This window comes from Anabrus simplex, chromosome 5, assembly GCF_040414725.1.
Source record: "Anabrus simplex isolate iqAnaSimp1 chromosome 5, ASM4041472v1, whole genome shotgun sequence".
Classification (NCBI taxonomy): domain Eukaryota; kingdom Metazoa; phylum Arthropoda; class Insecta; order Orthoptera; family Tettigoniidae; genus Anabrus; species Anabrus simplex.
The window spans coordinates 64,925,743-65,069,921 of record NC_090269.1 but is presented as its reverse complement, the minus strand read 5'-3'; the positions used below and the strand labels follow the sequence as shown (position 1 = coordinate 65,069,921).

Sequence of the window (144,179 nt, the reverse complement as noted above, 5' to 3'; positions counted from 1 at the left end):
ATCCGGTGTTTCAACACGGCTACGGCCGTTGGCTTCTGTTGTGTACGTAACACAAAAAACACTTAATAAAACTCTCACAAAATGAATAAAAATGGCTTTCATTTTCACAGACTTCTTGGTGTTATGGGAAATTAACGGCCTTCTCGAATCACTCAACATAACGCGGTTGCCTCTAGGTAGCGTTGATTCGCCGCCCGCTGGACAACTTGCAGCTCGAGATCACCTTAAGACCCTTGTCAAACAGCACCCTAAGGTTATTAGCTTCATTAACTTCCTGCATGATGTTGAACCCCAGTTATTACGAAAAGGTAATTCTTCTTCTTATTCTTATTCCACTTTTCCCACTTCTGTGGGATATCGGGTGTGAACTGTATCGCACATGTGGATTTTGCCCTGTTTTACGACCAGATCCCCTTCCTGACGCCAAACCTATATGGAGGGATGCAATTACTATTGCGTGTTTCTGTGGTGATTGGTAGTGTAGTGTGTTGTCTGAATATGAAGAGAAAAGTGTTGGGAGAAAAGCAAACACCCAGTCTCCAAGCCAGAAGAATTACTCAGACGTGATTAAAATTCCCGACACGGCCGGGAGTCGAACTCGGGACCCTGTGAACCAAAGGCTTCGGCGCTAACTATTCAGCCAATGAGTCGGACTGAAAGGTAATTCTAGTCTTCTTTCTAGTTAATAACAGCGATACGCATTAATTTTTTGTTTATTACTCCGGCTTCAAAATAAAATACAATCTGGATTCTTTTGGAGTAGGTAGCGGCCATCTTTTGAAGAAATGGTTCGGAATATTTTAACGTCTTCGCCGTATAGAAGACATCTGGTGCTTTTAAGACATTCAGGGAAGTCACTGGTGAAGACAAAACATAATTGGTCCCAGGTTCAAACCTTGTGGAATTCAGAATTGGCATTATATTTCTCTGAAGAACTTCCAAGGTAGTGTACGTACTTTTTCCAATTGGAGATGTAGGAACTGAAAAATATCGGCAAAATTTTGTGAGAAATCAAGTTTGTTCAACTTATCGTACTTAATAGGACGAAATGATCCATATTATCAATTTTTTTTTAATGTATAGAAATACCATCCACTTGTCCCCATAATATCCAGTTTTGTGGAATCATTTTGACTAAAATTCGTAAGATTCGTTGCGGTAAATCTCTGGTGGTGGCGATGGTGGTGATTATTATTGTTTTAAGAGGAAATACAGTGAGCTTCTCTCATCGGTTGGCCGGCAGGCCCGCCCAGCTTTTCTGCCAGCCTTTGACTCATCACTTCCCGTTACACAACGCAGCGACAGCATGGGAATGCCCGCCCTTCGTAGTTCAGGTCCGTGCTCAGAACGTGTATTAAGTGTATTCTCCAACCGCTCTCGAGTTATGAAGTGTTACTTCGGGGTATAATTCTCATAATGCCTCCACATGTGTACACGGTAAAAGAAAGGGTATTTATGTACGATAATTATGTGAAAACAGAGTCTTGCAGGGAAGTCGTTAGGCGATTTGTTACACAATTCCAAGGTGTATGCCCTCCTCATAGAGATACTTTGCGGAAACTCGTAAACAAATTAGGAGGAACTGGTTTTTATTCAGTAAGAAGAGAAGTGTTAAAAAACGGGTACTTAACGAGGAAAACGTGAATGAAATCGCAGAAAGATTAGAATACACGTCTACAAAATCCTTAAGAGAACTTGGACAAGAAGCCGGGGGTTTAGAAGAGCTCAGCATGGCGGACTACGAAGATGTTAAAATAGCCTCAATTACGGAAGATGAACTTATGCGTAGGAACTTATGCGCCGAAAACAAATATAGTTGAAGTTCATAAGCAGATCAAGTATGCACTTATGTAAAGTCGTTTCTAGGTAGGTCTTGTAGGCATTTGTTTCTCCGGCCGAAGAGTAAAAGGTGACGTGAATGAAGTCTTAAGGGCCCCATACACGCGCAGACTTAGTCGGAGGTAAGTCTGCGCAAACCAGTCTCTTCAGACATGTCTCTGTGTGTATGGCCGATAAGTCTGCCGACAAAAAGTCTGCAGGCAAGTCTCTGACATTCTGGCGCTGCTTGAATTCAGCCGGAGACTTTGCGACGAAAGCGCTATCTCAGAGTTGCGGCAATAAATGTAAACGTGGTAACTTACAAATATGAAAACTGAAATATTTTTGCGCGTATTTTTCGTGCAGGAGCGCTACATCATGTCCAAATAACAAGTCATATTCTATACCGACTATCTAATTAATTTCAATCCGCATTTATATATTTCAACCATCCGAAGCGCGAAATCTTAAACAGAAAACAGCTGAGCGCGTCGTATTCAACTTCCTCGGTAAATAATAATTTAGTCTGAGCGTGTGTGTGCAACTGCATATTTCCGACTTACCTCCCGGAGGCAAGTCTGTGCAGGTAAGTATTCCAGAAGTCTGGAAAATTAAATCCTACACTGTTTTCCTAAGACTTCATTCACGTCACCTTTTACTCTTCGGCCGGAGAAACAAATGCCTACAAGACCTGCCTAGCAACGACTTTACATAAGTGCATACTTGATCTGCTTATGAACTTCAACTATATTTGTTTTCGGCGCAAGATAGTGATGTTCTGTTTACTCTCTTGACTGTGATTATTGTGTTTTGAACATTAACTGAATTGCTACGATATGATACAATGTTAATTTTTTGCCTGTGTTCAATATATTAGTTTTTTTAAGATCTTCGCTAATTGGCTGATGATTACACTTGAAATGTGTTGAAACCGCTCCCAATAAACAGGTTGTAACTACTTTTTAGTTCAACTTACTACGGAGTATTGAAAGGTGGATCCTTCCCTATAATATTGTACATCTTCTTATTTCTCTGTTCAATACGGAACAATCATGAAGTTTTTAACTTTAAATAAGTCAGAGTATTTACGATATAATTGACGAGTGTACATTAGTAGGTGTTGTCGCTCAATGTGCTCTAGAACATGGCGTTTCGCGGCAAACAAATGCTTGATAGAAGTTATATTTTTGATACTTTATGTAATCGTAATCCCTCACATCTAAAAAAACAGAAAAATTTACTAATATGTAGATAATCTTACGTATTCGCGCAGTTATGAAACGCGCGAGAACATACGATAAACTGTAAAATGAATTCCAATCATAATGAAATGCAAGATGTTGTTTCGAATTCCTATTTGGATGTCAATATTTCCATTTGTAAATAAAATTACAATTACATGCCTGCAATATCATCTTCGCTAACATCACCTTCCGAGCTAGTATCATCACATAAAAATATATAAATAAAATGTCATAAGAGCTCCCATTTTCGTTGTTCTTATTACTGTTATTATTATTATTATTATTATTATTATTATTATTATTATTATTATTATTATTATTATTATTATTATTATTATTATTATTATTGAACAATTATTATTTTATGTAATTTTCATTATTATTGTTGTTTTGTAATTGCAAGGAACATTTTACATGATCAATCTAGGAAAAATATAACAGTATTTCAGAAAACTGTACTTACTTAATAATCCGTCAGACTTTTTCTTCATTCGAAAAATATGGTATAATATATAAACAATTTTACAATCTCAAGTGATAGCTGACGTGAAACAAACAATATTTTGTTTAAACTAGATGCTCAAACAAGCACAAAGAAAAAATAATCATGCAAATATCTCCTACAGGTACAGAGATATAATATTTTTAAAAATCCTTAGAAATGCCCAGTCCAGAACGTTTGTTAGGGATATTCAGGCCCAGAGCGGAATGGGTCAAATGTTCCACCTCCTGCGCTACAAGAGCATGTGACTCATCAGAGGAAAAGACAGAAATAAAATCATTGCCACCGTGCAGCTCTGAAACAAAACAACAAAGGACTATATACACACCTCATCAACAGGATCTTTCGTTGAAGTGTAATAGCAAAATTATTTTGGTTTAAAAGGCAGACGATAACGAAATGATTTAGGTCTTTAAGGTAGCATCTTACACATGAAAATGCAGCTCACCTGACATACCCTCAGGATGTAAATTGGCGTCGTCGTCATATGGATTGGTTAGGGGAACATATTGGGCCTGCAGGGCAGCAATCAATTTCTGTACCGACTCGCCCACGATCGATTTATTAAAATTATCACCTCCTATCTTGTTCAGTTGAATCCTTTAACAAAATGCATTATGTTAATATTTGCGTTGTTTGTGATAGCAAAGTAACATTTCCATGATATATTTTATAACTTACCTTATCATGGACAAATGCTTTCAGCGTTCTCTTTTTTTTTTTCGTAGCACATCTTTAATGTTTGCCAAGACCGATTAGGCCGTTTTATGTTACGAGAATTGCAATCGGAGGCAACATTTTTACACGCATTCTGCTTTTGCACGGATGTTATCGCATCCATCATTTTTGACTCTATAATATGTTTATATCTCCCCAAAGTACGGCTCCATGTCTAAATGGTTAGCGTGCTGGCCTTTGGTCCAGAGGGTCCCGGGTTCGATTCCCGGCCTGGTCGGGGTTTTAACCTTCATTGGTTAATTCCAATGACTCGGAGGCAGGGTGTTTGTGCTGTCCCCAACATCCCTGCAACTCACACACCACACATAACACTATCCTCCACCACAATAACACGCAGTTACCTACACATGGCAGATGCCGCCCACCCTCATCGGATGGTCTGCCTTAGAAGGGCTGTGCACGGTTAGAAATAGCCACATGAAGTTATTATTATTATTATTATTATTATTATTATTATTATTATTATTATTATTATTATTATTATTATCTCCCCAAAGCTATTTCAACAAGGAAATCCTTGCCCTCCTTGGCAAAATGTGGAAAACGGTCCTTTTTCTGCTTAATTTTCCCGAGCTCGATAGCTGCAGTCATTTAAGTGCGGCCAGTATCCAGTATTCGGGAGATAGTGGGTTCGAACCCAACTGTCAGCGGCCCTGAAGATGGTTTTCCGTGGTTTCCCATGTTCACACCAGGCAACTTGCTTGCTTAATTTCAGTCGTTATCTTTCCTTCCTTTCACACAGCACATGGGAATCCGGAAGAAGACAGTCTCAAGACTGCGCGCCGCGAACAGCGAAACTCAGTTGTCTCTGCAATATTGCCAAACGCTCACATATGAACTGAGATCAAAACGAAACTTCGATTAGTTGATCCTTGTTTAGTATTATACAACAAAACACCGGTCTCATCTCAGATCATTTTCTGAAAGATCAAAACTGATCTCTAGTCAATGATGTTTATGCAAATGGCCCTTGATGATTCACACTGTTGCAATGGTATTTAAAAGCTTTTGAGGATTTAGATTTTCAAGAATCTTCCACACACTTTCCCCATTCTTAAATAAGCCTACTTTTCCATTTTTTAGAGTTCACTGTAGTGTACTCCGATTACAATAATGATTATAACCAGAAGATTCCTGTGTGCAAAGGAAGCCAAGCGTAGCATTAACCATTCCATTCCGATAGATGTCGAGGAAAAGAAGTGTGAAAGTTTTTGCTTTCCCTTCCTTGTCAATAAACATCTCAACTTCCCGACTCAAACCAACGTCCTTCTGGGAGCACCAAATGTTAAGCATTCTTCTTACTTTAAATATTACGACATAATTTTATTTGTTCTTTGAAAGTAATTATCATATTCTAACACGTGCATATACAATGCTGAAGTTACCGGCGTTAAGTTATTTAATTGTACGTAAAGATAACGACAGGCATCAAGCATTACAAGAAATTTAATAATGCGGAACTTAAATAATGTTATTGACTTTACGTCCCACTAACTACTTGTACGGTTTTCGGAAGCGTAACTCAAACAAGTAAAACGCGACCAAGCAAGTCATTAAAATTATTTTGGTTGTAATAATCTGATACAGACCACTATCTGATCTGTAGTGAACTAAGTATCTCTAGGCCTAAGGTAGAGAAAGTGAAATCTGTCTGCAAACGAATAAGGGTAGAAAATCTCCAGGACGAGGAAATTAGACGGAAGTATATGGATATGATTAGTGAGAAGTTTCGAACAGTAGACATTAAGCAGTTTCAGGACATAGGAAGTGAATGGGCGGCATACAGGGATGCTGTAGTAGAAACAGCCAGGGAATGCCTTGGAACAACTGTGTGTAAAGATGGGAAAAGGCGAACATCTTGGTGGAATGATGAAGTGAGAGCAGCTTGTAAACGTAAAAAGAAGGCTTATCAGAAATGGCTCCAAACAAGGGCCGAGGCAGATAGGGAGTTGTATGTAGATGAAAGAAACAGAGCGAAACAAATAATTGTTGAATCCAAAAAGAAGTCATGGGAAGATTTTGGTAACAACCTGGAAAGGCTGGGTCAAGCAGCAGGGAAACCTTTCTGGACAGTAATAAAGAATCTTAGGAAGGGAGGGAAAAAGGAAATGAACAGTGTTTTGAGTAATACAGGTGAACTCATAATAGATCCCAGGGAATCACTGAAGAGGTGGAGGGAATATTTTGAACATCTTCTCAATGTAAAAGGAAATCATCCTGGTGGTGTTGTGAACAGCGAAGCTCAAGGGGAGGAGGAAAATGATGTTGGTGAAATTATGCTTGAGGAAGTGGAAAGGATGGTAAATAAACTCCATTGTCATAAGGCAGCAGGAATAGATGAAATTAGACCTGAAATGGTGAAGTATAGTGGGAAGGCAGGGATGAAATGGCTTCATAGAGTAGTAAAATTAGCGTGGAGTGTTGGTAAGGTACCTTCAGATTGGGCAAAAGCAGTAATTGCCCCTATCTATATGCAAGGGAACAGGAAGGATTGCAACAACTATCGAGGTATCTCACTGATTAGTATACCAGGCAAAGTATTCACTGGCATCTTGGAAGGGAGGGTGCGATCAGTCGTTGAAAGGAAGTTGGATGAAAACCAGTGTGGTTTCAGACCACAAAGAGGCTGTCAGGATCAGATTTTCAGTATGCGCCAGGTAATTGAAAAATGCTACGAGAGGAATAGGCAGTTGTGTTTATGTTTCGTAGATCTAGAGAAAGCATATGACAGGGTACCGAGGGAAAAGATGTTCGCCATACTGGGGGACTATGGAATTAAAGGCAGATTATTAAAAGCAATCAAAGGCATTTATGTTGACAATTGGGCTTCAGTGAGAATTGATGGCAGAATGAGTTCTTGGTTCAGGGTACTTACATGGGTTAGACAAGGCTGTAATCTTTCACCTTTGCTGTTTGTAGTTTACGTGGATCATCTACTGAAAGGTATAAAATGGCAGGGAGGGATTCAATTAGGTGGAAATGTAGTAAGCAGTCTGGCCTATGCTGACGACTTGGTCTTAATGGCAGATTGTGCCGAAAGCCTACAGTCTAATATCGTGGAACTTGAAAATAGGTGCAATGAGTATGGTATGAAAATTAGCCTCTCGAAGACTAAATTGATGTCAGTAGGTAAGAAATTCAACAGAATTGAATGTCAGATTGCTGATACAAAGCTAGAACAGGTCGATAATTTCAAGTATTTAGGTTGTGTGTTCTCCCAGGATGGTAATATAGTAAGTGAGGTTGAATCAAGGTGCCGTAAAGCTAATGCAGTGAGCTCGCAGCTGCGATCGACTGTATTCTGTAAGAAGGAAGTCAGCTCCCAGACGAAACTATCTTTACATCGGTCTGTTTTCAGACCAACTTTGCTTTACGGGAGCGAAAGCTGGGTGGACTCAGGATATCTTATTCATAAGTTAGAAGTAACAGACATGAAAGTAGCAAGAATGATTGCTGGTACAAACAGGTGGGAACAATGGCAGGAGGGTACTCGGAATGAGGAAATAAAGGCTAATTTAGGAATGAACTCGATGGACGAAGCTGTACGCATAAACCGGCTTCGGTGGTGAGGTCATGTGAGGCGAAAGGAGGAGGTTAGGTTACCTAGGAGAATAATGGACTCTGCTATGGAGGGTAAGAGAAGTAGAGGTAGACCAAGACGACGATGGTTAGACTCGGTTTCTAACGATTTAAAGATAAGAGGTATAGAACTAAATGAGGCCACAACACTAGTTGCAAATCGAGGATTGTGGCGACGTTTAATAAATTTACAGAGGCTTGCAGACTGAACGCTGAAAGGCATAACAGTCTATAATGATAATGTATGTATGTATGATAATGTAATAATCTGTGTCACCTCTCACCACGTCATTGAAACAAACTCTAATGCGCAAGTGAACTAGAGGTAGCTGCTGTTTTATTAAAATGGTGCTATGGTCGATCCGGTAAATGTACGTTGTAGGATGCAACAGCGATAACATCAGACCTTGCATTGGTAATGTGAGTAACACTTGATCCCAAGATGGGCAGAACAAGTGATCTCTGTGCATTTGATTTGCGACCAGATTACCGGTGCCAGACGTATGGGCAATTCCATCTCCGTAGTCGTCCAGTCACCGGGCTTTTCGCAGATCACCTCGTCCACAATGTACCATAATTACGTAGCGTACTGCGTGTTGATGACAAAGCGTCACCGTTGGCTAGCTCAGATGGTAAGAGGTGATAGACGGGCCAATAGTCCAGCAGATCCCTAGCGAATTCAATGTTGGACAACAACGAAGTGTGAGCAGCCATACCATAAAGAACCATCTCCTTGAGGTGGGGTACAGGAACCAACGTCATTTTTACTTTTTTACTTTCTTACCTATTTCTTTCACTGTCCATGTAGACTGTGAAATCTATCGATAAGATGTGGTTTGTCAAATCTTCGCTTTTCCGTTTCTTTCATAGCCATTGATGTACCGGTAAGAGACGGATTCAGTATTCGGGATACAGAAGGTTCGAACCCCACTGTCGGCAGCCCTGAAGATGGTTTTCCGTGGTTTCCCATTTTCACACCAGGCAAATGCTGGGGCTGTACCTTAATTAAGGCCACGGTCGCTTCCTTCCCAGTCCTAGCCCTTTCCTGTCCCATCGTCGCCATAAGACCTATCTGTGTCGGTGCGACGTAAAGCCAATAGCAAAAAAAGAAAAATAGCAAACTTATTCGTCTACTAATGTCATTCCACGCCATCTCTCCGCTTACAGCTCGGAACATACCTCTTAGTCGAACAACTCGTCTTCTTTCTCCCAATTCTTCCCAGCCCAAACTTTTCAACATTTTTGTAACGCTACTCTTTTGTCGGAAATCACCCAGAACAAATCGAGCTGCTTTCCTTTGGTTTTTTCCAGTTCTTGAATCAGGTAATCCTAGTGAGGGTCCCATACACTGGAACCATACTCTAGTTGGGGTCTTATATGCCCTCTGTGTACTGCGGATGGCTTGTGCTGGCGAGCTAAGGGCTCGCGGTTGGCTGGATCTTCGTCTGGGCGCTCTATGGTGCGATGTGGCTAGCGTTCTGGGAGCTATAAAAAAATAGTCTCTTGGCTGTCGATCTTGGTTCTCAGTGATGTGCTCTGGACGAGCGCTGGGTTGAGAATGTAATGTAACGCTAATGCTAATGCAATGCGCGTGCTTGCCCACCGCCGTCTCGATCCTCTTATAGTGCCTGCTTTATGCCACTAGCAGGACGAGCCACGAGTTCCACACAGGAAGGCGCGAATACCAATATTTCTTCAAGTTGCCGTAAGAGTGCAGTTATAGATGCACAATCTTCGCGGTCAGTGTGGATATTGCATTGTGTTATTGATGCATGTATGTGTACGAAAAGCTGAGTTGTTTCGTACAATGAGTAAACGTGCCTGTTCGCTCCCGTTGTACAGTTGATATTTTGTATAGAAATGAATTAATCATGTTATGCCTATAAATATTTTTAAATTTCTTCTAAAGTTTACTTTTCTCTTCCGTTTGCGCAAGTTTTTTTTTTTTTCTGTATAACTGAGACTTTAGATTTTCCGAAATATTCGATTGTTGTGTACATTTTTCAAATTTCGGCAAGGTGGTTCGAAGCCAGAAGAAATACGATTCCATGACATGCCGTCTAGAAATGATTAAGAGAAAAGTGGATGCCGGCTATATCAAGGCAAGGTCCTAACAAAGGAAGCAGATGGATACCCTCAGATTACTCTGCGTCTGTAGCCAGTGGTGGCTATAAGGACCCCGCAGATACCGCGGGGGGTGGGGGGCATGGCTTGTGAGGAGCCCATGACTGTTTCTTAATTCCGTAGCTGAAGAGTGATTTTACATATTAAGACAGGTAGCCTACAGCACACAACACACTATCATTTGTATTACAGAGAGTTATTCCAAACTGAGGCCGTCGTAGTGCAGAGCTTCTTTTCGTAAATAGGAGTACCGTAGTTAGGGCCCAGGAGATAACCTGGGGGAGTCGCTGTGAATACCTTGAGACTCTGGCAACAAAAAATGGGGGTGATACGCGGTTATAAGAACTCAGAAAGAGAGTTCTCTCAGCGTCTGTCACCTCAATTATTCAACTTCCTACCTACACGTGGTGCCCCTGTAAGCCGAGCAACTCAGTGGAAGGTTGGGTAACCAACCCCAACGGGAAACTGAATCGGTGAACAACAGGTTTTGGAGGTCAGTGCAGGGCAACGGGAAACCACCACTGTTATTTTCTCATAACAACCCCATGGCTTTGCTTAATCTTAAATTAGCTTCCGGAGTAAGTTCCCCATTCGGATCTCCGGGGGGAACAGGATTGAGAGAAGCCTTACAAAGAGATCATCAATGCAAATTGTCCTTGCGCACAATTACGAACCTTGCAACATGGAATGTTCGTGACTTTATACAGGCAGGAAAGCTTTCAATTATTGAAAGAGAAATGCACTTACATGATTTGGGCATACTAGGACTCAGTGAGACACATTTGAAAGGATGTAGACATTTCATTACTAACGGAGTACTTTTCAGGGTGTGAGAATGAATGCTGAAGTAATGTCGCTGTAGATGTTTCAAAGAGACTATCCAGTGTCGTCTTGGGATATGAACCCATTTCTATAGATCATCTTCTTTAAGTTTAACGCTTCTCCTTGTAAAATCAATTTGGTTCAGGTTTATGCTCCTACGTCAGCAGTATCTGAGAACGGGATAACGAATTTTATGAACTACTAGCTGATGTACTCGTGCTTCGCTACGGGATTCTCAGAAAGACTGACTTGGTGGTTTTCCTAACTGAATTCAACATAGGTCATTACAAAAACGTTAGTAGGAATGTAGCGATTGAAAGCACTGTTATCATATAAAATACTCGATCAAATGAAAAACCGCACACTTTCTCGCCTTCAACGAACAGTACTACGGTGCCGATCTAAGAGTCCAAAGTTCCAGAGCTGGAATAACCAGGTCGCAGACTGCCGTGATCACTCCTCTGTCATTATTCCGTTAAATATGCACACTACTCATTCCAATCAGTGGCTTTGTATAGCTCGAATACTATGATGAACCAGTGTGTTACGTACCAGATATATCAGAAAATGTATGAACCAGAGGAATGGGATGCTAAAGAAGAAAGTTATCTTACTCACCAGCTACTTCCCGCCAATATACAGGCAGTCTGTTACAGTCGGTACGACCAGGCGAGTTGCCCGTGTGGTTAGGGGCGCGCAGCTGTGAGCTTGCATCCGGGAGATAGTGGATTTGAACCCCACTGCCGGCAACCCTGAAGATGGTATTCGGGAGATAGTGGGTTCGAGCCCCACTGTCGGCAGCCCTGGCGATGGTTTTCCGTGGTTTCCCATTTTCACACCAGACAAATGCCGGGATTGTACCTTAATTAAAGCCACGGCCGCTTCCTTCCACTTCCTAGACCTTTCCTATCCCATCGTCGCCATAAGACATATCTGTGTCGGTGCGACGATTAAGCAAAAAAAATGGTATTCCGTGGTTTCCCATTTTCACACCATTCACACCAGGCTGTACGTTAAAGCCAAGGCCGCTTCCTTCACACCACTATTCATTTCCTATCCCATCGTCGCCATAAGACCTACCTGTGTCGGTGCGACGTCAAGGAAATTAAAAAACCTCGGTACGCTGCAGTAATCCTCTCTATCGGGGATGAGAGGAAACAGAAGACAAAAAGCACATCACAACAAACAATGGTCAATGTAATGTTATTGTTGATGAAGTTTATGAGCTTTCTATATTGCAGGCCTTCACATTAGTTTTCTTTCGACTCTGTGATGTTAAGGTGTCTTACAAAATTATTTATATCGTAGACTGTAGTTCCTTATTCTCAGACTTTACATACCGATTTTCACTAAATTCTGTTTATCAATTTTCTCATGACTCGGCGCTGATATGGACTTAGTAACAAAAATCCAAATTCATGAATATCTCCGATTATATGCGGTACGGTAACAATGTTTAAGACATAAGTGATTGGAAATTTAATAACTTCTTACATAAGTTAACTACTACTAACTTACGACATAACTGAAGTCATGTTAGTTATGTAGTATTTATCGATACGACCACTAATAACATAAATATCTTATTTGAGAATTACATTTCAGACCTTTCCCTAAACTACCATTTCACTCAGCGTGAATAAAATAATTTATAGCCGAGCTTGTAGTGGTTCATCACCCGACATTACATACCAATTTTCATTAAATTCTCTTCAGCCGTTTTCTATTGATGCGTGTACAATCATACATACGTACATATAGACAGACAGACACACAGACAGACAGACAGACAGAAATTACAGAAAAGTAAAAAATGCATTTCCTTGTTACTGTGGACGTGACAGATACAGAAATACCATTCATTTCAAATTCTGAGCAATGTACAGGCAAAACACTTATTTTATATATAGATTACATTTCAGGCCTTCCCCTAAACTACCATTTCACTCGGCGTGATTAAAATAATTTATAGCCTAGATTATAGCGGTTCATCACCCGACTTTACATTCTGATTTTCATTAAATTATCTTCAGCCGTTTTCTCGTGATGCGTGTACATACATACAGACAGACAGACAGACAGAAATTACGGAAAAGTAAAAAATGCATTTTCTTGTTACTGTGGACATGACCGATACAGAAATGCCATTCTTTTCAAATTCTGAGCAATGTACAGACAAAACTCTTATTTTATATATAGATATTGCGATGGTCAACGTGTTTTGGTTACTATAATTGGAATATACATTACTTTTGTGTGTGTGTGTGTGTGTGTGTGTGTGTGTGTGTGTGTGTGTGTGTGTGTGTGTGTGTGTGTGTGTGTGTGTGTGTTTTCAGCGTTGCCTACGTTATAATACAAGGCCTTGAAATAGAGCCCGTAAGATGCTATCAAAGTGGTCACAATGAAGTTCAATGCTGGGCCGCTAGGATCGCTTTCTTGCCCCCTGTCTACCAGGTTCGCACCTTTAAACGCGTTTATTAAGTGAGTTGGTTGTGAATGTGTGTATTCTTCTGATGTTAAGCACTCGCAGTTCCAGTCATGGTTTATTGCTGAGCTCCTTATTGTCATTCACGAGAATTTAAAGGTAGCGAAATTTCATTTCATAAGTTTCCAGTGAATGTTCGATGTTCGAAACATTATACAGAGGAATCATTACGTGCGCATGAGATACGACGTCCAGCTGATGAAACTAGGCCTCTGTTCCTAAGTTTTGATTCCCGTCACGTCGTATCAATCGTGCGACCCCGACATTTGTCACGGGACATTTTTTGTATAGTACGCGAACCTTTTCTTGAGCCCTAGTTCCCATTCAGCACTATGGAGCTCAGGGCTCAAAAATTGGTTCGCGTACTATAAACAATCCTACCGTGACAGGCGATCATTTCAGAGGCATTTTCAAACTTCAGAAATCTTCAGTTATGAAGCCGGTATGGAAACTAACCAGAAAAATAATTTTCCAGACAAATTTGGAGAAAATGAATGTAGCAAGAGCTAAAATTGTTATTTCCTCTGAAACAATCGCTGGTCTGAAAAGTATAGAGGTGGAGACAGTTTAAAAGAAACCATATATTTTATGGAGCATCATATGAAATGTTTCGATGCGCATGCCGTTTGCAACACCTCACAAGAGACATATTCCAGGAATGAGATCAAACTGGCATTTTTTTAGCATTGAAGCCGAACGCCTAATTTGGTTAATTAATGATTTGCTGTCATTTATTAATAAAATTCAAATGTATCCAGAGAAAGCGAAAAGATTCAGGAGGGAAACGTATCAAGCATTGGTCTTGACTACCCAATCCACTGTGGCCTGCGTAAAATACCTTTGCATTTGCATTATGTCTTGACGAGGAACCTAACAAGTGATGACATCGAGCTCTTCTTCAGCCACCTACGACGCAAAGCTGAGGGGTAAAGAGAATACCCACACTGTACGAACCAGTTTACTACAATCAAGAGGGTCCCAGATGGATAAAAAAAAAAAGACAGAAAGCATGAAAGTCGCGAGGATGTGCAAATTCCGCAGCTTCCTGGGCACATGATTTCTATTATTAAAACACCCCTGCGAGGTAAATTATATAAGATCTGTTTGAACAATACTTTATTGTAAAGTGTTGGTTAGTGTATAAATATGTTTAATTTGCTTCAGGAACAGCTGCAATGCCTGGTATTTCTGACGCTATGGTAGCTGGGTATTTAGAGCGTATGGCAGAAGAATAGACTGTTAAGGCTGTTTAGAACATATCTCTTCTCCAGCTACTCAAAGTCCAACATTGTGGCTTATTCGTTTTCAAAATCGAGGATCCCTCAAATATCCAAAATCATCGTTTGTGGCACTTCTGCCGTGCACGATGGAATATGTCACCTCTGCTGTGCAGAACTTGGCCCAAAGACTGTTACTCAAAATGCGTACATTTTTTCTTAAAGACATGTTCATCAGTGAAATTACGTGTAGGTAGTGTAAAGACAACAAACTATCTCTTTTTCTACTCCGAAAATTTCTGAGACCTATATTAGACAACATTGCTTCGAGCCACTCAAGTAGAAAAGAGAGAGAGAGAGAGAGAGATAAGAGCCCCTCAATAGGAAAGTTTTAAACTTAAGTGATCTATCCAAGCCAATGAAAGCACCGCTCTATTAATAAGGTACTGTAATACCGACAAAAACATTCAGCTCTTTTTATTTAGGATATAATTTACTTATTAACATACACGACCATGCGAATACAAGGAGGCAAAAGCGCAATCCTAGTGGCTGAATGGTGAACTAAGATGCCACCCATTTTCATGAGAGAATTTCAAAGCCTTGTATTATAGCGTAGGCAACGGTTTTCAGAAGAAGGAATATCAATGTCGCATTCAAAACTGGTAATAATACTAATAAGGTAATTTTCAATTCAGATAAAATGGAGAAAAATATATAAGTCAGGAATTTACAAATTGACATGCCAAACATGTAGCAAAGATAAGTATGACAGTCTGGAAGAAGTTTGGCTATAAGGTACAAAGAACATGTTAATGCAGTCAAACATAAAAGATGTTCGGCAATGGGAGAGCATATGGTTGAAAATTATAAATTTACAGACATTTCTAATGACATGGAGTTAATACATTCGGCCAAACAGGGAAAATTAATTAACGTTTTAGAAAGTTTAGAAATTTATATTGCTAAAAAAGAAGACTTTGAATCAAGTTTAAATGAAAGAAGTACAGAAGAGAACCCATTTTATAAACTATCGTTTGATCATTTAAGGAAGAAAACTTGAAAAACTTAAATTTATTTAGGTATTCGCACTCAATTCATTAAAAAAATTCATGTAAAAAATGTTTTTCATAACGTTTCACTAGCTTGTTTATTCATTGATATGGTGACTTAGGATACACGACTTCTTTAAATTGTAAGGAAAACAAAAGATAGCGTTATATTGTTTTTTTATTCCTTGATTTGACATCATTGATGAAGGGAATGGATATTGTTCCTGAAACATGTACTATACGCGAACTTTTTCTTAAGCCCGATTTTTAGGGGGTGTGGGGTAAGGAGGGAGCGCTGACGGTTCCGGTTATACTGCCAACTGGATGGAAATGAAATCTGAATTGAATCGATAATATGATCGATCGATATGAATTTTCTAAACATTTATTATCTTACGCCAACAACTCCGCCACGCATACATTATTTAACATTAAATGGCATTTCTCGATGCGAATCTTGTTCCTAGCATGAATTATATAGTTTGGCTTTGCTGTGTAAACAACATCAGTACTAGTTCGTAAAGTGTACGCCAGATGTCGCACAGCGATGCATAGTTTGTGTTTTAAAGGTTTCCAATATGGATGTCGAAGATAACCGAGGTCTACCGATTCACCACTAGAGAGCTCAGGGCTCACGAAAAGGTTCGCGTAGAGTATGATGAAATAAATAATTTGCAATCATTAAAATTGTATTGACAAGGTGGACCCAACATAAAATATTTTAAATAGTTTCTCTAATAGATTTAGACAAGTCAGTATAGGATCAAATAAAATACCTGTTATGGTTAAGTTTATGAACGGCCGCTTATTTGACCGATGAGGTAAATAATTTTGGGGAGAGTAAACTAACATGGTCAGAGCTGAGTATTCGGTATTGCGCGGCGTAGTGACCAGTGTCTCCTAAAAAAATACGAGCCCCTTCGCACAGCACATTTGATAGGTAAGTTATATAGGAAATGTGGAATATGACATCTCCACACAGCGTTTAAAAAAGACTAGGCTTAAAACCAAAACTACGCTACTGCCAGGAATACCGATATGTTTTCACATATGGGAACTTCATGGAATCATTGATGCTGCCCTGAGAGATGAAATTTGACTTTGAAACAAGTTAAAATCCTTTCTGAAAAATATTTGGTACAAAAAGGACAAAACTAACATTATATGCATTTTTTTTTTTTTTTTTTGCTAGTTGCTTTACGTCGCACCGACACAGATAGGTCTTATGGCGACGATGGGACAGGGAAGGGCTGGGAGTGGGAAGGAAGCAGCCGTGGCTTTAATTAAGGTACAGCCCCAGTATTTGCCTGGTGTGAAAATGGGAGACCACGGAAAACCATCTTCAGGGCTGCCAACAGTGGGGTTCGAACCTACTATCTCCCGAATACTGGATACTGGCCGCACTTAAGCGACTGCAGCTATCGAGCTCGGTATATGCAATAAAAGACCGATAATATTAGGGTAGCAAAAGGCAAAATAGGGTGACTAGATGACTAGAGGCAAAAGGGAGGACACATGAAAATGGATTAATTTGTGATGGCAACAAAGTTTGGTAACACTAAAAAAACGTATGTCTACATATTTAATTTAAATTGAAATTATATTACATTAGAAATGTATATCTGGCGTAAATACCAGGTGTATGCATAATTTTTGGCGGTTTTTGTGGTAAAAAAGAACACGTAATTTTCAAGGGAAATTCACTTTTGTTTATTCAAAATATTGGCCATCGGCTTCTACACACTTCGCCCATCTTTCAGGTAAGTTATTAATACCATGACAGATAAATTGCTTGTCTTTAGCGGCAAACCATACTTTCTAGAAATTGCTTAAATGCTGCTCTGCGAGCGCGTGCCCCATTGATGCGAGGAGGTGATAGATGGCACTAGGTCCGGGCAGTACGGCGGGTGCAGAAGGATGTCCCATACAAGCGATTTCAAGGTGTCTTTCACTGGTTTTCCTATGTGAGACGGCGCATTGTCGTGTAACAAAATCACTTTGCCATGTCCTTTGGCCCATTCCGGCCATCTTTCGAACAATGCGTCATTTCAATAAATCATTCATTGGCAATAGCGTTGTTCAATCTCGGTTTCGCCGGATTTCAAGAGTTCATAATACACAATACCAGTATCAGAGTGCGCACTGTTTTTCACATTGAAATCACCTCGTTTAAATTGTCGAAACCATGCCTCTCACGTTCTAATCGATGGAGCGTTTTCACTATATTTATGTTTCTACCAACAAACGATGACTTTCCACTGCTTTTTCTTCTTTTGATTAAATAAGAAAAGCAATGCGTGCCTCAAATGTTCTTTTTCAGGCACAAACGTCGACTTGATCACTGAACGATACAACACAGACGCTAGTGTTTGGCGGACTCAACTTGTGTGTGTTGGTAGGTTAATGTCAGACGAACAAACTGCCGTATGTGTAAAATTCATACACTGCGTACCGTTCGCTGGCGCCATCTCTTAGTGAAACCAGAAAAGATATACTTGGTATATACCATTTTCTCCTACAATATTTTTGTAAGTTTTCATTTTTTTTTTTTCTAACTTTTGTGTCCTGTTTAATAGATATTTGTAAAAGTCAGTGGAAGATAATTGCTTAAAATTGTATTGCAACATGGGGATACCCTTCATAGATTCTATTTTGATTTGTTTTTATCACTAGTCCAGTGTGATGTACAAGTGAAAGAATTCTCTATACATTTTTATTGTGACCTGGCAAGAAAAGAAATATTTAGGTATTTTGAAAAACTCAGAATGGCAGGTAACGGATTACTTGCTTTGAAATACCTACACCACTTCTCATTGCAAGTTAAGTCATCAAGTCGAGATTTTTTTTTCAGAAACTGTTTTTATTACAGAACTGGTAGAAATATTTCGAAACATCAGTAACAATTGAATAAGGCAGATGCAAAACCGCACAAGTCCACGTTTGACCGTAAATGAGTTGAGACCGGAATAGAGTTCTTTAGACAGGTACGAATATTTACCGTGCAAAACAACATAATTTTGGAAGTCTTTAGAATTGTAGGAAGGAAATTAAGGCAGTTGCAAAACAGCACCTCTTCTGGACCTGTGATAATTTGCTACTGACAAAGCACGCCGTATCTAAACGACAACCATCTAGAGATAGTCTAGTCCTTGCACCGGACTGAAAGGGCGCATGCACGAACATTTTCCTCTTCTCCCCACGGTGACACATCCCCATGTGTACGCGCTAGAAATTTAAGGAGGAAATAGTTTTTTGATGCTTATATTGCTAATTCGCATTGCATTTCTACAAAATATTTGCTAATTAATAAACTTTCTTATAAGATCGATAGGACTTCTAATTGTGTTATGTATGAAGTGCTGTAGTTTTACTGTGTGTGCACGTGCATTTAATTATAGTCGTTGCTTTTTAACGAAAAGTGACAATCGTGATTACAGAATGTTTGAGTGTTCGGAGTGTGATCGGATGTGTGAACATACCCCGAGTTTACACAGACATATTAAAAAGTGTCATCCTGCAGATGTGAGAAAATTAGTCCATAATAAGTTAAATGTGGGGGAGACGGACAACATCTGTGCAACTTTTGTGAGAAAGGGTTTGCTGACTTGTCAGGTCTTCGAAAACATCAACGAAGGATCCTTCAGTTTCTACTAACCTGGTTGAAGATTAAATGGTTGTATTTGCGATGATTCATGGTTCAACATCTCAGAGATATCCATGATATTCACCTAGCCTCCGAAGGGAAACACTTTCCTTCCTACACAGATTTCGGGTCCTAGAAAGAATCCGTTGAAAATCAAACGAATTCTTCCTTCATAAGGCGCACTGCTGTGAAAACACGTGCAGATGGAAGAAAATTGTACAATTACCACTGCCATCGTTCCGGTGCACACGCTTCAAAATCTACGGACAAAAGACATGTTAAAACCCAAGAAAGTTGCAAAGTAAAAGGATTTTGCCCAGAAAGCATGAAAATGACACTTTCGCAAGACGGAATATGTCAGGTTTATTTTATAACTACTCATGTAGGTCTTAAAGGTGATCTGGGAGATCAACGACTTAAACAGCAAGAACGTGAAGTGATAGCTTCTAAAATCACAGCTCATATTCCTATGGACGAAGTTCGAAATTCAATTGTAGATGAGTTAGACAGGAGACATCTTATCGCTAAGAAAGACCTGCATAATATCGAACAACTTGAATAGTGATGTGTATACTGTGGTATTAGTGTTAGCAATTGGGTAAATGAAACGGAAGAAAGCGGCAACATGTGTGTATTATTGTATAAACAACCAGAGAGGAGTACCCTGGGCTCAAGAAAGAAGATTTCACTTTGGTGATATTAAACGATGAACAACCTAGTATGCTTGAGAAATATGAAAGCGACTGTATGTGCATGGATGGCACACATGAACTTAACAGTCATGGTTATGAACTAGTACTGGAAAGCTTAAGGCAAGGATTTCCCTGCGTCTTTTAAATTTCGAACAGGTCTGAACAAGGTGTGTTGTCTATATTCCTACGACATATTCGAAATGAAATGAACAAAATATCTCCCAGTGTGTTTATGCCCGACATGGTAGATGCTTTTTATAAAGCTTGGTGTGCTGTTTTGGACCTAAGAAGAGATTATTTTGTACCTGGCATGTTGAAAGAGTCTGGAGGAAGAACCTTCCAAAAGTGAGAAAGAAGCAGTGGCGAATCTCCCATACATGCGATTGATGTGTTGCATCCCTTATATTTTCAATGAAAAAAAATTGTTTGCTTATAATTAACGGAAGTTATTTATATAAAATTCAAACGCACAGTTATCGATACTAAGAGAGGGATGAAACGATCTTGGCTGGGTAGTAAATGCTACTAATTGTCAAACTATTCCAGAGATGGCACCACCAGCATTGGACCCTTGTTGCTCGTTGATCTCTTTCGTGGGGTTTGTATGCGGAACGAACAGCTACATCCGTCAAGAGGGCGGCGCAGACTGGAATCCTGTACGTTGTCGCGTGTTGCCGGGATTTATTTGTTATTTCGTGAAATACTGGAGTTCTTGCTTGTGAATGGTTCTTTTCTTGTGCTATAAATGATGATATATGACAAATGTATGTTGTTATAATATAAATGATTTAGTTTTGGGTGCTTGTAGTGTAAATATAGAACAAGGTATATGCGGGAATGATGCAATTTTGGAATGACATCACACCGATCGGAGGGTAGTGCAGCAGGCATGGTTGTAGAAACGCCAGGGTCTCGCATTTATGCCGCGCAATCCAAATTGAATTTTGACCATTATGTAATTGAACGATTATTAAGAGAACCATGTAGTATTCTTTCTTTTACGGAGGAAACCACAATTATAAGTGAAGAACAACCGCGTCCAAATCTGAATGTAACTACACAACTTAAGTCGTAATTTGTGTAGCCTATTCGTCGTTTCAACAGAAATGTTTATGAAACAGACCACTGGACTAGTGTATGTGAGATCTTAAATATATAAACTTCTCTGTTGGCCTTGTTTGTTGTTTTCTCTTGAAAAATGTGTTTGCGTTGATGTTTACAATTTTTTCGGTTACATCCCCTAAACCAAAGTCAGAAGTCGCCACTGCAAAGAAGGAAAAACAAGTTGAAGTATACAAGTTGTTAAGAACACAATGAAAGAAAGGAATCGGCTTCATTTGATCTTATGTTAGATACTGGTTTGAAAATGTTGTCAGAATTTGTCAACTAATTTCGAGATTTCTATGCTCCAAGCAGAGAGATGTAGTGTGGCTACTCTGACCACTACTCTTATACCTTCATATCTTCCACATAATATAAATAACATTTGTTTGAGCGCCAGTTGCTTTTTTAAGAAAAACAACAAAATTCGGTAGAGCATACCTCTTATATCAATTATCTCAAGGCGTGAGGTGATAAACTCACATATCTGGCAATATACAGGAATATGGATCAGGACAATATTAAATTACTGTTGCATTTCCACAATTGAGGATCGTACATGGAACTGGAATCACTTATTATAATTAAAAATAAAACTGAGTTTATGACTAAATTTACGTCACAATGAACAATCATTTACGTCTTTTAATTTAACAAAAGAAATATATCGTGAGATTTGCGGTACAAAGAAAAGGAAAATTTAATCTAAACAAAAAAGCTATTGGCATGAACTTGAAGTGAGATGTGATATCGCCGCTGATTACACTCTTCTTCATGTTATGAATGCATAACATGTCTGATGCTTTAATTACCTGTTGTCTGCATACACCGCTGTTGAACTTGAAAATTCTTGGGAAAACCTGTGGGCTGAAGTCGGGAGCCGTCTGTTGTAATCTTCTTATATAACAAGGAGTTGGCCTACATACCATGTACGCGTGTAGGGAGCTCCAATGTAATTACGTCCACTCAATATATTTTAAATAATTGGAAAATATTATTGAGACATCTTGTGAAGTCCATCCTCACAAGAAGATGATGTTTCTTTATCAGCATAGTACCCGTCTCTGCTCGGATACAAGCACCACTTGTAGACCTCCTCGATTATTACCTCTTCAAACACAACTCTTAGCTCTGACCATCACACTAAGACCACTTCTTCCATTTGATACATCTGACTGTTACATATGATCTGCACGATATCAACTGCTTATGAACTGAGTCCATATGAACTGAGTACCTCTCCCTACCGTAGCATCACCTTATATTACCTCGCGATGACGACTCATCTCCCCACTCACTGTTCATCCCTTCCACTTCCACATACAGTAGCTGGCGAATACTGACACTTGGTCGCAATCACGTGTCCACGCACTGATGTCATCAGTCACGCGCTGTCTAAGCGTACCCAAGCGGACCAAGAATGACTATGCCGAATGCGTCACCGGGAAAACTCCTTGTACACAACATTCCCAGTTAAACATAGCCTCGATTGCAAAATACTATGCCAGCTCATCTAGCCAAAGTTACAAGCCACAGCATGACAATATGAAACCAACAAATCTCACTTACTACAATACAGAATAATTACAAACATATTCACTTAACCTATGATTAAATACAATAATATACGCGATACCTAATTATTACAGTCTAAATGATGAGAAACAGAATATATAAATCTAATGAATCGGGTTAATAATGATAATAATAATAATAATAATAATAATAATAATAATAATAATAATAAATACAGAATGGAGTCTGTAACCCTGTTGTACGGTTACAGAACGCCTCCCTCATGAAATAATCGATTAAATGAATCGATTGATTCATGAAATATCTACACAATCACCTGAAATAGTGTACACCATAGATACATGTATAAAAATGCCCTTTACAAATTTGGTACATAGTATCATCCATCTGGATGTTCGTTGTTACACATATAAAACATTTCTCAATTATCATTTTCACTTTGATTATACCGTATTATTTACATACAGATTACATTTCTTTCTCACTTCTGTCGTTTCAAACGTTCATTGAGTGTTCAAAAGTAATTCTCGAAGACATTTCATTATATACACTGTCTCCAAGCACTGGAGTTTATTGCACTGCCGTGCTTCACTTATTATCACAACACACGCTAATTTCACTTAAGTCCTGTTCGCAATGCCAGCTTCATAAATATGGTGAATTAATATAATAATGAAAATTAATCAACAAACTCACATGATATATTTCTTAAGATTTCTTATATTGTATGTTCCTACGATATTTCCTTCCTTGTCTTCTAATGAATAAGCACATTTCCCAATCCGTTTCACTACGGTGAAGTATCCCTGATATAACAAGAAAAACTTAGAAAATTGACCAGCTTCTGCTGATGACGGGAGTGGCACTCTGAGTAAAACCTTGTCACCAAGCTCAAATTCATCCAATATAATCCTACAAAAGTTATCATGCCCAATCTTACCGTGTTATCCTTCTTAGGTATAATAACAAGTGGATTTAAATTAGGACTACATGATGGTTCAATTATATTATAATCTAGCATAATGTCAATCTGCTCTTCAACAGCGCTAGCGTATTTTAACGGAATAGGATATTTCGGTCCTACAAAAGTTGAGTTATCAAGAACATTAAATTTGTGTTCGTAAAGATGTGTTCTACCAGGCCAGTCACTAAAAACATCACTCTGTGATATCAATAATTCACACAATTCGTCCTTCTGACTTTCCGCTAAATTACATTTCTCCACTGTCTCATACAATTCATCTCTAGAATCTCTCTGTATAGACACATGGCAGACATCAATATTTTTCCTCATATTAGGAATTTCACAAGATCCTTCCGTACTAGAACACACTTTATTCGCACTAATTTCTGACAAAACATCATATGGTAAACTGACTTCCCTGCTACTCTTTCCCCAAATAAGATTGACATTACACAGATCAAAATTTAATTTAGCCTTGTGACACGTTAACCAGTCGGTACCTAAAATAACGGCATAAACTAAATTAGGCACAACTAAGCATGGTTGGAAAATACATTCTCCACTTATGTTAATGGGGACAGCTATTTGTTTATTCACTCTTTGAGACTTGTTTCCAACAGCTGTTACAATGAACGTATTCCTCACTGGAATTTCCGCTACCTCATACTTCTCTCTCAAAACTTCCTCATACAGCTTGGAATTTACACATGACTTCTCACTACCAGAGTCCAACAAATTCTTAACTTTTTTGCCCCATATCAGCAGTTCAATCGTCGGGGTAACAGTAACACTACTTAAATTATCCTCATTACATAATATAAGATCACTTAACAAATCTTGCCTTATATCTAAATTTAAATTACACTTATAAAATTTATGGTCTACGATTAAGTCGTCACTTAAAACATTTGAATTATTGCTACTTAGGTCACAATCATGTTCACTTACAACTATAGGCTGGTCGACATAAACATGCTTATCTACCTTATACGTGAACTCACCATTTACGGACTGTCTCAGTGACCTGTTTATACAGTCCGTTGCGCGTTTAAAGTACTAGGTTCGGTTACGACTTGTTGGTTACACACTCCAGTCGGCCTCCCCTGTTGCCTATTTCCTCTAGCGTCATTATTATTATTATTATGGCCTGTATTCTCCCGCCTCCCAGCTTCTGGTTGATTACCATAATCACGCCTCCCAGCCCTGAAATTTTCCGAATTATTCTGATAATTTCTCTCCCTGTGGAAATTATTATTAGGTCTCTCCTGATATTCTCTTCTGTAGTTACGATTATTCATAGTCCTGTCCTGATTATTAGATTGGTTACCCCTTCCTTCTACATTCCTATTTAGTGTCCTACTATTATTCAAGCTACTACCTAAAGCATCAAAACTTTCCAACAAAATCTCCATTTCCTTAATAGTCTCCACTCTTTGCATACAAACAGCTTCTCTTATTCTATCGGGATAGTGCTTAGCCATAAGTCTAACTATATCAGCCTCAGGTCCAATACATTCTAAATTTCTCCACACCAAAACATGAGCCAAAAAGTATTCAGTCATTCTAACACCCTCGTTAGAATTATACCTGCCAAATATTACTCTCTCTCTCTCTCTACTCTGAACACCTTCACTCCAAAATTTAGCCATGAATTTCTCCTTAAATTCAGTTAGACTAGACATCGAGCTTTTATATACTTGAAACCAAGACTTAGTCTCTCCTACGAAAGCATTAGATAAGATCTCCAATACAGTTTCCCAGCTAATAATATTGTCTCTTAATTGAACAGCAAATTTCTTCTCTACTACTCTCATAAATTCCATCGGGTTAAATTCTTTCCCAGAAAACTTAGGTAAGTCATGATCTCTAGTGATTAAACCATTATTTACAATTATTTCACGTACATTTCTACTATCACGCACTTCTTTCTGGAGTACTCTCTGGCAACTCAGAAATTTTTCTTCCAATGTTTCCTCAGCCTTTTCTTCAATTTTTCTTAACTTCTCCTGTAATTTTTCTTCCGATTCTCTCACCTTCTGTGATAATGATTTTTGTTCACTCTCTAGATCACCTACTTCTCCAAGTTTTCTTTCCACCTGTTCTACCCTACTAATACATTTCCTAGTTTCTTGCCCCACTGTATTAGTTATCTTTTCAAACCTTTCTTCTACTAACTCATTGATTTCTCCTTTATTGGACTCGATCTTGGCGCCTAATTCATCAATCTGTTTGATGCATGTCTCACTAATTTGCTCTATTTCCGTATGGAGATTGCTCCGACCCAATTCCATCTCAGCTCTGATGTCACTACACTCCCTATTTACCTTACTTTCTAAATTATTAATTTGCTTACTTATTTCTAACACCTTATGATCTATCTTATTACTAACATCATCAATCTTCTTATTAATACTATTTATGACCTTACTCTGAGCTTCAATTTTCCCACTCATAATATTATTCTGAGATTCAATTTTCTCACTAATGACCGCCTCAATTTTCTCACTCATAATATTATTCTGAGATTCAATTTTCTCACTAATGACCGTTTCAATTTTCTCACTCATAATATTATTCTGAGATTCAATTTTCTCACTAATAACCGTTTCAATTTTCTCACTCATAGCATTATTCTGCTCAGTCATTTTGGACATCAGCAAATTAAATAAACCCAGGTCAATCACCCCTTTACTTTGATCTTGCGTGACAGCGTTTTCCTCAGTTTCTACTATTTTCTGACTTTCAGCAGGTCCCACCTTAGTCACCAACTTCCTATTTATGTTACCACCTTGGATTTCCTTGGACACAATAACCTCAGCCTCATCACCTGACTGCATATTGCTATCCTTGTCCATCTTCGGTTTCCTACTTATTTTTCGCGATCTCAAAGCTATTTCCCCTTGCAATTCCTCTGACATTACCCCTTAAATACAAACTTCAACAAAATGACCTTCCTAACATTACTCGGTGAATTTAACATGTGCGTACTCATTAAAAGAACTGATCCATGTATATTGCCATTCAGAAACACTTTTTCTGAACCTTTCGAGTCCCACGTTGCTGGCGACACGTTGTGGCTACTCTTACCACTACTCTTATACCTTCATATCTTCCACATAATATAAATAACATTTGTTTGAGCGCCAGTTGCTTTTTTAAGAAAAACAACAAAATTCGGTAGAGCATACCTCTTATATCAATTATCTCAAGGCGTGAGGTGATAAACTCACATATCTGGCAATATACAGGAATATGGATCAGGACAATATTAAATTACTGTTGCATTTCCACAATTGAGGATCGTACATGGAACTGGAATCACTTATTATAATTAAAAATAAAACTGAGTTTATGACTAAATTTACGTCACAATGAACAATCATTTACGTCTTTTAATTTAACAAAAGAAATATATCGTGAGATTTGCGGTACAAAGAAAAGGAAAATTTAATCTAAACAAAAAAGCTATTGGCATGAACTTGAAGTGAGATGTGATATCGCCGCTGATTACACTCTTCTTCATGTTATGAATGCATAACATGTCTGATGCTTTAATTACCTGTTGTCTGCATACACCGCTGTTGAACTTGAAAATTCTTGGGAAAACCTGTGGGCTGAAGTCGGGAGCCGTCTGTTGTAATCTTCTTATATAACAAGGAGTTGGCCTACATACCATGTACGCGTGTAGGGAGCTCCAATGTAATTACGTCCACTCAATATATTTTAAATAATTGGAAAATATTATTGAGACATCTTGTGAAGTCCATCCTCACAAGAAGATGATGTTTCTTTATCAGCATAGTACCCGTCTCTGCTCGGATACAAGCACCACTTGTAGACCTCCTCGATTATTACCTCTTCAAACACAACTCTTAGCTCTGACCATCACACTAAGACCACTTCTTCCATTTGATACATCTGACTGTTACATATGATCTGCACGATATCAACTGCTTATGAACTGAGTCCATATGAACTGAGTACCTCTCCCTACCGTAGCATCACCTTATATTACCTCGCGATGACGACTCATCTCCCCACTCACTGTTCATCCCTTCCACTTCCACATACAGTAGCTGGCGAATACTGACACTTGGTCGCAATCACGTGTCCACGCACTGATGTCATCAGTCACGCGCTGTCTAAGCGTACCCAAGCGGACCAAGAATGACTATGCCGAATGCGTCACCGGGAAAACTCCTTGTACACAACATTCCCAGTTAAACATAGCCTCGATTGCAAAATACTATGCCAGCTCATCTAGCCAAAGTTACAAGCCACAGCATGACAATATGAAACCAACAAATCTCACTTACTACAATACAGAATAATTACAAACATATTCACTTAACCTATGATTAAATACAATAATATACGCGATACCTAATTATTACAGTCTAAATGATGAGAAACAGAATATATAAATCTAATGAATCGGGTTAATAATGATAATAATAATAATAATAATAATAATAATAATAATAATAATAATAATAATAAATACAGAATGGAGTCTGTAACCCTGTTGTACGGTTACAGTAGGCCTACTGCTATAGAGTGAACTGTGGTTTAAATATTAATATGCATGTAGAAGCAATGCACAAGACAATTACGTATATACATCTGCACGGCAAGAGCGTAAAACGCCTTGATAAATCGATACACGCCTTAATGACTTTCGTCAGGGATAAGGTTATTGATCGACTAGTCATCATTCATAAAGGCAAAATAGCTTCTAAGATCACAGACCTTCGGCAAAGACACAAAGCAAGTACCGCAATGCCTGAGGAACTTGTCACTGAAATCGATATTAACTCATGGGATGTGATCTCTTCTTCTTCGTCTACAAAGGAAATGTACAGAGTGCGGAAGACAGTGGACACATGTGATTGCAAGATTGTGTGCAACAAATGCAATGCATGCATACACAAATACATATGCAGCTGTCCAGATTCCCTCATCAAATGGAATATGTGAGACTTGGAAGATAGAAGACGAGCTGCTCGACTAAGTGGTATGTTCCGAGCTGTCAGCGAAGAGATGGCGTGGAATGACATTAGTAGACAAATAAATTTGAGTGGTGTCTTCAGAAGTAGGAAAGGTTACAATGGTCTGTACATTGCTCAGAATTCGAAAAGAATGGTATTTCTGTATCGGTCATGTCAACAGTAACGAGAAAATGCACTTTTTACTTTTCCGTAATGTCTGTCTGTCTGTCTGTCTGTCTGTCTGTCTGTCTGTCTGTCTGTCTGTCTGTCTGTCTGTCTGTCTGTCTGTCTGTCTGTCTGTCTGTCTGTCTGTCTGTCTGTCTGTCTGTCTGTCTGTCTGTCTGTCTGTACACGTATCACTCGAAAACGGCTAAAGATAATTTAATAAAAATTATGTGAAATCAGAGAATATGTCGCTACAGTCTAGGCTTTAAATAATTTTATTCACTCTGAGCGAAGCGGTAGCCTAGGGCAAGGCCAAAAATTTAATTCTTAAATATTTACCGTACGTTATTAGTGGTCCTATATCAATGAAAATTGGTATGCACAGTCGGAGAAAGAACCACTATAATCTAGGCTATAAATAAATTTATTCACGCTGAGTAAAATGGTAGTTTAAGGGAAGGCCTAAAAATTAATTTTCATAATTTTTATTATTAGTGGTCGTATCGGTAAATACTACAAAACCAAAGTTATATAGAATTAAATTTCCGATCATTTTTTTTATTATTTTTACCGTACCGGCTATGATAACACAGATATTCATAAATTTGTAATTTTGTTGCTAAGTCCATATCGACGGCGAGCCACGAGAAAATGGGTTAACGGAATTTAATGAAAATCTATATATAGAGTCGGGGAATAAGAAACAACAGTCTAAGCTATAAACACATTTATTCACCTCGATGAAATTATAGTTTAAGGGAATGCGCTTAAAGCGTAATTTTTAAATACCTATGTTATTGTTCCTATTGAAAAGTATTACATAACAAAATTTATAGAGAATACAATTTCCGATCATTTATGTTTTATTCAGTTTTACCGTAGCGACAATGGTAAGAGAGGTATTTCTGAGTCAGAAGAAAACTAAATGTGAACGCCTACAATATCGAAAGCGCATAAAATTGATCAACAATAACATTACATTGACCATTGTTTGTTGTGATGTTCTTTATCTCTTATGCTGCCTCTCAACTCCGATAGATGGGAATACTGCTGCGTATCGAGTATAACAGCCTGAATGGATATTGGCGGGAAATAGCTAGAAAACTTTCTTCTTTAGCATGCCATTCCTCTGGTTCATACATTTTCTGATACGGCTGGTACGTAACACACTGGTTCATCATAGTATTCCAGCTATTCAATCCCTACTCTGACGCGCTGTTTTGAATTGTTTTGAATGAGCAGATTGCATAGGCTACTTAAGGCAGAGGCTCACTTAGGAGTAGTAGTAGTAGTAGTAGTAGTATGGCCTGGCGTAGAATAACAATTTAGGCCTATTCCAAATTATAGCACCACAATTCACTAAATAACTCGAAATTCAACCCTGAAAAGAGCGTTTCTTAAGAAAAGCTTCTTCCTCTTCACTTTTATTAAATTCCACATTCATTTTATTCCAAATTAGCAGTGAAGAGGGGATTTCTCCTCTGGTTTGGAGGAAAAATTTGCCTCCAAGTCAGAAAGATTTTTCTGTCTCATCGGATAATCCTAGGAAATAGACTAGTCTCTATTTATATAAAATAACTTGTCCTGACTGACTGACTGACTGAATGACTGACTGACTGACTCATCATCGCCGAGCCAAAACTACTGGACATAAGGAAATGACATTTTGGGGATATATTTACATTATAGTGTAGGTGCTCACTAAGGGAGGATATTTGGATATTCCGTCGCTAAGGGGATGGAAATGAGGGGGGGGATTTTTAAAATGAGTGTATCTATATTTCGAAAACTGAACAGTTTAAAGACATGAAAATTGGTATTTGGAATCTGCTTTCAAAATAAAGAAACACGTATTTTTGTGTTTTAGGAAAATACTGTTAAGGGGGTTGCAAAAAGGTTAAAAAGTGGCTGAATACCTTTTATGCGCATACTTACATCTCAAAAACTGAAGATGTTACATTGTGAAAATTGGTATTTGGAATCTCCTTTAAAAATAAATATGTATTGTTTTGCTTCTGGAAAATCTACTTAAGGGGTGGTGAACAGGAGTAACAAAGGGTGTGAATTCTTAAAATGAGTATATCTCAAAAAATGACATGCTACAGACGTGAAAATTAGTATTTGGAATCTCCTGTAAAAGCAAAGGAACACGCATAATTCGTTGTCTGAAAATCCACTTAAGGGAAAGTGTTAAAGTGGTTAAGTTTTTAAAATGAGCACATATACAGTATATATCAAAAACTTAACGCGTATTTATTTGTTTTCGAAAAAAACACTTCAGTGTGTGGGAGGAGGGTGTAAAAAGGACTGAAAATGGGTTGAATTCTTTCTATGTGGGTACTTACATCTCAAAAACTGAAGATGTTACAGACATGAAAATTGGTATTTGGAATCTCCTTTAAAAATAGGAAACATAATTTATGGTTTTTGGAAAAATCCTCTTAAGGGAATGAAAAAAGTAAGAAAGGGGTTGAAAACCTTTTTGAGAATACTCATATCTCAAAAACTGAATACGTTACAGCCATGAAAAATTGTATTTGGAATCTCCTTTAAAAATAAAGAAACTTGCATTGGATTTTTGGAAAACCTACTTAAGGGAAGGAGTGGTGAACAGGACTGACAAAGGGCGTGAATTTTTACAATGAGTATATCACAAAAACGTAACATGTTACAGACGTGGAAATTGGTATTTTTAATCTCTTTTAAATATAAAGTAATAAATACGTTTTTGTTTTCGTAAAAATCACTTTTAGTGGGGGTAGGGGTAAAAAGGACTGAAAGAGGAGTTGAATTATTTTGATTAGGGTACTGGTATCTCAAAATCTGAAGATAGTACACCCGTGAAAATTGGTATTTGGAATCTCTTTTAAAAATAAAGAAACACTTATTTTTGTTATCGTAAAATCCACTTAAAGGGGGTGTAAAAAGGACTAAAAATGGTTGAATTATTTATATGAGGATAGCCTACTTATATCTCAAAAACTGAAAGTGTTACAGACATGAAAATTTGTATTTGGAATCTTCTTTCAAAATAAAGAAACACACATTCTTTCGGTTCGGAACATCCAATTAATGGTAGGTAAATGAATTGAAAAATGAGTTTAATTCTTTGTAGGAGGATACTTATATCGCAAAAACGAAGGATGTTACCGACGTGAAAATCGGTATTTGTAATATCCCTAATATACAAAGAAACACGTATTTTTTGTTGGGGGAGAATCAACTTAAGGGTGGGGGGTTTAAAAGTAGTTGAATTCTTTTTATGAGGATACAAATATGAAGTGGACTTAAAGCAATACACCGCTAAGGGGTTTTGACTGGGGGATGAGGAATGACGACAAAAATATACGTTTGTATGAAAATGTTTGAATTACGAAGTTAAAATACCAAATGATATCCTAGGTGTTAAATAACAGAAGGTTTGAAACAAATTTAACCCCTCAGACTGTTAAATGGAGGTTAAGATCCGAAAACAAATATATTAATTCCTTCCTTTGAAACGGTTTAACGTACGAAGACAAAATTCCAAATCGCGGTATATATTCTAAATCCTAGGTGTGAAATACGAAATGGTTTTGAACGTTGCACCGCTAAAGTGCCAAATGAGGTTAGCTCCGTAAACTAAATTATTCATCCCTCCAAAACCGTTTGGTGTGCGAAGTTGTAATTTTACGAGAAGGGTCCTCTTTTATGTCCTAGGTGTAAAATACTTAAAAACATTTTTCCACTAAGCGGTTTAGATTGTAGTTGACTCTCAAAAACTCAATACCCATTCTTCCGAAACCGTTTCAGGCACGAATATAACTTTTTTTTGAAGGGTGGTTTTCTATATCCTAGATGTTCAAAACGTTCACCTCTTAAAAAAGTATTCATTACCCCATCACAGTTCGACGTACAAAATCAAACTTTTGCAGGTAGGTCGCTTTTACGTCCTAGATGTTAAATCATTTATGGCTTAAAACATTCGAATTCTTCCGTACGAGGTTCAAGTGAGTGATTGATTATAAAAGAAAAAAATATTCCCCCAAAACCGTTTGACGTACGAACTGAGGACCTATTTTACCAGCTCAGCCGACAGCGGACTCTCCAAAATGTAAAATTTTGATTAATAACATTCCTTTTAAAGCCGTAGCGACCGGGCGAGTTGGCCGTGCGCGTAGAGGCGCGCAGATGTGAGCTTGCATCCGGGACATAGCAGGCTAGAATCCCACTATCGGCAGCCCTGAAGATGGTTTCCCGTGGTTTCCCATTTTCACACCAGGCAAATGCTGGGGCTGTACCTTAATTAAGGCCACGGCCGCTTCCTTCCAACTCCTAGGCCTTTCCTATCCCATCGTCGCCATAAGACCTATCTGTGTCGGTGCGACGTAAAGCCCCTAGCAAAAACAGCCGTAGCGAAGCACGGGTATCTTGCTAGGATGAAGATAAAGTTGGATTTCAAGAGGACAAATTGGGGCAAATATTCGTTTATGGGAAGTGGAGTTAGGGAATGGAATAACTTACCAAGGGAGATGTTCAATAAATTGCCAATTTATTTCAAATCACTTAAGAAAAATCTAGGAAAACAACAGAAAGGGAATCTGTCACCTGAGCGACTGCCCTAAATGCACATCAAGATTGATTGATTGATTGATTGATTGATTGATTGATTGATTGATTGGTTGGTTGTCACTGGCTAATTTCATTTTAATATTTTAGTAAGGTACTTATGCAATAAAGATTAGCGCCGATGTGTAAGCGTATTTTCATGAATTTCAAAATATACAGTACTTTCGCAGGCATTTAAAAGTTTCAGTGTTTGACATTAGCGCTGAGACCAAATACGTAATATTTCATTATTCTATTACCGGTATTTTGAAAAAGCTTGATGTCTTTATTGTAGAAATTATAGGGTGTAATATGTTACATAATTACAGCTGATAATGAAATTAGATTACGTTTAATTTATATTTTCGCTCAATTTCTCGTTTCATTTTTCCATAATTGCGTGCAGGAGTAAACAAAACGAAACAAATGCAAGCCCATATAAATAACTATTCGGGAGGTTGTGGGTTCGGATCCCACTGGTGTCTGGTTGGTCATTTTGGTTCTGTACTTAACGTCTCTTCAACACGTACTAAATGTACGTAACACGACCTAATAGGTTGAAAGTCGGTTTCGATAACTATTCATCTTGTTACCTGTAGCACTAAAGTTGGCTACAACCACTTTTCAACCCGTATGTTATGGTACGAATTGTGACGCTAACTCCATTCAGCAGTTTGGCGGAAAGTATCGCTTATTACTCACCTCTTATCCACGGGTACAGTGTCACGACACAACATGACCATCAATATGACAGCAATGCGTCATCGCATACAGGGAACGATGACGTGACTTGTCACAACCAATCACAACGCGAGTTCCAGGCACCTGCATCCTGAAATATCAAACCAATTTGATTCCTGGTGAACGGCGAGATGCTTGGCGAGGTGTGCAGCTCCAACATGTTTCGATTCATTTGCTTCTGTTGGTTTGTTCTGTCAAGGCCATACGGTGAGATGTGCGACGAGGTGCGCGGCGAGGTGCGCGGCGTGATGAACAACTCCAACATGTTTTTGGCCTAACACACTAAAGAGTTTGCCAGACGGATGAATGCGCGCGGCAAGTGGGTGAATTATACCTCAGTGTCAATATACCCCTGCTACCCTTCCTCACAGCACATGCAAAGTCTCCCCTACTTGCTGTGGTGCTATATAAATCGGTTAGATGGGACGAACGATATTCTGTGCGTATTTCCGCCAATAACTTTGTTAATAATTAATTAAAGAAAATCATATAGAAAATCTGGAAAAAACGAAAAAACTCCCCGAAGATTGGAAATGTTCCTTGATTCACCCACTTCACAAAAAAGGAGACAATACTGATGTCAGCAACTACAGGGTAATATCCCTCCTTGGAGTTGGCTACAAAATTGTCTCTGCATGCCTGTTGAAAAGAATATAAGAACAACTCGAGCATAAGATTGGTGAATATCAAACTGAGTTCCACCCTCACAGATCGGGCACTGAACAGATCTTCAACCTCAAAACCGCTCTAAAATCCAGGATCTTCAGAAACCTCCCAACCATCTGTACCTTGGTAGATTTCAAGAAGGTTTATGATTCAGTTGATCGTCAATCTCCGTTCAGCATCCTGAAAGAACAGGGACTAGACTCTAAAACACTAAATTTGACCAAACAGACCCTCACTGACACGAAGTTAAGAGTGAAATTCATGGGAGAAATCTCAGACGAATTCCTAATAAAAACTGGTGTTCGGCAAGGGGATGGATTGTCACCCCTCCTCTTCAACCTCGTCCTAGATAAAGTGATGAGGGAATGGGAAAAAGAACTGAAAGCGCAAAATAGCTGGAACCCAGTAAACATTGGGACACAAGAAAACAAGCTTGAAATTCCATGCTTAGCCTTCGCGGATGACCTGGCCCTTTTGTCCAGCGACGAAGTCACAGCGATAAAGCAAGTTGAAATTCTCCAAGAATATGCCAAAGAGGACGGACTTCATATCTCCTTCCAGAAAACTGAATTTTTCTGTTCAAAACTAGACATCCATAGTCTCAATACAAAATATGGACAAATCAACCGAGTCCCTCACTTCAAATACCTGGGCGAAATCCTCGAACGTACCGGAATAGGAAAATAGCCCAAAACAACCGTGTCCAGAAACCCAGAAGAGCAAATTGGAGAACAAGAGAAATCTACAACCAAAAATGTATGTCTTTCCACGTTAAGATTAAAATTTACAATACTGTAAACAAACCTGAGGCTTTACATGCATGGGAAACTCTAACGCTTCATAAAAAGGGGCGACCTCGAAAATATCCTAAAAGAAGTGCGAAAAATCATGAGGAAAATTTTAGGACCAAGACACACGGAAGAAGGGTACCGCCTTAATCTTGGAAATCCACAGAAAAAGTTATCTAATATTGCGGCAGACTTCAGGAAAAGAAGGCTAAAATTTTATGGACATGTTAAGAGGCTTCCAGAAACCAGACTAACCCACCAAATTCTTGAAAGAGTTGATAAACTAAAGAATTTCCCTTGGATACAACAAACAAAAGCGGACATGAAGAACGCACGAATTCAACCTGAAGAGATTTTGAATCGAAATATTTATAGAAATAAAATTGGCATGTGGGAAGTTACTCCAGAGAATGAAGTACCAAAAAGGGCAGGTACCAAGTGGACGGAAGAAAGGAAGAGGATCTTTAGTGAACAGATGAAAGCATCCTAGATCCTCCGCAAACGAAATCATAAATAAAGCTTCGTGTGTTCGGAAAGGGAACATTCACGCATAATAATATTAAAGAAAATTAAGGAAAGAGCTGATAAGATAACACAGCTTATACAAATGGCTTTTTTGCAAATAATTCCTAGTTTCAACCAGCTAAAATACACTCATGTTCATAAAAACCAGAACACCTTGAAAGACTAGACATAGGAAGTTCATATTCACAGAACATGTACATTAGTAAGTTTTGAAAAAATGATTAGCATTTGAACCATGTCGCCCCTCAGGTTCAAGGTCCACATCGATATCTCGGCGCACCATCATCGACTGGTAAAATGTGACTGCGGCTCTCGTTGTCTCTATAAACCGAAGGTAATGGATCAGTGTGATTTGAGCAGACGTGCAGGATGCCTCGCAGACGTATGTGAGAACCGTGCCGTCAAATGAGTGAGTTTGAAAGATGGCACATTATTGGCATGTGAGAACGTGATGCATCCATCCAGGTAATTGCTGCTCGTGTGGGATGAAGTGTGTCGGCAGTTCAACGGGTGTGTATAGATTGGTTCATAGAAGGCCGCAGAACACGACGAGATGGGTCTGGTCGCAGCACCTAGACCATCCCCCGAGAAGATCGACACCTCATCCGAATGGCATTGCAGGACAGATCTACGTCCTCCTCGGCTCTGACGCAACAGTGGAACAGTGTAACACATCGTAAACTATCAGGAGTGACAGTCCGTCGCCGATTATTACGGTCTGGGTTATCGCCACGTCGTCCACTTCTCCGCCCACCTTTGACTAATGTGCATAAACATGCTAGACTGCAGTGGTGTATGGAACGACGTCACTGGGGACAGGAATTGCAGCAGATAGTGTTTTCGGACTAATCCAGGTTCTGTTTGTTTGAAAATGATGGCCGCATGATGGTTCGCCGCAGACAGGGGGAGAGTCATCGCATTGACTGCATTCGCACAAGTCATACAGCGCCAACTCAAGGCCTTATTGCGTGGGGCGCTATTGGATACAACCACAAATTACAGTTGGTGTGTGTCCAGGGCACTGTGACCAGTTGACATCCTGCGACCCGTAGCCATATCCTTTCTGCACGACACCCCGGACGCCATATTTCAACAGGACAACCCACGACCGCATGTTGCTGCACGAACACGTGCCTTCTTGTTTCCACAGGATGTCAGACTGTTACCCTAGCTCACCCGATCACCGGACTTGTCACCAATCGAAAATATGTGGGATATGATGAAACGTTCTGTGCGGCGCTGTGACCCAATGCCAACCACCAAAGATGAATTGTGAAACCAAGTGAATGCAGCATGGATGGCTATACCCAGGACTACCGGGCGAGTTGGCCGTGAGGTTAGGGGCGCGCAGCTGTGAGCTAGCATCCGGGAGATAGTGGGTTCGAACCCCAATGTCGGCAGCCATGAAGATGGTTTTCCATAGTTTCCTATTTTCATACCAGGCAAGTGCTGGATCTGTATCTTAATTAATGCCAAGGCCGCTTCCTTCCCATTCCTAGGCCTTTCCTATCCCATCGTCGCCATAAGACATATCTGTGTCGGCGCGACGTAAAACAAATAGCAAATATATGTATATATATACCCAGGACGCCATTCGCGCCTTATAGGCGTCGTTGCCATCACGCGTGAAACAAGTTATCAGTGCCCACGGAGTACCCAGTGCCTACTAGGCAACAGGACACACGCTGAACATAGGTGACTGAAATGCTAATCGTTTCTGCAGAACATACAAATGAACATGTCCTGTGAATATGAACTTCCTATCTCTAGTCTTTCAAGGTATTCTGTCTTTTATGAACATGAGTGTGGAATGAAAATGAAACATTTTCTCCACAAAGTGGAGGGGTGACCGCACCCCATCACTCCTCCTCCCCCTCCCCCCACATCGTCGCTACTGCGCTTATAAAGATCGGAATGCGACAGAAAATGCCTGGCGTGAAGTTTACTTAGAATTGAAATCCGATTTTGATGTAGTTGAAGACAAAGAAAAACATGCGTACGGTAAGTGTATTTTCAGTTATACAATACAGATTCACAAAAACTATACTTATAATACAATTTCACAGTTTAATTTGTAGCCACAAACTGCTAATATTAGGACTCTAGATATAAACCTATCAGCCCAGCTCAACCCATTTCGCAGCAAATCTGTGGGTGGGAGGTTGTAGAATAACACCCACGGTATCCACTGCCTGTCGTAAGAGGTAAGATGGTGGTGGTGATTTTTGTTTCAAGAGGTACAACTAGGCGACCATACCCAACACCAATCAGACAGAAAAAATGGAAGGGATCCGACACTTCGAAAAATTAAGGTATCGGCCAAAGAAAGACAAGGGCCACGAAGTGCATGAAAATGAAAGACTCCCTAGGCCTTGAGTGCTCTAATGCCGTCGTGGTCGGAAAAGAACAAGAGTTGACCAAGGGAGGTAGGATAGGATAGATGAAAGAGAGGAGCCTGGCACAAGTAAGTGGAAGCAATGCCAGGACTCACCTGAGGGCCTGGGGTCGCCAAATCACGCTCTCGAGTTAAGAGCCCCTGTGCCCCTTTTACTACAGACAGAGCATACCATGGGTGTTATTCTACCGCCCCCACCTACAGGGGGTTTTCTTTCTCTCTGATTAGTATTACACAGAGGATGGCTGCCTGGTTGTACTTCCCCCAATCATTAATCATCACCACCACCATCACCGTTTTGAGGGGACTTAACATCTAGGAGGACAATTTGGGAGGGGGGCAAAACGGCACTCTGCCCCACTAAATTCATTTTTGGGTGGGCAGAAAACGCCTTGCCCCCTCCCCCCCCCCAACAAGTCGGCGCCACTGCATGTACAACAATTGTTATAGCCCAGTCCTCTCTGTGGTGTAGTGGTTATTGTGATTAGCTGCCACCCCCGGAGGCCCGGGTTCGATTCCCGGCTCTGCCACGAAATTTGAAAAGTTGCACGAGGGCTGGAACGGTATCCACTCAGCCTTAGCAGGTCAACAGAGTAGAGGTGGGTTCGATTCCCACCTCAGCCATCCTGGAAGTGGTTTTCCGTGGTTTCCAACTTCTCCTCCAGGCAAATGCCAGGACGATACCTAACTTAAGGCCACGGCCGCTTCTTTCCCTCTTCCTTGTTTATCCCTTCCAGTCTTCCCATCCCCACCAAGGCCCCTGTTCAGCATAGTAGGTGAGACTGCCTGGGCGAGGTACTGGTCATCCTCCCCAGTCGTATCCCGGACCCAGAGTCTGAAGCTCCAGGACACTGCCCTTGAGGCGGTAGAGGTGGGATCCCTCGCTGAGTCCGAGGGAAAAACCGACCCTGGAGGGTAAACAGATAAAGAAGTAGTTATAGGCCAGCTATAGAAAACAGCGTAGTTCTATTTTTAAAAAACAATGTTAGTAACATTACCTCAGGCCTGTAAAAGAACAATGATGAATCCCTTTATACCACTTCTGAAAGTGAAAACAGAATGTCGATATTTTTAACGGTTCACGAGTTATATGAGATGGACATCTTAGCTGAATAACTCTGTGTAACTAGGACATTTATTTTGTTGCGTGGGTAAAAGGTCATTTAATTATTTTGCTACCTGTACGCCTACCTACCTACAATTCAGAGGATATTTCGAAACACTGTTTTAATTCTTTCTTTTAATTTTGAAAAAGGTCGGTTATCAATTAATTACTCGGTGAGGTATGTTTGTAAGAAGTGGGTTTTCGACTTATTCACGCAAGTCCTACATTGCCCATACTTCCATCGTAAGCGGTTCTAAAATCATACGTGTAATTCGCTGGTTGGCTGGCTTCGTTCTCAACTACTATTCGTCCTTACGTCATGATATGCCGTGGGGATGATCAGCTGCTCACGTGATTTGGTTCTTTATGTTTTGGTCAGGCCTGGAGGTCAGAAGTAGGTACCCTTCATCGGAGCCAGAACTTCTTCCACTAACGCATCTGCTCGAGGTAAGGTGGTTGAATGGAGCATGTAACTTTGTTGAGTTAAACCACTATTTCATTTAATTAAGTTATTGAACGTAAATTAGGCTACATACCGGTAACTAAAATAACATCGCGTGTCTATAGAAATTTCATGTAAAGTAATACAAATCTATAACTTGTCAAGAGGCTTGGGCCTTCTACGTTTTAGTATTCCTCGTAATTGCTTGAGCATTCATTGTCTTATATTCACTCAGGCCTACTTTCAGTCCAGCGTATTCATTTCATGATACACTAAACCAATTTTGTGAAAATCTGATTGCTGCATTCATCTGTTTATGAAATTTTGTTAATTTAAAATAGTCCTCGCTTTGGAATTCACTCTTTCTACTCTTCTTGACCTCTTAAACTTGGAGTTTGCCTAGGCCCTAATTTAGTCAAAACGACTTTGCATTTCTCATAACTTCGTACTGTAGATTCCTGTAGAAGCCCTAATCTATAAGAATGTTATTCCACCAGTGGCCACTTCCTACCCTATTGCGATTTTCATCTCTACTCAATCGTGTTCGCATGGCTGATATGTTAGACTAACTCAAGTCTATAATCCGTATTTTACCTTAAAAACACCCGCTGTAGAACAATGTTGGCCTGTTTGTAGCATCTAGTGAAAATGGTTCGACCTCCAAGCAATGGTCAAAATTCAGTTTCATGATTAAGTTTTTCATAACTCTGCTTCGTGCTTCGGTAGAAGTGCGTTTTTCTCTGGCGTGTGCCAAGAGATTCAAAACTCACATCCATTAAGAAAGAGCAACAGGTGATAAGTTACCGTAATGGAAATAACTTTTAACATTTAATGTTCTAAGTAAACGAGTGCAATAATACCAAACAGAAATAAACGGCGGCCGGTTTTAGTGGGGCACGGATGGCTCGTGGCAGGTGATTACAGTTCCACAGCAGTGTTTAGTTTCATCACTACTGTTACCCAGACTTGGACTCCCAGTATGATACAACCGCTACTGGTTGCTTGGCATGCAAATCGAACTTTTTCTTTTTTCGGGTGCAATGATCTAACCGAATTATGAATTCGGTTGTGAGTACCAACAAAATTGCTTCTAAGCAATCCTCAAACGTCTGTGAACTAATGACTTCCTTTAAATACCTGCGAAGAATGGTGTCGGGCCTTGCTTACATTTGCTTCCAGAGAGGTAACTTAATCGTTTAGTGCCGATTAGGGTACTGGGTGACAACTTGGCGGGTTCGATCACAGCTCGGTCCGTTGGTATTTAAGGTTCTCAAATAAAATATCCTAGTGTCTGTGGATTTACTGTGCGGAGGGGGTGGGAGGGAGGTGCGTGTACGCCTCCGAGGCTGCCTATTGAAATAAATACTTCGATATTATAGCTGTTATACGACGGTCAGCTGGAAGTATGCTACAGTACTAATTGCTAATACTTGGGAGTACTGAATGTCTAATAAGCTAGGTACTCTAATTTGTTTCGAATCTTTGCCCAAGGTACGTATTGCATCATTCTGGAAGTTAAATCGCCATTGGTTAAGTAGGGATCAGTGGTGGTTCCTGCAAGAAGAGCTTTTGGGCGCCGCCTCGCTGCCTTTTCAAAATCATTTAACGTTATTTCAGTCTGTAACTGATTACAAGAAGATACGATATTATCTTTTGGCTGTGAACATTTCGCTTTTGTTTTCTATTTTCAAAGATATGTCAAAGGCTTTCAGATCGTGGCTGCTGTTCAGCAAACACGATGTTTTTTCTCTTTAGTCTTGAGGCGCCCGGGCTGTGGCAGGAGTCTTCAGCAGGTTCCTAGAGTTAGCCAGTGCGCGAGGTGCAGGAGGGACTGGAAGGACGATATGTGCTTGTCAGGTAAAGGAAGAGTGTAGGCGGGTGTATAGACTGTCCGGCGGAGCCGTCAGCAATATCAACCACTTTGCAATGTAGGCTACTTAGACTTTTTCTCTCACGTCTTATATTAATTCCAAAACCTTTTACAGAACAATGCATTCCATTACTCACTATATCGACAATTTAAAATGTAACCATAACGTGACAGCACTATTTGTAGGCTGGTCAAATTAAGTACATCTTTATGCTTCAAAATGTCAGCAGGGAGAGAGAAATTCGGGCGTGCACTGTTTGTTTTCGTGGATGCCTTTATCACTTGATTGTGATCGGTGAAACAATGCAGTGCCTTAATAGGGATTGCATTAGGTGTTAATGTGCCTAAATGCCATTGTAGTGTAGTTAATCAATTACTGTTGTAGTACAAGCAGATTTGTTCAGCCAGTGTCATCGGATTCTTATTCTTTATATTTCATCTAAAAGTATCGTGGTGCTGGTCAGTAAAAACACAGCCCTGCCAGAGTAAAATGTCACTAACTCCCACTGGTAGGGATTAAAGCGGTACCGGGGAATGCGCGATGAGATATGGAAGCAGATTTCCTAATCTATATCCTTTATAGTCATTATTAAATTATAGTATGTTCTCTGCTACCGTGGACAGGATTTCTGAAGTGGCGTCCTCTAGGCATCCTGCCTACCAATTTCGACATTCAGGTTGTGCTGCTAACTAGTATCGCAAGCAAAATTTTACTCAGAGTTCTCATTTTGTCGAGTGACAGATCAACATGCTAACAATGGCATGGATTGCGAAGATTTTTGACAGTACTCCTAAAAGTAGGGGCTGCCTGGCCGAGGTGGTTAAGGCGTACTCGGTTCGCCCGGAAGGACGTAGATTCGAATCCCCGTCAGGAAGTCGTAAAAAATTTAAGAAACGAGATTTCCAATTCCGGAGGTGCATATGGCTCTGAGGTTCATTCAGCCTACACTAAAAATGAGTACCAGGTTAATTCCTGGGGGCAAAGGCGGCCGGGCGTAGAGCTAACCACTCTACCCAATCACGTGCCGCGGTTAACAATGGTTGAAGCCTTTACCTTCCACTCCTCCAAGGGCCTTCATGGCCTGTACGGAGGTGACTTTGTATTTGTCTTGACTCCTAAAAGTAAACCATCGTGCCTCTGCCGGGATCGAATCCTCAAACTAGGGCTATTCCATTAGTCACGCTGCCACTGATCCACGGTCTGTTGAAATAGAAGACTCCCTCGAATGCAACAAATCAGCATCTTCGTAGACTGAAGTAGATAATATCTACGTATTATGTTCTTGAATCCTGGTAAAGAGTATAACTACACCGTTCTACACGAAGCTTAAGATTTCCTCGCTAGTGGAACAGCTCGGTTAGCTTTCACCCCAAACCCAGAGAAACGTTAAAATCTTGAAGTTAGATATTTTTTAAACCGGGCCGAGTCTCTTGACGGTAGAGCGCTGGCCTTCTGCGCTCGGGTTCAAGGTTCGATTGCGGTTCAGTCCAGTGGCGTGTTCAAAAATTTTAAATTGTAAGTGTTAATTTCTCAGAAAGTTCTGTTGCTATTTTCCTGAAAATTGGTAAATGGCCTTATTTCACCATTAGGAGACCACAAACCAAATTTCATTCAATTCTATCAATAATTACTATTTTTTATAAATTCAGTCCTAACTTCCCTTAAGGCTTGATGTTCCCTAAACCAACTATCGAAAAGGGGTAGCCTAAATCTAGTGGTAGCCCACGTCTCGATACCAGCATACGCCACTGAGTTTAGGGGAAGGCCTACAATTTAATTCTCAAATATTTGTGACTAATGGTCGTATCGATAAATATTACATACCGGTAACTCAAGTTATATAGTATTAAATTTCTGAACAGTGTATGTCCCAACATTGTCCAATAAAAATTGTGGAATTTGATCCATGAACTGACTTTTACTACCAATTGGCCTGTTGATTGTCCCCAGCACTGAAACTGAGCTACTTTGCTGGTCAAATTGTTCTTGACCAACAAAATCTGTCGAAATCCCTCCCCCTCTTTGCAAACATTCTCTCTGAATGAAGGGGTCTGTTATATTGCAATGAAAATAATTTTGTAAAAGGTTATGATTAAAATTCCATTTATTACAAGATATTTACCGGAGCTCAGATAATAGATAACAATTATTACATTTATACATTTGTACCAAAATGAATGCAAGTACTTATTGCATTCAAACATGGTATTACATGTTTACCGTAGGCTCCTCAGTGGATAGTAGTACTTACAAGGATTTTATTTTTATGGGGGCAGGTGTGGGACAACTTGAAGGGACAAATATTGTAATTGATATCTCTTAAAATTTCTATCACCATAACTATTTTATTGCTTACCTGTAATATAAATATTTCAGCATACCTTAGAAGCAACTAGTTCCACGCCATGGCGTTTTAAGGAACTGGTCATTATACCATCCAGAACCCCAGGAATGTTAAGATGCATGAACCAGGGCAAACCAGAGACATTCGCACAGTGACCATGGCTGACACAGCAACAGAATCAGCAGCATCTGCACCCGCCTCAGCTCCGGCCCAGGCGTCGCCCAAGAAGAACAAGACTTTCACATCCAAGAAACCTCGCACCAAGCCTGCCCATCTGTAAACCTCAGAGATGGTGGGCAGTGCCATCAAGAGCCTCGGAGTGAGTTAGATCTTCTCTCCAGGCTATCAAGAAGTACATCTCTGCCAACTACAAGGTGCACTATGAGAAGTACCTAAAATCTGCAGTGGCTTCTGAAGAGCTCATCCAGACCAAGGGGAAGGGAGCCAAAGACAACCAGTTGGTATGTTCTGACTCATGGTGTTACTTATATTGGGTTGAGGGACTGGACTACAAAGAAGTAATACATCCAATGCATTTTGAGGCCTTTAACTAGTATCCTTTCATCCACTTTTCTTTCCACATGCTGAACTCCGTAGACACTACCTGACCTGGGTGTTTTTACTTTTTTTTTTCCCCCCTGAATTGTCTATGGACTGAGTGTTAAAAACCAATCTCATTTTCAGTGCCTGTCTTGTTTATCTGCCAGCTTTGACATCCTGCCAGTATCTCTTGAACCCATCGATCAGCCCTTTCTTCCGCTCCTCTGGTAAAGCGCCTGTCTTCTGGGTTCTGTCTCTACCATAAAATCCTGATAGCTTTCCACCATCCTTCTGAAAGTAACCCTGTTACTGATTTTATCCTCCGTAATGCCCAACTGAGATCTTTCTCACACTCTTGGAACAATTTCAACTTAGATGCCTTTGGATTTTATAAAATAATAGATTTTCTTTGTGAGCCGGTCATTATTCATACAGAAGATGTGCCCATAAAACAGTCTTTTTCTAATTATCTGTTCCATCTTTCTGTATAATTTACTGGATTTTACTGGTTTTTCTAGACAATGAGATTCTCACAAGAATAAAACCTTTAAGAGAAATTTTGATATGATTAACAGCAAGAAAATATTTCTGCAGTAGGTATTGTTTGTTCGTTTGTTCATTCTTCAGAGAAAATAGTGAGGAAGATAACAGAGGAAATATATACCAGAGATCAGGTAAGAAGTTTGTTACTGTGCAATTCAGAAAGATGAGAAAGGGATACCAAGAGCATTGAAAATTATTCATTTCTTGGTTTTCATTTAGTGGAGGACCAGGCTACATCGTATTTAGGCAGATCATGAAAGAGAGAAACAAAGGGAATTCTCTGAAAAAATGTCTTGGACAGGGATACAATGTAGTTAGTAACAGTGGTGTTCAAAAGATATGAAATACTGAGCCAAGCACTATATACAGTATGTACATTGCTTTGATCGATTATGTATGAAAAAATGAGATTGAAAAAAAATATAACCAAACAGCTGTATGTACTTAACATAGTATAAAGCAGTAGAATGTTGTTAGCAGTTTTGTCAAACTTGGATAAAAAATTAACTCTGAAGAAAGTTAATCTAGCTAGATGGGCAAGAAGATACTGTTTTGGTTTTCTTGCCTTAAAAGTAAAATTTTGTGATATTCAAAAGACTCTTTGTAAGTTAATATTATTAAACTTTGAATCAGATGAAAAAATAAAGCATAAGTACTGAAAAAACATTGAAAGTTCACATGCTAGTTTTTCACTGAAAAATATTGTGGAGAATCAATGTCAAACTCGCTTCAATCCAAGAGCATTAACTTATCTAAAGCAACAGGGCTTTTGAAAAAGTGCATTGAAGAATTGAAATTATCTACCACTAGACACACAAGTGATGCCATCACGGTGAGCTCTGTCAATACTAGCGATTAGATCTATACAAATAAGTGTTATTTTGTCGGATGCCATACTATATCATGTTGTCTCAGTAGCTCAGTGAAGCGATATCAAATGTCAGTGTGATGGAACAAAGACCTTAAACATTTGGTGATCTGCACAAAATTATTGTGGTTAGGAAGGTCTATTTTGAAGTACTGGTAGTAATTAACTTTGAGGAGGTGAAAGTAAGAAAGTATTTTTAAAGTTTCATCATTTTTGAGGTCTATATCAAAGAAGTGTCAGTGTATAAAATGTTTCTTCCTTTCTTAACAGTCAATAGTGTGATAAATGTTTAGTCTTCATTTGAAAATGTGGGTGCAATGGTACAAATTAAAACTAAAAAACATACTTAGGAAAACATTTGCCTAATTTTTAATCATTTCTCTCGTGAAGGTGTAATTTGAACCACATTCTTTTCCAAGTCTTTTTTTTAAGCAATTTAAAAATACTAGGTTGAAAATAAATTCAAAATAATTAGGGTATAACTTGTAATTATATATTTCAAATATGCAGGGTATAACAAACATTTTTACACAATGTAAAATAATGGATGTCCATTAGAAGAATTAGGAGAGGAGGGCACCTAAAATTTGCCAGGATCTTGAAAGTGTGTGCAGTTATGCCACTGATTGCAAATAGTGCTAGTCTTGTCACAGGATTTTTGTTTTTTGTGGGGGGGATATGGTTTTAGGCATTCTGTAATGATCTGTACCATCTCATTAGTATACACTTACTTTGCATAAGCAGAATTACTCCAAACAGGTGCTGCATATTCTGCTACTGAAAAACTAAGGGCCATAGCTGATGTATGGAAAATAGGTGGGGCAACCCATGAGGAGTTACTGATTGTGCAAACCTTCTGCTTCATGTCATTACAGTGTTGTCTGGAAAGTAAACATAAGTCTAGTTTCACACAGATGTTTTGGTGTGTTACTGTGTTCAAGCTCTTGTCTCCACCTGAAGTTGTTTCCTCTTCGCTTTGGTTTAAAGTGATTCATCTCATAGTAAACAGAAAGTTCCTGAAGGAAAATGACTAGTTTTTCTTCTATCCCTTCAAAGGGGGTGGGTGTGTGTGTGTGTGTGTGTGACTGGTAGTAATGATTGCAAGAGAAATTGATTAAACTTAACTGTAAATAGTTCAATAAATTTAGTAGATACATACCTAAATGTGTTATAATTTTAATTCTTTTTTTTTATTACAAAAGATTATAGCACTCAACGAGCCATACAAAGTTTGATACTGATCTTCCATCAGAGGGCTGCTCAGGTTTCTTTACAAAATGTACTCAACCACACAAAAATTGGCCAGCAAAGCAATATTAGATTTTATACATTCTCGAAACTGTAATATTCATGAACTGCTGATAGCCAGTGGCCGAAAAGATGCTTGGAATCCTACCACCTGCACAATTTGTTACTTTCATAAACCAGGACTTTGAAAGAAAGTAATCTTCTGTGACAGTCAATTTTTTTGTGTTTGTGTACATATTTCCTGTTCAGGGGTTTAGTTATGATGCAAAATACTGGGCTTAAAATGAACATCCTGGTATTTAAATTTGTTCCATAAAGATAGTATTATTGGTTCCCTGTTGGATACATTAACTTTATATATAGCTTATGCAAGATGATTTTTATTTCTATATTTTCTGTTCCTTACAGATTTTCTCTTTAATCCCTCCAATGGATCTGGTCAATATGGAGTCCAGTTGGAAAGTCTCCTCACCTGCACTGTCTTCCACAGGATGTTTAAGTTGTCATCAGTAAACCCATGAAGTCTACCCACAAGATTCTCTCAACTATGAGAATATAGTAAGCAACTATTAAATTTATTTTCAGTAAATTTTTCAATTGAAATGCTCTATTTCTGACTAATAAAATATACATTTATTCTTTGCCTTTGTATTTGTTACTCTCGTTAAAATGATTTATTAATGGCATATTATAAAGCTTAATGAAGATGCAAGTGGGATTATCAAAATGGATCTTCTCACTTAAAAAACTTTGTTTCCAAAAAGGCTTTCCTTATGATAGTGATAGTGACTAATACATTATGGATGGCACTTAAGAAAGAAATGCATTATTTTCTTGCAGCAGGTACACTATTTGCAAATTGTGCATTTGAAAGTATATTTCCTTAAAATAATCCCTCGAATGAGTGTAAAGAAATGTTAATTTTGGTCACAGAACTTTTGTTGGGAGATTTATCATTACTGCTCAAAATTCCAAAATAACTGAACTTTTAGTATTGGTAGCTCACTTAATGTTTCAGTCTTATCATTGGAAAGTATAGAAACATTAGAAATGCTAATAAAATGTTTAATATAGCTGTACGTACTGGTAATGAAAATAGTGTGTATCAAAATTCAATATACTCCACCTTCCAGTGGAGAGAGAGACACAGACTGACTTGTTTTGTAAGTAACTATGGGTTTGAAATGAATTGACTTAAAAAATAAGAAAATGAGCTGTAAGGGTATAAATCTCATTCTTCAGAACCATGAATATTGCATATTCTGTTACACATGCCATGGTCTCAGAATGCAGTGTCCGTGTTGCGACAACATGGAGTAAGATTGTTTGAGAGCAGAGCGATGGAACAGTATAGGCCTACGGCAGTGGCAACAAGCAGAGGAAGAGGCCATAGCCGGAGACTCCATAGTCTCTACAACACATGTCTGGAGTCTTTGAACTTGTAAGGCAAACAGTGGAAGACAGATCATGTACTGAAGCATGACACTCTTGAACAGTTTTTGTAAAATATTACAATTAAACTTAATTGTAGGCCTGGTAGTCTTACTCTCAATGTCAAAATTTAATTCTTTTTACTCCCTCCTATGGTTATTTAATTTTAAGAAAATTCTTTCCTCTTTTGTAGAATTAGGGTACAGAATTTTTATGCATTCTCTACATACATTCTGATTGTAAATACTACAGAAAAGTCTCCACATTGGCTGATCAGATGCTACTTAGCACTTCTTCATAAGACTTCAGAAAGTCTTGCATTGTTCCTGTCCTCCCTGGTTGTGGTGTTTTATCATCCAATTCAGAATGTCACTTTGGAAGGCATACAGGCAATGTGGCCAGCCATACCGAATACATGTAGGAAAAAAATTCTAGACTTCAGGAAAAGTTATGCTGTGGAATCTTGAACGTGCTCATGGAGTTAAATGTTAAACTAAGTTTTCAGCAAACTTGTTAGCTGAATTAAAAGTATACTTTAGTGATAATTCATGAGGTTGAGAAAAATACTAGTGATTGTCATATGTAAGGACTAGTGGCACTCTTGCAATTTTTCTGCATGTAAAAATTGCAATAACTTCCAAAAAACTTAATAAACACATATAACCAGTGGAATTGCACTGTTATATAACAATAAATGGGTAAATTCTAGGTCCTTCACATTCTTTAAATTTAGGGATCAACAAAAAACCAAAACCCCATGGCACTTACAACCCTTGAAGGGCCTTGGCTTACCAAGCAACCGCTGTTCAGCCCGAAGGCCTGCAGATTACGAGGTGTCATGTGGTCAGCACGACAAATCCTTTCGGCCGTTATTCTTGGCTTTCTAGACTGGGGCCGCTATTTCACCATCAGATAGCTCCTTAATTCTAATCACGTAGGCTGAGTGCACCTCGAACCAGGTCCAGGTAAAAATCCCTGACCTAGCCGGGAATCTAACCCGGGACCTCCAGGTAAGAAGCAAGCACGCTACCCCTACACCACGGGGCTGGCTTAGGGATCAATACACACATTTCTTCCCTATTAACATTTTCTTCCTAAGCACATTTTTCTCATATCTTCGGGTAAAAGTTTCCCATTAATTGAAATATTCTTATGCTTGCGTAGTTATGCTTTTTTGCTTCAAAGTACCTATTTGAAACTCCCTTGGTTCAGAGTGAGAATTATAAAGTTCTCTAATGTTCTTCCAGAGTATTGGGTTCTGTGGCTGTTTTAAGCACTGACAGGCATTTTGTCCATTGTACCAAGCAAACTGTCCCTGGCAGAATTATTCATGCACCTTGTAGTAATGTACTCCTTAATGGTAGTTTCATAAAGTAGCATCAGTTATTTGTTACTGACTTCGCAAAAAATTTGCTGAGGTTTGGAAAAATGACGAATTAATACGATCGTCCTTCGACCTTTCACTGCTACACAGAACAGCATTGAAATATTAAGTCCAGACTATAGATGAACTATGCATGATGTATATAGTCTGATCCCATGGTTAGCTGGTTCAAGTCCTGTTGGACATTTTTTTATGATCTCCTTTGATGCCATATACTTTCCATATACACTGATTCCTGATTTTTTTCAGCATAACATGTACATTATCTGGTGTCAGATCTTCCTGCTCAGGTTCCAAAACATCTTTGTTGTGAGAACAAATGGTCATCTACAAAAAGTATGGAATATATCAATGTCACCAGAGTAAATACACATTGGGCTACTCTCGCCCTATTCTATGAAGGGAACTTGGAAAGTACCTATGTCCTGTCAAGAATTGTGTAAAGTAATTTACTTCACCATGATTTGTCTTCCCATCTCTTGCCACCGCTCCATTCTGTGACTGAAAGCTAGCTTCTTTACCAATTACCTTCCCAGCTCTCCTTGAGTATGCCAAATCTCCTGTCATAATCCTAATATCAATAGGAGCTACTGCTTCTACTATGAGAACTGCAGGTTCAGACACCATACGATATGCACATGCAATTCATAAAGCCGCTCTCCACTGCACTACCGCCATTCTTTTCTGATACTTTTCAAACTTCAAAGATTCAGCCCAAATTTTAGAGCCACATAAAAATAGATTGGACAGTCAACACAAGCAGCCGCCGTTTAGTAGTTCGGACCTTTAATATTACTCGTCAATGTACTCAGCACAGTCATTGATTTTGCTGCCTTACCTGTTATCCGTTGAATATGGTCCAAGACAGAGCTTGGTATCAAGCATTACACCTAAGTACTTTGTACTCGTAGATGTTTCACTGCTTCTGACCGCATCAATTGTTGAGTGACCCTTGCGAAAACCATGTTGACAATTGGATAGATCCCCAGATAAGTGAACTGTTCATGGTATTCTGGGTTGTAACGGCTTCTCTTTTCCCAGCAGTATCCAACATACACAGAGGTCTCTATAACCCCCATTTTTACCTTTACTGATAAAAACCAATTAATTGGGCTATTTTCCAGAGATTACAGAAAGCAGGTGCTTTAAAGCAGACTGTACATGCTCAGCAGCAGATCAGGGCAGAATTTATCTGTCATCAATTCTTCAGATGTAGTGGCACATTTTCTGGATCCTTCCATCAATCCTCTCTGGATTATCAGGAAATAATTAATCCACTATTTCTTTGTTTTGCGATTCTGTGATTGGATTTGAGTGCTCCTTATTTCTTAATGACTATCTTATAACCTATTTCCCATGGGTAGTCTTCCACTTCCTTAGATAATTCTCACCAAATAATAATAATAATAATACCTAACATCCCACTATAGGTCATTTTTGCTCTGATGGTGGGCGGGCCACCTGCTGTCAGAGGAAGCGGGGAGCATGGGCCACCCTATCCAGCATGACGCAAGAGGCCATTAAGGGAAAGAGACAGAGGCCACTACTACAACGTTGCCAGGAGTGCCTGCATGCATGTTGAAATCCACATAACTATGAAATGCAGAGCTTCATATGTTATAGTTAAGAGTATGGCCTGTGGATGAGTTTTATTTATTTTCCCTTTATTTATTAGGGGCTGCCTGGCCGAGGTGCTAAAGGCATGCTTGGTTCGCCCTGAAGGACGTGGGTTTGAATCCCCGTCAGGAAGTCGTGAAATTTAAGAAACAAGATTTCCACTTCCAGAGGTGCAGATGGCTCTGAGGTTCACTCAGTCTAAACCAAAAATGAGTACCAGGTTAATTCCTGGGGGCAAAGGCGGCCGGGTGTAGAACTAACCTCTCAACCCATCAAGTGCTGAGGTTAGATAGTGGAAGCCTTTACCTTCCACCCTCAAAGGGCCTTCATGGCCTGTACAGAAATGACTTTGCTTTGATTTTTATTTATTATTTCATTATATTTGATGTATGGTCAGAGTTAATAATGCATTTAACAAGTACATTGATGACAGACCAAAAAAAACAATTCGTTCAAAAGTACAGAGTTACACAATACATTTTCTTACTTTACCTCACCTTATTCCAGCTGGTATGATTGCTGTCATGAGGAATAATCCTAGCAGGTAACCACAATATATCAGCTTTTCATGTGTTCATTTTAGGGATTCGTTCTAGCTGTACCAAATGGTAGTTGGTATTGTCCATTACAATCACTGCATCTTTGATGTTCCTTTCGTCAAGAGCGTGTAAAAACTTCAAAAACCACTCTTTAGAAACCATAGCATTCATATCAGTGTGGTAGTCATCACTGGTAGATTTCACCTTTAGCCTGAATGCCAATTTACATTCCAGTAGAAAACCAGTGTATCTGGAACCTACGTCCACCTTTCCCTCTGGAACTTTTAAACCTCCTGTACCCTCTTTATCTTGCCAGATTTTTGAAGTGTGATTTTGATCAATGCAAGTCTCATTTGAATAAAATATATGGGAAGAAGGGTCCTTATTCCTCAGAAGCTGCATTTTTCTCAAATATTACTCTGGCTGTTACTATATCAGCTCTCTCCATTAAAAATCTTCTCCCATCATTGCTTTTTTATACTAGAACCCCATAGACTTGTCCTCCACAATGAAGTAAATCCCCATTTAAATTTTCTCTTTCTAAATTAGCACGTAATTTGTTCAGTGTCGGGTGTTCACCCTTAATGTAATAACCGGAGTTCTTATTACATCTTCATGGAATCGGTAGATTGCCTTTGTTATATAGTTCCTTTTGATTCGTTCGTGCAGTGATTGAAGTGAGATGGAACCAGATGACTGGGTACTGTTTACCTTCCTTTAGTACAAGTTACGCTGAATGGTTCGTGTACCAACTTCACAAGCTTCAGACACTCTCTGCTGTACTTTACACACTCGCTGAAAGGCCATTATTTTCTTTCTTTTTTTTTTTTTTTTTTTGAAAATATTAAACATTGCTGATCAATTTTGTACCCTGGCTCCTTATCTCCTTCCTCTTCACCATTGTAAGATATGTAGTGCAGTTATTACAACAACATAAAGCAACACAAATAGAAACAATAGACTAGAAACAAACTAACATCTCATCTCATGCCACGAACACGCTAATCGAAGAATACAATAAAGGATGCGGCAAGAATTACTCATAAAACAATAATACTAAAACAAACTCTTCAAACAAGCTCTTCGTAATACCCACATGCACACTGTAAGACTACTCGGCAACACAGCAGTTCGTAGAGCTAAGTGAGCGTGGCAAACTCCCCGGGCCACTGCTAGCCGAACTTTTGTCTCATTGGGCAGGGACATACTGCCTGCACCCTACTTTCCCTGACAGCATGTAAGCTGCCTGCCATCAGAGAAGAAAAGACCTAGAACTACTTTTATGGTTTTCAAAGATGCCAGAATTTAGTCCCGCAGTAAATCTACAGACATGAGACTGACGTATTTGAGCACATCCCAATACCACCGGACTGAGCCAGGATTGAACCTGCCAAGTTGGGATCAGAAGGCCAGCGCCTCAACAGTTGGAGCCACTCAGCCCGGCACTTCTTTTTTCCATCTCATTTGTCTACGGTACGATTCCTCAAATTCAAACATCACTCACTTCTCAATTGTCAGTGCAACGACCAATATTAATATACCTGTACTGAAGACATGTACATAAATAAACACCAAAGTCTGCAATGAGAATCTGTTTGTGGCACCTTGTCTTTTATCCAAGGCCTATTCATTTAGTGGTCCAAAATGAACATTATCTGAATGTCCATGGGCTGTAGATAATCATATGGTGGATTACAAGATGCTGATCTTTTTATTTTCAACATATTTTCTACTATAGAACTCTTTTAAATTAATGTGACATATGAAGTATAAAGAAAAACAAAAATACTTTTTACAATCGCAAAGTTTGCTGGTCTGGTAGGAGAGGTGGTGGCATATAGTTTCTAATCACTACAAGAGTGCATGGCAAGATCCTGGGTTAACCCCTTAACCGGGGAATTTCCACTGAGAAATGTTTGTAGCGGAGAATATATCTTGATTGAAAAAGAGTTAATTCATCGTATCCATTATCATGATGTGGGTGACAATTACCTTGTCATGCCCATTACTCTCCTGCGAATGACGAAAGAACTCGTCCCGCTCATTAGGCGTGCATGCCTTTGCGGAATGATAAAGATGTTGATTCCCATAGGCAACCTTAAATATTTGTTCTGAATGAGTAAATTTATAATACCAATATATAATTGGTCCATTATTGGACATTATAAATTGGACATAGCCTGCATGGTTGCTAGGTAACACTACCTGACCATAGATCCATGCCTTACATGACAGCCTGCACAGTTGCTAGGGTTACACTAGTTGCACATTTTGTGATGAACATTATAAATTTTCCAGCTAACTCATTCCTGGTTGCCAGCATTTTGCTCCAGTGTGCCAAGTTGGGCTCATCAGTTGGTAGTTGGTAAAAATAAAAATAACACTCCATTACAATATTGGCATTGTTTTCAGTTATTTAGTGTCATGACGTATCGTAGTGCAGTTGCAAAAAGTCAAATGCAATGTTTAATTTTGGTTTGAATTAACAAATGCAAATCAATAGAAACAATTTTTTTCCTTTAAGAAAATCAAATGGTCATAAATGTGTCGGTCATGGCCATCCATCCATGGGTGCTAATTTTAGAATGTGTGTGTCTCCATTCCATGCTCTGTTACTTCGATTCAGGCATGATAAGTGAAACCCATGTTTAGTCTCCCATTACGATCTGACTCGACCTTCTTCGGCATAACTAGTCAAAAACTTCATCAAACACTCAACTCTGTACAAAAAAGATCCGCCTGTAAAGGTGAAGGCCAGGCTCTGTCCCAGCACAAGGTCAATATCAAGAACTTTTGGTTATCGGAACAGGCAGCGTCTATGAAAAGAGTGTTCGAAACTTAGTTGTAAGGTATCATAAGTGGGTAAACCAACTTGATGGCTATGTTGAAAAATAAAGTATGTAGAATCTGCAAATAAATGTGGTGTTTAAAAATAGTCTTTCGTTCTGTAGTTACTTTCAAACGACCCTTAAGAAACGCGCCTTGTAGTTTTCCATTTCTTCTCAGCCTTGTCATGTGGGCAGGCATCAGCATTTGTTGGAGGGATGTCCTATTGCTTTCTCTTGCTTGCTCCTTAGCATGAAAGCAAGATGCACAGAATTTGCATCTGTAGTTGGTCATTCAAATATTGTGGTTTTCTGAGCAGTAAGCAAAACCTGGTGAAAGCTGGCTGGCTCTTTTTACCAACACTTGGAAACTGGTATAATGGTACACCAAAACTAGGGGTGACAAGAATATGAAGATAGGAAACCTGTAAACTATAAAAGTAACCTTGCCACTGGTAAGAACATTACTGAAATAATTTTCTGGGACAACACTAAATCTATCAATGATCTGCATTTAGGGCTGTCTTCCAGGTGGCAGATTCCTCATCATTTGTTTACCTAGTCTTTTCTTAAATATTCTCAAAAAACTTTGAAACACAAATTAATATTTTGCCCAATTCGTCCTCTTGAATTCCAATTTCATCTTCATATTATCATTCCTACTTTAATAAGCTCCACTAAAGCTTATTCATCTAATGTTATTCCACGCCATCTCTCCACTGATAGCTCTGAACATACCACTTACAGTACTTAGAAATAAGATTTCAATACATATTCTAATCACATTTGCAATTAAAATTAAATTACATTACTATCAAATATTCACAGGACATCTTTCATCTCATTAGACATCTTCAGCTGCTTATTTCTAGCATAGATCAAAATAGATAATACAGACAATAAAGAGTAGTCACACTTAAGATTCCTAAAATATACTAACTTGCACTGTGTACAGTAAAATCAGAAAATAAGTGTTCAAATCGACAGATTAGAATCTTAAAGCAGAAAAACGCACCATCTTACTACACTTCTTAAATATCTACAGAATAGAGTAATGCAAATAAAATAACCCTACTAAAATTTTACATAATAAAACACAGGCATGTAGTAAGCAAAAGCTTAAATTACTTCTCCTGTTTGCACATGATCGTGCTTAGCCATCGTTTGCCTTCGGCTGACAGCAGGTACACCTCATGATGTATGACAGCTGCCACACATGAATGTGTAATTGCATTGATGGCTTTGGTTTTAGATCTGTTTGTGAACATTATGAAGAAGTTGGAGTACCTCAGTTCTTTGGAAGTACAACTCAATTGATAGGGCTGCCTGTTGTGATTTCAGAGCCAAAAGTTCTGGTAACTGAGAGGCAGATCCTCTTTCATATCAAGAAATACTGCCCTAGTAACTGATGATAGAAGTCATTCTTTGTAGTCTTTGCTATCTGTTTGGCAGTTAGTTTGGAGTCTGGTAGATCTTCCTCAGAGACTTGTTGTTTTGGGGTGAGCTTCCCCTACTTCTAGTAGTGGCAATATGCTGCAAGAATCTGCATTTTAGTACTTTGATTCAGGATGGTAATATAACTCATAGTTACAGTTTCATAAAGACAAACTCCAGCATGTCTTTGTTGTAGACAAAACATCTGGTAATGCCCTTCTGTTTTATAGCAAATCTAGCAGTGGTTTATACTATCACAATAATCATAAATCATCCCAAATATAGTGGCAAAATTTGTTCATGCTGAACATAATTGCTAACTAGCTGAAACCTGTCAAGACATGGTCAATGGGGAAACATTTATTGAAAGATTTCCTTACATAAGACATTCCTTGTACTTTTTTTTTTTTTTGACAATTTTCTATGTCACACCAACACGTCTTACGGCAATGATGGGATAGGAAATGGCTAGAAGTGGGAAGGAAGTGACTGTGGCCTTCATTAAACTGCAGCCCCAGAGTTTGCCTGGTGTGAAAATGGAAAACCACAGAAAACCATCTTCCGGGCTGCCAACAGTAGGGTTTGACCCTATCTCCCGAATGCAAGCTGATAGCTATGCGAGCCAAACCACACAGCCCCTTAGCTCGGAGCATTCCTTGTACCATTCAGCAGTATTGCAACTTAAAAATATCTCTTGACAGTGCAAAATTTGACTGGCAATGCCTGAAAACTGGCTTAATGTCCCTTGAGGTTTATTGATTGATACAAAATGCCAAGTGAATAGGAAATTGATGCCTCTTGAAAGAAAATAGAAGTGTTCTATTGGATATTTTTAAGTCAATTCGAGGGATCAGAGCTATCTCTGGCTTATCTTCACTTTTTTCCAAATCTAAACAATTTTTATACATACTTCTTAAAAATACACTAATCTGGTTCCATTCAGTGGCCATTGGAAGCTTTCAGATTGTTAAGGAGCATAATTATGGCTCCAATTTTTAGAAAAAGAATATGTAGAGGCAAACCATTAACCAAATAATTCAAGAATTACATAGGAAATTGAAGTAGGTCGCTTTAGTCTTCTGTATTCATTTGTTGATGCTAGTGTATGGTTTTGAAGTACTGGGTATAAGCAAAATGACTTTCAAATTCATTAAGAATGGCCACTTTCGAGAAAATCATTTCTTTCGCAGAAATTACAGCTTTGCTCTAATTTTTAATTACAATATGTGCTAAAATTCTGGCTGATAGTTCAACAACATTTGATCTATCCCCATCTACAGAAGGGAAGTCACCATTAGACTTCTTGCAAAACAATTCAGCAAATTCATTTCTTTTGTAGTTTTGCCAGTGTATTTTTATGTAAGGTAAGCGGCATATATTGAAAAAGGTTCAAAGATGCGATTATTTAATACGCATTATAAATACGGACTAGGAAACCAAGAATAAGGGCCAAGGGGACTTGTGCTAACCACACACCTCGTAATCTGCAGGCCTTCGGGCTGAGCAGCAGCCACTAGGTAGGCCATGGCCCTTTAGAGCTGTTACACCATGGGCTTTGGTTTTATAAATACTGTAATTGTTTGGTGATAAAGTATGTGGTGAAACAGACAAAAGCTTTATGAAATCTCTTCCAAGAACAATTTTCCCACCAGAAGGAATGGAATGTAGTTGCCTACAATTTTTAGATGACAATTCACACATTAATGAATATTTGCCATTGGGGCTTTATCCTATATTGAGCCATGCTAATCAAATATTGCCGGCTTCTTTCAAATTTAATTTTAAACCAGATACTGAATTCGCATTAAAATTTAGAGGAATGTTGAATGTAATGTGCACTGTTCAAAAGCTGGGCAGCAAAATGGCAGTTTTCCCTGTCCACAAAGTACCAGCTGACGAGCAAGACATTGACTGCGCATGTGTGACTATTCCCTTTCCATCTCCCCTATCATGCTTGGCTGTTCAGCACTCAAGATTCAGGCAGGCTTGGGCATGCCAGTAGAGTGCATTAGCCTTTCAGAATGCTAAATTTTATTTAAGAAATACAGCAAGAAATGTTTATGCTTTTAAAGACTCTGCAAATCTACAGACCAAGAACTTGTCAGAATGCTTTATAATGTCAGTTGGTTCAGCAGTTATCTCAAAATAGATGTAATAAAAATCAGCCTAGTCTTTTGAATATATAGATGTTTCCTTATCCAATTGTGAATAATTTTGTTTGCACGTTTGCAAAGTTTGTGAGCTAAATGCTATAGGTGCCTCAGATCCATCTACCAGTCAATAAGACAAAACACCTACACCATATAGCGAAGCATCACGAATGAGTACCAAATGTAAGAATGCATCATAGTGAATTAAAAATTCGTGTGATGTCAATATCTTTTGCATTCTGAAATGCCTTGAATTCAATCTTTCCCCAGTGCCAGCTATTTATATTAGATAACAATAGATATTTTCTATTACTGTTGCTTTAGTCAGCAAAAATTTATCACACAAGTTCGGCAGGCCTAGAAAAGACTCTGAACCATTTTGTAGTGTAGCCACTTCTTTGATAGCTTTTTAAATTTTCTTCTGTTGGGTGTGTACAATTTGCATCTATTCTTGAACAGATGTTCAGATTTCACTGCAAATTTTAAATTTCTTCAGATTTACCCATAAGCCTACACTGGCCAGTTTCTCAACCACCAGACTTACTCGATGCTGATGTTCTTCTAAAACTCCCTCTCTGAGCATATCATCCAAATACAAAACTCTTAGAATACCATTAAGTAAAGTTTCAACCAACCATCAGGAAAATGCTGGTGCTGATAATACGCTGAAAGGTGATTAAGAGGAAGTATGACAACATTCTATTCAAGGTCAAAAACTTCAATGATCCATCTACTGGTATCTGCAGATAGGTCTTGCCACGATAAATTTCTGTAAACCACGGACCACCTAACAACTTAGTTCACACTACACTGATGGGTGGTAGGGATAAATATCCAGTTTCATGATCATATTAACTTAACTTTGTAATTGCTGCATATTATTTTCATTCCTTCTTAAGACTGGAACAATTGGTGTGATCCAGTTGAAATTTTCTGTAAGGTTGCTTTAATTTCTGATAGAATAGCAAATGGCTCTAGTGTGTAATTTTAAATATTGGTGTTCCCTGCGATTACTATGTATACAGATTTCCTCCTAGAACACACCTACTTGTCTGAAAAGAAAATTCTCTAATAACTTTGAGGTCGGCCATCACTGCACAAAACCAAATTATTTTCGTAATCTGAAATATTTAGTGAAACAAATCGCGGCCCAACAGGTGGTGGTTGCAAGTTTTCAGAAGTACAACTAGGAAATCTTAACACTAATCAGAGGGGAAGAAATGAAAGGAATTGGACACCTTAAAGAATGAAGGGTATGAAAATTGAGACTGCCTAGGCCTAGAATGCTGTAATACTCTTCGGATTGGAATGAGTTCAACAAGGGAGGTTGAATAGGATAGATAAAAGTCTGGCATAAGTGGAAGCAATACAAACACTTGGCTAAGGGCCCTGTGGTCTCCAAAATTCACCACCACTGAATTGATTTGTATTTCTTTGCAGTGCCCATCCAAATGCACTCCCCTCTTATTCGAATTCAGATATGATTGTATATTGAAAAGGTAACTGGAATTTGCTGCATTCATTGACTCCTCGGTAATGTCATGCTTTAGATTTCTGGACGGAAGAAGTAACCTAAATCATATTTTCTGCTTTCTATTTTTTTCTTCAGGAACATTTTGAGATTCCCCTTTTTGTTAGAGTACCTACTTACTCCTCGGCACTACAGCCCAATGCAGGGCCTTGGCCTCTGACAATTGTAGCCCAATCTTCACGATCTCCAGCATGCTTCCTCCATCTTACTCCCATCTTTCTTAAATCCTCCACATCCAGCCATCTTGTTTGAGGTCTTCCTTTCAATCTTCTGCCACCTGGATTTCCTTTGTAGATTTTCTTGACAGACATAACATCTGGTATTCTCTGCATAACCCTACCACCTTAATCTGTTCCTTTTTTATTTCTGATAAAAATATTTGATGTCCATAGAGATCTTCCAGTTCTTTTTCTTTATTCTCCACTGTTCCCCTTCATTCACTGGACCAAAAATCTTTCTCACTATATTTCTCACACCTGTTCAATAGTTAATCTGTTCTGCTACATGTTTCAGAACTAAGTTACCACTGGTCGTATTACCGTTCGATAAACTGTCAGCTTCAGTCTTCTAAGGCTGTGTGATCTGAACACTTTCAGTAAAGTTAGGTAAGCCTTATTACCTGCTGCACTCCTTGCTTTTATTTCCTCTTTCATGTCATTCTTTCACTATCAATGCTCTAAATACTTGAACTTCCCACACCTCTTGAAGTTCAACCCATTTAATTTGCAGAGTTTATCTTCTGCAACTATGGTCCTCTTACAAGGGGGCATTCCCTACTCGTCACCACAGATTTCGCTCAAATTTATAGAACATGCAGGGCTTGGCTAGAAATGAAAGTACCCAAAGTGGGAACTCCACATGGCCAAGCGTATAGAAAATAAAAATAAACATGTTGACGTGGATCTCGCACCGTATAAGCCACTTACATTAGTGCGCACGCCGAGCAGTTGTTAGCGTAGTGGTAAAAGTTCGGACTGGTAATTTGATGGTCGTGGAATCGAATCCCCATGTGGAGAATATTTTTTCTGTCAACTTTTATATTATTCATTTTCCAATTATGCAAAGAGGTGAATAATTCATTTTATGTATTTATAAGCAAAAGGCATAGAAAAGGTAAAAAACTGACTTCATTGTCATTGTCGACCTGCGCCAAGAATCTGTTCGTGTACAGCCACCAGGAGCAACCTTCATTTGTCAGGTGAAAAAGAATCTTACAATGAAATGACTATTCACATTTATGGCACATTCCCCAAGGAGGGGAGATAGCCAATAAAGGAGAAAAAAGAATTTATGTTTGAACACTTCGGGAAAGTTCGCAACTCCAAATTTTCTACAATTGTGTGCTCATTTAAAAAAAATGACTTCTTATATGCCTTTTGCACATAAATAAAATAAATTAAAATAAATGAATAATATACAAATTGAGAAAAATATTCTCCACACGGAGAGTCAAACCCAGGACCATCTAATTAAGAGCCCAAGCTCTTACTGCTACGCCAACTACTGCTCGGCGTGCGCACTAACGTAAGTGGCTTATACGGTGCAGGATCCACATCAACATTTTTTTTAAATTTTCCATACGCTTGGCCATCTGGAGTTCCCACTTTGGGTACTTTTCATTTCTAGCCAAGCCCTGCATGTTCTATAAATTTGAGTGAAATCGGTGGTGACAAGTAGGGAATGTCCCCTTGTTAGATGAGAACATACGAGTTTTGGCGTTATTCACTCTGTCCCATTTCTCCTGCCTCCTTTTCTAATCTGTCCAGTCCTTCCTCTAGGTCTTTCAATCTTCAAGAATGCATATCAGCATAGACTAGATTCTGAGTTACACGGTTAAACAGAGTACTGCCTGGATTACTGACCTCACATTTCTCATCACATATTCCAGAATCATGTTGAAGAGCAGAGTGGATAACACATCCCAAACAGCTGATATACATCCTCATTATATTCACAACACTTCTCCACTATTTGCCTGACAGTGAAGATGGTGATCTGTTGTTGATCTGCCCTGTTGAAAGCCACTCTGGTAGTCTCCTAGTATCTGCTCAACCAATGGAGTGAGTCTTAAACAAAATCTTGGCTAAGACCTTATAAACCATACTAAGCAGATATACCTCTCTAATTTTCAGTTTGCTTTATCTTATGAATTGGCACATAATTCCTAAGCTCCAATGCTCTGTTTCCCAAACTTCCATAATTAGCTGGTGAACAAGATGTGCCAGCTTTTCACCTCAGCTGAAATGTTCTCTTCCTGGAGCGTTATCATTAAAGTACTTAATTAGTCTTTACTACTTCTATGGATGGTGCAGGTACTGGTTTTAAATCTAGGCTAGGATCCTGCCAAGGTTGTTTATCCTCTTCTTCCTCTTGTTCTGATGTCTGTAACTACATTCAACAGTTCACTAAAATATTCAGCCCATTGGTCAAGTATCTGGTCTCTTCCAATCATATTTCCTTTATCTCTACAGAATACAGCACATAGTTGAAAACCTCAAGTCCTTTATCTTCCCATAGAACTTCCAAATTCTTGATTCTCATGCTGTTCCTGCAGCTCTGTAATCCATTTTCTGTCTTTTCTTCTACAGAGTCTGTTTCTTTTCTTCCTAAATTCCTCTACATGGGTTCTTGTTTTCCTGCTAAACATTTTCTTCCTTGCCACACTTCTATCCTCAATTGCTTTTCTGCAATCATCAAACCACCCTTGTCTTTCAGTTTGTTCTTCCACCCCTAATACTTCATCAGCAGTTTCCTGCAAAGCATCTGTTACAAAAGTCCACTTGGCTTAGATGTTTTTCCTCTGCTCAGCTTTGTTTAGTCTCAAATTTCTTCTCCAGCTTGGACTTGTATTGCTGGGTGGTTTCCTTATATTTCAATTTTGAGATCATATATCTCCTTGGAGCTTTTCCTTTCTTGGCACACATGTAAATTGCAGTGCGTTGCCTGTATTTCACTCACACCAAGCGATGGTCCGTGTTACCATATTTTGGTGGATCAGCAGAGGTGAAAGAAGGTGCGGGCTGGAATGGGTCTAACTACAAAGCCGAAAGATGAATTAAAATTTCAATAAAAGTTATATTTTCAAAACTTAACAGTTTTCATATAAAAATTTCAGATTTTAACAAATAACAAGTCAAATCAGGTAAAAGACCAAGAAAGCCTAGATTTAGAGACTAACAATCTGGGCCACAAGCCCTAATTTTTACAATTCCTGAGTTCTCAGCTCACAACCACATATTACCAAAGGGCAGAAATCCCCTTATAACATGAAGCCCTTGCTCCCACCTTTAAATCTCAAGCCTCCCTGAGGCACATTTACCACAAGTAAGAGCTAACCCGCTCTCAATTTTCCGAGCCTATTAAAGGCAACAACCAACATTACTATCAACTGCCCTCAAGGCACACCTACAAAGAAACAGGGGTATCTTGTACCCAATCTACTGGGCCTTCGTGGAAAAGAACAGTAATTAAATGACCCAAAATACCAAGATGAATGGAGGCGTGTACTCTCACTCCTACATGAACACGTGTTAAAACCTAAGGGGCACTAGGCTGATTAAACAGGGGCTAATCCCACACTAGGGAGGTGACCCGTATAAGAAAATTTTAATACATTAAGAATAGAAAATCGGTTATGAAAACGTAGTCACCTCCAATCAAAAATGAAGGGGAACTTGAGAGGGTAAAGCACTCTCTATCCTCGATTTACAGTTAAAGTAATAAGAAACTTTTACATAAGCCGGCACTGTTACATTTTTCTAAAGGTAGGTTACATTGAAAAAGTTTCTGACCTTCCCCGAGGGCTAAACTGCTGAGCTAGCAAGAATTACCGTAGATGTTAAAAGGCCATTACCTTGTAGAAGAGCTGCTGGCGGATGAAAGAGGCGCTTCTCGCCTCCTGCTATACTTCCATACACTAAGCTAGACGTTGTACGAGTGGCGGAGAGCCAGAAAAATCAGCAGTTTTTATATTCTCGGAAGATTCGAGACCTTTCATGAATGATTAAGACACCCCCACAGTCGTTTATTGGGTAGCTTACAGTTACACATCGACATTGGTAAAGAAAGACGCCATTGGCTGAAAATTAATGACAGAAATTTACGATTGGCTAATTTCAAAACTGGCAGAAAGAAAGATTAATATTGCCAACCCACAATTGAAAGAACATCATTTAGTAAAGAACAAACTTATGAATACAAAATATCTTCAAGAAAAGTTCCTTCACTTTGCACCAGGGTGCATGATCGTAGTTTTTGGTAGACATCTGTTAAGAGAATGTCCACACTTCTTGATAATTAGAAATCAAAAACAATTCGAAATTAACTCAGTGACATCTTATGATAAACGGTTGAATTTACTCAGTTTTGAAGTTGAGTTTCAGCTGTAGAGGAGTACTTTAAGGTGGAAAATTCAAATGTGCTGCGTATAGGTGTACCAACCGGTACAGTCCGAATCGGTCAGCCCCTTACAAGAGTCGACTTGCAGGATAATGGATACATGTCTTATCGTTTGCTACAAAATCTTTCATTAAAGGTGCTACCATCTTGTGAATACCAGGTGGCTTTCAGGATATTATTTCTCTGGAACCATGTACTCTTAAACACCATTGAGTTTTTCCTGCGGCAAAATCATTCAGCCTGTGTGAATTATCATTTGACAAGCCATGTAAACTTTCCTTCTCAACTGTCTTAGTCTTCGTCAGCATTGAAATCTCAGTATGATTTTTAAATCTTGTCTTGGGATGCATTCCATTTCATGTTCCAATTGCCCATAGAACATATCCTTCTCTTCATCCTGAGAATCTTCTGTGCGTGCAAAACCACACAGTGATATTGAAAAAAAAAAAATGGGCCTTCACCCTTAGAGTACATTATTTCATTTACAGGCTTGAAATTCAAAACTGCTGACTGGCATCCACAAGAAAGCCTGTGCCACCTATTGTACCTCTAGCTATTCCACTATGCAGAATTGTATATTTACCACTTCTAAAAGCACAATTTCCTTTGAGTTCCTGAATTGCTGTTATTCTAATATTGTATTTCTCCATTTCTTGTTTGTTTAGAGCTCTTCGTTTATTCAAGGTTGGTACATTCCAAGTTGCTATATACAATCATATTTCAGCGTGCATCTTCAATTTCCTTGCACAGGTTGTTTACTATTATCATTAGTCTGGCTATACTTGTCTTAGTTTTTTAACTATTTATTTTGATTTATTACAATATAGGGTTGTTAGCCTCATGATTAACTCCTAACCTCGAAGACCAGGGTATCCCTCTTGGTCTGGCCTATCACCTTTGAACTCTCAGCTTAGGAGGCCCTGCCAGAAGCTTATGGTCCTGCTGACAAATCTCAGTATCACTTAGGCATGCAAGCTCCCACATTGAGAAAATGTGCCAGAGTGAGAGTTGTTACAGCATCTGCAAATTGATTTTTTTCTGTAATCGGGAGATAGTGGGTTCGAGTCCCACTGTCGGCAGCCCTGAAGATGGTTTTCCGCAGTTTCCCATTTTTACACCAGGCAAACGCCAGGGCTGTACCTTAAGGCCACGGCCAATTCCTTCCACTCCCTAGGCCTTTCCTACCCCATCATCGCAATAAGATCTGTCGGTGCGACGTAAAAACAAATAGCAAAAAAAATTGATTTTTCATGATGGCACACTGCAATAGGATAATTAACACACTGAAAACATATGTTCATTTAACATTAGTCTTTTGATTAGGCTTGAGGGGTATGCTGATCTTTTAACTCATTAAAGTTTGAGGCAGATTTGTCTGCCATCGCTTCCTCCTAAATCTTTTTATACATTAAGCGAGAGTCCACGAGACTGCGCCAGCCACTTAGTGGCCATCTTCAGCCAAAATAAAATTAAACAGATTATATGATAACTAAAACTTGTACACATCTTGGAGTGCTGAATGGACTTTCTTTCGGAAGGAATCTTCAACATAATTTTTGCAATGTAAGATTAGAAGACCAGAATCAGGAATTGCACTTCAATTCGGAACAAAAATGAGCTTCATAGCTTATAACAAATCACTATCGAGTAACATTTCTTAAAGATCGAGAAATTCTCAAGGCTGTCTCAATTGTCAAAACTCCACTAAGTAATCTGCAAATGATTCATTAGCTAACTGATAATCTATTAAATTTAAATCTTTGCACATATTTGCTCAGTCTCGGTTGTAATGACAGAACGCGAGAGCGTCTATATGCGATAAATCTTGCCTTGTTAGGATCCATTAACAAGCGGAGTAATGCGTATGTACACTAGTTTTAGCACAAGTTGAGAAAAGTATTGCTTTCTTCTTTACCTCAAAAATAATAGTTTGCTTCAAAATAGAATTGTAGCTCTGCATACATCTCCCATGATTCAGATGAGCCTGGTATGAATTCACTGAAAGAACAAACTACCACTAACCTGCATCTGAGGCCCATTCAATCTTTCAGAATAGATTTGATCAATTTTCTTACAATCTTACATCCTCGTCACCACTAATATACTTAACCCTACATTTATTAACCAAAATCATACACTTAACTCAGTGTAAGATAAGACATAGAAAAAAATCTGGCTCTGTCTCTTGCAAGCATGAGTGAACCTTGGACAATCAGGAAGTGACTAAACCTGAATTACTACTGCAGAGATGATTCACCAGGTATACATCAGGATACACATAATGAAACAACTTAGGGTAGAATGTTAATGTGCCTAATGCCTGTTGTACACAATTTTCTTTCAGTTCAATACTTCACAAGAAAAATGATCAAATCTTGTCAAAGATTGTTCAACATTGCTGAAGGTTTGATTTGAAGGTATGGCAAGGTTTTATTGGATTTTGTTTTAACATAGAGGAAAGGCAAACATCAGTTGTGGTTCTTGGAATAGCAGTGGCTTACATTTCTAAAAGGAAGAGAAGAGTGCAATAAACCATAATACTAGTCAACAAGGTTTTTGCCACCTAGGCAAAAATGGGTATATTAAAGATTTATGATGTAGTAGCAAATGTACACCTGCTTCACTACGGTATTCTACATTGTATAAGGATATCGAAGTAAATTACTGTATATGCAGTGAATAAGATTTTTTTTTAATGGCACGTCTCTTAGCATTATCCGAGAAGCAGCATGGGGAGGTCCTCATCCGTAGTTTCCAATGTAGTGTGAATTGTGGAGTTCTGATGATAATGGCAGGCTCACTTGCCTACTGTCATTCACAATCAAGCTGGGAAGTTTACATTATAATGGCAGGCCCCATTGTCTAATGCGAGGTCACAATCGATTTGGAAAGTTTTCGTTACAATCCTACTTCCAGACAGATTACAGTTGAGGAGTTATTACAATGGCAGGCAACTTCCCTACTGCCAGTCAAAATTGAGTTCTGTTATGACAGGCCCCTTTTCCTAATGCTAGGCAGCTTAATACCAGTCCCGAGTTAGTGAGTTTCCATTAAGGCGACACTCTGGAGATAAAAATTGATATTTTGGTCAGTTTGGCAATCTTTTTTAATGACTGAAATTGACAGGATGAGTTTTTCTTTCTTGTCACAAAATTATTTCATTGAATTCAAACAATTTATCACTTTAATGCTTTGTTTGCCAGTCTGCACAAAGCAGAAATGGGCATGGCATCTGCTGAACTGCTTTGTTAGGTAATGTCATGTTTCCATTCAATCAAATATGCCTGTTCTTTGCAATTATGCATCCATGGGATGGGCCGAAAGCCCTCTACCATATTTCTGAATGAATTTATAAAACCTGTTACGGACTAATATTTCAGTACTAGACTGTCATTGAGCAACATTTTATGCTTGTATTGGTATTCCTGATGGTACTACAATAGTGCTGACAACTATTGGTTTTGTTATTCTTACATGTTTAATCTTTTTTTTGGGGTTCTGTGGTAGTAGCCAGTCTGTTTACTTTTGTGAAGTACGCGCGCAAGTAATGTCTTGTAGTTGTGTATCAAGATACTGTTATTATTGAAAGACAGTGTGTTTTATAATTGATAGCTTGTATTCAAGGAAATAAACAATACGCGTAAATATAAATCAGCCTTAGCTAAGTGACAAATTGAACTTTTGATAGGAAAGAGATGGGGATCAGCTATTACCAAACAGGAGTCTCCATTGAAGAAATGAGGGACAAGAGGTCATGAAATGTTACCGGAATCAGATTGTTCTCATCAGGAAAGTGTCGCCTCAACTTCCAGCCATGCAAGTCCTGCACCTATATCCAACAATCATGACATGACAAACTACAATCCCCATAACTTCAACTCAGAAAGGTTGCATTGTAAAAAACAAAATGCAGGTGAATCATTTTCCATTCTTTGGAGAACGGACAAGCTTCCAGAGTTACCAGTGTTCATACAGAAGCTGCTAAGAAAGAAATGGAAGGAAAAACATACAGTTCTGGTGACTTCTAAGTAATGAATCAGGAAGAAAACTTCACTCGAACTTTGCTTTAATTTTCCCTCCAATTGTAATTATCACACTTAAATCCCATTTTCTCCCACAATATTCAGCCAATTGTAACAAAATGTGTATGCCATATGTATCGCAGCTATATTCAGAAACCTGCGTATGGAATTTTTGATTGCAGAATTTCAAGTAGTAGAGATTTTTAAGTCCAAAATTTTAGAACATAAAAATTATACAAACGTTAGTACGATATATCTCCTTACATAAATTATGTACAGAAAAATCAATATGTAGTGCTTTTAAGAGTATTATCTACCTAATTACAAATTTACATTTACATTTACATTTTACTGGTAATTAAATTTCATGAAAAAAATGGAATTAAAAATTTCAAAATTCAAAAAAGTTCTTTTGGAAAAACTTAATTGTATATGAATGAAATTTTCATGATATCTCTACCTTTATGTAGGTGACATTCCCACGAAGTTTAGTGAAAATCCATGCATTAGGTAAAAATATATTTTTATCACCGGAGTGTTGCCTTAAAATAGCAGGCCACTATGCCTAATGCGTCACATTATAGATGGCTACATTTGTTCATAATGGCGGGCACCCTTGCCCACAGCCAAACACAATTGGGTAGGGGAGTTTTGAACAATATTGCATGCTCCCTTGCCTTCTGCAAGTGAATTAGAGAAGGGAATTATTCTTTACAATAGTGGGCCCTCCCTACTAATGCCACTTACACAAGAGTTGGAAAAGGGATCCATGCCTACTGCCAGTCGATGTGGGGAGTAGTGATTACAATAGCACACGCCCCTTTGTTGATCGCTACAAATTGGCATCAATGTACCAGGAAAAGATGTTAGAGACACTTGACACTAAATTGATGAGCATGGACTATATCTTAGGGTGTGGCTTAAAACATTGGAGTTGGTACAGAGAAGGGTATAGTTCATCGAATTAGATTTTTTGGATAATCTGAGTTTATTGACCATTGAAAACAATTTAATATCACCTTCATACAGTAGAATTGAAGTGTCGTGGCTGGTTGGTAACTCCGGGTCCTAGGATGGTGCTGGATACAACTTGGGTAGGAACCACGCCCACCTGGATGTGAAGTTCTGGAATTTCTCAAAGTTCTGGATGCACACGTTCCGGGGTTTGATTTTTGAGACTTGATTCATGTGCAAGTCCCTGTACGGCACTCCATTTATTTGTGGCACTGTTAAATAGATATGACCTTTCAATGATTGCATCCACTCGTACAATGAAATGTGACAAGTGTTACTAAATCCTTGATTCACACTCTTCATTGAATCAAATGTTCCTAAACACACTTGAAAAACAGGATGATTGCATTAAATATTTGACCTTGTACTGGTAGAATTAATGTGTAAAATGTTAAGTTCGTGATGTGAGCTTACTAACACAGGCACGGTAAACTAGAATGTTCTATAGGATTGCCGTTTAGTCACCACAGTTCTTAATGCACAGTTTATGTAAGTTCGGAACACACTGGCACATTTGCAATAAGCTTAGTAAGTGAAATAGCACTCGGAAAATGTCTTATTCCGTTGATAAGCAAAGTAAATAATCATTAAAGAAAAATGGTACTTGGAAAAAGGCTAATTCCGTAAACTGAGTTCACTTATAACTCTAGAAAGTCCTATGTTCCCCTGGAACATGGCATGTGTATTCTAAGTTGTCAGTCTATTATGTTGACACGAGCCTAAGCACAAGTCCTGATGCAGTACTCGGAAAGTATTTCATATTTTCACAATCGAACGCAATGTTTAAAAATACTTTAAGTTCCACAGTTTGTCATAAGACATAAGTTCAATGTGGTACTTGGAAGAAAAATCATACCATTCACAAGTTTACGTTGACACAGCTTGTCATAGAACACAAGTCTAACTCATGCACTCGGAGAATTTCAATGTTCCTGAAATTGATCCACGAAAGCACAAGTTCGAAATATAAGTTCAAACGTGGTACTTGCAGAAGTCATGACACTCACGAGAATTCTAAGTTCCTTCAATAGTCACTGGATGACAGTCCCAACGTGACACTTGAAGAAAATGACTAAGTTCCAACACTCGGATTTCAAAGACTTTTCCAACTATAGGTTCGGTCTGCACTCACAGCGCTCATCCCGTCACCCGTGCTGCAGAGACAGATACTGAATTTGTAGTCCGGGTCATCCTTTAATACCCGATTGTGGGGAAGTATCTAGAACATGGGTATTATCTACCCTTATAACTCTTAAAGTATACGGTGGATTTCCTTGAAATGTTGACAGGTTGCGTCCATTATAATGGTCTTTACGATGGCAGTGTCAAAATAGCAATATTTTAACGCAAAATAGACTTTTACAGATAGGCTGGAACACGACCATATATGGTCATGTAGAGGACACGCGAGGCGGCTATGTCACTCGCTGCGTACGTCATTGAGTTTGGCGGGCTGCATATCTTCCGCCTCACGCGATGTTCAATAAACATACTTAGAACTTCACTTCCGTAGCGGCGTTCCTGGTACAATATATATCAACATACAACTGTATATACATCTTTAAAATATTGCAGGCCTTCATTTACAGATTAACTGCTGCTAAATGGTATGCCATATCGACAAAACAGATTTTACCATAAGATGCTGTATTTAGCTGTCTAAATGATTGGTCCTATGATATTTTCTCTTTTCATCTATTCATGGGTCAGACTGATTTTGAAACATTGAATAGGGTGAAATTTGAGTTAAGACTGTCTCACAGCACATTACTTTTCAGATAATTATGGGACAGCTACAAACATAGCATTTGGCTCACATATGGCTACTCTGTGAGCCAATGATTATGTAGAATTAGATTCTATCCTATAAGTATGAATTATGCATGTACAAAGTGCAAAATTTACTTACAATTGAGAAATAGAGGAAAATCTAACATAAGGGATAGATACAACAGTCATAGGACCAATCTGAACAGAGATTGTGCCATCCGTTTCATGATAGGATTTACCATTTAGACATGAAATACCTCGAAACCAAGGTCTGCACCATCATTAGAATTGCCTCGATATTTCAATACTCTTTGAGGATAAAAGTGAAAAATTTTAAGATCTTGGAAGTTTTCTGTTGGTTACAGGCTGAAACGTATAATTTTGCCAAATTTCAATTTTCTAGCTTGCCTGGCAGATTATGTTGCAATCTTGATTTTGGAGGGTGGGGATAAAATGAAGACTTTCAGGAAACTAAAGTTAAAAAATATGCACATAGTCATTAACCTTTAAATGGATAGTTGCATGAAAATTTCACCAAGATAGTCAATGTACAGACATACAGTCATTAAGATTTTATTTATATAGATTAACAGATATAAACATGAAACCATCACCCACCATTTTCTTGTACATCATGAAAATATGTTTAAAAACAAGCAAAAATCAATTCAATGAAACATGAACCTTCATAAATGCTCCAGATGCTCTCTAAAATCAGTTTTTGCAAACTGTTCTTCCCTTTTCAGTTACAGTACTTAGGAATCAGAGCTTCATATAAAAGACTAGTTTACAATGTGTGTGACTTTGCTAAGGTTGAAGGGATGAGTGATTTATTGCTTTAGTGTTCTAGGCACCAGACCAGCAAGAAGCAACAAAGATGGTCTGGTTCCTACATAAACATTCACATCTTAGGTTCAGTTTAAGTTTTATCTTGTGCATGAAAAGTGGTTTGGTTTCATGTAGCTGTTGTGATCCTTTATTTTCTCTGCAATGAGGAAATGTGAGTCGTCATGCTTGTGCAAATTTGCCAGACAATTTCTGTTGCATGTGTGGGCAGCTCACAAAAACTTTAAAATGAGCATATTTAAGTTATTTTGGCTGTTTTGTTCATGATGCTCAAGAGTGCGCTCCTGGTGTGCCTCATAATGTTATTCTAATCTTAAGTGGATGGGTGGTGACAAAACTCACACTATGCCTTTCGGGGTGCCAGTGGTTTAGTGTGAACCAACTAACCAGGTAAATGACTGTTATTTTTGTCTAACAAAAATTGGGTCATTCAAAGGAAACAAAATCAATATTGAATATCCTAATGTTCCTTGTGTAAGAAAATCTGTTCCACATGGATCTGAGCTCACAGTTCCTAGCCCACCTTCACATTTAGAAGAATCACTTCAGTAAATGAACAAGTTGATGAGCCTGAACTGTCCACTTCCTTTGATTCATATTACAACCCAACACCTGAAAATGAAACCCCCCTTGTCAGTCAGCTCAGACTAAATGAGTTAGTGGGTGATATGAATCTCTTAAAACATCAGGCTGAGGTGCTGGGATTGTGACTGCAACAATGGAATTTACTTGTTCGCAAGACCAGAAAATAATTTTTTAGGAAGAAGCAGGAGCAGTTTTCCAGTTACTATGTTATAAACAATTTCCTTTGTGCATGTACAGATGTAGATGGTTTAATGAGCTAGAATTTCAACAATTCCAAGAAGAATGGAGGTTCTTTATTGACTAAGCTAAGCCTCAGATGTGTTGCTCCACAATGGAAATACTAAACCATCAATATCCGTGGCACATTCAGTAGAAATGAAGGGAACATACGAATGTCTGACAGTTCTATTAGATATGATTAATTACAGCAAGTATGACTGGCAAATATGTGGAGAGTTAAAGGTCATTGCCATTTTACTAGGACTACAAGGAGGATTTACAAAGTTGCTTTCTCTGCTTGTGGGACAGTAGGGACTGGATCACACTAAATTGTAAGAGTGGCCTCTAAGGGGAACTCTTATGCCAGGAAACACAATGTCAAGTATGTTCCATTAGAAAACCAAACAGTGTTGCTACCTCCACTGCATGTAAAATTAGGCCTTATGAAGAAATTAGTTAAGTCTATGGATAAGAATGGAGAAGCCTTTTGTTTACCTCAGAAGCCAGTTTCCAGTTTACAAAAGTAAAAGGAGGGATATTTGTTGGCTCCCAAATTTCAGTTTTTACAAGACAAAAACTTTGAAAAAAAATTAAGCACTAACGGACTAGTGGTTTGGAAGGAGTTTTGTGAATTAGTGAGCGGATTCCTGAGAAATAATAAAGCAGGAAATGACAGACAGATAGTTCAGGAACTCGTTGAGTTACCAAAATTTAGGATGTCCCTAAAAATTCATGTTCTACATTCACACCTGGATTTTTCCCCGAGAATTTAGGAGCTCTGAGTGACGAACACAAGAGATTCCATCACAAGATTTAGCAGATGTAGCAGAGGTACCAAGGTGGAGGGATCTGCACATGTTGGGTAATTACTGTTGGTTTTTATTTAAAGTGACTGATGCTGCAAAGGGAAATAAAACCGTTAAGTGTTAAAATAGCTGTCGTAATTGAAACTGGTATTTTTTTACAGCTGCATATTTCAGTGCTGCCATTAGAGGTACTGTTCATGTTTGATATTGATCTTCTTTCTTTTAGGCTCCATTTCAAAGTTTCTTAGGGAGATTAAATTGGTTCAAGAAATTAAAAAATAATTTTATTCAGGGCCTAATAAATTGGAAATATACTGTACCAAGAACCATTGGTCACCTGGAACATAAATTCTTAAGTCTGATATTTGTAACGGGACGGCCGGAGTTTTTCAACGGAACGGCACGGCACGGCCAAGCATTCAGCATGCAGTACATAAAACCTGTTCCACCTCACTGATGATGTAATAACATGTGAACAAGGTGTGGTGATCTAGAAATTAATAGAACATTTTCTAAAATCTAAACTGCTGGAATTTCAATTTAAAAACTACATCACCTTGTAGCCCATAGTTTAAATGCAAACCCCTGCAAATTTGGTGAAAATAGACCCATGGAATTGGAAGATATTCAATGAGATAGAAATGAAATTTTCCACAAGGCACAGGTGATAGCCTGGCTAGTGGACATAAAAGGAGAGCTGCATTGACAGGGTCAGTAGAAAGTTCAGCACCCACAGCTGTAGCGTATGCAGGCTGGTGAGAATGAATTTATACTCGGCACTCAAAACTTAGTACGGTACGTGAAGGATCTTCAAAACAGACTTGTGTGAATTCAGTGAGTGATACGACACTTAGAAATTTTTTGATTGAATATGGACTTGTAAATTCAGTGACAAGTTACTTAAAGCTTTTTAATACTAACAATCACGTGTGAATTAAGAACACTTCTTAGTAAATTAGACTACTTAGCCCTCTAAAATAGACTGGTCGCAATCTTACTGTAACATGTACATTGACTGTGGAATGGCGATACATTCATGGCGAGTGACAGACATTGATGCATTCTTTCTTCCATATTCAAACTCTGAATTGTAGACTGTTGTAGTCATGGAATGGACTTTGCCGTGTGTTAATACTTCTAAATATTACGAAACTTAAAATTCTTCATGAGTAGACTCTATCATTGTGTGCAGACACTTGTAAAATTACGTGAAGTGAAATTTGATTTTTGCAACGACATTTATGAAATAAAATTCTGTTAACAAACTCCGTTCCTAGTGACACATAAATTTGATTTCATTCCCAAGTAAGGACACTCATAATTATTCCTAATGAACTAGTCTTTCAATAGACTGTAATTTGAGTGACATGATTTACGGACAATTGAACTGTGCTATAGACTGTGATATCTGAGTGATATTATGTACGATAGACGTAGGCGTATTACGGACAAATGATTTCTAGTACAAGAATCTTGAAATATGCTACCAGTGATGAAATACCCCACTCGTGTGCACTTTACTAAATAATGTGCCATATTAAAATCGGACACTCCCAACGTTAAAGATGGTCAGTTGGACTTTTTCATGTTCTACAAGTGTATTTTGAATACGATAAATCCTGACGAGTGCATATCGCCATTATCTACACCTGTCAAACAGGGACATCGGATTGTGGTTCAACGTGGGACATCGGATTGTAGTTCGACGAGGGAATCAAATGTGGTACCATGGTGGACATCACATCAGACTACAGGGAATTCAATGTGTAGTTTGCTGAACTAAGTGTTCTCCAATCCAGTCCAGTGTTCCAGTAATACAGGTGATATAAGTGCTTTAAAAACTTTGTAGTTCCACTAGACTAACTTTTCATTTGTGGAACAGTAAAATCAGTAATTTTGGTGTGGGTAGCTCGACGAACTATAAACTTGAACTAGAAGCATTTAGGTCTAACGCAATTGTTTAAAGTTCAAGATTGAACTTTACAAGACAAACTTTATTTTCTACTTTCACAATTTTGCAAATCTGTTAAATTTAGGTAAACTATAAGCATAGATTTGCATCTCGAGTGCTATAAAATCAAAGAGAATTCATGTTACAAGTGATAAAATATTTTATTTCCTTTCAATAAATGAACTTATTTCAAGAGACATTATCAGAAGAATTGGTTACCTTAACCCTTTCGCACTCAGCGCGCCGATCTATCGGCGCGAGAGGTTATGGCAAACGCTCACGGCGCCGATACATCGGCTCTGTCTTATTTACGGATTTTGGTCATTTGCGTAGCTGTTAAATCGTAACAGTTGATCGTGACGGTACCTTAAAGCATTGAATTTGCATTTAACTCAACAGATATATCCACCAGCCCTTTAAAATATTTTTATTTTCGACAAATGGAATCTGTTGACCGTGAATGTTTATGTTGTGGTTATTTGAAGTTATTGAGTGGATCTGTTTTGATTGGCTTATGAATACAAGAAGATCATCTTGCTATGAGTTTTGTTTATAGGTTATTTCATTTCTTTGATATATCGTGTGTTTGGTGTACTTCGTAAACTACAATTTTACTCCTTTTCATAACTCCGTTGTTGCACGTGCTTGCGTCATCTTTTTATCGTAATGGCTAGGCTATATTCAAGGCTGAATGAGGCTGATATCCTTGAATTTTCAGATGATTTAGACAGTAGTAATGACCTTTTGCCGAAAGTGATTCCCGTTATGTGGGAAGTGACACGGTCGTAACTGCTCAACGTGCATCAGACCGCGAGGACCTGACATCGATGACCGTTACATGTACATTGAATAACTTTGTGCAATGCTTCATGAGTGAATTGCAGCACACACATCATACTGATATCAAATTATTCAGAATTAAATGTTCTTTCATTCAAGTCTAAGAGTAAAGAAGGATGACGCAACAATGTCTAATTTTTCTGTCATTAAAAATTCATTTTTAATTTATTTTCGAAATTTAATAATTTTTTGTGCTTAACCAATAACAATACGTCCAAAGTATATTCATTTCTGAAATGCTCAGTTTCCTGTATTAGTGTGATTAATTTTATTTTAATGTGTATTAAACTCTTTACGTGTTGAATTTTTGTAACTTCCTTTGGAAAATCACAAAAATTAGTCTGAGTGTCTTTGAGCAAACACCTGCATATAGGCTGAGTGCCAAAGGGTTAAGATAAAATTTATTTTCATTTAAGAATAATTCTAAAGATTTAGATCATTTTATTTTGATAAGCCTATGTGCAAGACATATACTTTACTTCTGATAACTTCAACTAAAGCTAGCCATTTTCAGCATAGAAATCATTATCAAGAAAAATGACAGGGAATAAAACTTTGAAATTCAATGAAAAGAAATGTTATTAAAGAAATATACGATCATTTCGCATACCCCTCTCTGTACCGCTCCATAAGAACCCGAAACCCCTTTGACAAACCTCATGCCTAATTGTTCCTGGTACAATACATTTTATGACGAGTGAATACTTTTAGTAGTATATTAATGAAAAGATTAGAACTATATGCCAACATAGTGAAATATTTTGTAGCTTTTGCCAGAATCCAGTTCAATTTTCACACAAACATTTGTTATAAAGATTTTACTGTCATTTTTGTATTCAGGAGGTTAAATTTAGTTTAAATGACCACTTTTTGTACATGCAGCAGACAAAAAGTTGAAATTTGTTCACTAGTGTAATTGTTCAGTTTTACTTAGGCACACTAGATGGTAAAGTTAACTGAATCTCTTGGGTATCTGGCTGAGTTTTAATGAATATGTTAGGATAAACACCAATGTGTTACCAGAGATTGTGGAGTGCTGAATGGACTTCCTTTTGGAAGGAATCTTAAAACAGAAGTTTTGCAATGTATTTGCTGCCATATCATTTGCAGAGGTTATATTGCATTTACTCATATTAAGTATATAAAAATAGCAATGCAACAAAAATTCTTATATTCCATAAAAGCATATTAGAAATTGAATAATATACAAAGATCATAAATCGATCATGATTGAGTGTTTACTTATAGGTTACCGTATATAGTAATAAACATAATAGCTGTCCACTTCCTTGAGATTTTTCTCTTGAAATCTCTTCATATGCTGCAGTTTCATTGTGATACTCTATTGAGTCCACTCAATATATAGGCAGGGATGTGCCTCATACTTAACAATAAAGATGAAGTCATTTTTATAGTTTTGATTCCTGTCCTGGCAATCCCAGCATGCCTAGTGGCATGGCATACTCTTGACACTTGAATTCCATTGGTCAATTTTGTCAAAGACTTGGCAATTCTTTCATTGATTAAAACATGTTCCAATTCACTTTCAAGACTTTTGAAGACTTGTCAACACTTGTCAAGTATTGTGATTTGATGACTAAATTTGTGAAGCATTGACAATTCTTGTGAAGTCTTGAATTTGACAAAAATTTGTGTAAAACAGGCTTCAGATAGTTGAAGGACAATTTAAACAGAACAGAATAGAAAGGGAAAGAACCTCAAATCTTAATATACCAGCTCAGAGGAAGTGTTAGTGGATGTCCAGCTAAGAGACAAATTGTAATAAGATACCTGCTATGATTACCCTTTACAAGAAATTTGAAATGTTGCAAGAGATACAGTATATTTGTTTCTACTGTTTTAGTTCTCATACTTCATAACTTGTTCGAAAAATATTGGTGACAATTATTTGTATTTTTTTTTTTACAGATGCTGTTAAATCTCCTAGTTGGTGTTTATACAGAACCTTCAATCCACATAAATGAAGAGTTGGACTTGGTATGGGCCACACAACTTTAGGCTTACATTTGGAAGGGGGTTGATTTGAACCCCTCCATTACCCTGAAGATGGTTTTCTGCATTTTGAGATGTTTTGACAGAAAGGAACAACTTACAAGTTATATTAACTGAAAATGAATTATGATAACTAAAAAGTGAGAAATCATTAACATAATGGTTTAGTTTGCTGGAACTGCCTACGTTTAATTTTAATGGTCTCGCGCCATACAACATTGAGCAAGTTATTAAAAAGTAAATCTTGAGCTTATCCCAGGTGATGGATCCACTGTGATGTATTTTGAGCTTTGGCAAGGCTGAATGATTTTAGTTTCCAGGATAGAGTTCTAATGTAATTCTTGAAGACATTCAGGGTTATGCCATACAAAAATATTACTACATTCTGTATTTGTCATATGAGTTAATAAGATTTCATGACAAGATTGTGGAAATCTAGAGCTGAAAGCAAAAAATGTCTGAGTTCTTCCGCATAGTCCCTGTGGGTGTTATTTATCAACATATGATTCCGACATGAGAACAAGTGGGTTGCATACACTTGACTACTGTAAAAATGAATCTGTCAAATTTTGTATACTTTGATTTGTCCTGTGCTCTTTTGAAATAAAATATTTAGCTTGTTGTTTTAGTATATACTTTGCTAATAAACTTGTTCTATTAGGAAAGGGATAGCAGAATGCACACTTCGCATGTTAATTAAAATATTTTTAAAACTTGGGCATGTACAGTAGTAGAAGCAAGTAGTGGCATACATGAATTGTCAGTCTCAGAAAGTAGCTGCTGCATGACCAAGGATAAAAAGTACTATTCACAAGTTTGTGCATAGCTGCAAGTCTATAGTTATTCCATCTTATTAAATCCATAAAACTGTGTGTAAAATGCAAAGTTCTATCATCAAAGCAAATGCTAAATAGATTGCATCTTGTCAAAAGTAGTCAAAGTAACTTCTAGTTTGAAAGGGAGCCAATGACAAAATACATGTATGGCTTCAAGCTGTGTCCATTTGGCTCAGTGGCAGCATGCTCTCCTGATCTTGGTTGCAGTGGTATTTACGGTTTGCTATTTATCATGTAACACTTAAATTATTGTACAAATATCTGATTTATTATTACATTCTCTTCTCAGTTGCATAACTCTATCATGATCTCATCTTTACTAAGATGAACCAGAGATGCAGACATGACGTCTGGAGAGATTGACGACAGCGTTGTAATGATGAATTTTGGTATTTATAGAAAAGCGCCTTTTATGTTCCAAATGGTTTGGAAAGCTACTGCCATTTTCCTTGCTCTGGCTGCTAGGGCCTCTGTATCTAGTCCGTTAATGATTGGATCCAATCACCAAGGTTTTTACTTATATGCATGGTTTATTGTTCCATATTTGTTCAGTTGGGTCGTGTTAGTCTTTGATGTTTGACGTTACTTCCATCTTTTCAAAAGATATCTGCAAGCCTGTTAGTTCTGCTACCTCTTTCAGCACATTAAAAAAATTTCTGTTGCAATTCCAAAATTTTGTCATTGCTGTATCAACCGCAAAAGCTAAGCAGTCAATTTCGACTCCATTCTTCTTCGTCCCAATCCGTAAAGGTCTGAACAAGTTTCTACCTTGTAGGATCTGATGCCACTCCTGTGCAACTTTCTTTAATAAGCAGTTGAACAAGAGGGGTGATAGTCAATGTCCCTGCCTAACAACCATTCTAATTTCAAAGGGTGCAGAATAGCATCCTTGGAATTTTACTTTGGATATGGTATTGTGAGGGTTGCTCATATTACCGCTAGCAGTTTTTCATAGACTCCCATTTCTGAGATTGTTTGAAGAAACACATTGCGATCAGTGGAGTCGTATACCTTTCTGAAGTCTACAAATGTTCACACTTATGTCAGGCCTCTCAACATATATCTTATTTTAAGATTGTGGATCTGTTCTGCTGCTGACCTGCATTTCCAAAAACCTCCTTGGTATTCCCCAAGAGTGCTCAACTTGCTGTTCTAGTTCTAGGATGGGTAACAATAGAATGTTACTGGGAGTAAGGAGATACCATGATAGTCATTTACATCACCCTCTGTAGGTGGGGGATGTAGACAAAGAATTTACCCACGGTATCTCCTGCCTGTCATAAGAGGTGACCAAGGGATGATCAAATTAGAACCATGAAACTACTTGTGATTAGTACCACCACACGGGGAACACCATGGGTTGCTTTTACTTGTGCGTAGTACCACTATATTGGGTACCAAATAGGTTTGTGATTAGTAGCAAAGGAGAGCGTGAAGGCTCTTACGGTACCTGTGATTAGTAGCACTATATGAGCGACACCATGGGATGAGGGAACCCATGGTTTTGGCTTGCCTATGATTAGTACCCACTATATGAGAAACACCATGGGATAGTAAGTCCCTGTGGTTAGTACCCTTATGTGATGAACACCATAGGTTTGTGCTGCCTGTAAATAGTGCTGCAATGTGCAAAACAGCGTAGGTCTGTAATACATATGTGAATTTCATTACCTGTGAGTAGTACCATAATGTGTGGAATACCGCGAGTCTACGCTACTCTTGATTAGTACCGCAACATGACAAATACCATGATTCTTTCCTAGCGATAAGTACCATTGCTATGGGCTGCTGACTTGTATTTTGGACCCCTTTTGACTAAAAGCATCAATTCAGTATTGTGCTATAGAAGCATTCCCTTGGTCAGTAATACTGTTCTACGCCAGCTTCTGTGCATGCGAGGCACTGTGGGTCGGTTCCACTGATCGTTTTAAATTCGTATCCATTCATCCATCCATTCATTCTTTGTCCTCATGTTTTGAATTGTGGTCAGTGGATGTTATTGGGCTTTTGTCATTTCATTTTGTATCATTAGGGGCTGATGACCTAGATGTTATACCCCTTTAAACAATGATCATAATAAATTATTTATATCCTTGATATTTCCTTAAGTGAAGGATGGATTACAGCTACCTTCCAGTCATCTGGTAATGTTTTCTGCCATGATATAGATGTTGATTCCCATAGGGAGCCTGAAGTAGCCTACAGTGACCTCCATGGTATGCAGTAGCCATGCGTCTTCATGGGTGTGCTATTTACCAAGTGATGAGCCCAACTTAGCACACTGGGGTGAAATGCTGGCAACCAGGAATGAGTTATCTGCAAAATTTATAATGTCCAATGTCCAATAATGGACCATTTATATTCTTTCTCCCATGTCGATGATGGTTTTATGCAAGACATCTATTGCTTCTTCTAGGGTGTATTTCCATAGTTCTGCAATCGTGGAGTCTTCACCAGAGGCTTTGTTTTTTTTTTAGTCTCCCTATATGGCATTTGATCTGTTCACGATTTGGGGAAGATGATAGCAGGTTTTGGCATGTTAGTTTGTTGGTACTGATGGGATTAACTGGCTTTTTACAATTTTCAAGTGTTGAAGTATTCAGCAAGGACCTCACTGTATTCTTCATTTGATGTTGCTGAAGTTCCATCTTTGCTTTGAAAGCAGAGGGAGAGAGGCTTTGTACCCTTGTATCTTCTGTTTAAAACCCCTGTAATATTCTTGGGACTTGCTTTACTGGAAGTCTTCATCAATCTTGTTCATTTGTTTTTTGTACTTGAGTTTCTGACTCCATATTATCTTCGCCATTTGTGTGCATTGGGTTTTGTAGATGTTCCAGTCTTCCTCTCTTTTGGTCGTGTAGTACATTTTCCAAGTTTGCAGACGATCCACCAAGGCTTGTTCACAACTTTTGTTCCACCAGCCATGTTTCTTCCTTTTTTAACCTGTTACTTCTTTTCAGCTTGTGAACCATCTGTTGTTTTGTACTGTTAGTCCAAATCTACTGGCTGGATGAGTTCTTTGAATTCGTTCTGTTTTCCTCTGAGTTTCTTTGTGTTGAAACTGGTTAGGGCATGTTGGTTTTTTTTTTTTTTTTTTTCCTTGTTTAAAGGGATGGGTCTGAACTTCACTGCTGAGACATATTGTCTCAATCTATGTTCATTCCTTTTTTGACTCTTGACGTTCATTATTTCGGAACTGTACCTTTGAGATATTGCGACATAGTCTAATTGGAATTCTCTCATTGCTGTGTTTCGTGACTGCCATGTAGTATGTTTCCTGGGATATGTCGAAAAAGTAGGTGGACATCATCTGGAGGTTATGATTTCCACATAATTCAACAAGACGTTTTCCATTCTCGTTGGTCCTTTTGTGAGCTGAGGACTGCCCAGTGACTTGTCTGTATTTTTGTTTATGTCCTAGTTGTGGGTTGAAATTGCCTGTTAAGATCTTAACATGGTATTCTGGAATTTATGCGATTCTGGTATGATGTTCCAAAATCTGTTTTCTCAGAATCCTTTTGGTTTTGGTCGTTAGTTGGAGCGTGGACATTGATCAACGTATACGTTGTTTGCACAGCACAGGGATAACTGATCACTTATAGGTTCAAAATTTGAGACAGACGTAAGGATTGAGGCGTTGACTGCAAATGCTGTGCCGAAGATTGGAGTGTTCATTACTCTTCTTTGGGTTTTGCTCTTGAAAAACTGGTAACCATCTGATTTGAAAGTTTCTTCATCCATGAAGCAGGTTTCCTGCAATGCTATTAGATATTGTTTTCATGGAGGGCTTTGGACAGTTTCACTTTGCCAGTTTGTTTGAGAGAGTTTATGTTGAAGTATGCCAGAAAAGTATTAGATTTGGGTTTTAGTTTGTGACTGTATTGGGGTTTCCAAGGCATTCTGACTCCTCTTCAGAATGACATCTCACCCCCTCCCCAGAATCTGAATGGGATGTGTGCATTGCTTCTCAGCGATGGTGGGTTTCTGCAAAGAGTTACCACCTGGGGTAATAGTTTCTATCTGTTGTGCTATCATGCTTGTAAACTGGAGTTTGCTTTAGAGCAATTGTTCACTCCAAATACAACCAGGATTGTTAGTCCTGCCATGTGCAAGCATTTTGACACTCAGGCTGCTTCATGTTAAGTTTTACTTCAAGCCTACTAGGTGGTGCAATAAACCTCTTGGGTGTCTAGCTGAGTTTTAATAAATTTTGTAGGGTAAACACCAAATGTTATCAGAGATCTTTACGTACAGACATCTTATAACAGTGTTGAATGGCCTTTCTTCTGCCCTTCAGAAATCAGACTACCTCTGCTGGATTTGAACCTCTTATCTTGGGAACTGGAGGCTGACGGTGACTGATCCACAGAGAAAGCTCTTGACTTAATTGAACAGAGCTGTGTACAAGATATGACCTGTGCTATGTGAAATTGTATTAAAGGTTGGTGCTCTAGTGTTGTGCTGAATCTCTTAATATAGCATTAGCATGTTTGAGTGCATCCACTGCTTATCAATATATTAGAACACATTGCTTTTTTTTCCAACATACCTCTAAGGATTTCCTTTACCAGCAGGGTAACTGTCAGGTGCACCAACCAAAGTGGTTCTTGTGTTTTGGAGGTGGCCTGAAATTTGTTTCAGATCTACTTTGATGACTTTGTCACAGAATGTATAGGAGAGGTCAAAACAAAGGAGGCTCAGAATCTGCACAGACAACCCACTAAGGAACAGACTTGTGGGATGAAGTTCTTAGGACCAGGAAAGATTCTCCCAGAATAATTTCTGTGACTAGGTGGACTTCATGCTGTGAAGAATCCAAAGCATTTGGAAAGTCGAGGGGTGATTAGGCAAAAATACTTAACCTTCCTTTTTTTTTTTTTACTAAAAGGACAGCCACATTACTTGCAACTCTAAAATAGACCAAGTTTGGTTCAAACCTGTGTGCTATGTGAAAGACTTCAGATGCCTAGGCTAAGGAGATTTTTTGGATAAAGATGACTATTCCTTTTTGAGCCAAGTTGCCTAATTTTAACCTTTCTAAAATGCTGGATAGCATATTCATATGCTACCTTGTAACATGTATGGGACTAATTTTTGTGATGAGATGGGCCATTACTTTTAGTACTGTATATGAGAGTGAACAAAAACTGGCCACTGTTGATTTTCTTTAACATACTCTTTGAAATGGGATGAATGTATGTAGCAGGATTCAAAGCTTCATTTTTTTAACCAGCTGCTAACCAGTTTAGGAATATCTTTGTTTTGAGAATATATGAAATTATATATGCTGCTGGCCCATTTTTGTGGACTAGTGTACATTCCTTACTGAATTGGATGCACAAATGTTTGTTGGTATTTTTCTTAATACTTCTTAATGTAAGATATTTATAATGCCTTAATATCATAAAACTTAAAAAGGTTTTTCTTCTCTTTCCAGGAAAAGATATGGGCTTCTATTCTCCATCAAAAGCATATAAGAACTATCAATGGAAGAGTTCATGTACTAACTAGCCAAGAAATGTTAATTGCTTTTGTGATTGCAGGCCTCATGAAATTTTCAGGCAGTTTCTTTTTGGGTTGATTTTATTGCTGATAAAGGAAAGTTATGTACTGCTTTGACTGGTCTTGGGCAGGATTGTTCATGAACTGTTAAAGCTTCCTTTTGGCTAAATGTTATTCTCTATTGAAACTAATGTTTGTGATTAAGCAGCTAAGATATTTTTAGTAAATTTTAAAACCCTACCTTGTGTATTTTAACATAAAGTTTTCCTTTCAGTTTTTCTTTCTCAGTATGTACAGACTAAGCTATAATTTTAAGTTTGACATTTCCAAGGAATAGTTCAGTTTTCTAGTTTCTGATGAGGTAGAGCTTAGCTGGGAATTTATAGTACTTGTGTATGTGGTTAGTTTGTTTTGCAGAATGAATTTGTCATATTCCCTCTGAAGGGTTTCAGTTGGTTGCAAACTGTTCTACTCATTTCTTTCCTGCTAGCATAGGTCACTAAATGTTGGTGCCATGATCAGGTGCAGCTTTAGAGTTTTCAGAACTTTCATTGAAATGTCTTCATATTTAGTAAAAATACTATGTATAAATCTTAATGGTTATATTTAGCTTCCAGAATTTTTGTCTAAAGGCATTTATTACCACTTTTTTTTATTTTTATGAAGTTCTGTTGCAAAATGTAATGTTATGTGAAGTATTCCTTTGTAATATGACTAAAAGAAAAAATAATAAACTGGACATGTATTACATCATTGTGTATTATCTTACCTTCCAATAATCCTGAGTATTTATTCCTATCTTGACAAAAATAGTTATTTAAAACAATCCTTAAAATTAATTTTGTACTTAAAAGGTTTATTCACAGTTTGGACTTAGTTTTTTTAGTATTTATTATTTTACAGTTCAGAACAAAATCAAATTATAAAATACAATAACAATTAAAAAGCTTTACAATAAATTTAATTAGAAAATTCCTTAAATCAACAAAAAATTCTCAAAATATTAGAAAAATTGTGAAATTTTGCTGAAAAACATGCTTAAAAATATCACCTAAGTCCAACACCTCATTTCAAGTGTCCAGCCCCAGCATTGAAACTTCTATGAATCAAAGAGTTTCCTGTCCAAAAAGAAAAAACAAATACAAAAGTAATTAAACAGGTATCTGCTTTAAATGTAGGAAAGTTAACAGAAAGCAATTATAATGCAATGAGATGGGATTAAGACTAACATTTCCATCAGCCAAAAATTCAACTCACATTGTTTACATTTTGGACTTAGTTTTTTTTTCATAAAGAAAGCACTGAAGCCCATCTCCTGTAACTAGTCACAACTGCATTATAATTGCTCATTGTTATCTTTCCTACATGATTTTTTTCTTTCCAAAACCTTGATAATGCCATTTTATTGACACACTTCAACCGTTTTACTACAAATCCCATCTCCAGTTACTGCATACAATTGCTCAATGTAGAAAGAAATTAAAAAGGTACATCACCATTAACACAGGGCAAAATAAATTTAGTTGGTGTTTAACAAAAGAAAACTGTATACAACCAAATATCGGCCAGCACATTAATTACTTGCAAATAGCAATGGGAACTTCTCACTGGTAAGATACATGCTGTGAGATTCTCAAGATCTGTAATTTTGTTCAATGGAATGAATCAGGAGGTGGACAGTCCCCATTCACTGCAAATGAGCAAATTGCAGAGACGTATGTGCAAGGGAGAAGAAAGGTTGTAGGAGGACTGATTTACTCCAGTCAACCCTTGAGGCAGCTCACAGAATCTGTCCATTTTGAGCTTTTGCTTTATGGTCGACGGGAAGATCCATCGTTCATTACATTGAATCTAATGTTTTCAATGCACGTAGATGGCTACCAAATGAAAAGTATGAACATGCTATTCCTGGTGTATTAGTTTCAAAAGCAAAAATATGTTTAACATGATGAAATATTGTAAAGCAGTCAACCAACGGCCAGTAGGCCTTCTGCTTTGCAAACTGCATTTGTAGCTTGAACGATGTTCCATTCTACTTCATGCCACATGGTGTTTAATTGCAGATAATATTTTGTCTGTTTTCAAAGAGCCCCTAAACTGGGTTTTGTTATACTTGGTTTCTCTTTGCAAATAAGTAATGCTGATACCGACATTAGCAAAGAAGATCCACAACATATATGGTACTGTGTACGCACAGAATTCTAAAAAAAAAAATTTTTTTTTTTAAAGATGTGTTTGAGTCCCGTATTGAATATACTGTGACTTCCACATGCACATAGAGCCTGGTGCTCTTCAATTTCACTCTATATTTTGACTGCTGGCCTCAGAACTCTCAATGACGAATAATTCCCGTCCCTACTTGTCAGTGTTGTAAGGAAAGTGAGTCTGAATTCAATGTTGTACAGGAATCATTTCAAGAATGACTAACTACTGGAATTGTATTTTCTGTAAAATGTTCATCTGTTTCATTTCTCATCCCTAAAAAGTCTGAAATATGTACAGTAAAACAGACACCATAGTAACACACACAGCCTTTGCAGATGATCTAGCAATCCTTGCAAATTATGTTGAATCAGCTGGGAGACAAATCAAAATCCTCAGAGAAGTTGCTAAGAAGACTGGTCTATGGATCTCATTTGAGAAAACAAAATATATGACAAATATAAAATTGGCTCCAAGAATCAGGAACACAGATGAAGGAAAGATAAGTTAGCTTCAAATATCTTGGAGAAATGGCTTAGAAAAGGAAGCAGTCAAAGCGAGAATACAAAAGATTGAATTGCCATACCAACAAGAAGTCAATTAATTTGGGAACAAAATTAAGACGTTATAACGCAGTGATTAAAATACAAGGATTGCATGCTGCTCAAACAATGGATCTAACAAGCAGAGGATTGATACAACAATTAGAGAAGAAGGAAAGGAAGATTCTAAGGCCTAGATATGTTAACAGACAATGAAGACTGAGACCAAACAGAGAACTGTACAAAGAAACGGAACGTACTGTGGAATCTGCGAGGAAAAACCTAGTCCAATTTTATGCGCATCTCTTAACGATAAACCATGAAAGACTTATGCAAAAGATCCTGATGCTGAAGGGAAGAAAGTTGTTCCTAGGTGGCTTATTGAAACCCATTTAGATATGGAGAAAATGAGTATCAAACAGTATGATAAATTCAGAAAAGAAACTGTTTCAGGCATATGATATCAGACTTCAAGCATTTTTGAGAGGAAATGAGAAGGAAACCACCCTGCCTCGGAAGAATGCAGGAAATGAATAAGCGATCAAATGAAGCAATATTGGCAGAACATCAAAGCCAAGGGTGGAAGAGTAATATTGTTATTGGCTTTACGTCCCACTAACTACTTTTTTTTACGTATTTTGTAGATGCCAAGGCACCAAAATTTAGTCCTGCAGAAGTTCTTTTATGTGCCAGTAGATCTATCGACATGGGGCTGACGTATCTGAGCACCTTCAAATACCATTGGATTGAGCCAGAATTGAACCTGCCAAGTTAGGGTCAGAAGGCCAGTGTCTCAACCGTCTGAGCCACTCAGCCAGGCAGGGTGGAAGAGGATGCATACAAATCCAATATACTAAAGCTGTTATTCCATGGTCCATAGCGGCCCAAATTGAATAGAAGAAGAAAAATATACACAGCAACATGGACATGGGCTTTTCATCCAAGTAGCCATACTTTGAATCCTAGCTGATGTATGTGGAATTTTAAAAAATATGAGAAAGTTACATTCCTACGGTTCAGAACCCACATAAAGCAAGAGGATCTATGATCATTATATTGATGGTCATGTAAAGAGGGTTGGTTTTCTTTATACAGAATTCACATGGATAATGCAAATAATAATGCTGTATGTTTATTATTTCTTAAAATCTATACCAACTGAAGAGATGAGAGTGCCATAATTGTGTGCTGGCTGCTTAACATGCCACTGAATCTACTGCCATCAATCTGCATTTTTGAATGCTAACCAATTAGGCATGGATTACTTTCACAACATTAAGTGTAGGAGAGTGCCTAATCAGCAATTCTATGCAGCTGATCTTTCATAAGACATATGACATATGCAGAGCTGCTGACAGCTATGTATTAAACCCCCAAATAAAACATCCTTCCCAAAGGAATTAGGTCCTACAGGAGCTGGAGTTAAGAGAGAAAAAGTAAGCTCCTTTCTAAAGAACTAATTTCAGAGAGTTCCTGATATAGAGTGGGATTTAAGCCACTCCCTTACTGACTTAATTTTCTTTATAAAGTAAACTTGTACTTCTAATTAATATTTTGCCCTGTGTGTTACCAATGCCAATTCCATCAGAGCCATTTTGCATGACAAAGCAAGGCCACCATATTGTTTATAGTACCGGTACTGTATATAGAGAATCATTATATTTAAATTATAAATAGTCTATTACTGTATATAGTATTGTGCTGTATAGAGCGTATTTCAAAAAGTAAATAAATATGAATTCATAACTAACAATTTTTAACATTCAATAAGCTGAAACTATACCCAGATTTATGGTGGACTCTCTTTTGTCAAACAGAATGTCTCCCAGGCTATGTAAGACTCTACATACCGTACGAATTGCTTCACAACTCTTTACCATATGCAGAAACCTGTAGTCTCTAATAAGATAAAACTACGATATACAGAATATAGAATACAGTACTTCAGAGTGAGATGTTCTTAGACTCAAATCTGTTCTAAATGTGGTGAAATTTATTAGGCTTATACTTCAGGCTCCTATCTGTCCATTATCACATATAAACAATGGATTATCTACCCGAACCAAATCACTTGTACTTTCAGTTCATTTCTGTAGAGGCGGCACATCAATAGCACCTTCCATTTCAGAAATATTTGGGGTGAAAATTTTAGGCGATTCATCCTGTGTATTTTTCAGCTTCATCTAATCACATGTGGAAGAGAAATGATCTAGAGATGGTTCGCTAAACAGGACAAAATCAATCTTAAGAACTGGTTTCTTTGCGGATCTCATTCCAATCGATGACTTGTGGGCTGAGACAAAGCTTGTCATGAGGGAAAATTGGCCTGACCCCATCTCAAGATCACAAGATAACCTTTGGGAACTGGCCACTGATGTTTGGGAGGAGGCTGCCGAGAGTGACAAGGCACTGCTCATCTCATACCTTACATTCCTCACAGACCTCAAACGGTAATCGAAACAGAAGGCCTTTGATCACAGTGAGAGTATCCTCAAAATTTCATTTCTTTATGTCCAATAGTTTTGGCTCGGCGATAATGAATCAGTCAGTCAGTCAGTCAGTCAGTCAGGACATGTTCTTTTATATATTTAGATAAGGCAAATTTTAGTGATACGGTATATTATTAGAAATACAAAGATTCATCCTATGTATAAAGATGATTTTGTTAGCAACAAATGATGTTAAAATAAAGTCTCGAACTTTGTGAATACGGTATTATACAGAGCACAATGAATGCGGTCCAAATATATTTTTCACTTTATATGTCCGGAAACTTTTGATTGTATGTTTAGAAGAAGTAAATTTTCAAACACCACTTTTGTTCAAAACAGTTTGTATTTCATGGGCTTTTAGATAGTTAGTACAACAGTTTCCCATCTGTTTGGAAAGGGTTCGATTCCTAGCTCAGCCATGATTTTAAACCAAATCTGACAATCTGGAATTGAGTATGCCTAGAGAAGTGGGTTAATTTTCCACTCTCAGCTATCCTAGAAGATGGATCTATACAACTGATACTGATAAGTTTAAGTTATTATTACATACTACTGGATTAAACTGTGCAGATAATGTTGCATGTGTTGACTAGTTGAACAAGGAAACATTTTATTTTTAGATTATAAAAGACATTCATAATTAATTCCTACAAACAGAAGTTTCAAATATCAAACAAGTAAAAGAATTTAGAATGAAATGTTACATTACACTGCACAAACAATGATGGTAAAAAACATGTAGCCCCCAAAAAGCAATGCATTTTTTCCAACCCACATGAAGCCACTGCAACCACTACTTTTCTCCTTGATGAATATTGCATTAAAAGCTTTACGATTGTTTTATTTTGATTCTATGAACAGTATGTAACATAGTACACTACAGCATTGAAAGAATTACTTTTTAAAATATTTACTGCAAGTCAGCTACAGGTATCTGCCTTTGGTAAAGACTCATGAAACCAAATAAAACCAGAAGCTCCTGTTACATGCTAAATGAAGAAGCAGGCATAGGCAATCTAGAAATTAAACAAGATAATTCTGAATTATAGCACAATTTTAAAAAAAAAATAGATAGCTATAGATGGAAATGAAAGATTTATGCACGAAACAACTGAAATATGGGGTAAAGTCTTCCTTTCTTCCAGTCAACAGCATCAGAGCCTTCAATGCTCCATTTAGTACCCTCAAATTGCCATTTTCTTCCATGCTGTGTCAATACGCATTTGAATGACTCACACAGTTATGAGTTACATCTTTGTTTGTATCTTCTAACTGATCTAATCAATATAATTTTTAACCCTCAGAGGATGACTGTCAGGCATTTCCAGGCATCACAGTTTTCTGTTCTGTTGGGATATACTTGCCAGCTGATATTCATGTGCAAACCTATTATGTGTGCTGCTGCATCTGTGGTTATTGTATAGAACTTCTAGCAATGTTACAGCCTTCTAAATGTGATTTAACTTTGTTTTGCAAGTTTTACAGCTAAATAAAGAAAGAGTTCTTATTTACATTAGTCAGCTATGAAAATGTTGGCTCCGCAGAGTAGGGGTAGCATGCCTGCCTTTCACCCAGAGGCCTAGGGTTTGTCTCCCGGCCAGGTCAGGGAATTTTACCTCGATCTAAGGGCTGCTTCGAGATCCACTCAACCTACATGATTGCAAGTGAGGAGCCATTTGATGGTGAGATGGTGGCCCCGGTCTAGAAAGCCAAGAATAACTGCCGAGATGATTAGTCGTGCTGACCACATTACACCTCACAATCTGCAGGCCTTCGGGTTGAGCAGCAGTTACTTGGTAAGCCATGGCCCTTTGGGTCTGTTGCACCACGGGGCTTGGTTTTGGGGTTTTTAGCTGTAAAAATGGTAGCGTGCTGTCAGGGTAGTGTTAGTTCACTGGTATAGGGAGATTTTTGGATGAAATTGACAACTGCAATGATGAATTATATCTGTTATGGACAGTGAGTTCAATGTTTCTGAGTGTGAAAATGACAGTTCTAAGAAACTGGATGTAGCTGAAAGCAAGAATGAAGGCGATGCAAATGGCAGTGATTCAGACAATGGTTAGAGAGTTTACCACTCTGCTTCGTAGAGAAAGCACGCATTTTGATTAGTGGATTCTCACTCATTTGAGATTATGACTGATTTCTTCGGATCCATTAGAGACACGAAGTTGGCTATTATGTCTTAACTGCCCTGAATTATGGGAGGGACACCATATTTATGCAATGCAGCCAATGATAGTGAGTGACATTTATGGCAATAGTGGAAGATTTCTCTGTGTTTGGTTATAAAAGAAAGTTTCTTTTGGGGGTGGGATGGTGGGGTTCTAGCACTGGCAATGTACATGCATCTCCTCTACAAATATTTTTAGGTAACATTAATACATCTCACCTCACAAAGTAGTATTTTACATCCTGTGCCCCCATCCTAGAATACTACCATGTGATACACAACATGGGCATGAATTCTAAACCAGATATGAAGGATTATTTTGCTGAAGATTGTATAGACAAATGACAATTTTTCAAAAAAGGTTTTTTCCAGGGAACATTTTCTAACCTCCTTTGGATGCTTCCAGTGTGCCTTCCTAGTCCTGCTGCTACTAGAACCACGGGAGACAAAATACGTAACATAGTGGACTTTTTTGAAGTGAAGTTTAGAAAGTATTACGTTCCAGGGCATAATATTTCTATAGATGAAAGCACAGTGTGATGCAAATAATGCATCATTTTCAAGTATTACAATCACTAAAAATCCACTAACTTGGACGGCACATATTTGTTAATAAAGAAACAAGAAACAGAGATTACATTCTAAAACATATTAATTGTTGTATTTCAAAGCACACTGCACCACAATGAGCTAAAGTACAGGTATTTGAAACAATGTTACTGGTTTTACGTCTCACTAACTATTCTTAAGGTTTTCGGAGATGCCGAGATGTCAGAATTTTGTAAGTATGTTCAGTCCGTCAGCGCTTCCGCTGGTGGGATCCTCAACAGCTCTGCCATCAGCTGTCATAGATGGCCTAGGCATCACTGAAGAGGCGTACTACGGAAATGAGGAGTGGGGTAGTTTCCCATTGCTTTCCTCACCGAGCCAGAGTTGCTATTACATATCAGTCTGCCAAGCCCACTGAAATGCATCAACCGACCCTATGAGTAACATTTTCACACTATTCATAGCAGGGACTGGCTGCATAAGGAATTGGCATTACTAGCATCGCTCATACTTCAGTCACTTTCATATTGTCAAAGCCAAGGATAAGACAGAGACAAATCTATGAAAGTAACAAAATTGCTCTAGCCCATACCAGAAGACATAGTGCACTGTAAACACTTGGTCCTGCCAGCAAAGGCATCAGAATTTTGTCCCTGAGTTTTTTATGTGCTGGTAAATCTACTGACATACAGCCAGTTTATTTGAGTATCTTCAACTTGCTCTCTTGAGCTCAGAAGGCTAGCGCTCTACCATCTGAGATACCCAACCCAGCGAAAGGGACAAGGAATTCATAGCAAGTCAAAGTTGGATGTAATATTTCATATGCAGAGAATGGACTGTCACTGCTGATTAGACCTGATTTCCCTAAGACATGTCGGACTGTGCGATACTAAACTGGTACTCTGCTGATGACTGGACAGGTATTTGGACAGACTCATTTCCTCTTTCAGAGCAGCAGCTAAATGATCACAGAAACTGTTTCAGTTTCCATGCATGACTGCTGGCCATCATTCACCCACTTCAGCTATTCTCATGATGATTACTATTAGTTGGGGAGCTACTGAATAACACTACATTCCTACATCAATCTGGTCAATGGAACAGTTACATTCTAAAGATAAAAGATCTGTATTCTGCCTGCAATTCAAAGAGATTGCCCATGCCTCCTTATCCCAATCATGCAAATCCACTTTATGTTATTCCAAAAATAATGATGCTATGATGAGATAATAAATTTTACATTCTTCAGAGTTGGAATGAAGCACAACTGAATCCAAACTACGAATGTCAGTTTTCCATTTTACATTAGTGGTGGTGATTATTGTTTTAAGAGGAAGTACAACTAGGCAACCATCCTCATCATTTTACATTAGCCTTCAATTATTAAAGGAACACTCCAGTCAAGGATGGCATGAAATGTCACAGCAATATTCATGAAATCCAAACCACAAAATATCACAAAGCTATGGTATATTCTAGACTACGGAAGTCTTTGAGAGAGAAAGACAGCTGAGTGATACTGCCATAAACTTTTAGCCAAAGTGGCCATGAATCGAATCCCAGACAATATATAAATATTGGACATTTTAAATGAAGTTATGTCTCCATGGTTTAGATACCATATAAATCTGGAGGTCTTGAGACTATGAAAACAACAGCAATTGTCATGTACAGTGAGTTTCTCTCATCGGTTAGCCGGCAGGTACGTCCAGCTTATCTGCCTCCCGCTGACTCATTACTCCTCGCTCTGCGGCCTAGCAACAAGGACAGCACTTCGCTCACTTTATCCGTACATGACATGAGATAACAATTAAAATTAGTAATTAAGAACTAAGAAAATAAACTTGTATGTTATGACAGGAGATGTTCGAAATGTTCTCCTCCTGTATCCACACATTTCTACCAACACCTTATGGTTTCAATTTTAACATTTTCATAGCCCGCCATGCTGAGCTTCTTGTCCACGTCATCTTAGGGATTTTGTAGGCGTATGCTCTAATCTTTCTGTGATTTCATTTACTTTCTCCTCGTTAAGTACACGTTTTTCAACATTTCACTTCTTATCGAGTAAAGAATCAGTTCCTCTCAATTTGTTTATGAGTTTCCGCACTGTCTCTCTATATGGAGGGCATGCACCTGGAAATTGTGTTACAAATCACCTACAACTTCCCTGCAAGGCTCTGTTTTCCCATAATTATCATACATAAATACCCTTTGATCTGCCGTGTACACATGTGGAGGCATTATGAGAATTACCGTATTCACGCAAATAATCCCTGCACCCTAATTTGAGGAAGGCTCATTTTGAAAAAAAAAATGAAATGAACTAAAATTCCTTCCATCAAAAGAGTAAAGTAAGCATAAACAAACATTTCATATCACTCCGTGAGGTCCACGTGGTCCTTAAGCAATATGAACATGTAAATTTACGGATATAGCTACTTTGCCTGAGATGATAAAAATACATTATCACTGCTATAAAATGCCATGAAAATAAGCAAGTAGGCCTACTTATATGACAGGTATTTCACGAATCTGAACTTACAAAAGGCTCGATTCCCTGAAGATCGGAAGATTCGTTGTCTCTTGCATCACAAGAATCCTCTTCTAAATTACTTACAAATTCGTCACACTCCACGTCTAAAACACTTCTCACACGTGGTCTCTTTTTCTTCGGATAATAACACAACTGGTGGTGGATAATTATTTTTGTGCAATGTAAACACTTGAAACAGACATACTGGCAAACTTGGATGTTAGTTTTGCGATACAGTAAAATCATGTTATTACATGATTTTGAATTAACCGCCAACTCATAATTCAGAAATGCCAACCCTTGCTGCATCACAAAATATTCTAATACTCACTACTAGATGCAATTAACACTGATTCACAGTTTAAACCTTTGAAATGTCATGGAAAAAACTATTTCCAAAATTTATTCAAGAAGGTGCATTTACAGTATTCAAATAATGAACTTGGATAACTCACTTGCAAACATAATCTCATGCAATGAAAGGAAAAAGAAAAGAAATGATTCAAAGATGAGGAGAAATCGATGCTACCTCCCCTGTGCAAGTGCTTTATTCATTGGATTACTGTACTGTACACATTTTAGATGCCTCGTACTTGCACGGAAAGTACCTGATACCCTTAAATCATCATGGTTTATCGAACTTTCCTATGACGAGGAGGGGGGGAAGTAGGAAGTATCTCGCTCCCGTCTGCATTGCAACACAGGACAGTGACTCTATCCTTGTACGATTTCATGCCATGGCATTTCTCTCGTAATTCAGAAATGCCAACCCTTGTTGCGTCACAAAGTATTCTAAGACCCATTAACACATGTAATCACCTTGATTCACAGTTTAAACCTTTCAAATGCCATGGAAAAAAAAAACTATTTCCGAAATGTATCCATCAAGGTGCATTTACATTATTCAAATAATGCACGTGGATAAATCACTGGCAAACATAACCTCACGCAATGAAAGAAAACAACACGCTTCAAACAGAAGGACAAATTATTCTGGCTCCCGTGTGCAAGTGCATTATTTTTTGGTTTACTGTACTGTTTGCAAGTTTAGATGCCTTGTAGTTTCACGGAAAGTGCTCGACGCCCTTAAAACACCCTTGCTTATCAAACTTTCCTATGACGAATGGAGGAAGTCTTTCGCTTCTATCTTCATTAATAATACCAATATAAATTTACTCATTCGGAACAAATATTCCAGATTCCCTATGGGAATCAACATGTATATCATCTATCTTCATTGTTAATACAGTACAGTGACTCCAACTCCCTTAAAACCGTTAAGACCACCTGGGCTCAGCAGTAAAATAAAAACAATGCAGTTTCATCGGCATTGACAATATTGTTCGGTGCATACGAATTGATTATAATTATGAGCCACGCTTTTCTGCCAACTTTACAAACTATCCACTTCATTGCTGTATCGATAATGTAATCTAATCAATATATGAAAAATGTTTCCACCTAATCGATACCTTTCTTTTTATATAGCTGTGATCGAAACATGTCCTGATATTATTAATGTTTTTATAAGTAGCCAAAGGCAGTTACACAAAACATAACTGTACACCCAACATCAAAAACTAGGAGAGCAAGGGGCATGTTGCCAACCTTGATGCAAATAAAACCCGCATTCCAATTTCATGCCACAATTTTTTTAAATATACATGGATTATTCGCATAAATACGGTATACCCCAAAGCAACACTCCACAACTTAAGAACAGTTGGTGTGGCAGATCAACACTTAATATACATTCTATGCATAGACATGAACTGAGGGCATAAAAATTATTTCAAAAATGAAATTTATAGCTTATAATTCCCGTGCTGTCGCTGAGCTATGTAATGGTAAGTGATGAGTCAATGGGAGGCAGATGAGCTGGGCGCGCCTGCCTGCCAACCGATGGGAGAAACTCACTGTATAACTCTAGCATGCTAATCCCTTGTTCCCTCATCAAGACATCAGGGATGTCCAAATACCACCACCATCATTATATGTTTAGAACAATTCCTGGATAATATATAAGACACTTACCTTAACAGAAAACATATCTAGCAGTTGTGTGAGCAACGGGCAGTAAAACATATTCACAGCAGCATACTTAAATGATTCCAGAAATAGTCAGGAAAGCTGTGAGAGAAGAATATACTTTTATCAGATACACATCAAGACACAAGCAATTTTAATGATAGTGTGCCAGCAAAGGCATAATTGATATAGTACAAAACAAAATTTTCGGCTTTATCCTGAACTCCTCCGAACTTATGCATATAAACAAAATGTACATTTGAAAAAGCAAAAAATATGTACATATCAACACAACTGAGATGAGCACTTAAGGGGGAACTTACACCTATAAGGATGAAAAAATTTGTCAATTTTCAATTTATTTTTTTCTACGTTTGTTGATCCTTCCTCTTCAAATCACTGCAACAATTTATTTTATATGTATCATACTTTTGAAGTTATGCCTAAAAATGTGCAGGACTGTCATCAACGTTTTCCTACACATTGGTAACTTTGTTGTTCGTTTCCCGAAACTTTGGATTTTCAAATCCATTTCCTTAGTAACTGCCAGAGTTTTCAAGATAATGAAGTGAAATTTAGTATATATGTGTATCTTATTTATTTATTTATTATCCATGAAAAAGCCCTACTTTGTCTAGCATATTAGGGCTGTAGGTTATAACTAGTTACCTTAAATAGTACAAACATATACTACAAATTTTTTGAAGTGAGTGATTACACACACAAATTAAATTAAACTGGGAGAAAAGGAAAGCTAAACCTTTCCTAACATCCCTTACATCAGCTAGCCACAAAGGAGCCGGGAATTGGTCAGAGGAGCGCAGGAAAGAATTCAGCGAGAAAATGAAGGAATACTGGGCCAACAGGAAGGCTCAAGAGGCCACTAAGAACACAATCCAGTACGTTAAAAGGGGCAGATGACGAGAAAAACACAGCTAGAACACAAGCACCGTGGTCTACAGATGGCCTAAACGCAAAGAAAAGAAAAAAAAAAAACCTGCATAAATTTAAAAAATGCATTCAAACAACAGATCTTGTGAAATATCCTAAAAATAGGTTTGACTAACATTACTGTATAACAATTTAAGTGTATGTTATAGGGAAGAACAATATGACCTAGAACTGTTGCTGTACATGTCATAGTTTCGGTTTTTTAACATTAACCTGTGAAAAAACTTGCAAAAATTTACACTTTAATATAAGCTTTAAAAAAATATTTTTTCTTTATAGATTCCAATGATTCTAGGTCAATCTCTAGTTACTGTATTAGTATATACAATGAAAAAAGAATTTTTGAAAAACAATGATATTTGTGTAAAATATTAGGGAAACGGTGGAACAGTGCACAATATGCAGCTGCCATTTTAAATGCCTAATTTCATGAAATGCATTCGCCATATGACTTGTAAATACACGAACATATTGGCAGAGCATGGTGTGATTGGCAGACCAAATTACAATTCTTCAGTACTTTCTGTTGCTGAGGAATAAAAAAGTGAAAATATACATGATTTTTGGTTGTTATAGGTGTAGGTCTCCCCTTAACAGTACCGGTACTTATGCTGGCAATGCTTGAGTGAAGATCTGTACTGAATAGGTGGAAACCTTTAGCTTTTCTTTTACACTATATTGCTCTTCAATATGAATTAATATGAAATATTTTACCTATGATATTCTGTTAAGTCAAAGAATCCCTTTCTGGGGTAAAATTTCAGCAGTCTGGCCCAGGAAGAATTGGAATTGAAGATGAATTGTTTCCAGTTTTCTCCATACTGCTAAGACTCTGGCAATGGTCTACTACTTCCAGTTTTATATTGTTTGGGGTGGTGATTACTTGTATAGTATGTCAGCTGACTGATAATATATCACTAACCTACTGCCTTATTTTGAGACCAAACACTTCATTCCAAATATTCATACTGCATTGCACTTGAGCTTCAGTGTGATAGCTCGGAATATATGCAGACGATTGTGACTGGTGTAAGCTGCAGTAAAGTTTTACATATGGCATATCTAGATGTCTTTCTTTAACAGGATCCAGAGTGAAACTTGTATAACAGTGAAATGGTGCTGAAATTCAACTGATATTTATAATAATAAATAATGGCCTTTTTACCGCTTATGGAAGAAATGTAAAAACGAATTGAAGCAACGGATTAACAGTTGGAAAGACATGCAGTATGTGCATGTCACTGTAACACTGTATTTACAACAAAGGTGTCTGGTTAAACAGGTTTTTCTTTTTTTGCTAGGGGCTTTACGTCGCACCGACACAGATAGGTCTTATGGCGACGATGGGATAGGAAAGGCTTAGGAGTTGGAAGGAAGCGGCCGTGGCCTTAATTAAGGTACAGCCCCAGCACTTGCCTGGTGTGAAAATGGGAAACCACGGAAAACCATTTTCAGTCCTGAACTATGTGGAGTGGAGAGGAGAGCAAGCACAAGGGTTGACAAGTGTACTTGAACTCATTGCACATGTAAATGTGTTCCAAATGACAATCTCTTTTTATCACTGAGATTTGGAAATAAATACAATGAATATTATAAATAATATATTTACTGTATATTGGTTTATACATTTCTGATGAAGAAAGCTAAAGGGTAATCCTAATGTTGAAATTCCGGTAGCATTCGAAGAAAAGACAGATACGATCATGTACAACAACTGCAACGAAACAGATTGGGACGCTGTCAAAGCTTCACTTACAACGGCAGCAGATGAAGTGCTAGGAAAAAAGACGCTTGAACCCAGGAAGAACTGGATGACTGAAGAAATACTAAATCTCATTCAGGAAAGAAACAAAGAACGCCGGAAAAATACCCCAGAAGGAATGATAAACGATAAGAAACTAAAAAACTTAGTTACACAGAAGTGCCGAGAGGCGAAAGAAAGATGGATGAATGACATTTGTAAAAGCATAGAACGTGATGTGAAAATCGGAAATGTTGACAGAGCATACAATCAAGTAAAAAGAACACAATTCAAGGCTAAAATGAAATCCAATGTAATAAAAGATACGGAAGGAAGTCTGTTAATAGAAGATGAGTAGGTAATGAAGAGATGGAAAGAGTATTTGGAGGATCTATATGATGGAGAAGAAATTGACAATGTAGATGAGTACATCATAAAACAAGACCAGGTTTCACAAGATGAACTAGGTCCTCCCATAGTGAGAAGTGAATTCAAAACAGCACTGCAACAGATGAAAAAGAACAAGGCTCCTGGACCAGACAAACTGCCTGCTGAACTGTGGAAAAATTCTGGAAAAAAACTGAAGGATGAACTCTTCAAAATCATCCAGTACTGCTATGAAAACGGAGATATGCCAGAGGATTTTGTTGAAAGCAAAGCAGTACTTCTGCACAAAAAAGGAGATTCAACAGAATGCTCCAATTACAGAATACTAAGTCTTGTTTCACATGCAGCAAAAATATTCACATGCATATTAAAAAACAGAATCAAAATGAAAATTGAGCAGAATCTAGATGATGATCAGTTTGGGTTCAGGAAAGGAGTAGGAACAAGAGAAGCTATTATAGCACTTAAAACCATCTTGGAGAGAAGACTGGAGCTTAACAGAAATACATATATAGCTTTTGTAGACCTGGAAAAAGCTTTTGACAATGTTCATTGGAAAAGGCTGTTCGAAATTATGAAGGACATTCATTTGGACTGGAAAGACAGAAAAGCAATACTTAACCTCTACATCAATCAAAGAATAAACATCGAAAGTAATGATAAAGTATGCAAAGTGAGAATCAGGAAAGGAGTAAGACAGGGGTGTTCCTTATCACCATTTCTATTTAATCTGTACATTGAAGAGGCCATGAAAATTTTTAAATCCAAAACACCTGGCATTAAAATAAATGGAACAACTGTACACTGTGTTAGATTTGCCGACGATATTGCACTTCTGGCTGACAATGAGAAGAACATGCAGATCATGCTCAACAAATTAACATCCATCTTAAAAGATTTCCAACTTAACATTAATGTAAATAAAACTGTTATGGTTGTAAGCAAATCTAAAATGAAGCCAGAGGCACAGCTCAGAATTGGAAATATTTTAATAAAACAGGTGCACAAGTTCTGCTACTTAGGATCAGTTATTACCGATGACAACAGATGCACTGTGGAAATAAAAAGAAGAATATCTCCCTGTGTAAGAAAGCCTTTGAGGAGAAGAAGCAGCTCTTAACGAATAAATCCTTAAATACTGAACAAAAGAAATTATTTATCAAAACGTTCATTTGGAGTGTGCTGCTATATGGCTGTGAAGGATGGACTCTCTTGAAGGAGGACGTGAAATGACTAGAGGCAGTGGAAATGTGGCTATGGAGGAAGATGACAAGAACTAGCTGGATTGAGAAGAAAACTAATGAAGCAGTGCTTAGACAAATAAACACCCAGAGACATTTAATAACAATGATAAAAAGGAGAAAAGCATCAGTTTTTGGTCACATTCTCCGGCATAATAACTTCATAAAGAACTTGTTCGAAGGCAAGGTGATGGGAAAGAAAGGCAGAGGGAAACCACGGAAGAAGATCATTGAAGAGGTAGTTGAGATGATAGGATGCCAAGGTTATGGAGAGATGAAAAGGATCGCAGAGAGAAGAGATCAATGGTTGCAGCGACAAGGCGAAGCCTTTAGATGATGATGATGATTTGTTTTACGTCCCACTAACTACTCTTTTACGGTTTTTGGAGACGCCGAGGTGCCGGAATTTAGTCCCGCAGGAGTTCTTTTACGTGCCAGTAAATCTACCGACACGAGGCTGACATATTTGAGCACCTTCAAATACCACCGGACTGAGCCAGGTTTGAACCTGCCAAGTTGGGGTCAGAAGGCCAGCGCCTTAACCGTCTGAGCCACTCAGCCCGGCTTCATGTACATCAACCAAATGGTTCTTGTTTGAAAAAACTTTTTTCAGGAAATTGCATGTAAAGTAGTAACACACATTTCGACACATAGAACACCTTAGAAGACTCCAATGGCATATGTTATACCTTCTTTCTGGATTTTCTTGGATTTTTATTCCAGTCTGAGTCTTTGCCTAGACCTTCTAGTCTCCAAAGTTGAGTTTCTTACTTTTTTATTTTTATTTTTTCAATTTCCACTTCCCTGGTCGAGCTTGCACAAAGCTTCCACAGTATTCTTCCCAACTTTGATTCCCAATGTCTTCAGTACGTGTAGGCATCATTCAAATTGGCCACTGCACTGTAGGTTGCTATTTGAACAATTTTATTACCATTGCATGATGATTTGAGACATATGGACCGAACTTTACAGTTGAATGTCTCATTTTCACTTTGATTTCTCCATTTTAGACATCTCTGCAGTAACTCTGTTTTGCTAAAAACCTTTAAAAAAAAATAGGTTTGAGAACGGGGTAGGGGTGCTTGAAAGTACTAACTATCCCCTCTGATCCAGCTCGTCGATAGCCACATCAAGGTTTTGAGCCCTTGGAACAAAAAGAGACCAAACCTTTTGCCCAAGTTTCCTCGCTGATGCGCGAGATGTACTTGTTACCTCAGTAATAACATCACCATTATCACCTCTCTCTTGACTGGAAAAGCAATTTCCAGCAAATCTCCTCTTTTTCCGTCTTGCTACATTCCCTTTCTTAGGCATCATGATCACAATTCACAACACAATGTAATAGAAACACCTGGAAAGTTTCAAAACAAACTGCTACCAGCGCCAAGGAGTACATAACAGAAACCTTGGAAACAGAAGCTCAAAGCTGACCGCTCTCAAAGACAATTCATTAAACCATGGATACAGGCAGGGCCTACGTGTATACAATTCATGCAGCCAGTGTTATAAGAAATTGACTAAAAGAGAAACCACACACAAGTGTCTATCGCTGTACATTTGCATCCACTGCCACGCAACTACGCCATCACAATGTGCAAGCTGTCAGTAATATGTAAATATCTCTAAAAGCATGAGGAATTTTTACGTAAAACTTTGTATCTATGTTTAGAAAGCCACAACCTTTCATCTGAGATTTATTTTTTGAAATGAAGTATAGGTACCTGAAGGCAGAAACAGGTTCCAGGAAGGAGATTCAAGGAATCATAAATGACCAAGGGAGTACAGGTCTTTCATATAAACTAAGACCGAATGCTCCGTGTTTGTACTCTGCACTCCGGCAGCTGCCTCAGCCGAACTTATGTTGCGCGCAGCCGCCCTGCTTTAAGCGTGTATACAATCTTATATGAAATCTTACCTTATAAAAGATACTGGAAGTGTCGTACTTCCTGGGTTATATGGGCAATGTACTTGGTAACCACATTCTGGCTGACATGAGCGAGTTCTGCCACTGTAATGTTTCTTCTGATTTCATTCGTAACGTTTTCTTTCAGTTCCTCCAATGTGTGAGGATTTTTCTTCATACGCTTTTTCTTTCAGTTTCCCCCACAAGTAAAAATCAAACACTGTTAGATCTGGAGAATGAGTGGGAAACAGACCAGCACTAATCACTCAGTCTGCAAACACTTCCGAGATTTTAAAAAGGGAATCTTCTGCTGTATGAGCAGGGGCTGAATCTTGTTGAAACCACCCATGCGGTTTTTCTTCTTACGTTAACTGATGGAAGAATGGTGTCAAAATGTCATCTTGGTACCTAACTCGAAAAAAAAAAATAGGACCAACTATTCATCTTGCACTAAAGCACACCGATCTTCCTATCATAATGAGGGACTTCATAAACACCATTAGGATTTTCTGCACACCAATAGCAAGAATTATGACTAGAGCCTGGATTTCCATGCAAATGCATGTTTTTAAATAAGCTAGCTACACTTCTCAAACTTTGCAAATATTCGTTTTACGGCTTAACAATTCGAAATAACCGTTCTTTTTCCGTGCATGTTTGCATGTTTTGGCCTTTTTAGGAGAAAATTCATGCATAATGCATATTTGGAAAATTTTGAATTTAATAGCGAATATTTGGACGTTTAATATTGCATAATATGACTTTTATTCTCACTTTGACGCATATATATTGTTAATTTGCATGATAGTGCCTTTTATAAATGTTAGTTTTCAGAATTTGGGACAATTTTTCCACGTTATAGGCTATTACTATTACTGAGAGACGGAGGGAATGTATTCCTGCCATCCTATATGACAACCAAAGTTAGTAGCCTACACTTCCAAACACTTTCTTATCTATTGCCTGAGTAAACAGTGACGTGAGTCGGAAGGCCCCACGTCGATCTCCAATTCTTAGGAATAAGGTGTCCCAGATTTACAGTTGTACATTGCTATAAATTGGACCGTAAATTGTGCATTAACCATTGACGACTCATTTTTCGTCTATGTTAGACAAACAAAAGAAAACTTGCATCGCACTTCTGTGGCGCCGCGTTACAGAGATAGCAGCTTACAAACTCTGGTTTTTCATTGAACCCTCTACCGTTGTTATCCTGGAATGTCCTACCCGGAACTCTCACTCGTTACACGTCTTTGTCATCGCAGCAGGCAATCGTTACCAGTTATTGAGGACATTCAAATGTGTCTGCAATCATCGTATGGAGAAGTAGTTCCCGCAGCTAGAGATAAGTTGAACAAATTAATTCGTTCAAATCCTGAGTTTGAATTCGTCAAGCTTATAAAAGACGCATTGTGGTGAAAATGCAAAAGATGTACAATTTGACCTCACTTTGTCCAAATGTCTCCATTGAAGTATGCATCTATCATTTCTTGTGACGTAAAAAGATCATTTTCAGTGCTGACAGATAAACGGATGAGCTTAAATCAAGGCAATTTGGAGAAATTAGGGTAGTTTTTGTACAATGTTTCAAAAGGAACTGAATTTTGATAGTGCATATTTTCCAGTTTTTTGTACATGTTTTGCCATATGATAGTGCATGAATGCATGCACATTTTGATATTTGATAGTGCATGGAAATCCGGACTCTAATTATGACTGTTCACACAACCATTAAGATGAAACCAGAAATTTAACATACAAAAATATGGTCTTGCAATGATAACTGTCTCACCATGTTAACAGCTGAGATTCAGACTGGTGACTCATGCTTGCCAGGTCGAACACGTGCAGGCTGCTTGCAAGGTCAAGAACTATGCACGCGCCTCCCATACTGCAGCTGCCATAGTGCAGAGTACAAACACCGTGCGTTCGGTCTGGGTTTGTACTGTATGAGGGACCCTGTATATATAAATATACAGTGTATATTGCATTTGAATTTTGTGGCTTTACTAGCCAAGGAGGTATACAAATATGCTCATAGATGGCAGAAGCTGTTGCTTCAGCTCTACTGATTAGGAAAAATCCCCTCAGTAATTTGCAATATCTTTTTCTCTCCTTATTGGGAGCTGTGGAATACACACACTGCGTGACGCAGTTCCTCCGTGTGTGTGTAATTAATACGTATTTTCCGATAAAATGGTGTCGCAAAAACAGATCAGTGATATGATAGGGTGTCAATGATGGATGATACAGACAAAGAAATGTTGGATTTTAGTGACTCTGAAGATGAAAATTCTTTCTCTAGCTCATTTGCGAGCAACAATCACACAAGAAACACTGGCAGTGACAGAGTGGATCAGATGTATGTAATAATAGTCCTGCAACTATGACTATTATTCCCGTTTGTAATACTGATCAAGGACCAATGTTGCCATCAAACTTTGATACTGAAACACATCCTGTAGAATATTTATATATGTTATTTGTGTGGAGCGTGGGTTCAACTACTGTGACTATTGTTTGACTAATTTTTTCACTTTCTGATGAACAAAGACACAAAATGAAACCAAAACATCATTGAAAGTAGCTTTCTGTGCATATATTTTATAATAGTGGAATAATGTGTACCAAGAGGAGTAGCCGCGCTACGGCTATGGAGCCAAGCTCTGTGTTCAGGAGACGCGTGAGTTTGGTCCTCACCGTCAGCTGCCCTGAGAATGGTTTTCTGTGATTTTCACCATTTTCACTTCCAGACAAATGCCGGGACAAATCCTACTAATAAGCCACAGCCGTTTCCTTCCACCTAGTTACCTAATTTCATTCACCACCATTCATTTCATCTTCATTAGCTCCTTAATTGAGGCTGGCGTCAGGAAGGGCATCCGGCTGTACAAACATGCCATATAAAATCATCTCACCTTATCCCCGGGCATATATCAGGAAATGGGACTGACAGGTAGACATACAGAGGACTAATGTGCACTGAAAGCTGAAGATGATGCTTGTTGTTTTAAGGGGCCTAACATCGAAGGTTAATTACGGTCACGACATACAATGAAGTGTCCCTTGTGCCAAGAGACGATACTTATTAATTTTGTCTTCAGACCATTTCAAAGTTGGTAAATTTGGGGATATTTTCATGGTTTTAGTATATTTTCCAACATTTTTATGCATTTTTTTTTTCATTTTCTTCACCACCTACAGCCATAAATTACCACCACCATCTGGCCATCTGAGTAGAAAGGTAGCTAGCTGAGCCACGTTCTCATCATGTTCCCTTAAGGAACAAAATACCAAATACCATAAACAGTATGAGTGCCGACTGTCAGGCCCCGCGATGTAGGGGGCAACGTGTCTGCCTGTCACCTGGCAGCTCCGGGTTCGATTCCCGGCCAGGTCAGGGTTTTTTGATTGTAATGATTAATATCCCTGGCCTGGGGACAGGGTGTTTGTGACGTCCTTAATCTTCCTTTCCTCACACACAACATTCCACACTACCGCCATTCCAATTACACACAGGTTCATACAATATGGTGCCAGTAGGGGCAAAAGATGAACTCAAACACCCAGTCTCTGAACTAGAGGAATCATATTAACCATATGTACTAAAAATCCTTGGCCCAGCCCGGAATCGAACCCGGGACCCTCTGACCAAGGACAGGGATGCTTACCATTTAGCCAAGGAGCCAGACAATAAGAGCAATGACAGCCTAATTAAGGAAGGGGAAAAAAAACCCACGATGGAAAACCTGTAATTCATAATCTCTGAGGTTTAGACAATCCCAGATCAGTTCTAATCCATAAGTTAGAATTAGAGATATAGTGGTGTCAAAAAGTCTCAATGCTGTACCTAGGGACAGAGATGAAAGATTCTTTATGGCTGGGATTGCTCTTGTGGCTACTGCAGTTCTTCCTTGAATATTATATCTAAACGACTTTGTAGTAGTTTGCAAGGTAAGTCCAAGGTACCTAAAATCATTGACAATTTTTAGAGGTTTTCCATTAAGAGTGAGGGAATCTCTACATGTGATTCCTCCTCCTTTCAAAAATGTCATTTGGACATTAGTGATGACAATGGGATTCAATATGAAAAGCTTATGGAATTAGTGAGAGCACATAGAAATATTTTTGGCAACATCATATTCACCACATAAAGCAGAAACGTAATTGACAATGTATGGAAAGATATTACTTCTGAAATGGATGGTGAACGTAATAAGCACACATATAATGCATGCCTACCCCTTAGTCCCGCTTCCTGATACGGAGTCGGGCATGAAGCGAGATGAAGTTACATGGTATGTTTTTATGGTCGGATGCCCTTCCTGGTGCCAACGTCAGTTACGGAGCTAATGAAGAGGAAATAAATAATAGTGAGTGGAACTGGCTAAGGTGGAAGAAGGAAATTCCTGTAACCTATGAAGAGGAACTGACCTGGCATTAGCCTGGAAGTGAAAATGTGAAACCACAGAAAATTACTCTCAAGTCAGCCAACGGTAGGGTTCGAACTCACTTGTCTACCGAATGCAGAGCTTGGCTCCATAGGCATAGCACATTAATATGCGATGCCACTCAATTTGTGACACATATAATAATGAACTGAACTCATCCATACTGCAATATTTATTCCAGCATTAACTATATACAGTAGAACCTCGATAATTCGAAATCGGTTAATTCAAAATCCTGCCTAATTCGAAGACGCTCTCATTCCCGGAAACATGAGATACAGTTTTGCATGTTATTTAAATTGTTTAATTTGAAATACGGATAATTCGTAATTCGAAGTACAATGTCCGTCCCATTACCGAAATTCAGACTTTTAATTCGAAACTGCTTTTACATTTTAAAACAATAGTATGTTACAGAGTAATTTCAACTCGAAATTTATCCGCGTCATAACAGAACGCGTGTTCCGGAATGTGGAGGGGTAGTTTTTCGCACTTACACTCACTTCGGTGGGTCTACAGTGTGCTTCATGATTGCTAAGTTGAATGAAATCGGAATTCGTTTGTATTCAACCTTTTAAGGAACGCCGTAATATCACTCAACAGGCAGTGTGCAGAAAAACAGAATCCGCGAACACTGGTGATGCCGACAGTTGACGAAAAAATGTGGCTCATATAAATTCGTAGACACCGAACAATATTGTCATTGCCGATGAAATTGCATTGCTTTATTTTAATCCATGCCCAAACGGTCTAATGGTTTTAAAGGAGAAAGTGCCAGCCGGAGAATCGTACAAGGGTGGGGGATGGGGGTCATTCTAGTGCGTTGCAATGCACATGGAAGCGAGAAACTTTATCGCCTCGTCATAGGAAATTTCTATAAGCTACAATGTTTTAGGGGCGTCGGGCACTTTCCATGCCAGAACCAAGCATCTAAAAATGCAAACAGTATAGAAATCCAAAAAATAAGGCATTTGCACAGGGGAACCAGCATAATTTATCCTCGTCTGTGAATTGTGTGATTGTTTTTTTTTTCTTTCTTTCATTGTGTGAGGTTATGTTTGTCAGTGATTTATCCAAATGCATTATTTGAACATTGTAAATGCACCTTGTTGGATACATTTCGGAAATAGTTTTTTCCATGGTATTTGAAAGGTTTAAACTGTGAATCGAGGTGATTGTATGTATTAATGGGTCTTAGAATACTTTGTGACGCGGCAAGTGTTTACATTTCTGAAGTACAAGAGAAGTGCCATGGTGGGAAATCGTACAAGGATAGAGTCATAGGAAAGTTCGATTTTAAGGGCATCGCGTACTTTCTGTGTAAATACAAGGCATCTAAAATGCAAACAGTATAGTAATCCAAAGAATAAAGCACTTGCACATGGGAGCCAGCATAGATTTCTCCTAGTCTTTGAATCGTGCTTTTTTTTTTTTTCTTTCTTTCTTTCTTTCTTTCGTTGCGTGATGTTATGTTTGCCAGTGAGATATCCAAGTGCATTATTTGAATACTGTAAATGCACCTTCTCGGATACATTTTGGAAATAGTTCTTTTTTACATGGCATTTGAAAGGTATAAACTGTGAATCAAGGTTAACTGCATGCAATAACGGGCCTTAGAATATTTTGTAACGCGGCAAGGGTTGGTACTTCTGAATTGCGAATTGGCGGTTAATTCAAAATCACGTAATTCGAAGTCCAATTTTTGAGTCCCAACGACTTCGAATTAACGAGGTTTTACTGTAATCATATCAAGCAGCAGGTAATAACAGCATTAGTCTTGTCCGTCAAGGGCACCAGTACAAAGTACCTTGTACTTTATAAATTCCATCCCTGCTCCAGCTGTTCTTTGTAAACTAGTGCGGAGTCCATCATACGAATTCAACTGGATTCATGAATGATACATAGTCTGGCAGAAGTGTCAATACTCGCCTGACGGAGCACAAAAGGAATTGTCGCTTGGGACAATACGACAAATCAGCAGTAGCGGAGCATGCACTGCTTGACGGAAATCATGAGATCCGTTACGAGGATACTGACATACTGGCCACAACATCCCACTTTCACGCCCGTCTCTACAGGGAAGCAATCGAAATACATAAACATCCAGATAACTTTAATAGAAAGGAGGAAGGACTGAAACTCAGCAAGGCCTGGTACACCCCTTTATATAACGTACGGCCGAAATTTACTAAGATCAGGGACATTACAGTCAACCAACCAGAGGATCCATTGCTCGACACGACCCAATCGGAGGTCGTGCACTCCGAGATCCAATCAGACGACAGACTTCTCGGAACGACCCAGTCAGAATCCATGCCCGGCGCGAACCAATCAGAGGTCGTGTGTTCAGATAGCCAACCAAACGTCAAGCTGCTCGGCGCGACCCAATCGGAGGTCGTGCTTTCAGATAGTCAATCAGATGTCGGTTTGCACAGCGCGAACCAATTGGAGGCCACACACTTACATATAAATACAGCTGCTTCCCAAACAACTTTTGCAGTCGCCAGCGGGATACAGGAGAGCGTATCTACACGACACCACAGAAGATGACTACCGCAGCAGTAGTCGAAACGTCTGGGAGAAGCGAGAGGAGTGGACCACGGCATAACAGCCCGGAAGAACTATATTATATTGACACCGGCCGTGAAAGCCTTCATACTTTAATGATACATAGTCCATTCAGAAGAAACTTACATACTTATTTTGCTTGTCCAATAAATCAGGACTGAGATTGTGAAAATACTGAACTCTAGTCTTTAAGTAATCATTGGGTAAATCCACATGCTTCAACCCAGTCACCTGTCTACATCGTCTCCTCCTCCCTACTCAAGGAATTGATGTTTGTTATCAGTTGAACTGTAATTAAAGAAATGACTGCTTCAGGACAGCCCAGTCTATTCTAGTCTAGTTTAGTCCGGTCTGACAGATTTGATGTTTGTTATCAGTTGAACTGTCATTAACCTTTCAGCGGGCACGCATACCTGAATCTCCCAGGCGGGTGCGCGGCGGCTAAATGGCCGCCCATTCTTTTACGTCATCAAATTGAAGACATCTTAACAGTAATCAAAAGCGATGTTAACTGAAGTTAGCCCACAGTATTATCTTTCTGGTTCCGCTGGTAGTAAACAATTCCGATTAGTTTGTGCGGTTTACTCTTTTCACGGCTATCAAGAACAAGGCACCAAAAAGAGCTAAAATTTCCGATCTTGTTGTATCTCCAAAATCTCTTCCTCGACCTTCTGGATGTTTCACTTTTACCCTGTCAATAAACGTATTTGTGTGTCTTACAATTTCATCGACCATATTTGAATTTATTATGGTGAGAAAGCATTCTTGTTCAGTTTTACACTGGTGAACTTGTTTTTATCAAGTCCTCTGCCTTTATTTTTTGTACTCCTTCCCACGGGGTTATTTGTTGTAATGTCTCCAATGAAGAAACGTAGGGTACTGTGATCACGGTCGTCATCGCTTACATCATCAGCCCTGTCCAACTCAACTTCAAAGTCACTGCCGTCCGTTTCGATAACTTCGGGTTCGAAATCAATATCATTAAGATTGTCCCAAACATCTTCTCCTTCATTCGTTTCTTCTTTTTCCAATTCATGATGAATTCAGAGAATAGAATCAGGATCAATGTATCGTGCCCTGAAACGCGTAATAAGACAAAATTACGTCAATATTATTGAAGAAAAACAATAGAAGAAAGGAGGGAATCAAACAGAAAACTAAGCGAACTTCAAAATATAAATATCTTGGAACATTTATGCAGAAGAGAAAATGTTCCTCTCTGATGCGCACGCATACAAACACACACACACACGTCCACACATGAGCGAAATATATTTACTTACATGTTTCATTCGGGTATAAGAGAATACTAAAATAATCAGGCGCGTGACGGCAGACTGGCCGTGTGACTCAAACGACGATGGCACGCACCTCTTAGAAACAGAACAGCAGCTGATCCGCGCCGACTGGAAAAAGTATGAAAATGCTGTCTTGTGTCAAGATGAGTAATTAAAGAATAACCGGGGGTCCCAACTGGCTAGTTGTCCATAAAGGCACATTCTCGTGATTTTCCCCAAAAGGCGGCCAAATTGCCGCCCACGCGCCCGCTGGAAGGTTAAAGAAATGACTGCTTCAGGACAGCCCAGTCTATTCTAATCTAGTTTAGTCCAGTCTGACAGATGGGCTTGACTGGACTAAATAGGAATGAACTGCACACTGGTCTAGACAGGTAATGGCTTGGTGTAAATGCAGCCAACTCTGAAGTTCCAGCCACACTGGCTGGAAACCATCAGTAAACAGTGAGAGTTTGTGATTGACAAACAACCCAAAAGCCTGGTACAGACATCAATTAGATGGCCATGAAAGCCTACATCAGTACATCAACATACAGATTCTCACCATTATTGCTGAAGTCCATTTCTTCTAACAGCGTTATCTTCTTAGGAATGATGCTATGTTGAGGTCCACACAGCTGCCAATCAGAAGTACCGACCTGAAAGGAAAATTTAGAACACAATGTAGGTATTGCATAGAATGAATTTCATTGCAAAGGTTACAATGATTAAACTTTATAGGACCGAGCTTGATAGCTGCAGTCGCTTAAGTGTGGCCAGTATCCAGTATTCGGGAGATAGTAGGTTCGAACCCCACTGTCGGCAGCCCTGAAAATGGTTTTCCGTGGTTTCCCATTTTCACACCAGGCAAATGCTGGGGCTGTACCTTAATTAAGGCCATGGCCGCTGGCCGCTTCCTTCCCACTCCTAGCCCTTTCCTATCCCATCGTCGCCATAAGACCTATCTGTGTCGGTGCGACGTAAAACAACTAGAAGAAAAAAAAAAAACTTTATAGGGTCCACCTATTCAATACAATAATAATGTTGTCTAGATGTAATTACAACATTCTAAATTTATTCAGGACTAGTTTCGACGCATTTTAGCGTCATCCTAAGCTGTACAAAGAACTTGGAAAACAGGCAATTATATAAATCTCATTATAAATATTAATCTATTTACATAAGATAAAAACCTTATGACGTCTACATTAAAACAACGACACATAATAAAACCTTTGAATTGTAATGTTTAACTATTCTTTCTTTTCCAGCAAGTTGAAGACTTACGAATCAAATATACTGGATACTGAGTAACAATTATCAAGATGATTCATGTCCTTGTGGACATACAGTACTGAGTTCAAAATATTTGGTTTGCAATCTACAATAATAGTTTAAAATTATTGTAGGGTAGTGTACTGTACAGTAGTATACGGGTAATATCTTATTAGAATTGAGCGTGCTTATTTTATTATTGTAAAATATTTGTGTAGTACCCGTATAGTAGAGATATCCGTAGAAACTATCTTACTAAAATTCTGTTGTTGTAATTAGGATAGGCTTAATTGCAGTTTAGAATTGTGCAACTCTTGTGTATTCCTTTTGGTACTCAGTAATTAACAGCAGTTTTTATCCTGTTAAGGTGTTGTAGGATAAAAGTAGAGTTTGACTAAGTAGTATTGTAGTGTAGTCGAACATTAATTACCTTGTTGTCGTGTGATCTTTGGGTACTATCCCAGACAATATATCCCTCTGTTCACTTTTTTTGCACATAAGTTATTTTATTTTTCCTTTTTATTTTCATTTTTCCATAAAGAAAGGCTAAGGAGTGCATGTGTAGGAACTGTGGGTGTGGTGAGGCATTGAAGGGTATGAGGGAGGAGTTGGAGAGTTTGAGGGAGATAATTAGGATTCTCACAGAAGACAAGAAGGAAGATAGCACTCCCTCAAACAATGTACAGGTTACAGTAGGTGGCCATGACTATATCATTACATGTATGAGAAGCTCTGTATTAGTACTTTTATAATTCTGTTTTTTCTGAATTGATATAGATTTGATGCTGTTGTTATGAAACTTAAAAGTCATCTTTGTAATATACACTTACTGGTGTCCTGAATTTTATAGTAGTTTTTTTTGGAAAATATGAAAATTATGGTGCTGTGAAGGATTAGTGACAGTTGCTATGGTTATTATAAACAAGTCTTTTATATTCTTTGAAGATTGAAGTTTCCTCATACGGTGAATATTTTAAAATTATGATATTTTATACACTTTATATGTATTTTATCTATATCATGAAGAACTTGGCATATTAACCTATTTGTTATTGTTCTGTATATTATCTAAAATTAACTTTATGTGGAATGCATAACCTCTCCTGGCATTGAAAAGGACAGTGAAATGGACAAAGATTGGAAGAAGAAAAATACTTTTAGATGTGCTACCTGGAATGTACAAGGTATCTCACACAAAGATGACCAGCTGGACGACATTCTCGCAAAAAAAGACATTTTAATTGCAGCCATTTCAGAAACAAAAAGAAAGCTTCAGGGATCAAAAGAGACAGTAAATTATTTACAGTTTTACAGTGGGGTTGACAGAGATACTAGAGCACAGGCGGGTGTACTGCTCATGGTACACAAAAGATTAAGATCAACAATTGATAACTACACTTTTTGGAATGAAAGGATTATCCAATTAAGACTAAAACTATTCAGGGGTTATCTTACAGTTATAGGGGTATACGCTCCAGTGGAGGGCAATTCAAACGAAAGTGATGGGTTCTATAATGATCTGCAAAAGATAGTCAATAAAATTAACAAACAAGATATGCTACTATTACTGGGAGACTTTAATGCCAGAGTTGGTAGGCCTAATGAGAAAATTCAGAATCACATCGGAATCCATGGAGAAACAACCCGTAATAACAATGGAACGAAATTAATAGATTTCACTGTCTTCAATCAGTTAACGATTATGAACACAATGTTCCCACACAAGGACACCCACAAGTATACGTGGTCTGCACGAAATCAGAAATCGATTATAGATTATATAATTTGTAATGGTAAATTGGCAGATTTAGTCTTGGATACAAGAGTCTATCGAGGCCCTGAATTGGAAACTGATCACTATCTATTAGTAGCACCTATTCGTCTGAGGCCTAGATGGTATAAAAGAAACACACAAACAACACAAGAAATTAAAACTTCTTACAAGGTTAACCTATTAAGAGACCCCAGTATAAAATGGCTGTACCAGAACAGACTTAATGAACTTACACAGATGACACCAGTTAGTGACAACGTGGAAATGGAGTGGTCTAATTTGTGTTCAATTTTAAAGCAGTCTGCTTTTGAGAGTTTGGGAGTTAAGAAAAAGTGGCAGAGGAAAAAGGGTTTAAGAATCTGGGATGAAGAGATTGAAAAGGTTATTTCAGACAAAAGAAATGCTTATAAAAAATGTTTGTCAACTGGCAAATTAGAAGATAAAATAGAGTATCACCACAAGAGAGCAATAGCAAAAAGGGAAGTGCGGAAAAAGCACAGAAAGAGTTGGGAAAACTTTGTTTCACAACTGGAGACTGATATAACAAGACCACAACCACAGACCTATAAAATACTCAAGAAACTAAATAATGATGTAAAAGAAGACATACGCATTAATGCAATACCTCTAACGGAGTGGCTCATTTATTTCTGGAACCTTTGGAGAGGTTCAAATATTGAGCCATTTCTTCTGCCAACATCTCTTAACAAGTCTTCGGAAACCATTACACTCAAAGAACTGGAGCTAATACTCAGAAAACTTAGAAATGGAAAAGCATCTGGAGAAGATTCAATAAATGCAGAATTATTCAAGTATTCCACTGACATCTTCAAGCAAAGATTTCTCAAATTCATCAATTTAATTTGGAATGGCAACAGACCACCAGAGAATTGGCAAAAAGCTATAGTTATTCCTCTTCATAAGAAGGGCAGTGTGAAAGATTGTGGAAATTACAGAGGGATAAGTATACTCAACTCAGGTTACAAAATTTACTCAAATATTGTCAGAGAAAAATTATTCAGATATTATGAAAATGTGATTGGAAATGAACAACATGGATTTCGAAAGGGGCGCTCATGTGCTGATGCTTACTTTACCTTGAAAATCTTAGTCGAAAAACGCAGGGAATTTAACTTGGAAACTCACATAGCATTTGTTGATTTTAAGAAAGCCTTTGACCTAGTTAACAGGAACAGACTTCTTAATATCTTAGCAGAAGATAATGTCCCACAACAGTTAATAGATAACATATACAACATGTACAGTGACAACCTTATTGCAATAAAGTTAGGTAATCATCAGACTGAATGGAAACCGATCAGCAGAGGTGTGAGACAAGGTTGTGGACTTTCTCCTTTGCTGTTCATAATCTATATGAACAACATAATACAGGAATGGAGGCATGAAAGGCATGGATCAATCCCAGTCAGCAGATATCTCACACATCTAGATGCCATACTCTTTGCTGATGATGTTGCAATGGTAGCATCATCAGAAGATGATCTTCAGTGGTCAGTATTTAATCTACAGAAAGTCTCTTCAAAATTCGACATGATCATTTCACCACAAAAGAGCAAAATAATGGCCTTTAAGGGGAAGGACCCTATCCCGAGTAAAATCTGTTTAGATAATAAAATTTTGGAAAGAGTCAACGAATTCAATTATCTGGGATACAATTTATCTTACCAAGGAGAAATTGATATCTCTGCAAAAATAACCAAATTTACCAGAACAACAGGAATCATAAATCATATCATGAAGCCATCTCTTGTCCAGAAACACACTCGCTTACGTCTTTATAACACTTTAGCCAGACCAACCCTTTGCTACGGCAGTGAGGCATGGACAATAAGAACTCAAGACATTTCCAGAATTACAGCACGTGAAATGACATTCATGCGCAGAACAGCAGGCTATACGAAATGGGATCGTATAAGAAATGAAGATGTGCTTAAGGGACTGAATGTGAAATCAGTAATCAATTACATCTATGATTACCAAGAAAACTGGAAACGTCATGTTCAAAGGATGGAATCTGGAAGACTACCAAAGGAGATCCTACGCTATCAGCCAAGAGGACAGAGATCTATAGGACGTCCAATGAAGCGATGGAAAGAAAATGCAAGACCGTAACGGGCCACATGGCCCAGTACTTGGAAGGATGATGATGATGATTATGACATAACCTCTCCTGCCCAAAGGCCAACCTCACCTTCCCGAGATGAAAACCTGTTCCCAGCCCTGTTGACAGAGTCACGGCGGTATAACCGTTACATCCATTATGGAGGAAATGCTGTGATTTCAGCTAGTCCATTAGCTGAGAGGTGGCAGCCCCACCAATGGTCTTACTTCCTTCAGGCTAGCAACCCGTCGGAAGGACATTTGACTGCTTTCAAGTCTTGCAAAAAGTAAAATGCAAGACCGTAACGGGTCACATGGCCCAATACTTGGAAGGAAGATGATGACAGTAGGTGTACAAGAAGGAGAGGAAGGTAAGGGGGGAGTTGTAGAAGACAGGTGGTCTAATGTTCTAAGGGGAAGGAGATTGCAGGCTAAGGGCTCTATTCAGGATCAGAATTCAGAATTCAGGACAGGTGCCTGTGCGAAATTGGTACGAATCACTCCAGGTAGAACAACAGAGGGAAGATGAGGAACAGGGAACTGTTGCTGAGATGTGTGGAAGTAGGAGGAAGGGAAAAGGTAGGAAAGGGAAATGTAGAGTAGAGGATAGGAAAAGACAGGTGGAACAGCGTCATGGGAAGGAGAAAAGGGAGGAGGAAGTAGCTTCTGCAGCTGTCAGGAAAGATAGGGCTGACCAGAAGGGGAGGGGATCAAATGAGGTGGGTAGGGTTGAGGCTCTCGTCATGGGAGATTCCATCGTCAGACATGTGGGGAAAGTGTGTGGAGGAATGGGAACCAGAGGAGAGTGTTATCCAAGAATTAGGTTGAGGCAGATGTTGAGGAAAGTAGACGAGAGGGAGGACGGGAAGGAGAAGGTGGTAGTGTTTCACTTTCGTACAAACAATGTAAGGCAAGCTGATATAAGTACCAACATAGTTGGGGATGTGTGGGATGTGGTAAATGCAGCACGGGTGAAGTTTAAGGAAGCAGAGATTGTTATTAGTGGAATACTGTGTAGGAGGGATACTGACTGGAGGGTGATTGGAGATTTAAATGTGACTATGGAATGGGTATGTGGGAAACTGGGAGTGAAATTTGTAGATCCTAATGGGTGGGTGCCGGCCCTGTGGTGTAGAGGTAGCGTACCTGCCTCTTACCCGGAGTCCCCGGGTTTGATTCCCGGCCAGGTCAGGGATTTTTACCTGGACCTGAGGGCTGGTTCGAGGTCCACTCAGCCTACGTGATTAGAATTGAGGAGCTATCTGACGGTGAGATGGCGGCCTCGGTCTAGAAAGCCAAGAATAACGGCCGAGAGGATTCGTCGTGCTGACCACACGACACCTCATAATCTGCAGGCCTTCGGACTGAGCAGCAGTCGCTTGGTAGGCCAAGGCCCTTCAAAGGCTGTAGTGCCATGGGGGAGGGGAGTAATGGGTGGGTAGGAGATAGGGATCTGTGCTCAGATGGCCTTCGCTTAAACTGCAGTGGTACGCATAAGTTAGGAAATTTGTTTGGAAGGGTAATAGGGAGGTACACTCAGGGAAACAAGGTTGTCTACGGAGCGGTGATAAGAGTACAGAGATCTGGAAGTCAAGTAGGGATGACATAAAAACGTTAGTGTTGAACTGTAGAAGTATTGTAAAGAAAGGAATAGAATTAAGTAATTTAACAGATATACATATACCAGATATTGTAATAGGAGTTGAATCATGGCTGAGAAATGATATAATGGATGCAGAAATTTTCTCTTGGAACTGGAGAGTGTATCGTAGAGATAGGATAGGAATGGTGGAAGGGAGAGTATTCATTCTGGTGAAAGAAGAATTTGTAAGCTACGAAAAAGTTAAAGATGAGAAACATGAAATTCTAGGTGTAAGGCTTATTTCTAAGGATAATAGGCAACTTGATATCTTTGGAGTGTACAGACCGGGAAAAGGTAGCTCTGACACGAAATGAGAATTATTTGATAAGAGAATCAGCTATGTGGGAAATGACATGGAAAGAAATGTGATTGTAGCGGGGGATCTGAATTTACCAAATGTCAATTGGGAAGGTAATGCGAACGACAGGAAGCATGACCAACAAATGGCAAATAAGCTAATATGGGAAGGACGGCTGATTCAAAAAGTGATGGAACCAACTAGAGGGAAAAATATCCTGGATGTAGTGCTGGTAAAACCAGATGGGCTCTACAGAGAAACCGAAGTATTAGATGCCATTAGTGATCATGAAGCTGTTTTTGTCGTAGTTAAAAATAAATGTGATATAAAGGAAGGTCTAAAAAGTAGGACTATTAGACAGTAACATATGGCTGATAAAGCAGGCATGAGGCAGTTTCTAAAAAGTAACTATGATCGGTAAAAAAAATGAAATGTCGTATGGCTTTAGTGCCAGGATATCTCAGGACGGGTTCGGCTCGCCAGGTGCAGGTCTTTCTATTTGACTCCCGTAGGTGACCTGCGTGTTGTGATGAGGATGAAATGATAATGAAGACAACGCATACACCCAGCCCCTGTGCCATTGGAATTAACCAATTATGGTTAAAATCCCCAACCCGGCTGGGAATCGAACCCAGGACCCTCTGAACCGAAGGCCAGTACGCTGACCATTCAGCCAACGAGTCGGACACTATGATCGGTGGAAAACTGTAAATAAAAATGTAAACAGACTCTGGGATGGGTTTAAAGCAATTATTGAGGAATGTAAAAACAGGTTTGTATCTTTAAAGGTGGTAAGGAATGGTAAAGACCCAGCTTATTATAACAGAGAAATAAAGAGACTAAGAAGGTGCAGATTGGAAAGAAATACAGTTAGAAATGGCTGTGGAAGTAAGGAGAAATTGAAGGAACTTACAAGGAAATTGAATCTAGCAAAGAAGGCAGATAAGGATAACATGATGGCAAGCATAATTGGCAGTCATACAAATATTAGTGAAAAATGGAAGGGTATGTATAGGTACTTTAAGGCAGAAACAGGTTTAAAGAAGGACATTCCCTAATTAATGAACAAGGGGAGTGTGTATGTGAGGATCTTCAAAAGGCAGAAGTATTCAGTCAGCAGTACGTAAAGATTGTTGGTTATAAGGATAATGTCCAGATAGAGGAGGTGACACACACTAAAGAAGTATTAAAATTTACATATGATAACAATGACATTTACAATAAGATACAAAAGTTGAAAACTAGGAAAGCAGCTGGAATTGATCAGATTTCTGGGAATATACTAAAGACAATGGGTTGGGATATACTACCATATCCAAAGTACTTCTTTGATTAATGTTTGCATGAAGGAGCTATACCAAATGAATGGAGAGTTGCTATAGTAGCCCCTGTGTATAAAGAAAAGAGTGATAGACATAAAACCGAAAATTACAGGCCAGTAAGTTTGACATGCGTTGCATGTAAGCTTTGGGAAGGCATTATTTCTGATTATATTACACATGTTTGCAAAATTAATAACTGGTTCAATAGAAGGCAGTTCAGTTTTAGGAAAGGTTATTCCACTGAAGCTCAACTTGTAGGATGCCAGCAAGATATAGCAGATATCTTGGATTCAGGAAGTCAAATGGACCGTATCGCAATTGACCTGTCAAAGGCATTTGATAGAGTGGATCATGGGAGACTGCTGGCAAAAATGAGTGCAATTGGACTAGACAAAAGAGTGACTGAATGGGTTGCTATATTTCTAGAAAACAGATCTCAGAGAATTAGAGTAGGCGAAGCTTTATCTGACCCTGTAATAATTAAGAGGGGAATTCCTCAAGGCAGTATTATTGGACCTTTATGTTATCTTATATTTATATATACACTGACTGACAGAGCAAATGCAACACCAAGAAGGAGTGGTTCGAAAGGGATGAAAGTTGGGGAAAAAACAGAGACGGCACGGACGAATAATTGATGTTTATTTCAAACCGATATGCAGGTTACACAATGCGCACGGCATCGACTCAGTAGGATGTAGGACCACCGCGAGCGGCGATGCACGCAGGAACACGTCGAGGTACAGAGTCAATAAGAGTGCGGATGGTGTCCTGAGGGATGGTTCTCCATTCTCTGTCAACCATTTGCCACAGTTGGTCGTCCGTACGAGGCTGGGGCAGAGTTTGCAAACGGCGTCCAATGAGATCCCACACGTGTTCGATTGGTGAGAGATCCGGAGAGTACGCTGGCCACGGAAGCATCTGTACACCTCGTAGAGCCTGTTGGGAGATGCGAGCAGTGTGTGGGCGGGCATTATCCTGCTGAAACAGAGCATTGGGCAGCCCCTGAAGGTATGGGAGTGCCACCGGCCGCAGCACATGCTGCACGTAGCGGTGGGCATTTAACGTGCCTTGAATACGCACTAGAGGTGACGTGGAATCATACGCAATAGCGCCCCAAACCATGATGCCGCGTTGTCTAGCGGTAGGGCGCTCCACAGTTACTGCCGGATTTGACCTTTCTCCACGCCGACGCCACACTCGTCTGCGGTGACTATCACTGACAGAACAGAAGCGTGACTTATCGGAGAACACGACGTTCCGCCATTCCCTCATCCAAGTCGCTCTAGCCCGGCACCATGCCAGGCGTGCACATCTATGCTGTGGAGTCAATGGTAGTCTTCTGAGCGGACGCCGGGAGTGCAGGCCTCCTTCAACCAATCGACGGGACATTGTTCTGGTCGATATTGGAACAGCCAGGGTGTCTTGCACATGCTGAAGAATGGCGGTTGACGTGGCGTGCGGGGTTGCCACCGCTTGGCGGCGGATGCGCCGATCCTTGCGTGCTGACGTCACTCGGGCTGCGCCTGGACCCCTCGCACGTGCCACATGTCCCTGCGCCAACCATCTTCGCCACAGGCGCTGCACCGTGGACACATCCCTATAGGTATCGGCTGCGATTTGACGAAGCGACCAACCTGCCCTTCTCAGCCTGATCACCATACCCCTCGTAAAGTCGTCTGTCTGCTGGAAATGCCTCCGTTGACGGCGGCCTGGCATTCGTAGCTATACACGTGTCCTGTGGCACACAACAACACGTTCTACAATGACTGTCGGCTGAGAAATCATTGTACGAAGTGGGCCATTCGCCAACGCCGTGTCCCATTTATCGTTCGCTACGTGCGCAGCACAGCGGCGCATTTCACATCATGAGCATACCTCAGTGACGTCAGTCTACCCTGCAATTGGCATAAAGTTCTGACCACTCCTTCTTGGTGTTGCATTTGCTCTGTCAGTCAGTGTGTATATATATATATATATATATGATATGAGTAAACAAGTGGAATCAGAAGTAAGGCTTTTTGCAGATGATGTTATTCTCTATAGTGGAGCAACTGCAACAGGACCTCGATAATGTTGTGAGATTGATAGCAAGCAATAGTATGTTGATAAACGGGGTTAAAAGTCAGGTTGTGAGTTTCACAAATAGGAAAAGTTCTCTCAGTTGTAATTACTGCATTGATGGGGTGAAAGTTCCTTTTGGAAATACTGTAAGTACTTAGGTGTTAATCTTCATTGGGGAAATCACATAAATATGACTGTAAATAAAGGGTACAGATCTCTGCACATGGTTATGAGGGTGTTCAGGGGTTGTAGTAAGAATGTAAAGGAGAGGGCATATAAGTCTCTGGTAAGACCCCATCTAGAGTATGGTTCCAGTGTTTGGGACCCTCACCAGTATTACTTGATTCAAGAACTGGAAAAATCCAAAGAAAAGCAGCTCAATTTGTTCTGGTGATTTCCGACAAAAGAGTAGCGTAACAAAAATGTTGCAAAGTTTGGGCTGTGAAGAACTGAGAGAAAGAAGACGAGCTGTTCGACTAAGTGGTATGTTCTGAGCTGTCAGCAGAGAGCTGGCGTGGGAATGACATTAGTAGACGAATAAGTTTGAGTGGCGTCTTTAAAATTAGGATAGATCACAATATGAAGATAATGTTGGAATTCAAGAGGACAAATTGGGGGAAATTTTCATTTATAGGAAGGGGAGTTAGGGATTGGAATAACTTACCAAGGGAGATGTTCAATAAATTTCCAATTTCTTTGAAATCATTTAAGGCTAGGAAAACAACAGATAGGGAATCTGCCGCCTGGGCGACTGCCCCAAATGCAGATCAGTATTGATTGATGTCAGCTCAAAAATGGAATGAGCACATGGTACTGTCTGTTCCTCACACTTAATATTTTACAGTACGGTATACAGTAAGACATAATTTTATTATTATCAAAGGATAACTCACCTCCCATTTAGATAAAAACCGTGTGGTTATCCACAACAAACATTATATCTATAAGTTTCTGAAAAAGTATATATATTTGCGAGGAACTGATACGACACCATGAGCTCATTCTTTCTTTGAGCAGCTGCACAAAGGTACTTTTTTGGCTTAGAATGACAGAATTTCCACTAACAAAATTTCTGTTATCCTTTCAATAAAATGTAATACATAATTTAAAAAGTTGTATGCTTGATTTTACACAATGTTTTAATTTTTTTATGACTTTCCCTGGTCACTGAATTGCTGAAAATAGTATTTAAATTCTATCGTCAAACATTTTTATTCAATCAGTCCCTACAACAGTATCGTGTGAATGAACATGTTTTGTTTCTGTAGTGGCGCTCTATACCTTCTTGATACAATAGACTGCCCTCATGGTAAGCATTTTGCATGGGATCCTGCTTGGACACAAAAAATATATACGCATACTGTTCTTCCAACTGGCTCTGTGCAATTAGATTTAGTGAGGCCCTCTCTTTATCTTTAGTTTGTTTCTGCCTCCATTTCGAAGTAGGGTATCGCCACAATTTTCTAGTTCGACTGGCAGACCTTCGCCCAGCATGGGGTGGACCTTCGTGGTGGTGGTGATTTTTGTTTTAAGATGAAGTACAACGAGGTAATCATCCTCTCTGAAATGAAATGGCGTATGGCTTTTAGTGCCGGGAGTGTCCGAGGACATGTTCGGCTCGCCAGGTGCAGGTCTTTTGATTTGACACCCGTAGGTGACCTGCGCGTCGTGATGAGGATGAAATGATGATGAAGACGACACATACACCCAGCCCTCGAGCCGGCGATTTTAACCAATGATGGATAAAATTCCCGACCCTACCGGGAATCGAACCCGGGACCCCTCTGACCAAAGGCCAGCACGCTAACCATATAGCCATGGAGCCGGACGTCCTCTCTGAACAAATTAGTGGAAAAGAAATTTAAAATATAAAACAAAATTATTTATTCAACAAAGGAATTTGGAAACGCAGTACAAAATAAAACAAAAACAATTATAGAATTAGGCCGAAAGGATTACTAACGTATCAAAAGGGAACGTACATTCCCTGAGTAACAGAACACTTGTAATTTATATACCCTTGATAAGTCCACTGTCGCACATAAAGCGGATGACGAGATCAGCAGTAGTCGGCTAGTATACGTTCGAGTGTTTCCTGCAGGCCGAGGCTCCGTTTTAGGCCAGAGAGATCGGCGCACTCTGTAAGGATGTGGGCCACGGTGAAGTCCGCACCACAAGAACACACTGGGGGGTCTTCCCTCTTTAGGAGATAAGAGTGCGTGGATCGAAAATGACCTATCCTCAGCCTGCACAGTACTATGGCCTCTCTTCGTGAAGGTCAGAAAGAGGACTGCCATACGGTAGTTGTCTTCTTAATTGCTCTCAGCTTGTTGGGAGTGTGGATATCTAGCCACTCCGATTCCCAGGACGCCAAGATGGTTCGACGTAGCTGAGAACAAATATCCTTAGCAGGTACACTGACTGGTCTTGGAGGTAAAAGTACAGCTTCCTTTGCAGCTTCATCCGCAAGTTCGTTTCCCGCAATCCCAACGTGGCTTGGAAGCCACGCGATAGTGATTCTGGTGCTAGCGTCCCTTAACCTGGCTAGAAGGTCATGTATCTGCTGCACAAGTGGGTGTTGCAGGAAACAGGTTTCAATAGACTGCAGAGAGCTTAACAAATCGGTACACATAAGAAAGTGGCTTCTTTTCTCACGCAGTGCAAACTGCAGAGCCTCTAAGATGGTGTAAAGCTCTGCAGTATACACGCTACATACTTTAGGGAGTGAGATCTTCGTACTCATATCATCAATGACGAAAGAGCAAGCAACATTATCTCCGATTTTAGAACCACCTGTGAAGATAAGTCTCGCAGTCGGATATTGGTGAACGAAGTCCTGGAAATACCTCTGACAAACGGAGAAATCCGTGTTCACTTTGGGTCCACGCAGCAGATCTAGACGTATATCCGGTCGCGGAACCAACCACGGAGGTACCTGGCTAAAAGTTTGTTCAAGACAACCACCGATATCAATATTCAAATCATGACACAAGCTATCAATCCGAAACCCAACCGGCCATGTGGCACCGCTGGTGGTATTGGGAACAATAGATGCATTGATAGCTTGGATGTAGCGGCATTTCACGAATTTTGCCAGCGTACATGAGGAGTAACTGCTGCCTCCTTATCCGTAAAGGTGGAACTCCTGCTTCAGCGAGTAGGCTGGGAATGGGGCTAGTACGGAAAGCTCCCGTTGCCAGCCTTACTCCACTATGGTTTATACTGTTTAAAAGGCTCAGCGTAGATTTTGATGCTGAGCCATAAGCCGCACTTCCATAGTCAATCCAGGAGAGGACCGTAGCTGTGTAAAATCGTAGCAGTACCGCACAGTCAGCTCCCCACAAAGTGCCGCTGAGAAACTTAAGCATGTTAAGTCTCTTCAGGCAGGCAACCTTCAACTGACGGATGTGGGGCTGCCACGTAAGTCTCTTATCAAAATTGAGAGCCAGGAATCTGCAGGTGTCAACCGCTGGTAAGACACTGTTTCGCAAGCGGAACTCTGGTTCGGGATGCACAGGCTGACGTCAACAGAAGTGTACAACTGAGGTTTTCGCTGCTGAAAATCAAAAACCATGTTGCAGGGCCCATCTGTCAACTCGGTTAATAGCTTGCTGTAGCTGTCTCTCAGCAAACGCCACCCTTCCGGAGCTGTAATGTAGAGCTAAGTCGTCTACATACAGCGAAGGAACGACTGCGGGCCCAGCAGCGGCAACTATGCCGTTGATGGCGATTGCAAAGAGCGTGACACTCAGTACCGATCCCCGAGGTACTCCATTTTCCTGAACGTAATATTGAGAAAATGCATTCCCTACTCGGACTCGAAAGAGACGAAGGGACATGAAGTTCTCAATAAACGATGGCAAATTCCCCCGAAATCCCCACTGGTGTAGTGTGGAGAGAATCCCATAACCGCCAGGTAGTGTCGTAAGCTTTCTCCAGGTCAAAAAACACGGCGACTAGGTGTTCCTTCTGGAGAAAGGCCTCCTGAATGGCGCTCTCCAGTCTGACCAGATGATCAGTGGCAGACCGATGAGAGCGAAAACCACACTGGTAGTTAGACAAGAGACGCTCCTTTTCCATGACCCACACAAGACACCGGTTAACCATCCTTTCAAATAGCTTACAGAGGCCATTTGTAAGGCATATTGGCCTATAACTATCCAGAAGTTTTGGATCTTTACCTGGCTTGGGAATTGGTATCACAATTCCCTCACGCCTCATGCTTAAGCATTTGATTATGGATTTTGTCCGGTCCAGGAACCGTATCTCTGCATAGCGCGAGTGCACTTCGCAACTCCCACTCCGTGAAGGGCACGGTGTAGGGATGCGAAGCACTAGAGGCGAAAGAGAGATGGTGTGCCTCTGCTTCGCGCTTAATTGGAAGAAATGCAGGGTCGTATCTCCCAAAGCTGGACGTATCTGAGAAATGTGACGCAATGTGGTCGGCAATGACGGAAGGAATCGTAACTATATCTCCATTAATGGAGATTCCGGGTACTGAGGGCACATTCTGTACTCCGACAATACGGCGGAGTTTCGTCCACACTTGTGATGACGGAGTATGTGTCGTGATGGATGACACACTCTTCCCACGTAGCTTTCTTACTCTCTTAAATCAAAAAACGGGCCTTCGCGCGCAGACGCTTAAAAGTGATATGATTGGCCACTGTAGGATTCCGACGATAATGCCTAAAAGCCCGTCGGCGATCACGTATGGCTGCCGCAATTTCGTCCATCCACCATGGGACCTGTTTCCGGCGACGAATACCGGATGAGGAAGGAATTGTTTCCTCCGCAGCAGCCAAAATTCCAGTAGTAATGAAAGAAACGTGGTCGTCAACAGACTCCAGCATACCATCAGCCATCACTGCGCGTTTCAAAAATTCTGGCCAATTTGCCCGCCGAAGTAACCAGGGCTTGGGTACTTCGGACTGTCTTTGATTCAAGAGAGATAGAATTATCGGGAAGTGGTCACTATCACAGAGGTCGTAGTGTACTTGCCCCGTAGCAGGGGAACTAGCACACGGCTGCTCAGAGTGACATCTAGGTGTGAGAATGAGCCATGTGCGCTGCTGAAATGTGTCGGTTCCCCTGTATTAAGCACGGAGAGATCAAATAGGTTGATCATTCGTTCGAGCACCCTCCCCCTAGCACAGGAGGACGGAGAACCCCATAGTATGTTATGGGCGTTCACATCTCCCAGCATGAGGAAAGGAGGCAGCAACCAAGTGATCAAATCTTGTAGTGCACGAATTTCAAGGTCGTAATCCGGTGGAATGTACACGTTGCAAACCGTTGTCATTACTGGCAAGGGAATGCGAACTGCAACTGCTTCTAGCTGAGTACGGAGCAGTACTTCTTCGCTGAAGATGTCGGAGCGAACTAGGGTACAAACGCCACCAGTTGCCGCACCATCCACGGCTAATCTGTCTTTGGAATAAAGACGATATCTTCTCATAGTCGTGTCGTGTCCAGGTCTCAAACGAGATTCCTGTAGACAGACTATGGAGGCCGCATAGACGGATATCAACTGACGTAACTCAGCTAGGCGACAGTGATAACTACTGCAGTTCCACTGCAATAGTGCCATTGTGTGGATAGGTAAAGCCTCGAATTCAGAGCAATTTCTTGCCCTTCGTTCGGTCCATTACCTGTCAGGTTCCGCCATCTTTATCGGTATCATTTTTGTCACAATCACCATCCACGACAATGAGTGGTTCAGTCTCCATTGTCTCCTCAGAAGAAGGAGGCATGCTGACTGGACCCATACGGATGGTGATCTCATTGATCGGTTACAGTGGGCCTTCTTCCTGGGAGAACTAGGTTCTCCAGAAAGTGATCGAACAAGAGGGCGTCGGGGCCTCTCGCTCTTGCCCACCGTTTCTCTCTTTTTTGGAGGAGAGCCAGCAGATGGCTTGCCGGATTTCTTCGGGGATCCAGTGGATCCCGACTGAGTTGGAGAAGGCTTTTTCTCCAATTTTTTAAGGGAACTCTGTGGCTTCACCTTCTCCTCCTTTATGATCAGGGCATTGGAAGGAGGGCTGGACTTTCCAGCTCTATTTGGGGAAATCTTTCCCCCCGCCCTGTTGGGGGAGGACTTCCCAGCCGAATGTTCCTGGAAAGGGCCCTTCTCAGGCAATGTCAACAGTAACGCTCTTTTCGGTGCTTCACGATTTGAATCTCCAGTTTCTTTAGTTATTGAATTTTGTTGCTGGCTTTGACTTTTCGATGCATTTTCAGTACTGGTGGCTCAAGTATGCACAATGGTCACCTGCCCGCCCACTTAAATGATGTGTGCCCATGGGACGAAAAGCCTGGGTTAGACCACAGGCTGGTGACAACACCACTGCCCTGGCCTAAATATCAGTGAACTTCACTCGTTCTGTACTTAATATATTCATGTCATGGATACATATGACACATGGCACATACATCTGGCACCTGCCACACCCTTTCAAACTTTATAGTTTCATTTTCACAGAATGTGGCAGCCCTGTGGTCAAACATGATGTGAGCTCTATTAGAGACAACATCAAACTGCTCAGCTAATTGGAACACAGAAAATGCTACTAGTATAGCATAACCCACAAAATATGCAATTTCTTGAACTATTCATACAATGTAGGTCAACCTCCATAAAATTATGATTTTATATCAGGCGTGTATTTTAAGTAAGGGCTGTTTGTAAATAACTACACAGCGAAAGACGATTTTCAAACACCACATTAATTTGCAGATTCTACATAGGCCTATAACATGAAATGAATCATATGGAATTCTAGAGTTGTCATGTGAATATAAAGGCAATTAACCGGAAACAGAAAAACAATGATCAAGAAGTGGTACTCCCACCATACTGTATCGGTTTGAAAGAAAATAATTATAAAACTTCATCCTCACATTAAAAAAATTATTCAGAGACTGATCCATTACTTCCTAAAACTCAGTCAATCAAAGGTAGATGAAATAGTACCAGTACTCTAATTAAACATAGAGTAACCTTTTTACATTTGTAGGTAACTTAAGTTATATAAAATTAGATTTGTTGTAACTTATTATGGTCAACACGCATAGGAAAAACTTACGATTTTCATGATCTGTCATAAATTATGAAGCATCATTTTCTTGCAAAGCTGTCAAATGATACAAATCTTCATAGGTAACTGATAACCCTAGACCTACATAACCAAAAAATGCAAACGTCAGAAAACTGAATAAACAAAATCTACTTTTATTCTATAAATGAATAACAACAACTATATTGTACACAGCTATTGACAATTAAAACATACAAACTACTAACACGGTAAAGTTTAGTCAGTTCCAATATTTATCTCATCACCATAACATCAACATAAACATAAACATGCTTACATGATCCTTGTAAACATGTTTCCAATAAAACAAAAGAAAAATAGTGGCCAGTGTTGCCAACTTACGAACACAAAAGTAGCTTAATTATATTAAAAATTTAATTAAAGTGGCTACGTTACAGACTAAAAGTTATTAGAAAAACTAGATGAATTCACCTAATTATTGAAAAATATGGTCTCATACTGCCCGTACGATTGAAATAACGCACTCTAACGGCTAGTTGAGTTCAGTTGAAACTGAATTTCTGATTTTTATATCTGCAACCCTGCAAATCAATCCCTGGTGCCAACACCTTCTGAATAATTTTTGGTTACTTAGTGCCTTGCAAACGAATGTCAGGAAATGCACTGTCCGAAAAAGCACATTTATTGAGCTCTGACAAGTGATCACTAGCGAGTAGAACACAATGTCCTGACACAAATATTGATATTTTACACTCTGCCTCCCGTACACCTGATGAGCCTGACCTTGTAGGTAGCAAAAGCAATACAGTATATTTGCTTGTAGGTACCTACTGTGATTGGACCTTGCACAGACGCTTGAAAAAGTAGGTAATTTACTAAGAATAATTGCAAGACCTTTCAAATAGACAGATGCTCTACGCAGTTTTATTTTGTGTAGCGTAGTATAAATATCGTACCCGGTCAAGATATTCTTTCAGAGTAGACTCTGGAACTAGATGAAGATGAGAATTCTAATCCCGTCCCATTCGGTAACCCAGCGTGTAACTCTGAGGGCGTTCGCGGCTCGTACGTCAGAGGTTGTGAGTTAAAATAAGTGCTTTTAAGCAGTTTCTTTACCGATTGATTGATTAATTAATTAACTTATGCTTCTAAATTGTAGCAATAGGTTACTTACCGAGTTGTATCGTGACTTGATGGGGCAGTGCTTTCACCTAACAATCTGTAATGTATTTCCTCGGTGTCTTCCAATTGAACAGAATTATTTGAAACATTCGCTAAGACGTCTGTAAATAAAAGATGAAGAGGCCTACACAATAGCTTTGTGATTAGTAGCAACAGAGGGTGAATCAGTATGGGTTTTACAGTACCCGTGATTAGTACGGTACCACTATATGCGGCACACCACGGGCTTACGTTGCCTGTGATTGGTACCATTGTGAGAAACACCACGGCTCTGGACGTTGCCTCGTTGCCTGTGATTAGTACCACTATATGAGCGATACCGTTGGGTCTGCGTTGCCTGTTATTAGTAGCCACTATGTGAGGAACACCACGGGATAGTACGAGCCCCTATGATTAGTACCGTACATCTATGTGAGGAAAACCATGGGTTTGCGTTGCCTATGAGTGGTGCCGTAATGTGAGAAACACCATAGGTCTGCGTTACCTGTGTGTATTACACTACCTTGGTAGTACCACAATGTGTGGAACACCGTAAGTCTTCGTTACTCATGATTAGTACCTCTACACATGAGGAATGGTACCATGTTTCTCACTTTCCTAGCGATATGTACCCATTATGAGGGAAGGCGGGGTATTGCGGGTCGAATCCACTGATTGTTTTAAGTTCATAATTATTGTTCATCGTCTCTTTTTTTTTTCTAGTCAGTGGATTAATTTCGGAATTATTTTTAACTTTCAATATTGCGAGTTGGATCTGCTGATCCATTCATTCTTCACCATCACGTTCTGAATTCTGGCCAGTGAATAAGTTTTGGACGTTTAAATTGTCTTTACATTTCGTCTCATTTCGTATCATTAGGGCCCGATGACCTAGATGTTAGGCCCTTTAAACAACAAGCATCAGCATCATCAAACTGTATGAGAACAGAAATGAAATGGCGTATGCCTTTTTTAGTGCCGGAAGTGTCCAACGACATGTTCGGCTTGCCAAACGCAGGTCTTTTGATCTGATGGCCGCAGGCGAACTGCGCGTCGTGATGAGAATGAAATTATGATGAAGACGACACATGCACCCAGTCCCCGTGTCAGGAAAATTAACCAATGATGATCAAAATTACCAACCCTGCCGGGAATCGAACCCGGGGCCCCTGTGGCAAAGGCCAGCACGTTAACCATGGAACCAAGTGTGGATTCTTCATGGACCAAGATCATCCATTCCCAGGAGCCACCCCTGATGGTTTGGCTGCTTGTGATGGTGTCGTACAAGTGAAATGCCTTGCCTCCGTCACTGAATCAGATATGAGGAAAGAGGTGACTTAAAAAATAAAGATTGTGCCTGAAACTTTCAGAAGGAAATTTGCAATTGAAACGAAGCCTCAACTAATCTTTCAGGTTCAAGGTCAATTAAACATGAAAATCCACAGCTTGTTTCCAGTCATTCCGCCGGGCCAGGAATGGAATGAATGAAGTCCCCATCAAGTGGCGAGGATAGAAATTGTCCCGGCTGCCGAAGCCTGTCACACTCCTCTGGGGCAATGATTAATGACTGACAGTTGAAATGATATTGGAGAGTGTTGCTGGAATGAAAGATGACAGGGAAAACCGGAGGACCCGGAGAAGAAACTGTCCTACACAAATCTCACATAGATTGACCGGGATTTGAACCACGGAACCCCGCGGTGAGAGGCCAGCGCGCTGCCGCCTGAGCCACGGAGGTTCTTCAATGTCCGTCGAATATCACCAGGAGAAAATGGTACGATTTTGTAGTGAACACGAGGAAAGGAAACTCTTCATAGAGAGGATAGAAAATGATGAGTTATATCAAACGAAGATTCTTCCAGTGTCCGCCTCTGTGGTGTAGTGATTAGTGTGATTAGCTGCCAGGCCCGCGTTCGATTCCCGGCTCTGCCATGAAATTTGAAAAGTGATACGAGAGCTGGAACGGGGTTCACTCAGCCTGGGGAAGTCAAATGCGTAGATGTGGGTGCGATTTCCACCTCAGCCATCCTGGAAGTGGTTTTCCGTGGTTTCCCACTTCTCCTCCAGGCAAATATCGGGATGATACCTAACTTAAGGCCACGGCCGCTTCCTTCCCTCTTCCTTGTCTATCCCTTCCAACCTTCCCATCCCCCACCAAGGCCCCTGTTCAGCATAGCAGGTGAGGCCGCCTGGGCGAGGTACTGGACATCCTCCCCAGTTGTATCCCCCAAACCCAATGTTACACGCTCCAGGACATTGCCCTTGAGGTGGTCGAGGTGGGATCTCTCGCTAAGTCCGAGGGAAAAACCAACCCTGGAGAGTAAGCAGATTAAGAAAGAAAGAAAGAAAGAAAGAAAGAAAGAAATATTCTTCCAAAATTAGTACAATTTTATGAGTGCGTTTTTCCAGAAATTGTAGACAGTCTAATTGTTCCAGGCATGAAAATCCGAGATCCTACCTTTGTGCTAGAGCCACAACGACAAAAGCAAGCAGCAGATTAAAAAAAAAAAAAAAAAAAAAAAAACGAAAGAAGAGAAAGAGATCAGACACCATCAAACAGGGCAAAAAATTTGCATTAGTTTTAGCTATTAGGGTCGGGTGATATTCGTACGTAAGTTGTTCAGAAGATGATGCGTGGGACCGAGGAAAATGTCAACCACTGCATGAGCGGTATAATACGGTGAAGAATAATAATAATAAGAAGAAGAAAAAGAAGATGTAAGTCGGTAAAACTCTTAAAAAATGTATGTGATTATTTGTTGTTAATAATAATAATAATAATAATAATAATAATAATAATAATAATAATATTTGCTTTACGTCCCACTAACTACTTTTACGGTCTTCGGAGACGCCGAGGTGCCGGAATTTAGTCCCGCAGGAGTTCTTTTACGTGCCAGTAAATCTACCGACACGAGGCTGTCGTATTTGAGCACCTTCAAATACCACCGGACTGAGCCAGGATCGAACCTGCCAAGTTGGGGTTAGAAGGCCAGCGCCTTAACCGTCTGAGCCACTCAGCCCGGCTGATTATTTATTATTCCGAGGTGGTTAATATTGAACTTTTTTTAAAATATAGTACAATCTTCCTCTACCACTCATCCCACATCAGTGAGGTCGCGGATGCCAAGTGTGTCACACGGGTGGATTTGGCCCTGTTTTACGGTTGGATGCCCTTCCTGACGCCAACCCTACATGGAAGGATGTAATCACTACTGCGTGTTTCTATGGTGGTTTGTAGTGGAGTGCATTGTCTGAATATGAAGAGGAAAGTGTTGGGACAAACACAAGCACCCAGTCCCCGAGCCAGAAGAATTAATCAGGCGCGATTAATATCCGCGACCGTCCGGGAATCGAACCAGGGACCATCTAAACCGAAGGCCTCAATACTGACCATTCAGCCAATAAGTCGGACTTAATATAGCACAATATGAAATGTAAATATGTAAATAAAGTAATACAACAATTTTTCAGGAAAATATTTGCTCATAATAACGTGTGTGTTTCGTTAGAGAATGCTATATTTTTTTTCTTTCTTTCTTAAACCGGCTACCGTCCTGGGTTGAATTTTCCCTCGGACTCAGCGAGGGATCCTACCTCTACCGTCTCAAGGGCAGTTTCCTGGACCGTGAGACTTTTGTTCGCGGGGATACAACAGGAGAGGAGGACTAGTAGCTTGCCCAGGCGGCCTCGTCTGCTATGTTGAACAGGGGTCTTGTTGGGGAAGGGAAGATTGGAAAGGATAGACAAGGAAGATGGAAGGAAGCGGCCGTGGCCTTAAGTTAGGTACCATACCAGCATTTTCCTGGAAGAGAAGTGGGAAATCACGGAAAGTCACTTAGAGGATGGCTGAGGAGAAAATCAAATCCCCTCTACTCAGTTGACATCTCGAGGCTAAGTGGACCCTGTTCCAGTCAACATACCACTTTTCAAATTTCGTGGTAGAGTCGGGAATCGAACCCGTATCTCTGCTGGTGGCACCTAACCACACTAACCACTGCGCCACAGAGGCGGACTATAAATTATTATACTTTACAGGATTCTGTAAGTTATAATCATGGAATAAAATAATGTTTATGATCAATAGAACTGCATAACAGTTGTAATCTTTCTTTCTTTCTTTCTTTCTTTCTTTCTTAATCTGCTTACTCTCCAGGGTTGGTTTTCCCTCAAACTCAGCGAGGGATCCCACCTCTACTGCCTCAAGAGCAGTGCCCTGGAGCGTGAGACATTGGGTCTGGAGATACAACTGGGGAGGATGACCAGTACCTCGCCCAGGCGGCCAGTTGTAATCTTAAAAATCATAATGTATCGTAATACATGCCGATCTCTTTTTTTATTGAGTTGGACGGCAAGAGAGTGCCTTAATTTGTCATATGGGTTGGAAAGCAGGTCTAGTGTGTAACTCAGAACCGAGGCAACGCAAACATAGGTAGAGAAACAGACACTGAGTGTTGAGGAGAAGCAGTAGGGGGTAAGGGAAAAGTTGTGCAAGTCACTAATACACATGCAGTGGCTGGTGAGTGGTAACAGTGCTGCCATCTCTTTCCTTGTTATTGACAACGGAACTGATCGCTTAGCCTTAATCTTACATGACCTTACTAGAGCGGTTGGCTAAGAGCGTGCTCTTAACCTTCCATGATGTTACACTGGCTACATGTCCACGCTTAATGTCACAGACTTCGGGTTCAATCCTAGGCTTAAGGGCGTTAACCTTACAGACCCTAGTTCGAAGCTAAAAGGTGCAAGCTGAACCCAACTACCAACATGATTATGGTTAAGAGGGCAAGCTTAACCTAACAGGCACAACGTGTCTAGGCTTAACCTCGCAGATCCTGGGTTCGACCCCAGGCCTAAGGGCGTTAACCGTAGAGACCCTAGTTCGAAGCCTAAGGGACTCAAAGTTCAACACACGGGCTAACCGCATAAGAGTGGAAGCTTAACCAAACGGACTTCAAGTTTGTTACCTGGGCTAACTGCAGGCCTAACGTTATGCTGGCCATGCGTTAACCTAACTTAACCTCCCAGGACTTGAAGCTGAATTTGGAACAAGATGGTGTCTATAAGATTTAATACATATGCCTTATTCATTGGGGTGTAACATTGGAAAGTGACTCAAGGGAGCTTGGAGCTGAACTTGGAATGAGATGGCGGCTATAAGATTACTACATATGCTTTATTCATAGGGGCGTAACACTGGAAAGCAGCTTAAGGGAGCTTGGAGCTGAACTTTGAATCTTGAACAAGATAGCAGCTATACACAAGATGGCGGCTACATACATTGTACTGATAGGAATAAGGAGATGGCAAAAGGCTTAATATGTGTGCTTTATTCATAGGGGATAAACGTTGGAAGGCACCCTCAAGGGGGGGAGGCGGAACTTGGAGCCTAGCTTGGAACAAGATGGTGGCTACACATGGGACTAGGGAGATCACGTACGGCTTAATACAATTGCTTTATTCATAGGGGTGTGACTTTGGAAGGTACCCTCAGGGGACTTGGAGCTGAGCTTGGAACAAGATGGCGGCTACACATGGGACTATGGAGACGGTGTAAGGCTTAATACATGTGCTTCATTCATGGGGGGCATAACGCTGGAAGCTGAACTCGGAACAAGATGGCGGTTACACATAGGACTAGGGAGATGCCGTAAAGTTTAATACATGTGCTTTATTCGTAGGGCAGTAACACTGGAAGCTGAACTCGGAACAAGATGGTGGCTACACATGGGACTAGGGATATCGTGTAAGACTTAATACATATGCTTTATTCGTAGGGGATTAACACTGACAGGCAACCTTAGATCTTGGAGCTGAGTGACCGCATAAATGGCAAAAAGGCAAAAAATGGATAAATGTCAAAAGAGCAAAAAGGCTAAATAGCAAAAGGACTAAAGTGTTTGCAAACATGTCTAATATAACCAGAAAGAATGCTTACACAGAGCTTATATGCAACGTATGTCAAACTGACTGGCCTGTAATTTTCAGCTTTATGTCTATCACCCTTTCCTTTATACACAGGGGCTACTATAGCAACTCTCCAATTATCTGGTATAGCTCCTCCGACCAAACAATAATCAAATAAGTACTTCAGATATGGTTCTATATCCATACCCATTGTGTTTAGTATATCCCCAGAAATCTGATCAATTCCAGCCGCTTTTCTAGTTTTCAACTTTTGTATCTTATTTCAAACGTTGTTATCACAGGTAAATTTTAATACTGCTTTAGTGTGTGTCACCTCCTCTATCTGGAGATTATCCTTGTAGCCAACAATCTTTACAAACTGCTGACTGAATACTTCTGACTTTTGAAGATCCTCACATATATTCTCCCCTTGTTCATTAATGATTCCTGGAATGTCTCTCTTGGAACTTGTTTCTGCCTATACATACCCTTCCATTTTTCACTAAACTTTGTATGACTGCCAATTATGCTTGCCATCATGTTATCCTTAGCTGACTTCTTTGCTAGATTCAATTTTGTATTAAGTTCCTTAAATTTTTCCTTATTTTCACAGCCATTTCTAACTCTAGTTCCTTACAACCTGCATCTTCTTCTTAGTCTCTTCACTTCTCTGTTATAATATTGTTCCAGATTATCTGTGGAATGCAGAAAGGTGAAAGAAGGTGCTGGGGTGAATGGGTCTATCTACAATATCAAAATTAATTTAAAACTTGAACTGAAGGTTGTATTTCTTCAAAAACAACAAAGTTAACAAATTTTCACTTGGTGAAAATTACAATGACATCTCAGGTACAACGCCAAACTAAAGGGTGGAACAACCCAGAATGGGGAATTGAACAATTTTGGGCTTCAAGCCCTCGATTTACAAGTTCTGAGCTACAAGCTCAAGTTTACAAAATTTACAATTCAAAATGAGGAATAATTTAGTGAAGGGCAGAAATCCCCCAATGCAAGAGCACTTGCTCCAAAAATTACAATCTCTAGCCTTCCAGAGGCACCCCTCACTATTACAAAAACTATGAAACAGCTTACATGCTCTCAATTTCTTACAGCTCACTCAAGGCAACATTACATCCAAGTCTTACACTCTCTGGCCTCACAAGGCACGATTTACAAATGAAAATAGTTTTATACAGGGGTATCTAGTACCCAACCTACTGGGCCTTTGCAGAAAAAGAACAGGATAAATAAAAGGCCCAAACACAAACTGAATGGAGGCGTACACTTGCGCTCCTAAATAATGAAGAATTAAAATCCTACCAGGGCTCTCGGCCCGATGATACAGGGGCTAATCCCAAGCTATTGGGTTGACTCGAATGAAAGTTAATTTAATACATTATAGGAAAGAAAACAGTTATGAAATCGTAGTCACCTCAAACCAACTTGAAGGGGAGCTCGAGAGGTTAACTCACTCTCTATCCCCGATTTACAGTTAAGGACTTTATGAAATTTTACATTAGTCGTACGAAAATTTACATTTAGAAAAGATTTGTTACATAGTTGAAAATTCGGACCTTCCCCTCGGATAAGTCTGCGGAGGTAGCTACATTAAACTAAGTCTGGTGGTCATTACCTGACTGATGTTCTGCCTGCCGAAGAATGAGGCGTTCCGCCTCCTGCCTTAACACACATACTCAGAAAGACGACGATCAATGAGACAAGGTAGCCAGAGCAGTCACAGTTTATATACCCTAACTTCAAAATTGGCGGACTGAGAGATAAATGTTACAAACCTTGAAATATATCAGAAAAACAAATGAAAGTTAATTTAGTAAAAAAAAACCATGAACATAAAATTTCTTTCAAAAACAACTTCCTTTACCTTGCACCAGAGTGCACGACCATAGTTTCATGGTAGTGACATCTGTGGAAAAGTTCCAAACTTCTTGATGTAATTCTTCTAATTTCTAATTCTTCTAATTTTTTAGATTAATAAACTTAACACATATTTAAAAATTGTTAAAATCAATCCTTTGGTCGTTCGATGTACTAATGTTTTGTAATAAATGCCGCTGGCTTCATATCAAAATCAGGCGGATTGCTTTCCTACGGTAACTCCCAAGCGGACAGCATAGGGCAATGTGGTTTCAGCAGGAATGAGCCCTAGCCTGTATAGCATCAGATAGCTGCTCGCCAGTATTGGCCGTTGAGTATTGAATGAGACCCGCAAGCACCATATCGAGAAATAATTTTGATGTCCCTGTTAGATTGCACTAGTCTGCGGAGATTACTTCATTGCTGCTTTATTCCACCTTTAAAGGTGGTAACAAATGGTAAAGACCCATTATATTTGTACCGGGAGGTACACCTCAACGCCGCCCATTCAAAAGAAGTGCCTTATGAACTCCTGTACCGACCAAAACATGAAATTGCTACTACAGGAAGTTGGAACTTTAATCAGAAGATGTCACTACTGAAATATTAAGTTATTGTGTTATTGTGAAGTTTCCTAAACTGATTTGAATTCTCTTGGTTTTGTTTTGCTGTACATCAAGAAGTTTGGACGTTTTTCCTCAGATGTCACTACCAAAAAAAAAAAAAGAAAACTATGGTCATGCACTCTGGTGCAAGGTAAAGGAAGTTGTTATCAATTGAAATTTTGTGTTTATAGGTTTTCTCAACTTTCATTTGTTTTTTATGTAATTGTAGGTTTGCAACACTTCTGTCTCATTCTGCCAGTTTTGAATCTGGCCAATGAAAAATTCCTGTAATTAATTTTCAGCCTATCACAGGCTTCTTGTTTGATTTTGAGTGAAACTTTTGGGTTCAGCCAATAAAATTGAGAGGGTATATCCAGATTAGTCCAGAATCCTCTCGAACCTTTCCTGAGGCTTCCCTGAGGGAAGCTGCTTTTCTAGCTACCTTGTCTCTTGATCATCGTCTTTCTAAGAGTGTGTGTTAAGGCAGGAGGCGAGGCACTTCTTTCTTCAGCTGGCAGAACATCTACCAGGTAATGGCCAAATAAATGATCTTTTCTGTAGCTACCTCCGCAGGTTTATCCGAGGGGAAGGTCCGAATTCTTAACTATGTGACAATACTTTTCTAAAATGTAAATTTTCTTTCGGCTAATGTAAAACGTCATAACGTCTTTAACTGTAAATTGGGGATAGAGAGTGAGTTACCCTCTTGAGCTCCCCTTCATCTTGGTTTGAGGTGACTACAATTTCATAACTGTTTTCTTTTCTGTAATATATTAAAGTTATTTCCATGTGAGCCACCTCAGTAGCTTGGGACTAGCCCCAGTTTCATCAGCCGAGAGCCCTGTAGGTTTTTAATATTTCATTATCTGGAGCGCAGTGTTCACCTCCGTTCAGTTTGTGTTCGGGCCATTTATTTAACCTGTTCTTTTTCTGCAAAGGCCCAGTAGGTTGGGTACTAGATACCCCTGTGTAAAACTATTTCCATTTGTGAATCGTGCCTTGTGAGGCCAGAGAGTGTAAGACATGGATGTAATGTTGCCTTGAGTAGGCTGCAAGAGATTAAGAGCATGTAAGCTGTTTCAAAAGTTTTGATAACAGTATGAAGTGCTTCTAGAGGGCTAAACATTGTAACTTTTGGAGCAAGTGCTCTTGAATTGGGGGATTTCTGCCCTTCACTAAATTATTCCTCATTTTGAATTGTAAATTTTGTAAACTTGAGCTTGTAGCTCAGAACTTGTAAATGAAGGGCTTGAAGCCCAAAATGGTTAAATTCCCTATTCTGGGGTGTTACACCCTTGTTTGGCATTGTACCTGAGATATCATTGTTATTTTCACCAAGTGAAAAATGGTTAAGTTGGTTGTTTTTGAAGAAATACAACCTTCAGTTCAAATTTTAAATTAATTTTGGTATTGTAAATACACCCATTAACCCCAGCACCTTCTTTTACCTCTTTCTGCTCTACGGATACCTCCATAACAAAAGTGGTAGCAGAGCGTGGTTGAATGGGTCTAAATTAAGCCCCTTTTGATGGCTAAACATAGGATCTGCACCAAACTCTAAGAATTTTCTCGGTTGCTGGGAATTTTTCCAAATTAGTAACTTTCTGCCAACACGTCTGTCCCTTGCAAAGTCCTTGCTCCCGGGTACTTACGCAAGGAGGAATTGATTTACAAGTTACTCATCAGAAAGTTCCAATCTGGAGGCACGGTTGTGGCAGATACTGCCTAACTTAAAGAATCATTAGAATTGCCAATTTGTATCCCAATTTTTTGGGAAAAGGAAATTGATGAGGCTCTATCCACCATCACTGACAACACCACTGAACTAGCGCCTGTAGTGAGTTTTTTTAAATAAGTGATCCATCAGCTAATCAGCTTAAAAGAGTACAGGCTAGATTGTTCCATTTTTATAATAAGGCTAAGAACCTATTGTCTCTAAAGTTGAAAGATCATACTAAGGAGGCTAGTAATTTAGTTGACATCTATCAGAAATGTCTAATAGAGTTAGTCAACTGTTGACTGGGGCAACTGCTTCCAAAACGGAACAAGTCCCTTTAGTAAACTTGCCTACTGAAGATGATTCTGCCAAAGTTGTAGAAAGTAGAAAATCTGTCGCCACTCAACAAACTTCTGCCCCATTGGATACTGAGTCACGTCACCCTAATCAAGTTCCTCCTTCCTTTTTGAACAATGCTGTGTTAGAGACCTCTCAACCCTCAATGCCGTCACCAATTATGTCACCCGATTTCAGTAGTTCGCCTCATCCATTGGCTGGGTGGTTTAGGGGAATTTCTAAATTTTCCGTCAACTCCACCAATGATATCATTTCATTTCTCAGGTTTCTTGTTGAATTTCAAGATCACGCTCTAGTGTTTTCTCTCTCTCATTCCCAAATTATTGAAATCATGTGCCCCTATTCCGTAGGCGTCCTTTCGGACACAATAGTTCAGGCCATAGCCAATAGATCATCCATAGAAGACTTCCACGCCCGCCTTTTGGCAAATTTCATTCCGGCTAGGGCAATGTCATCTTTAATATAGAAGTTCAATTTTAGGGTACAACGTCTGGACGAAAATCTTGTGGATTTCATCCAAGATATCAAATTTTATACCAGAGTGTTCGCTTTGCATTTTTCTGAAGACCAAATAGTGCAAACTATTGTGGAAGGGATCTCTCCACCTTATAGATCTTACTTATGTTTTGCGTCTCATTCCCAAACTTTTGCAGAATTAGAGGCTATGGCTGTTTCAGCCGAAGGAGTGAGGTATGCTGACACCTTAAGAGTTGCAAAGGAGCACCCTCCGTCTTCTAATAGTTTTCGGCCTCCACCTCGCCAAACTTTCACCACCTGCAAATGCTATGCTTGTGGGTCTACGGAACATCTGCGTAACAAGTGTCCATTGATAAAAAACGAGTGGGATGAAGAATGGAGCAGGGTCATCTCAAGGATGTTTCAAATGTGGCTCATTTAATCACCTTGCCAAGAATTGCCCTAACGTCAATAGCACCCCCTCCTACTCAACTTCTGGTGCAACCTCCGCGAACTCCAATAATAGGAAGTGACTAGGGTCATCGGCTGAGTTGGTATGTTCATCTTCCCAAGGCTCAGCCCCTGTTGAACCCCGTAAAGGCTCTGATAAGGGTGAGGTTATTTCCAATCTATCGTTTGAAGGCCCTAAAGAATGCATCAGAATTGCGGCAGAGACTCCCGCATTGGAACAATTTCTTAAAATTGAAGTAAATAGTGAACCTGTCACTGCTCTATTAGACTCAGGGAGTGTGTGTTCTATAATTTTGGCTGAGTGGTATTCTAAATTAAAGACTGTTTGTAAGTTTCCTGACTATTGTTCATCTTCTGTTCAATGCATTTCAGCTAACTCTTCTCCATTAGAAATTTAAGGTCTCATCCTTGCTAAAATTTGTATTACTAAATTCACCTGGAAAATTAAATTACTTGTGGCTAAACAGTTGTCTTGCCCTGTAATATTGGGGGCTGATTTCGTGGCTTCTACTGGTCTGATGCTCGACATTCAGAGCAAGTCGTGCACCTTCAAATTTGCTAATAATTGTAAAATTCCTTTGCTAAAATGTAACTCTGTGTCATGTTCATCTGTTTTGCCTACCCAGGATGAGATGTTGTTAGACCTTAGACATCTACCTGAGGAGCAGGCTGAAAGTATTCATAAATTTTGTCAGTCGTTCCTGATGTATTTTCTGATACTGACCTTATTGAATACAAGATTGAGGTTGCGGATTTGATTCCAGTTAGATATCCGCCTTATAGACTGTCCCCACCTAAAATGAAGGCTCTTATGGAGATCATTGATCAAATGCTAAAAGATGGTATTATTCGACCATTTTTTCTTGTGCCAAAACCCTAAGGTGGCTTCAGGCCTGTGATTGATTATAGGGCTTTAAACCGTAAGGTGGTGTTACAATCAGTGCCCCTTCCTGATCTTAACTCTTGTTTTTCATGGTTTCAGAAAGCCAAGTTCTTTACCATCCTAGACCTTAATCAGGCATACAACCAGATCCCTCTAGCTGAAGAATCAAAACATCTAACTGCTTTTGCCACGGTTTGGAACTTGTATGAGTACAACCTTTCAGCCTTTCAGGCTCCGCACGGGGGCAGCTGTTCTCACCAGACTGCTAGATAGGGTATTCTCTGACATCAAATTTGAATACTTGTATCACAATCTTGATGATGTTGTATTTTCTGAGACCTCTGAAGATCACCTAGATCATTTAAAGGAGGTACTCAATCGCCTTCTTAAAGCTGGGTTGACTATTAAATTATCAAGGTAGCCTTTGCTAAACCTTCCATGTCCTTCCTAGGGCACATTGTGTTGCCCGATGGTGTTTCCATTGATCATTCTAGAACACAGGCCATCCATGATTTTAACCCCCTAAAGACATCAAAGGTATTGCCAGGTTTATAGGCATGGTAAATTTCTTCAGGAAATTTATTGCTGACCTCGCTAACAGAGCGGTGCCTTTGAACTTGCTGCATAAGAAAGGTGTCAAATTAGAATGGGGGCCATCTCAACAAGCCACTTTTGATGATCTGAAATTTGCTCTCTGTAACGCCCCTGTCTTAGCTATGCCTGATTTCTCAAGGAAATTCATTGTCCAAACCGACGCCTCATCATCGGCAGTGGCTGCTGTCCTTCTGGACACAGAACTCGGAAGATGACCCATCGCCTGTGCTTCTAGGACATTATCGGCTCAAGAGGCCAAATATTCCATCTATGAACTTGAGTGTTTGGCTCCATCTGGAACACGTCAAGTTTGACCTAGAAACTGATAACGAAGCCTTAAGTTGGGTATTAGCTAGGCCGTGTTGTACCGGTCGTATAGCCCGTTGGGCCATTAGGATTTATGCCTTCCAATTTGATGTGAGGCATATTCGAGGATCTAAAAATGTAGTGACGGATGGACTAAGCTGCATGTTTTCTCATTACGTGGAGACCACCAAACAGGAAGATAGTTCTTC

General features: G+C 39.2%; 2 long non-coding RNA genes across 2 annotated transcripts; one reads left to right on the top strand and one right to left on the bottom strand.

The window, feature by feature from the left end:
• The first annotated feature begins 39,857 nt into the window (after positions 1-39,857).
• Positions 39,858-79,465, top strand: LOC136874394 (uncharacterized). The gene is made up of 4 exons (XR_010860260.2): positions 39,858-39,924; positions 44,167-44,595; positions 47,742-47,891; positions 78,625-79,465. It is a non-coding gene; the product is annotated as an uncharacterized lncRNA (long non-coding RNA).
• Positions 79,466-85,905: 6,440 nt separating this feature from the next.
• On the bottom strand, positions 85,906-129,970 carry LOC136874393 (uncharacterized). Its single transcript, XR_010860259.2, has 5 exons — positions 129,886-129,970; positions 129,666-129,758; positions 112,650-112,743; positions 97,575-97,670; positions 85,906-86,164 (listed from the first exon to the last, which is right to left on the bottom strand). It is a non-coding gene; the product is annotated as an uncharacterized lncRNA (long non-coding RNA).
• Positions 129,971-144,179: the final 14,209 nt, after the last annotated feature.